At 47.6% G+C, this 142,356-nt stretch overlaps 4 protein-coding genes and 1 long non-coding RNA gene across 6 annotated transcripts in view; 2 read left to right on the top strand and 3 right to left on the bottom strand.

Moving 5' to 3' along the window:
• The window catches only part of ANKRD16 (ankyrin repeat domain 16), a 14,770-nt gene extending 4,132 nt beyond the window's left edge, over nucleotides 1–10,638 (bottom strand). The window contains exons 1-6 of the mRNA XM_038741149.1: nucleotides 10,128–10,638; nucleotides 8,485–8,705; nucleotides 6,662–6,704; nucleotides 4,492–4,600; nucleotides 1,981–2,142; nucleotides 805–883 (exon numbers count right to left, since the gene is read on the bottom strand). Coding sequence (XP_038597077.1) covers nucleotides 805–883; nucleotides 1,981–2,142; nucleotides 4,492–4,600; nucleotides 6,662–6,704; nucleotides 8,485–8,705; nucleotides 10,128–10,480 — 967 coding nt within the window. The 5' untranslated portion in view covers nucleotides 10,481–10,638. The remainder of the gene's footprint in view (nucleotides 1–804; nucleotides 884–1,980; nucleotides 2,143–4,491; nucleotides 4,601–6,661; nucleotides 6,705–8,484; nucleotides 8,706–10,127) is intronic.
• Nucleotides 10,639–13,557: 2,919 nt separating this feature from the next.
• Nucleotides 13,558–45,665, top strand: FBH1 (F-box DNA helicase 1). The gene is made up of 21 exons (XM_038741148.1): nucleotides 13,558–13,593; nucleotides 16,906–17,070; nucleotides 18,948–19,636; nucleotides 21,303–21,433; nucleotides 21,565–21,700; nucleotides 24,318–24,508; nucleotides 26,186–26,278; nucleotides 26,437–26,525; nucleotides 28,766–28,934; nucleotides 31,059–31,278; nucleotides 31,404–31,491; nucleotides 31,634–31,720; nucleotides 33,241–33,377; nucleotides 34,296–34,395; nucleotides 34,492–34,613; nucleotides 35,331–35,406; nucleotides 37,346–37,543; nucleotides 38,377–38,502; nucleotides 40,970–41,076; nucleotides 43,337–43,468; nucleotides 45,185–45,665. The coding sequence occupies exons 2-21, from the start codon at nucleotides 16,911–16,913 to the stop codon at nucleotides 45,353–45,355; spliced, it is 3,222 nt and encodes a 1,073-aa protein (XP_038597076.1). The 5' UTR covers nucleotides 13,558–13,593; nucleotides 16,906–16,910; the 3' UTR covers nucleotides 45,356–45,665.
• Nucleotides 45,666–50,607: 4,942 nt separating this feature from the next.
• IL15RA (interleukin 15 receptor subunit alpha) lies at nucleotides 50,608–79,225 on the bottom strand. The gene is made up of 7 exons (XM_038741043.1): nucleotides 79,084–79,225; nucleotides 63,897–64,091; nucleotides 62,393–62,491; nucleotides 59,808–60,125; nucleotides 56,334–56,366; nucleotides 52,891–52,942; nucleotides 50,608–51,365 (listed from the first exon to the last, which is right to left on the bottom strand). Exons 1-7 carry the CDS (start codon nucleotides 79,223–79,225, stop codon nucleotides 51,263–51,265), a joined length of 942 nt encoding a protein of 313 aa, XP_038596971.1. The 3' UTR covers nucleotides 50,608–51,262.
• Nucleotides 79,226–86,100: 6,875 nt separating this feature from the next.
• On the top strand, nucleotides 86,101–105,049 carry LOC119920736. Of its 2 annotated transcripts, XR_005448428.1 has the most exons (4): nucleotides 86,104–86,141; nucleotides 88,798–88,910; nucleotides 104,137–104,276; nucleotides 104,759–105,049. It is a non-coding gene; the product is annotated as an uncharacterized LOC119920736 (long non-coding RNA). The 2 variants fall into 2 exon arrangements; XR_005448427.1 differs by lacking the exon at nucleotides 88,798–88,910 and having other exon boundaries at nucleotides 86,101–86,141.
• IL2RA (interleukin 2 receptor subunit alpha) lies at nucleotides 102,650–141,060 on the bottom strand. Its single transcript, XM_038740888.1, has 8 exons — nucleotides 140,865–141,060; nucleotides 113,642–113,827; nucleotides 108,610–108,699; nucleotides 107,856–108,053; nucleotides 106,777–106,872; nucleotides 105,908–106,027; nucleotides 105,334–105,400; nucleotides 102,650–103,959 (listed from the first exon to the last, which is right to left on the bottom strand). The coding sequence occupies exons 1-8, from the start codon at nucleotides 140,929–140,931 to the stop codon at nucleotides 103,839–103,841; spliced, it is 945 nt and encodes a 314-aa protein (XP_038596816.1). The 5' UTR covers nucleotides 140,932–141,060; the 3' UTR covers nucleotides 102,650–103,838.
• Between the last annotated feature and the right edge of the window lie 1,296 nt (nucleotides 141,061–142,356).

Raw genomic sequence — 142,356 nt, 5'->3', positions numbered from 1 at the left:
CACTCTGACAAGTCTCCGACAATATTTGCCATAAGTTCAATGTCCAGTAAAACGCAAAATTACTATGTGCCATTTGTCCTGTGGGATTCTCTTGGCACTGTTTCCAATTTGGGAGTTGCGCCCAGATAAAGCGAAGGAGGAAAGTGTGGAAACAAAGTCTTACACGTTTCCCCTCGGATTTGTGGAGCACGTTTCTTTTTCTTAACCATTTTCCCCATCAGTGATGTCCTTTGTGTCTAGTTTGGACTGACTGGTGCCACCCATAGAACCAGAGCTTGATATTTCTGCCCCTGGGACAAGTGTCTGGATGGCACCCTGTAATCCAAGCAAAAGTAATCGGCAGCTGGAATTCTGGTCCTTATTCAGCACACACACACTCTTCTCCCGGAATGTCGCCTCATTTACTGGCCCGTATTACACCCCTGATTGAGGAACACCCCATAAACCTTATTACACACACACTCTCCCTCTCTCTTCTCCCGGAATGTCGCCTCATTTACTGACCCGTATTACACCCCTGATTCAGAAACACCCCATAAGCTCGCTGAACCCAAACACCGCTTAAGGGCTAGAACCATCAGGCAGGTCAACATTTCCATCAAAAATTATCTAAAAAGTTAAAATTTTAATTGTAATTATTTTCACTAATTTGATGGCTAATGATATTTCAGCAGTTATTCTTTTCCCTGCAACAGTACTACTCGGCAAATAGCAGGTTTTAATAAGGAAAGCCAGACTGCAGAATCCAAAATCAGTTTACTGCTACTTTGCAAGCCGTCGGGTTTAGGAAAAACCAGGGCTTACCTGATCGATTTTTTCCATCTTTAGACCCGAGTTCAGCACCCAGGGATAAGAGAGTCTGGATTGTGCTCGCTTGGCCCTCCTGTATTTAAATGCATTCGTTACACTGTTAGACAAAACACTGCAGTTTTGAGACATTTTTTAGACAAAAATCACCAGGTGAGCCCAAGGCTGGAATGTGAACCAGACTAGGCCTGCAAGATTCATTACCATGCTTGGACCAGTGGCCTACACCAATCAATCAATCAATCGTATTTATTGAGCGCTTACTGTGTGCAGAGCACTGTACTAAGCGCTTGGGAAGTACAAGTTGGCAACATATAGGGACGGTCCCTACCCAACAGTGGGCTCACAGTCTAGAAGGGGGAGACAGAGAACAAAACATATTAACAAAATAAAATAAATAGAATAGATATGTTCAAGTAAAATAGAGTAAGAAATACGTACAAACATATATATATATATATATATATATATATACATATACAGGTGCTGTGGGGAAGGGAAGGAGGTAAGGCGGGGGGGATGGAGAAGCAGCATGGCCTAGTGGACAAAGCACAGGCCAGGAAGTTAGAAGGTCCTGGATTCTAATCCCAGCTCCGACACTCGTCTGCTGTGTGACCTTGGGCAAGTCACTTCACTTCTCCGTGCCTCCATTACCTCATCTGTACAACGGGGATTAAGACTGTGGGCCCGCCCCCATTGGGACACGGCTTGTGTCCCACTTGATCAGCTTGTATTCCTCATGCAATTTCGATAGACCGCTAATGCAGAATTAGGGAATGCTCTACTGACAATGGGCCTGTCTGGCTAGAATGTGATCACGGAAGAAACGGTTGCGTGTGTGTTCGGAAGGTGTGCGCTCTTCAAAAACATAACCCCCACGTCACAGGAGACGTTTGATCGGAGCGAGCAGCGATCTTAGACCCACTGAACACCGTGCCAGAGTCAGATTCTGCCAGTGGTCTTTGCATTACACCCGGGAAATCAGAAGGTGCAGTCTGCTTCGGATGATATTCTAGCTGGGGCACATATATTTACCACTTAATAAAACCCAAGTTCTCATAACTTGGGGGAAATAGTGCTTATCTGGGAGAAAAGCACCTAACAAATTCGATTATTACTATTCAGCAGCCACCTAGCGAGGCAGCCAGGAGGCCAGGCCCAGAGTGAACCAACCTTAGCGGCGTAGTGCAGCGCCGTGTGTTGCGTTGCCGTTGCCCTCTCGTCGATTCCAACGCCGAGGTCGGAGACCAGGAAGCGAATGGCGGCGTCCTGCCCGGTGACGGCGGCCCGGTGCAGAGGCTGAGCGCCCAGGAGGTCCTCGGCTGTACGGCAAGCCTGGCCGGAGGAGGCCCGGGGAGGGAGGGAGGGGGTGGGGAAAGAAAGAGGCAGAATTGAGGGAGAGGAGATGGCCAGTGTGTTCCTCCTTCCGCTCCCACTATCTCTACACATTTTTTGTAATAATAATTAATAATTGTGGTACTTATTAAGCACTTACTATGTGTCAGGCACTGGGGTAGATACAGGTTAATCAGGTCGGACACAGTCCCTGTCTCACATGGGGGTCACACTCTTCCCAGACTGAGCCCCTTCCTTCCTCTTCCCCTCGTCCCCCTCTCCATCCCCCTCTCCATCCCCCTCATCTTACCTCCTTCCCTTCCCCACGGCACCTGTATGTTTGTACATATTTATTACTCTATTTATTTAACTTGTACATATCTATTCTATTTATTTTATTTTGTTAGTATGTTTGGTTTTGTTCTCTGTCTCCCCCTTTTAGACTGTGAGCCCACTGTCGGGTAGGGACTGTCTCTATATGTTGCCAACTTGTACTTCCCAAGCGCTTAGTACAGTGCTCTGCACACAGTAAGCGCTCAATACGATTGATTGATTGATTGATTGATCTTACCTCCTTCCCTTCCCCACGGCACCCGTATATATGTATATATGTTTGTACATATTTATTACTCTAACTTGTACATATCTATTCTATTTATTTTATTTTGTTAGTATGTTTGGTTTTGTTCTCTGCCTCCCCCTTTTAGACTGTGAGTCCGCTGTTGGGTAGGGACTGTCTCTATATGTTGCCAACTTGTACTTCCCAAGCGCTTAGTACAGTGCTCTGCACACAGTAAGCGCTCAATAAATACGATTGATTGATTGATTGATCCCCATTTTACAGATGAGGGAACTGAAGCATAGAGTGACCCAAGGTCACACAGAAGACATGTGGAGGAGTCAGAATTAGAAACCAGGTCCTTCTGCTTCCCAGGCCCGTGCTCTATCCGCTAAGCCAGGCTGCTGCTGACTTCGTTAGACAATAAGCTCCTCGAGGTCAGGCATCGTGAGTCTGACTTCCGATGCATTCTCCCAAGCTCTTAGTATTTAGTGGGTGCTCAATAAATATCACTGATTCATTGGTTGGTTGACTGGAGCTTTTTGCTTTTGAACAGTATCACGTGGTACAATCAAGTCTCAGTTGAGGGGCTGATTTTATGGCTGGTAGCTTAACAGGATTAACAGGATTAACAGTTGGTTTTAATTATGACAATCGATTTTAGTGTGTTCATTAAGTGCTTACTCTGTGTCAAGCACTGCTGAGCACTTGGGAGAGTACAACCCAACAGAGTTGGCAGGCCCATTTTGTAGCAAAGGAAAGATTTTTGAGTTATCTGTGGGATTTCTTGATCCTTGTGACGATCTGCCAGTTACCAAAAAAAGCTGCAACAACTCCCCCGACACCTTTAACAAATGGGGAAACTGAGGCAGAAAAGAGCTGTAGTTTCCTCAGGACCATACAGCAACCCAGCTGTGGAGATGACCCAAGGCTCAGGCCTTCTACCTCTCCCTGCCCAGGATGGATTCACCTGGTTAGCTGGAGTGCTCTCTATCCAAACTGCTACCACGTTAATCCAAGCCCTTATCTTTTCCCGCCATAATTACTCCATCAGCCTCCTTGCTGACCGCCCCGTCTCCTACTTCTCCCCTCTCCAAGCCGTACGTCACTCTGCTGCCCGGATTATTTTCCTACAAAACCGTGGGGCCCATGTTTCCCCACTCCTCAAGAACCTCCAGTGGTCTGCCCATCCACTTCTGCATCAAACAGAAGCATCTTACCATTGGCTTGATAATACTCAATCACCTTGGCCCTGCCTATCTTACCTCCCTGATTTCCTGCTACAAACCAGCCCGCACACTTCGCTCTCATAATGCCAACCTACTCGCTGTACTCCAGTCTCATCTATCCCCTTGTCAGCCCCTCACCCTCATCCTGCCACTGGGCTGGAACATCCTCCCTGTCATTAGCTGACAGATGATCACTCTCTCCACCTTCAAAGTCTTAGAAAAAGCAGAACCCCCCTAAGAGGTCTTCACCAGCTAATCCCTTATTTCCTCTCCTCCTTCTCCCTTCTGTGTTGCCCTTGCATGTGCACCCTTTATTCACCCCCCCGCCCCAGCCCTACAACACTTAGGTACATATCCATAATTTATTTATATTAATGTCCACTGTAAGACTGTAAACTCACTGGGGCAGGGACATGATTACCAACTCTGTTATGCTATACTCTTCCATACCCTTAGTACAACGTTCGGTAAGCGCTCGATAAATACGATTGATCGCCTGGATAATTGTTTTCCCTCAGGGCCCCGTGCAGCGGGATTAAACAGGCACACGATGTTCCGTACCTTGTGCTTTTCCAGGAGTAGCTGTGCTGTGTTCACGTGACCTCCCTGAATAGCATCCATAAAGGGAGTAACGCCACACTTATCCTTGCAGTCGGGTTCATATCGGCACCTGAAGCCCCAGTCGGAAACAACAGCATTGAGAAAACAGCCACTTCCACCCTTAAATCTTTTTAACTTCAGTTTCTTTCATTCATTCATTCATTCATTCATTCAATCGTATTTATTGAGCGCTTTCAACTCCTACCACCACTTACGGGCTGATCTGTTTGCTTCTGATAACCATTTACCAGTTCGCTAAGCAGGGCGGAAATTCCAGTCATTTCTGAAACTGTCTCCTAGAACCTTCTTGTAGGATGAAAAACTACTGTCCAAGATTTATAGATTTTACCTGCAGCAGCACTGAATGCAGAGAAAATAATTCACCCTGGGTGGCCTCTTAACCAGAAATCACCCTGTGTAGCTCAACATCTTAACCAAAATTCACCACTCTGAAAATTTTGAAAATTATCCAAAGCACTCATTTTTATCAATGTAGAAAAAAATGCATAACCCATTAAAGCTGTTTGTCAGTAACCAGCCTGCCCATTGCCTACAACACCCAGCTCAGTGGAAAGAGCCCGGGCTTAGGAGTCAAGTCATGGGTTCTAATCCCGGCTCCGTCACTTGTCTGCTGTGTGACCTTGGGCAAGTCACTTCACTTCTCTGTGCCTCAGTTACCTCATCTGTAAAATGGGGATTAAGACTGTGAGCCCCACGTGGGACAACCTGATCACCCCCCAGCACTTAGAACGGTGCTTTGCACATAGTAAGTGCTTAACAAATACCAACATTATTATTATAATGAGCGGTGTTGCCCTTCGTATTAGAAAATGCTACTGATTGTGAAATTCACTTAAAGCGTACATGTGTGGATGAAATCAATGGTCATCAATGGTATTATTATTATAAGCGGTGTTGCCCTTCGTATTAGAAAATGCTACTGATTGTGAAATTCACTTAAAGCGTACATGTGTGGATGAAATCAATGGTCATCAATGGTCTTTACTGAGCACAAACTGTGTGCAGAGCACTGTACTTGGCACTTGAGAGAATACAGTATAACAGAGTTGGTAGACACATTCTTTGCCCTCAACAAGCTTACAATCTAGAGGGGGAGACAGACATTAATATAAATAAATTATTGATATGTACATAAGTACATAGAAGTAGATATTGACTCATATCTATCCCAGCGCTAAGTGCTTAACACATAGGAAGCGCTTTACAAATACCATTAAGAAATGAAAAATAAAAGAGCTGTGAGGTTGAGGGCGGGGTGACTACCAAGTGTCCAAAGGAATGAAAGACTGTGAGCCCACTGTTGGGTAGGGCCTGTCTCTATATGTTGCCAACTTGTACTTCCCAAGCGCTTAGTACAGTGCTCTGCACACAGTAAGCGCTCAATACAATTGATTGACTGATGAAACGGCTAACGTGGAGCCCACAGTCCTAGCCGCATTATGGCCAACGTAGGGCACACAGACCTATCCACACTGCACATGAAAAGTCTCCAGCTTCACAGATAGCAAAGAGTGCAAAATCCATTCACTTGTGGCCTCAGGAATGCAGATTTCTTGGATCATGTGGACAGGAACTAGGTCTGATGAGACAATCTTGAATCTACCAAGGCTCAGCACAGCGCTTGACACCTAGCTAGTAAGCGCTTAATATCCAGTACAGTAAATGAACCTAGAGCCATACTCAGTGACTGTAATATTCACTCAATCAGGTATCAAAATGGGGTGGGGTGAAGAGGGCAGGGAATGTGTCTACCAACTCTGTTATAATGTACTCTCCCAAGCACTTAGTACAGCGTTCTACACGCAGTAAGCGCTCAGTAAATACGATCGATTGAGGTCCACAGTGTGACTTCTTCGAGAGGACTCCCGGACCTTTCCACTAGTTTTTAAGAGTCAGCGCTGGCCCTGGGGATAGGACCGCGTCTACAGTCAGTGGACTGGGGAAGGCTCGCACACGAACTCCGTTTTGGCCCTCTGCACTAGGGGCAAACCCTCTTGTCTCCTGGAGGAGGGAAATTGAAGTAGAAATGTCAGAGGCTGGGACTGTTGGCTCTACAAGACTCCAGACTGGGGCTACTTGCAGAGAGAACAACCCGAGGAAGTTTGCTCACCTCTTGAGAAGCACCTCTACTGCCTCTAAACAGCCGTGCATTGCTGAGAGAGAGAGTGGGAGAGAGAGGAGACATGTATATATGTTTGTACATATTTATTACTCTATTTATTCCCCCTCGTCCCCCTCTCCATCCCCCCATCTTACCTCCTTCCCTTCCCCACAGCACCTGTATATATGTTTGTATATATTTATTACTCTGTTTATTTTGTACATATCTATTCTATTTATTTTATTTTGTTAGTATGTTTGGTTTTGTCTCCCCCTTTTAGACCGTGAGCCCACTGTTGGGTAGGGACTGTCTCTCTATGTTGCCAATTTGTACTTCCCAAGCGCTTAGTCCAGTGCTCTGCACACAGTAAGCGCTCAATAAATACGATTGATGATGATGATGACAAACCAGAAATGAGAAGTTGCAAGTGTTTCCACCATCACTTCTTCCAGAAAATGTACCAGCTCTCAAGCCATTCACTCTCCACCCCGACCCTTTGGGACTGACCCGAAGGTCCAATCAGTCTCCCATCCTGGAACCCACTCGCCCTGGGGGGAGTTTAACAGTTTGTGCCAGGAGAGCAGCACAGGCTGTTGATTTCATTTATCACAGTGTCAGTACATCTCTCGGGGAGGATAGGCTAAGAAAAATGTGGCGACTCGGTCGACAATTAGCAAACTGATGATTTTGTGCTTCGTTCTCCCCCACACTTTCCATTGGGAAAGTGGCAGGAGCAAGAAACAGCAGAAGCAAAGGAGTCTGGATAAATCCACCTTGGATCATCAGCCCCCAGCTCATTTAGACCGGGCAGATGGTACTTACTGACACAACTGTTTACATTCAAATTCCATATTATTTACTGAATGACAAAATGCCCAAGAATCCCCCTCCCATTCTAGCGGAAAGAATGTGGGCCTGGGAGACAGGAGACCTAGGTTCTAGTCCTAGCTCTGCCACTTGGCTGCTGTCTGACTGCGGGCCAGTCACTTAAATGCTCTAGTGCCTCAGTTTCCTCATCTGTAAAATGGGGATAAAATACATGTTCTCTCTCCCTTTATGACTGTCAACCCCTTTGGGGCCAGGGATTGTGTCCGATCTGCTTCTTTTTTACCTCTGCTTGTCAAAGTGTTCTTTTGTAACCCTTAGCTGTACTGGCATAGAGTGAGATCACATCTCCTCCAAGAATCCTTCCCCGATTAAACTCTCTTTTCCCCAGCTTGATCTCCCCGCTGCATTGTCTATGCACTTGGATCTGTCGTCTTTGGATATCTGACATTCACCCTTCCCCCAACCCCACATCGCTTATGCCCATATCTTTAAACTACATATTATAAATTGTTTATTCATACTAATGTCCGTCTCCTCTTCTAGACTATGAACTCAGTAAGGTCAGGGAACGTGTCTGCTAATTCTGTTGCATGATACCCGTGTCTGCTAATTCTGTTGCATGAAACCCTCCTAAGTGCTTAGTACAGTGCTCTGCACATAGTAAGCGCTCGCTAAATACCACTTATTGATTAATCATGATCAATCGTATTATCTTTTAGAATGTGAGCCCACTGTTGGGTAGGGACTGTCTCTATATGTTGCCAACTTGTACTTCCCAAGTGCTTAGTACAGTGCTCTGCACACAGTAAGCGCTCAATAAATATGATTGATGATTAATGAAGTACATCATCATTATTATTATTTTCATTCCTCCATCCCACTCCACCCCACACCCACAACTCTTCCCTTCATAGCTCCTTGCCGGTTGGTTCTTATTAAAGGTGTCCATAGCCTTGTTGGGTATTCCAGTTGACACCCAGTGAGCGAGAGGTCGAAGTCCGTACCCGCAGTGTGCAGAGGCGTCCTTCGGATTTTGCTTTCCGTCTGCCAGACGGTTGGAGAGACAGTGAGCAAGTACTCTAGGATCTGGGGATCCCCCTCCCGGCTGGCGATGTGGAAACTGTTCCAACCATCTTTGTTCTTCAGGAGAGGGTTGGCCCCGTGCTCCACCAGCTCTCTGATCACCTCCAGGTTTTTCCTTGTGCAGGCCATCATCAGTGGAGTCCTGGAGCCAATCATTCAATCAATCAATCAATTACAGAGTGACTATAAAGAGCACGGACTGGGGAGACTGAGGTTGTGGGTCCTAATTCCCACTCTGCCACTCATCAGCTGCGTGACTTTGGGCAAGTCACTTAATTTCTCTGTGCCTCAGTTACCTCATCTGTAAGATGGGGATTAAGACTGTGAGTCCCACGTGGGACAACCTGATTACCTTGTATCCCCCCCGCCGGTGCTTAGAACAGTACTTGGCACACAGTAAGTGCTTAACAAATACAATCATTATTATTATTATTATTTATTGAGCACTTACAGTGTTCAGAACACTGTACTAAGCGCTCGGGAGAGTACAGTACAACAGAGCTGGTACGTAAGTTCCCTGCCAGGTCATAATGCAACAGTTACCCTCAGGCCATTTTCAGCACTGATGAGTCTACATATATTGAATTGGACACTCGAATTTTTATTCTACTGCTTCAACCTGGCATTGTCAGTCCACTTAGCGATCTCATTCTTCTACTGCTCCCACTATTTGTAAATACTTTTGTACGTCCTCCAGACTGTATACTCACTGTGGGCAGGGAATGTGTCTACCAACTCTGTTGTACTGTACTCTCCCGGGCACTTAGTATAGTGCTCGGCACACGGTAAGCGCTTAATACCTGGGATTGATTTACTGATGTCCTGCTCACCATCCACTTCTTGCCCACATCTTCCCCCTGGCCTGGAACTCTCCCCTGCATTTTCAAAGCCCTGCTAAAATCACGTTTCCTCCAGGAAGCCCTCCCTGACTAATCTCTCACCTCCCCACTCCTCCTTCCTCCCTGCTGTCAGCCAAGCTGTCAAGGCCCCGCTGAGAGCTCACCTCCTCCAGGAGGCCTTCCCAGACTGAGCCCCTTCCTTCCTCTCCATCCCCCCCATCTTACCTCCTTCCCTTCCCCACAGCACCTGTATATATGTATCTATGTTTGGACATATTTATTACTCTATTTATTTTACTTGTACCTATCTATTCTTTTTATTTTATTTTGTTAGCATGTTTGGTTTTGTTCTCTGTCTCCCCCTTTTAGACTGTGAGCCCACTGTTGGGTAGGGACTGTCTCTATATGTTGCCAATTTGTACTTCCCAAGCGCTTAGCACAGTGCTCTGCACATAGTAAGCGCTCAGTAAATACGATTGATGATGATGATGCATGCACTTGAGACCATCCTCTCTAAGCACTTCTCACTCCACCTCCACCCCTGGGATTTAAAGCTGTAGTTTATTTTTAATATCTCCCCCGCTAGTTTATCAGCTCCTCGAGGACTGGGACCATGTCTCCTAACTCTCTTCTGCTCTCCTAAGCCCTTAGTACAGTGCTCCGGCCTCAGTTCCTGCTCGATAAATCCTACTGACTGATTGAGTGGAAGCGGTTCCCTTACCCACCAGTCTGCCTTCTTCAGGGAGTCGACAGCCGCCCCTCTCTCCAGCAGGAACAGCACGCAGCTTCGGTGACCCATGGACGCCGCCTCGTGCAGCGGTCGCTTGTAATCCCGGTTCGGAGCCTCGATGTCCATCTCCCGGACTTCCACCAGGTAGGCCAGGATATCCCGGTGCCCGCGCCGGGCGGCGTAATGCAGGAGAGTGTCCCCTGTCCTCCCGTGACACCATGTCCCTTTCCCTTGGCCTGGAATATCTTGGACTGTCTGTAGCTCCTCCCGCAGAAGGCTCAAATGTCCTTCCTGAACCAGCCTGAAGAGCCTTTTCGCTGTATCGGCCTCCTCCCCGGCCTGGGCCATGACCGACTTCGGCTTGAGCCCGCTAAGGCCCGAGCGTGGGGTAGGGGTATTGGCTGAAGGTGGGTTTGCCGACCTCGTCCCAGGCAGGGATGGATGTGGGAACTGGAGGAGAGGGTAGAACAGTGCTCTGCAATCAATCAATCAATCAATCGTATTTATTGAGCGCTTACTGTGTGCAGAGCACTGTATTAAGCGCTTGGGAAGTACAAGTTGGCAACACATAGAGACGGTCCCTACCCAACAGTGGGCTCACAGTCTAGAAGGGGGTGACAGAGAACAAAACAAAGCATATTAACAAAATAAAATAAATAGAATAGATATGTACAAGTAAAATAAATAGAGTCATAAATATGTACACACGTATATACAGGTGCTGTGGGGAAGGGAAGGAGGTAAGGCGGGAGGGATGGACAGGGGGAGGACGGGGAGAGGAAGGAGGGGGCTCAGTGTGGGAAGGCCTCCTGGAGGAGGTGAGCTCTCAGTAGGGCCTTACTGCACATAGTAAGCGCTTAATAAATGCCATTATTATTATTATTATTATAACCCCTCACTTTCCTGCCCACTCTGCAGGGGTAATGAGAGTTGTTACCACCTCAGGAAAATGCCCTGCCTGCTCCTCTTCTAAGCCCTGGGGCTAGAGAAGGGTCTGGGGAAGAGATGTTGGAGAGTCGAGGACAGGGTGGGAGCACAGGATTGGGAGTCAGGAGATCTGAGTTCTGATCCAGCCTCTGCCCCTTGCCTGCTGCGTGAGGTTGGAAAGTCTCCACTGCTCTGTGCCTTAGTTTCCTCATCGACAAAGTGGGAATTAAATTCCTCTTCTCACTCCCCCTTAGACTGTAAGTCCCTTGTACGACAGGGACCGTATCTGACCTGATTATCTTGTACTTATTCCAGCGTCTAGCACAGTGCTTGGCACTTAGTAAGCGCTTGACACATACCACAATTATTACGATTAATAAATCTGCGCCCCGACCCCATAGGGATGAGCCAGGCTGAGGCCAAAGCACATTTGACATTCATTCCATTCATTCAATCGTATTTCTTGAGCGCTTCCTGTGTGCAGGGTACTGTACTAAGCGTTTATGATTACTCTATTATTACTCTATTTATTTATTTTATTTGTACATACTTATTCTATTTATTTTATTTTTTTCCCCTTCTAGACTGTGAGCCCACTGTTGGGTAGGGACCATCTTTATATGTTGCCAACTTGTACTTCCCAAGCGCTTAGTACAGTGCTCTAAACACACAGTAAGCGCTCAATAAATATGATTGATGATGATGATGATAAATACGATTGAATGAATGAATGAAAGTACAACTGCAGCAATAAAGAGAGACAATCCCTGCCCACACCGGGCTGACGGTCTAGAAGGGGGAGACAGACATCAAAGCAAATAAGCAGACAGACTGAAAGTTCGTTATGGGCAGGAAACATATCTCCTAAATGTTGTAACACACTCTCTCAGGCGCTTAGTACGGTGCTCTGCACAAAGTAAGCACTCACTACATACCCTGAGAAGCAGCGTGGCTCAGTGGAAAGAGCACGGGCTTTGGAGTCAGTGGTCATGGGTTCAAATCCAGGCTCCGCCACATGTCTGCTGTGTGACTTTGGGCAAGCCGCTTCGCTTCCCTGAGCCTCAGTTACCTCATCCGTAAAATGGAGATTGACTGTGAGCCCCATGTGGGACAACTTGACCACCTTGTATCCCCCCCAGCGCTTAGGACAGTGCACCGCACATAGTAAGCACTTAACAAAATGCCATCATTATCAATCAATCATATTTATTGAGCGCTTACTGTGTGCAGAGCATCGTACTAAGCGCTTGGGAAGTACAAGTTGGCAACATATAGAGACGGTCCCTACCCAACAGTGGGCTCACAGTCTTTTATTATTATTGTCAGCTGTGTGACTTTGGGCAAGTCACTTAACTTCTCTGGGCCTCAGTTCTCTCATCTGTAAAATGGGGATTAAGATTGTGAGCCCCACGTGGGACAGCCTGATCACATTGTATCCCCCCAGCGCTTAGAACAGTGCTTTGCACATAGTAAGCGCTTAATAAATGCCAGCATTATTATTATTATCGTGGCTCAGGGGAAAGAGCACGGGCTTTGGAGTCAGAGGTCATGGGTTCAAACCCCGGCTCCGCCGCTTGTCAGCTGTGTGACTTTGGGCCAGTCACTTCACTTCTCTGTGCCTCAGTTCCCTCATCTGTAAAATGGGGATCAATCAATCGTATTTATTGAGCACTTACTGTGTGCAGAGCACTGTACTAAGCGCTTGGGAAGGACAAGTTGGCAACATATAGAGACAGTCCCTACCCAACAGTGGGCTCACAGTCTAAAATGGGGAGACAGAGAACAAAACCAAACATCCTAACAAAATAAAATCATCAATCGTATTTATTGAGCGCTTACTCTGTGCAGAGCACTGTACTAAGCGCTTGGGAAGTACAAATTGGCAACATATAGAGACAGCCCCTACCCAACAGTTGGCTCACAGTCTAAAAGGGGGAGAATAAATAGAATAGATAGGTACAAGTAAAATAAGTAAATAAAGAGTAATAAATATATACAAACATATATACAGGTGCTGTGGGGAAGGGAGGGGGAGAGGAAGGAAGGGGCTCAGTCTGGGAAGGCCTCCTGGAGGAGGTGAGCTCTCAGTTGGGCCTTGAAGGGAGGAAGAGAGCTGGATGGGCGGATGGGGATTAAGACTGTGAGCCCCCCGTGGGACAACCTGATCCGCTTGTAACTTCCCCAGCGCTTAGAACAGTGCTTGGCACATAGTAAGCGCTTAATAAATAAATGCCATCATTGTTATTACCCGGACGGACCGGCGGGGAGGGAATCGCAGGCGCGCATGCGCGCAGAAGGGCGGGGGAGGGGGGGGGCCCGCACATGCGCGGAAGCGATCAAGGCCGGCGGACCCAATGATGGGGTTGCGAGGGGGGGGGGAGGCGCCGTCGTCCCTCTGCGCACTGCACCGTCCCGCCCCCCCGCGCCGTGTCAGGAATGGTTTGCGCCGCCCCCCCCCCCCCCCCCCCCCACGTCAGTCAAGCGGAGGCCAACGGGCTGCCCACGGCCCGGGCAGGATCGCCCAGCACCCAGAGGTTTCGATTTGCATTTGGGGGAGGGCAGGAGTATTTATTACTCGATTTATTCATTTATTTTATTTCTACGTATTTGTTCTAATTAGTTTATTTTGTTAATATGTTTTGTTTTGCTGTCTGTCTCCCCCTTCTAGACCGTGAGCCCGCCGTTGGGTAGGGACCGTCTCTCTGTGTTGCCAACTTGGACTTCCCGAGCGCTTAGTACAGCGCTCTGCACACAGTAAGCGCTCAATAAATGGACCAGCCTGCTGGGCTACTCAGGGCGGCCATGGAGAGCCCCCTCATTCATTCATTCAATCGTATTTGTGAGCCCACTGTTGGGTAGGGACTGTCTCTATATCATCATCAATCGTATTTATTGAGCGCTTACTGTGTGCAGAGCACTGTACTAAGCGCTTGGGAAGTACAAATTGGCAACATGTAGAGACAGTCCCTACCCAACAGTGGGCTCACAGTCTAAAAGTCTCTATATGTTGCCAACTTGTACTTCCCAAGCGCTTAGTACGGTGCTCTGCACACAGTAAGCGCCCAATAAATACGATGGATTGATTGATTGTTGGGCGCTTACTGTGTGCAGAGCGCTTGGGAGGTGCGGGTTGGCAACATGTGGAGACGGTCCCTACCCACCAGTGGGCTCACCCCTCCCCATCCCCCCCCCACCCCGCCTTACCTCCTTCCCCTCCCCACAGCACCTGTATATATGTTTGTACGTATTTATTACTCTATTTTACTTGTACGTATTTATTCCATTTATTTTATTTTGTTAATATGTTTTGTTTTGCTGTCTGTCTCCCCCTTCTAGACCGTGAGCCCTCCATTGGGTAGGGACCGTCTCTCTGTGTTGCCAACCTGGACTTCCCAAGCGCTTAGTACAGCGCTGTGCACACAGTAAGCGCTCAATAAATGGACCGGCCTGCTGGGCTACTCAGGGCGGCCGTGGAGAGCCCCCTCATTCATTCATTCAATCGTATTTGTGAGCCCACTGTTGGGTAGGGACTGTCTCTGTATGTTGCCAACTTGGACTTCCCAAGCGCTTAGTACGGTGCTCTGCACACAGTAAGCGCTCAATAAATACGATTGATTGATTGATTGATTGTTGGGCTCTGTGTGCAGAATGCTTTCTACTGTACTTATTTTATTTTGTTGGTATGTTTGGTTTTGTTCTCTGTCTCCCCCTTTTAGACTGTGAACCCACTGTTGGGTAGGGACTGTCTCTATATGTTGCCAACTTGTACTTCCCAAGCGCTTAGTACAGTGCTCTGCACACAGTAAGCGCTCAATAAATACGATTGATGATGATGGTGGTGGTTGGGAGGTGCAGGTTGGCAACATGTGGAGACGGTCCCTACCCACCAGTGGGCTCACCCCTCCCCATCCCCCCCGCCTTACCTCCTTTCCCTCCCCACAGCACCTGTATATATGTTTGTACGTATTTATTACTCTATTTTCTTTGTACGTATTTATTCCATTTATTTTATTTTGTTAATATGTTTTGTTTTGCTGTCTGTCTCCCCCTTCTAGACCGTGAGCCCACCGTTGGGTAGGGACCGTCTCTCTATGTTGCCAACTTGGACTTCCCAAGCGCTTAGTACAGCGCTCTGCACACAGTAAGCGCTCAATAAATGGTTCGGCCTGCTGGGCTACTCAGGGCGGCCATGGAGAGCCTCCTCATTCATTCATTCATTCATTCATTCATTCAGTCGTATTTGTGAGCCCACTGTTGGGTAGGGACTGTCTCTCTATGTTGCCAACTTGTACTTCCCAAGTGCTTAGTACAGTGCTCTGCACACAGTAAGCGCTCAATAAATACGATTGATTGATTGTTGAGAGCTTACTGTGTGCAGAACACTTGGGAGGTGCAGGTTGGCAACATGTGGAGACGGTCCCTGCCCAACAGTGGGCTCACCCCTCCCCATCACCCCCCCCCGCCTTACCTCTTTCCCCTCCGCACAGCACCTGTATATACGTTTGTACGTATTGTACTCTATTTTATTTGTACGTATTTATTCCATTTATTTTATTTTGTTAATATGTTTTGTTGTCTGTCTCCCCCTTCTAGACTGTGAGCCCGCTTTTGGGTAGGGACCGTCTCTATATGTTGCCGACTTGGACTTCCCAAGCGCTTAGTCCAGTGCTCTGCACACAGTAAGCACTCAAGAAATGCGATTGAATTGAATGAATGAATGAATGAATACGATTGAATGAATGAATGAATGTACTAATGAATGAGGGGCCTGGGCCGGGGTCTGCAGAGCAGAGGAGGAGGCGTTCTGGCCGTTCCTCAGCCCTCTGAGGCCAAGGAGAGGGACCTATGGGGCATTGGCCGGCAGCCTGGTCAATCGGTGGGAGTAAGAATTAGAATAATTAATCAATCGTATTTATTGAGCGCTTACTGTGTGCAGAGCACTGTACTAAGCGCTTGGGAAGTACTAGTTGGCAACATATAGAGACAGTCCCTACCCAACAGTGGGCTCACAGTCTAAAAGCAACCGTGCTGAACGCTGGGGTGCGTGCAGGGTAATCAGGTCCCAATAATCTTCCGTTCTTCTAGAGAAGCAGCGTGGCTCAGTGGAAAGAGCCCCGGCTTGGGAGTCAGAGGTCATGGGTTCAAATTCCGGCTCCGCCAATTGTCAGCTGGGTGACTTTGGGCAAGTCACTTCACTTCTCTGGGCCTCAGTTACCTGTAAAATGGGGATTAAGACTGTGAGTTCCATGCGGCTGATCACCTTGTAACCTCCCCAGCGCTTAGAACAGTGTTTTGCACATAGTAAGCGCTTGATAAATGCTGTTATTATTTACGGGAAGCAGCGTGGCTCAGTGTAAAGAGCACGGGCTTGGGAGTCAGAGGTCATGAGTTCTAATCCCAGCTCCACCGCTTGTCGGCTGTGTGACTTTGGGCAAGTCGCTTAACTTCTCGGTGCCTCAGTCACCTCATCTGTAAAATGGGGATTAAGATTGTGAGCCCCACGTGGGACAATCTGATCACCTTGTATCCCCCAAGCGCTTAGAACAGTGCTTTGCACAGAGTAAGTGCTTAACAAATGCCATCATTATTATTCTGCTACAATCTTTGTTAACAAATTGCCAAATTGCCTGGTTGGTGATTGTTTCTCCCCTTGCCCTGTCTGGCCTCTGGTAGAAGTGTGATGGAGTAATGGAAATGACCAAAGATGGTCGAGAGGGAGGAGGAGGTGACCTCAAACTGGACCCTTCCAACCCTGAAATAACGGATCGCCGAGTCGGTTCTCCTGCCTGATTTGGCAGTTACTTTCACGTGCCCAATTTTCTACTTCTTGTCATGTTATCAAACAGTGCGAATGTTTAAGCGACTCCATCTCACAGCAACTGACTGTCAAGACCTTTCCCACTCCCAGGAGGGTTCATCTTCCCTGACCCAGCCCTTCAGTCAAAGATGGAGCAGCAGAGATCTGAACTGGGGACTCTACCCTAGCCCCAGAACCAAGAGGTGGAGTAAAGGTATGGTTTCCCCAAGTCTCCATTTCACTGCGGGGAGGGAATGTCACCGTTTATTTTTTATTTTACTTTCTCAAGTGCTCAGTACAGTGCTTTGCACACAGTAAACGCTCAATAAATACGATTGAATGAATGATACACACGGACTTTCCAGTCCAGATTAGCTCTTGGGTTCTGCTCCAAAACAATTTGTCATCCTGTTTCTCCTCATACGGTGTGGGCCCCAAATGAGACAGGGGCCTGATTAACTTGTATCTATCCCAACGCTCAAAACAGTGCCTGGCATCTAGTAAGCAAGACTGTGAGCCCACTGTTGGGTAGGGACTGTCTCTATATGTTGCCAATTTGTACTTCCCAAGGGCTTAGTACAGTGCTCTGCACACAGTAAGCGCTCAATAAATACGATTGATGATGAACAAATACCATAATGTTTAAGCTGTTCTGAAAATGGCTGTAATTCTTTCATTCAGCGGCTCACCCCGTTTTCCTATTGCACGAGGGCTGTGTTCCTATAAAACCCATGTTATGGAAAGCACGTACTGTAGGACTCTCCCCTTGGAATTGGCAGCTGCTTCTGCAAAAACGCATCACGCCTGGCCCAAACAAGCCCGAGGTCCCTAATCCCCTAGTCACACGCCAGCTGAAACGCAAACATGAGTTGTGGCAGAATGGAGTGTACTTATGGAAGCCACCCTGTATGCCATTTCAATGCCATGCTTCCCAAATCATGTTCAAAAGCCATGCCCGATTGGAACCCTCTCTTTTAGAGAAGCTTCAATGATAATAACATTCATGGTATTTCTTAAACATTTATTATATGCCGAACACTGGCATAGATACAGGGTATTCGTGTCAGATACAGTTCCTGTTCCACATGGAGCTCACATCCCAAAGGGGAGGGAGAACCGATATCACATCCCTATTTTAAAGCTGAGGAAACTGAGGCACAGAGAAATTAAGGGACCTGCCCAATGTCATAGCCCGGGCAAGCGGCAGAGCCGAGATTAGAACCCAGGGCTCTCGATTCCCTGGCCTGTGTTCTTTCCACTAGGACTCACTGCTTCTCTAAATGACTTCAGTGGTAATTTAATGAGGAACTGTATAAAATTAAATTGTTTCATATGGCTTTATTTAATCCATTATCAGTTGTATTTTTTTAAACTTTGAAAATTCCTTTAAGGAGAATGGGTGGGCAAAACTCATCCTAACCGTGGCTCAGTGGAAAAGAGCACGGGCTTTGGAGTCAGAGGTCATGGGTTCAAATCCCGGCTCCACCGATTGTCAGCTGTGTGACTTTGGGCAAGTCACTTAACTTCTCTCTGCCTCACTTACCTCATCTGTAAAGTGGGGATTAAGACTGTGAGCCCCCCATGGGACAACCTGATCACCTTGTATCCTCCCAGCTCTTAGAACAGTGCTTTGCACATAGTAAGCGCTTAACAAATACCATTATTATTATTATTATTATTATCCTCTGGGTTGGGGATGCGGGGTGGCGGAGGCTCAGATTTGGAGTCCTCCAGAAAAACTGCCTTTTGTTTTTCTTGTAAAAGGTATAAAATGAAGTTACTTTGCCCAAGGAGCAGGGCCCCGTTAGCTACTGAGTTGGGTGGAGGGGTGGGAGTTTAAGGGCTGCTCTTTATAAACGTGGGAGTGTTATACTGGGGAGAATATTAATCATTTGGCACCAGAGAGAGCAGGGAAGTTCCAGGTGCCCTGAAGGAGCGTTCCCTGGGCCATCTCAGCCTGAAAAACCGATTGTTGCAGTCACCTCTGATTAGAGGGAGAAGAAGTAGATTTTCCAGAAACGAAACAGCAACTCATGGTTGTTTTTGTTCTGTCTTCCGCCTTTCTGTTTCTGTCTGTTGCCTCCCGCTCAGGGCCGAGCTCTCAGAGACGTGTCTCGGCCTGTTTCTCGGCTGCCCGCCCAGCGGGTTCCAGAGCCATGGCCGAAGCCCCCGTCGACCACGATGGCTCCCAGGAATCCGGCGATGTGCTGATCTCCGGCTACGAGCCGCGGGCCGGGGGAGTCGGGGCCGGCCGGGGCTCCCCCGGACCCTCCCTGTCTTGCAGGAAGCGCCCTGCCTGCTTTGGGGAGGGGACTGAGAGCCAGCCCCCGGGGCCTGACCAGTGGGGTGGGACAGTGAAGAAAGCTCTGAGAGGCCCTGGGCTTCCGCCTCATCCAGGGTCTGGGGAGATCCTGCAGGAAACCGAGGGCAGCTTCTCACGGCGTCACCCGGGGCACGAGGCGATCCGACAGAAAGGTGACCTCCCTCGGCACGTTGCCGAGCAGTGGGAGATGAAGCAGGAAGCCCCGGCCGACTCTTCCCGGCTCTCCCCAAGATCCAGAGCCGCAAAATGGGACACTGGGGACCGGAGCCCCGACCCCATTCCCGACCCTTGCTTTGGACTCCTGGGCACCTCATCTTCCCAGGAGCCCCAAGGGCACATTTCCAGTCTCCCTGAAGAAATCCTGAGGACCATCTTCAGTTTCCTGTCCGTGAGGGACCTCTGTCGCAACCTGAGCCTCGTGTGCCACCTCTGGAGGGAGATCATCAGCGATCCGCTGGTAAGCAGGGGGCCCGACAGGACTCGCGTCTTCAGCATCTTCGATGACACTTCACGGAGTACATAGTTCGGTATTAAGGGTCTGGGAAAGTACATGGCAAGTCACTTAACTTCTCTGAGCCTCAGTTACCTCATCTGTCAAATGGGGATGAAGATTGTGAGCCCCCCGTGGGACAACCTGATCACCTTGTATCCCCTCAGCGCTTAGAACAGTGCTCTGCACATAGTAAGCGCTTAACAAATGCCATTATGATTATTATTATTATCATTATTACATGGAAAGCAAGACCCCACTCCCTACCTTTTGGGAGCTTTCGATCCATGGCCGCTGGGCCATGCTCCCCTCCTAGACTGTAAGCCTGCTGTTGGGTAGGGACTGTCTCTATATGTTGCCAACTTGTACTTCCCAAGCGCTTAGTACAGTGCTCTGCACACAGTAAGTGCTCAATAAATATGATTTAATGAATGAATGAATGAATAAGCCCTGGCAGCCCTTTCACCACTGTCGGGGCTGCACTCCTGAGTATTTCCTGCTCCCTAGATTTCCAGCCACTTGCCTGCTGTGTGACCTTGGGCAAGTCACTTAACTTCTCTGTGCCTCAGTTACCTCAACTGTAAAATGGGGATTGACTGTGAACCCATGTGAGATATCCCAGACTGAGCCCCCTCCTTCCTCTCCCCATCCCCCCGCCCTACCTCCTTCCCCTCCCCACAGCACCTGTATATATGTTTGTACGGATTTACTACTCTATTTATTTTACTTGTACATATTTACTGTTCTATTTATTTTGTTAATGATGTGGATCTAGCTCTACTTCTATTTATTCTGATGACCTGACACCTGTCCACATGTTTTGTTTTGTTGTCTATCTCCCCCTTCTAGACTGTGAGCTCGTTGGGTAGGGACTGTCTCTATATGTACTTCCCAAGCGCTTAGTACAGTGCTCTGCACACAGTAAGCGCTCAATAAATATGATTGAATGAATGAATGAATAACCTGATTACCTTGTATCTCCCATAGCGCTTAGAACAGTGGTTGGCACATAGTGAGCACTTAACAAATACCATTACTATTAGATGACGTATTAGATGATTAGAGAAGCAGCGTGGCTAGTGGAGAGAGCACAGGCTTGGGAGTCAGAGGTCGTGGGTTCTAGTCCCGGCTCCGCCACTTGTCAGCTTGGCTTCTAGTCCCAGCTCTGCTGCTTGTCAGCTCTGTGACTTTAGGCAAGTCACTTAACTTCTACGTGCCTCAGTTCCCTCATCTGTAAAATGGGGATTGAGACTGTGAGCCCCACCTGGGACAACCTGATAAACTTGGATCTCTCCCAGCGCTTAGAGCAGTGCTTGGCACATAGTGAGCGCTAAACAAGTACCATTATTATTATTACTAATAATATAATATATAATAAAATATAATATAATAATTATAATATATAATATAATACTATAATAATAGTAGTAATAATAATAATAATAATGATTGATTGATTGCTCTTGTGCCTCACTGCCCTGCCACTAACACTGCCAGGTTCATGACAGGAATGGTCCCAGAGGACAAAGGGGAGATGCAGGCCAGGCAGGTCACCTGATCTCCCAGCCTGCTCCTGGCCTGAGCTTGACCTCTCCCTGCCAGCCGTTGACCCTTTAATTCCGTCGTCCTGCAGTTCATCCCCTGGAAGAAGCTGTACCTCCAGTACCAGATGAGCGAGGACCAGGCCATCCGCAAAGTGGACGGCATCCTGGCGAGCTGCGGGCTGTCCAAACGGGAGAACCGCTGCCTGCTGAATCTCATACGGTCGGTTGCATAAATCGGCCGCGGGGTCGGGGGATTCGGGCGGAAGGTCCTCCCCCGGAGCGCCAGCCAGAAGAAGCCCAGCGAGCCCCCGGGGTCTTTCTAACGGACCGCTTGCTGTGCCCTCCCCACAGGTATTCAGCCACCTCTAAAGGGGTCCAGTGCCGAGACCCCGAAGCGGCCCTCGCTTGCCTGAAGGACCACCCGCTGTTTCCCAAGGCGGAAGCCTGCCTGCAGACCCATCTGCCCGACCTGTACAGTGGTGGCGGGGTATGTGGAGGGGCAGCTGGGAGCTGGAGAAGGCCAGGCTGGCCCTCTTCCTGAAGGAGAAGTAGTTCTTGGGGACAGGCCAGACTACAGGGCGGGACACGTACAGTACGTTTCTCTCCACAGACCGAAAGTTTCCCGTCTATATTCTTGTCTGTCACCCCTCTGTCCTTGGGCGGCGGTGGGGGACCGGACACGGAGAGGTCACATAACTTCCCCAAGGCTGCCCCTTCAGAAGGACACTAGAGCTCGGACCTTCTGACTCCTAGACCTGTGGCTGTTTCCTCAAGCCAATGCCCCCGGGGGCTGTCGGCCGCTCCAGCCTGCTGCTCGCTGTGGTGGTGAGGGCTTTCCCCACCTCTTCCAGGAGGAGATGGCGTGCGGTCGGCAGAGGGATGTGCTCAAAGATCTCAGCACTGGGGTCAGTCCTGTTTACCGCCCAACCGGCTGGCTGGGGGAAGGTTGGCTTGTGGGATCGAGATGGACACCCAGTGACGTGCCACCCACAGTTGGGATGCATGAGGGAGCGGACCGCGGGCGAACCTCCGTAGCGTGATACCGAACCAAGACGGGCGGCTCCAGGCCCAGGAGATGGAAACGAAGGAAGCCAGGGCTCTTGGTGGCCTAGCGGTAAGAGTACAGGATGGAAGTTAGGAGGCCCAGGTTCTAGTCCCTGCTTTGCCACCGGCCTGCTGTGTGACCTTGGGCAAGTCACTTAACCTCCCAAGACCTCGGTTTTTTCATCGGTAAAATAGACTGTGAGAGTCCCATGTGGGACAGGGACTGTGTTTGAACTGATGATCTTGAATCTACCCCAGTGCTTAGTACTGGAAAAAGCCCTTCGTAAATGCATGAATTAGTAAATATATTAAGGGGACTCCAAGGCAGAAGGAGATGTTTCACATTGTATCCTAAATGCAAACACCAAGGTCCTGCCCTGAAGGAGAAATGGAGTTCTAGAGGTGAAGACTGTGGACTATGTGTAGAGATGAGGCCTATAAACTCACAAGAGATGGTGCCTTCTCACTCTAATGCCGACAGTGTGGAATTGGTTCAGACAACTTGCAGCCTGCAGGCTAATCCTACAGAGCCTCTCTCTCTTCATGAGGTTTCAAATAACTGCAGCCAGGTTTTCTTCATCATCCTTACCATCACCACCACTATCATCATCCTCAATGCCACCATCATCATATATTTTTTTAGGCTTCCTAGCAGTAAAGTAGGACGGCATAGCGGATAGAGCGCAGGTCTGGGAATCAGGAGAATCTGGAATCTAGTCCCACCTCCTCCACTGGTCTGCTGTGTGATCTTGGGGAAGTCGCTTAACTTTTCTGTGTCTCATCTGTAAAATGGGGATTAAGACTGTGAGCCCCATGTGGGACATTGATTATGTTCCACCTGATGAGCTTGGGTCTCCCCAAGGCTTAGTTCAGTGCATGGCACATAGTAAGCGCGTCACAAAAACCATTTTGAAAAATAAAAAAAAAACAGATGCTTTCTGTCCATGTTAAAGAATAGACATCTAGGTGTTTATTCCATGGGCATGATGGAGGTAATGGTCTCCAAACTGCCCAAGCTTGGCTTATTCTGGTTCTCTGACAAGACCTGACAGTTTTCAGTCAGGCCCGTTAGGATCCAAAATGACAGCTATCTGGCCAGTTAGCTCTTAGAAGGCTGTCACATCCCAGTCTCCATCCTCCTATTCATCCCCACGCTCAAATTGAAAATTGGGACCTATTGAATAGCACATCTCTGCCCTCACGGAGACTACAGTCGCAAGTGGAGACAAGACTTAGTATATATGTACCTGTGGAAATCACTACAAGAATAGCTGGGACGAATAAAGCTTGTGTGGGATGGATGAGAACGGATGGTGGTCATTGACACCAAGATTGAAAAGAAGAAGAAGAAGGGGGTCTGGTGAGCTGATGCAATCAATCAATCAATCAATCAATCGTATTTATTGAGCGCTTACTATGTGCAGAGCACTGTACTAAGCGCTTGGGAAGTACAAATTGGCATCACATAGAGACAGTCCCTACCCAACAGTGGGCTCACAGTCTAAAAGGGGGAGACAGAGAACAGAACCAAACATACCAACAAAATAAAATAAGTAGGATAGAAATGTACAAGTAAAATAAATAAATAAATAAATAGAGTAATGAATATGTACAACCATATATACATATATACAGGTGCTGTGGGGAAGGGAAGGAGGTAAGACGGGGGGATGGAGAGGGGGACGAGGGGGAGAGGAAAGAAGGGGCTCAGTCTGGGAAGGCCTCCTGGAGGAGGTGAGCTCTCAGCAGGGCCTTGAAGGGAGGAAGAGAGCTAGCTTGGCGGATGGGCAGAGGGAGGGCATTCCAGGCCCGGGGGATGCAAGGAAGTTATTCCCTCCTTAGGGGCCAGTTGGGATCAAGCCCACTGGGAGAAAACTTAGCTGGAACGTAGTATAAGCTGAGGAATCATCGGAATCGAGTGCAGACAGGTGGAGGGGCAGGGCCAACCAAAGGAGGTATTTGAAGGCCACTGCCAAGAAACTTGCATCTTACCAGAGGGCAACATTGCTATCCTCCTCCTCCTCCTCACCCTGCTCTCTCTGACCTCCCGCCTTTCACAGGGGATCAACGTGTGGGCCTTGATGACGACAATCGTGCTCCTTTCCAGTGGCGTTAGCGACATCCAGGGCCTGCTCTCCTGCCTCGGGAGACCCAGCTCCAAGCTGTCCATGTTGGACATCACCGAGGCCATGTACTGCCTGGCCGTGCTGCTGTACGCCATGAGAGAGAAGGAAATTCCCGTCAGCAACAGGTGAGCCAGGCCTTAGGGAGAAGGAAAAGGAGAGGGTGGAGTCAAGTCTTACGGTTTGAAGGGGTTAGGTCCTGTCCCAGGAGAGCTTTGAACAGGATGTCAGGCCTCGGGGAAGGCACCTTGGTTTGCCTTCTCTCTTCTCCAGATTCGTGGAAGGGATTCTAGAACCGTGCGAGAGGTCCATCTTAAACCCGTGACTGGCTTCTCTGGGAGAAATGACTGCAGTGTGTTAGGCTCCTCCTTCATGGGGTTGGATGTGGGGGCAACGGCCCTGAACCGGCCCCAGGGTGGAGAACCCATAAAGCCACAATTGTGGTGAGGAAGCTGTGGGCCAGCATGGCGGCACACGGTATCGGTGCTGACCTGAGGCTTGGTTCGGAGGTCCCTGGTCCTCTACCCTTAGCTTGGCTGCTGTTTCCATCAGGGGGCAGCTGGCAACAGTGTCTCCAAGACCCTGATGAAACTATGCCCCATCAGGGAGGCGGTTTGGCCTAGAGAAAAAAGCATCCATCTGCCTGCTGGGTGACCTTAGGCAAGTCACCTACCTTCTTTGGGCCTCGGTCTCCACATTTGTAAATTGGGAATTAAATACCTATCAAGCAGTGGTATTTATTGAGATCCTATTTTATGCCAAGCACCGTACAGAGCACTGTATTAAGCCTTAGGGAAAGGACAGTAGAATTGACAGACACAGTCCCTGCCCTTTAAGGGCTTACAGTCTAGCAGAGGAGGCAGGCATCAAAATAAATTAAAGGAACTGAGTATGCGGATATGTACAGAAGTGCTCTGAGCGGGGAGAGAGTACCTAAGTGCTCAGGGGTGCGACTAAGTATATGGCTGAGGCTTTGGAGAGAAAATAGGATGGTGCAGGGGTTGGTGAGAGCTTAGTCAGGGAGGGTTTTCTAGAGGAGAAATTATTTTAAAAGGGCTTTGAAGATGGGAAGACTGTTGGTCTGCGGATATTTATGGGGAGGAATTCCGGACAGTTTTCCGTCCTCCTTTGACTGTGAGACCAGTATGGAGCAGGAACTGTGTCCACCTGACTTTTATATCTACCCCAGCATTTGGTTTAGGGCTTGGCAAATGGATAGCGCTTTATAAGTACCACAATTATTATTCTTATTTTCTGGACATTGTGATTTGGGCAACATGTTTCCAAATTTTCTCTCTCTCCCTCCCCCTCTTCCCCTCCCTCTCTCTCTCTCTCTCTCTCTCTCTCTCTCTCTCTCTCTCTCTCTCTCTCTCTCTCTCTCTCTCTCTCTTTCCCCTTCATTCACCCTCCCAAAACCACTGATGCAGAGCAGAAAAGGGGCCAAGATTATTACCTCTGTTTTGCAGGGGGCGGGCAGAAACTGAGTCACAGAAATGTTAGGTGTTGTGAAAAAAAACCCCAGTTTGTGTATAATTGTGCTGGGCTGAGAATCAGAGTCACTCGTTCCCTCAGGCTCCACTGACCTCTTGCTCAAGTTTAGGTTATCTCACATCCTTAAGCTCAGGGGAGGACTCAGGCTGACAATGTCATAGCCTTCCCCCCGTCTCTGCCCTCAAGAAGGTGTTCCTCGGAAACCCAAAACGTGTTTGTTTTTAGAAAATAATGAAGAGCTGAGCTTTACCTGGCATACGTCCTGTGACCTAACAGCTGATGGATGCCCTTCGATTTTTCTGCCCTTCCATTAGGTTTCATTACATCATCTCCTACTGCCTGCACCTTCTGGAGAATTCCAGCAGTCCTATTGGAGGGGTAAGACAGGAATCAGCCTGCCAGGATGGGTAAATATTTTATTTTTGATTTCCTGTGCCCATCCGTGTTCTGGGAGTTCTTCCGAGCGGGTCAGAATTCATATGTGTAGCTTGTCCTTTTGGTTTCTAACTGGTTAGCGTCCCTCTCCCTAACCCCTCTGTTTCTGTTTTTCTCTTCTTGGCACTAGGAGGGCCATCCAGCTGACTCATGAACAACAGCAGATTCTGAACCACAGAATTGTGCCTGGCCAGGTGGTGAAAATCATGGCATTTGCAGGTGAGAGAGAGCTCACGCTGAGCTGTGGTAGTAATTACCACTACATGGGGAGGCAGTGTAGCCTAGTGGGAAGCCCCCCATTCCGGTCCCTGCTCGGCCCCTGGCTGCAGTATGATCTTGAGCAAGTCACTTTACGTCTCTGCGACTCCGTTTTCTCATCTGTAAAATGGGAATAATAGGCCGAGAGCCTCCTGTAGGACAGGGATTGGGTCTGATCTCATAACCTTGTATCTACCCCAGTGCCTAGTACATAGTAAGGGATGTTGTTACTATCACTCATAGTATTTATGAAGCGATTACTGTGTGCAGTGTTGGGAAAGAATACATGGGTGAGAATTAGACTTGGTCCCTGGCCTTCAAGGGATCTCCCTCTGGGTGGGAGAGGGGACTGAGAACAGACACATGAAGGGATAAAACAGTACAAACACCAAGGCGTAATAAGACAAGGACAAATACAGAAAATGAAAAGAAAAAAAAGCAGTAGGGAACTGTGGCTAGAGGAGCAGAGTTTTGGGGTCCTCGTGGCTCAGTCTCCAACAGTGACAGGGTGGTATCTACCACAGCCACCGGAGCCTTCTTCACATTCCGTATTTTGTGAAGGCCTCACGCCATGGCTGTCTGAATCTTTCCTGCTGCGATGGTGCAAGACAGGAGGGGAACAAGGCCCCAGAGTGACACGAAGCGGAGCCAGAGCGTGTTAGCGGTTGAGGCAGCACGGCTGTGCGATGGGTGGGAGGCTGAGGAGGCTGCTGTTAGGTGAGGAAGAGCCCGGCAGCATCAGCGCTGGGCTCTTTATCCTGTGCCTGGAAGATAGAGGACTATATGAGTGACGTTTGTAGTCCTTGGGGCAGTAGCCCGTTGCCCTGGGGGCAGCCCGACCCAGCAACTCTTGGCCCGAGGGAGGGGATGGTCAGGAGGAATGGGGGTCTTCCAACCTCACTGTCAGCTTCCAGCCACCTCCAGCTAAATCTCCAGGGTCAGACCCCCAAGGGGATTCAGTTTCCTTCCCTTCTGGCAATCTCCACATCCCCCTACCCATCCAAGATCTCTGGCAGCCTCCTTTCGGCCCTGAAGGCCGTGCTGATGGAAACCAGACTTGCAGGGCGAAGCCAGTGACATTCTCTTTCCCTTTTCCCTGTGTCCTGAGCTCCTCAGCCGCCTGCCTCAGTGGACATTCATCATCGCCATCAGTGATATTTATTGAGTGCCTACTCTGTGTGGAGGGAAGGGTGGCCTGAGAGAGGAGGGCTGAGTCGAATTGAGGGACCCTTGTGGAGCTTTTTTAGAATCCCCAGAAGCTGCTGATAAGGGGCAGTTGACTCTTCCCTTTGATAATTGTCCCAGTGGTTTAGTCAGACTCACTAGTTGAGAGAGCCCACAATGGTGAGGCCGTTTAATTCATTAATAATAATAATAATGATGGCATTTATTAAGTGCTTACTATGTGCAAAGCACTGTTCTAAGTGCTGGGGGGATACGAGGTGATCAGGTTGTCCCACGTGGGGCTCACAGTCTTAATCCCCATTTTACAGGTGAGGGAACTGAGGCTCAGAGAAGTGAAGTGACTTGCCCAAGGTCACACAGCGGACATGTGGTGGAGCCGGGATTCAAACCCATGACCTCTGACTCCAAAGCCCGGGCTCTTTCCACTAAGCCACGCTGCTTCTTTTCTGAAACTATGTTGCCGACTTGTACTTCCCAAGCGCTTAGTACAGTGGTCTGCACACAGTAAGCGCTCAACAAATACGATTGATGATGATGATGATGAAACTGATCAATTGAATAGTAACTAATAATAATTATGTTATTTGTTAAGCATGTATTATTGCTATTGTTATTATTGTCATTGTTATTGGTATTGGTATTACTATTATCCACCAAACACTGGGAAAGATCCCGGATAATCAGATCGGACCCAGTCCCTGCCCTGTGTGGGGCTTACAGTCTGAAGGGAAGAGAACAAGTATTTCATCACCATTACGCAGATGAAGAAACTGAAGCACTGATAAGTTGAATGACTAGCCCAGGCTCACTCAACAGGCAAGTGGCAGAGGCGGATTAGAACTCAGGTCTTCCAACTTCCAGGCCCGTGCTGTTTCCACTAGGACATGCCGCTTCTCAGGTCACACTGCCCAGATGAGACATGGAATGGGAGGCAGACTAGATTTGAGGGGGAACCAAACCTTCTGGGGCTTTTCCCAGTCACATGGGCATTTGGCCTTTCCTCTTTGTGCTTTCAGGTACCGGGAAGACTTCGACCCTGGTCAAGTATGCTGAGAAGTGGTCAGATACCAAGTTCCTCTATGTCGCATTCAACAAATCTGTCATAGATCAGGCCAAGGGCGTCTTCCCCAAGAATGTCACCTGCAAAACCTTTCATTCCATGGCCTACCAACAGTTCGGACGGAAGTGAGTGCGATCCTTATCTCTACTGATCCTGTCAATGATTCATGGTTTATTTTGACCAAAGAGAGCATTTTCTCATCTGTTTCGGATCTTTCTCCACAACAACCTTGGGAGGCAAGTGGAGCCTCCTCCCCAATGCAGACAAAGAGGGGTTAAATGGTTTGGCTCATTCAGTCAGTCAGTGGTATTTGTTGAGTACTTACTGTGTAGTCTAAGGGGAAGGGAGGAAGGTATTTAATCTCCATTTACAGATGAGGAAACTGGAGGTAAAGTTAAGTGACTTGCTCAAGTTCACACAGCAGCCAGGTGACAGAGCTGGGATTAGAAGGACCTGGAGTTTTTGACCACACTTTACCCGGGTATTTTCTGAACCCTGGAGTTGTTGTTATCATTATTGCCGTTGATAAATATATAATTGTAATAAATTTACAATATTAATAATTTTAATTGCAGTATTTAAGTGCTTATGTGCTTATTACAAAGCAGTGAGGTAGATACTATTTAATCAGAGTTGATTGGGAAATGGATCTCATTTGATTGGCAAGTGGATCTCATTAAAGGGAAATCCTCAAAAGAGCCTTTTTTTCTGGCTTCCTGTTAGGTGGCCTGCAGCCCAAGAGCATCCAGGAACAGTCTTTGTAACACAGCCGAAGGAACCAGTTTGGGAGGTTTTATTTTCTGGGTTTTAGGTGGAGAGAGGTAAATTAAATTAGTCAGTTGGGCTGCCAGAATTTCATGCAGGAGCACTGTTGTTATAAAGAGGTCTTGGTGCGTTTGTTTTGTGAAATGAATGAATGGATCAATCAGTGATGTTTATTGAGTGTTTACTGTTTGCAGAATACTGTACTAGCGCTTGGGAGCGGACAGTACAGCAGAGTTTCAGCAGGGATCACGTCCACAGATTCTAGTATGCTATTCAAAGGACTTAGTAAATTCCACGGATTGATTGATTAATTGAATGTTTGAACGTGCCTGGCCTTTACTGTGAGTGGGCCCTCTTCCCTTGACCCCCAAGCAGATTCATAATTCCTAATAATAATTATAGTAGTAATTACGGTGTTTGCTAAGCATTTACTAGACTGTAAGCCTATTGTGGACAGGGGATTGTCTCTATTGCTGAATTGTACTTTCCAAGTGCTAGTACAGTGTGCTCTGCACACATTAAGTGCTCAGTAAATGCATTTGAATTAATGAATTTACTATGTGTCAAACACTGTGCATAGCACCGGGGAAGGTACAATGCAGTCACATCAGTCAGTGATATTAATTGAATGTTTGCTTACCGTGTGCAGAGCACTGTACCTAAGCACTTGGGAAATTATGATACAACAGAGTTGGTAAATACATTCCTTGCCCACAGGGAGCATAGAGTCTAGAAGGGGAGATAGACATAAAATTAGAAATGTGTACGTAAGTGCCATGAGGCAGGGGGTGGGGCGAATAAAAGCTGCAAATCCAAGCGCAAAGGTGGCGAAGAAGGGAGAGGGAGTACGGTTTAATGGAGGAATGTGTCTTGGAGGAGATGTGCTTTTAGTAGGGCTTTGTTCAGGTGTTTTTCCCAATTCTACAGGGGTAATACTGATCGTCTCTTCCTCCCCACCCAGCCCAAGTGTCCTGTAGATTAGAGAAGCAGCATGGCGTAGTGGATAGAGCCCGGTCCTGGGAGTCATAAGGTCACGAGTTCTAATCCCAGCCTCGCCATTTGTCTGTTCGGTGACCTCGGGCAAGTCACTTAACTTCTCTGGGCCTCAGTTACCTCATCTGCAAAATGGGGATTAAGATTGTGAGCCCCAACTGGGAAAGGGACTATGTCCAACTTGATTAGGTTATATCTACTCCAGCTCTTAGAACAGTGCTTAACACAGAGTAAGCATTTAGAAAAGGCCATTATTATTATTATGACCCAAACCAGACCTGAGCCTTTCTAGCCTAGAGATCCACCCCCAGAGTTGGTCCAGCTACCCAGCACAAATCGTCTTTTGGGAGTGTAAGGTGGGCATATGTCAGGATGGCATCCCAGGGCCCTGGAATGGGAGCCCCCCCACTGAAGCCGCGACCTGAAGAGCCTCACGCTGTCCTCTTGCTGGGGCCCCCGCCCGAGTGTGAGGTCTTGGGCGTGCATTCCAGATTCCAGGAGAAGAAGAAACTGGGTTTCAAGCAGACGGCCTACTCCGTCAACTTCGTCCTGACCAAGAAAAATGCCGGGGTCACGAGAGCCAAGCTGGTGTGTGACACCTTAGGGAACTTCTTCTCCTCGGCAGATGAGAGCCTGGCATTAGAGCACGTGCCCATCTGGTGGAAGAACAATCAAGGGCAGAGGGTCATGGTTGAGCACCTGGAAAAGCTGGTGAGTGTCCAGACGGAGAGGGTGCCGCGGCCTTGGGGGATCCAAACTTTGAGGTCCTAAGGTGGGTGCGGCCCCGGGCTCAAACCGATGATGGTTGTAGCCCACGGACTTTGCTTGTTTCCTAGAACGCCGTGCAAGAAGCCCATAAGATATGGACGAACATGCAAAGCCTGAGTAAATGCAGAGAAGAGGCGTATAAAATGACTCATGATGGTGAGCAAGTGGCCAAGGGCAACAATCTTCTAGAATAGGATAAAACTGTCCCCAGCTGGCGGGTATTTGGAAACTGACAGAGTTGGTCTCTTTTCAGTCAATCAATTAATTAGTCAATGCTGTTTGCTGATTTTTTTTTTAGGCTACTTGAAGCTCTGGCAACTTAGCAAGCCTCATCTTACCAGATATGGTGCCATCTTCATTGACGAGGCCCAGGACTGCACACCAGGTAATGAAACTCAGCCCCAAGACTGCACATCTGAAGTCCGTAGAGCAGCCTTCCCTCTGCAGCACTGCCAAATTAGATTAAATCGGTGCAACTCGGCCGCCTCTGTGATGTTTTTGCCCTGCCAGTTAAAGAGTTTATTGGATGGTTAGTTGGAAGTCATGAACATAGTAAATAAGAATTCATTCTTGCTGATTGTCAGCAAGGCCAGTAACAAGTGGTGGTCTGGAGGAAAGGATGTTAATTGTGTTTGTTCTGACATCTGGAAGGCATAGGCCCATGGAAGCCCTGGATGTAGGAGGAAAGGTTTTGGGGGGTGCTAAATTTTTTGTGCTTATACAAAAAAGTTATAATGATGATGACCTACAGAAACTTTAAAGGACTCGGACTTGCAGGCAAGAGGCAGAGCTGGAATTAGAACCCAAGTCCTCGAAATCCCAGACCTATGCTTTTTCTTCGAAGTTGCACTGTTTGTAATTCCAACATTGCCACCGGTCTGTTGTGTGGTTGTGGGAAAATCACTTAATTGCTCCAGCAGTGGTGGTAATAGCACATTTTGAGCACTCACTGGGTGCAATCCATTGTACTAAGCGCTTGGGAAAGAACCAAAGAAGCTCCACAAAGAACTTGCCACGCTGGTAAAAAGACATAGAAAAATATGTGCAGAGCAATCAAATAATCAAGTGTACTATTGTATATGCATAAGTGCTGAGGAGAGGTATGGATAAGTGCATAAATGCTAGAAAGAGCTGAGGGGTTTGTATGCCTGGGAGTCATTCAGAGAAGGCTTATTGAAACAGACAGGATTTTAGGAGTGTTTGACTTTGGGGAGAGCTGTGGTCCGTCAGGTTAGGGGAGGGAGAGAGTTCTAAGCTGGAGAAGCAGTGTGACCGAGGGTCAGGGAAGGGTTGGAGAATCAAGAGCGAGGTATCGTTAGAAAGTTAGCTTGAGAGGAGTGAAGAGAGTGAGTTGGGGCCTAGTGCTTACTCAGGTTGAATGCAGTCCATCTCCCACATGAGGCTTACAGTTTTAATCCCTGTTTTACAGATGAGGGAACTGAGGCACAGAGAAGTTGAGTGACAGCTGCCCAACGTCACACAACAGACAAAGTGACAGAGCCAGGCTTAGATCTTGTATTTACCCAAGTGCTTACTCCAAGTGCTATTACTCTATTTATTTATTTATTTTATTTGTACATATCTATTCTATTTATTTTATTTTGTTAGTATGTTTGGTTTTGTTCTCTGTCTCCCCCTTTTAGACTGTGAGCCCACTGTTGGGTAGGGACTGTCTCTATGTGTTGCCAATTTGTACTTCCCAAGCGCTTAGTACAGTGCTCTGCACATAGTAAGCGCTCAATAAATGCGATTGATGATGAAGTGCTTAATAAATACCATCACTGGTTGAATTAAAACCAAGTAAAAACTTGGTATTTAGTTGTCTTCTCGTTTGTGAAGTATCCAGTTTGGGTTTGTGGACTTGTGGTTCTCCGATGTTCTCTGTCTCCTTCTTTTCCCCTGCAGTCATCCTGGACATAGTGCTGTCCCAGCAGGCTGGGAAAATCTTTGTGGGGGACCCTCACCAACAGATTTACTCTTTCCGGGGGGCCGTCAATGCCCTCCTTCACGTGCCACACACTCATCTCTTCTATCTCACTCAGGTAAGGTGGCTCTCCCTCTCAGGTGGGTAGGGATTGAATCTACTGACCCTATCATTGTACTCTCCCAACCACTTCGTACAATGCTCTACACTCTCTAAATGTCCAATATCATCGATAGATTGATTTCACCCAATCCAGGTGGCTCTTCCCTCCGTAAAATATAAACTCCTCCAGGGCAGGAATCATGCCTTCCAAGTGTATTGTACTGTACTCTTCCAGGGACTTAGGACAGTGCCCTCTCCACAGTAAGTGCTCAGTAGTTGACTGATTGATTATGTCACTAAGAAGAACCAACATTCTGTCCTCAGGTTGAACCCTGACCCTGTAAGATAAATAAAAACTCAAGCTCGGAATTTAAAAACTTGAAGCCACCTGCCTCAAAACTCATCCTTCCTCCCTCCCGCTCCTTTTTTTTTTTTTTTTCCTCCACTGGGAACAGATTGCCTATAGCCCTGGTTTGGTAGAACTTGAAAGTTCAGAGAAGCAACTGCATCTCAGCTTACCTGGGTTCTGTCCCTGGTGACGTGGGGCAGGGAATCTATCAGCCTCCCCTTTAACCCAAAGCTGTGCACTCAGGAGATGATTGCATTTAACGGTTACTGTGGTTTATTAAGCAGTTGAATTAAATCATGTATTTGGATTTGCACCCTTTATTTACCACTTCCTCAGCCCCACAGCACTTATGTACATATCCATAATTTCTTTATTAATGTTAATGTCTGTCTTTCTCTCTAGACTGTAAGCTCCTTGTGGGCAGGGAATGCATCTACCAACTCTATTATAGTGTACTCTCCCAAGCACTTGATACAGAGCTCTACACACAGTAACCGCTCAGTAAGTATGATTGTCTGAACTGTGCATCAGGCCATAGGATGCTCCAGCTAATTCCTTTCTCGCCTCACTTTTTTCCCCTAATAGAGTTTCCGGTTTGGGGCCGAAATCGCCTACGTGGGAGCCACGATACTAGACGTCTGCAAGAAAGTGAGAAATAAAATTTTGGTCGGTGGAAATCAAGAGAGTAAGGCTTTTAGTTGCCCCCAGGCTCCCGGGTCTTCTTCCTTGTTTAGACTCATCCCCAGATTGGGTCATCATTTTCTGCGTTTTCTTTCCAAAGGCGGCATCAGGGGTGACACAAAGGGGCAGGTGGCTTTGTTGTCGCGGACGAACGCCGTTGTGTTTGACGAGGCGGTACAGCTGACCAAGGGGGACCAGCCTGCCAAGATTTATTTTGTTGGGGTGAGAACAAAATTCTGCTGATCATTTCAGACCCTGAAGCTTTCCCAATCAATCAATCGTATTTATTGAGTGCTTACTGTGTGCAGAGCACTGTACTAAGCGCTTGGGAAGTACAAGTTACCCTGTTTCCCCAAACTCCCATCCTGATCATAGTAATACTAATTGTAGCCCTTGTCAAGCACTTACTGTGTTCCAACCACTGGGCTGAGTGTTGGGATAGATAATCAGGTCTGACACAGTCCCTGAGGAGGAGGGAGAACAGGGATTGAATTCCCATTTCACAGATGAGAAACTGAGGTACTGAGAAATTAAGTGTCTTGCCCAAAGTCCTACAGCTGGCAAGTAGCAGAGTTGGAATTAGAACCCAGGTCCTCTAAGCACCAGGCCTGTGCTCTTTTCACTAGGCCATGCACAGGGACTATGTTCCCCTGTATGTTTTGTTCTTCCCAAGTGCTCAGTAGAGTGTATTACATCATCATCAATCGTATTTATTGAGCGCTTACTATGTGCAGAGCACTGTACTAAGCGCTTGGGAAGTACAAATTGGCAACATATAGAGACAGTCCCTACCCAACATTGGGCTCACAGCCTAAAAGACTTATTATTATTATTACACCTGATGGATACTCAATAAATACTACTGTTATTATTACTGCCTCCATCACTCGCTCTGCATCCCCTGACAGCTTCATTTCTATGAACCCACTTTGGTTTCAGGGGATTAAATCATTTGGATTGGACAGAATTATCGATATTTGGATTCTGCTTCAGCCAGAAGAGGCACGAAAGAAGCGTGAGTATTCTTGGCCCTCGATCTCCAGCTGGCCTGGGGGTGGGTAGAGGGATAGAGCAAGAAAGAGAAAGAGTAGTAATGATAAAAATAGTAATAATTGTGTTTCTGTGAAGTGCTTACTATGTCCCAAGCACTGTACTAAGCACAAGATAATCAGGTCCCACATGGGGTTCACAGTCTAAGCAGGAGAACAGGTCCCCGTTTTGCTGATGAGGGAACTGAGACCCAGAGAAGTTAAGTGACTTGCCCAGAGTCACACAGCAGGTAAGTGGCAGAGCCAGGATTAGAACCCAGGTCCTTTAACTCCCAGATTTATGTTTTTTCCACCAGTCCATGCTGCAGAGAATGTTTCATTATCTGTGGCATGTGGCCACTTGATTCATTCTCCTTCTTTAGAAGGGTGGGGCCAGCATGGCTGGGAACACATGTCCCCAGAAGCTTTGGGAACCTGGCAGCTCCTTCTGGGCCCTCAGGCTGGCTTCCAAGTGACAGCACCCCACCCTTCTCCATCTCCTCATGGAGAACTGGGAATTTTCTTAGATGTGAGGCAGCATGAGGAGATGGAGAAGGGTGGGGTGCTTCCCCAGCTCACTACCGGAGTCCTGCCCGGGTTAGGTCCGGTGAAATGGGACTGGGACTCAGAGCCGAGGGAATGCCCAAAGCTACCTCTTGTAATCAGTCGGTGTCTCAGAATTTATCGAGCACTTAGTCTGTGCAGGGCACTATACTGTGCACTTAGGAGAGTACAGTAGAGTGAGTAGACAGGGTCTTTGCCCTCAAGGAGCTTACAGTCTAGCAGGAGAGACAGATACTAAAATAAATTTCAGGTAGGAGGAAGCAATAGAGCATGAAGATGTGGGCATAAGTGCTTCAGAGTCGGAGAGGAGGAGTATACAACTGTTTAGATAGCACAGTGGCAGTTAGCGGGAGAGGAATAGGGTGGGGAAATGAGAGGTTAATCCAGAGATGTGGTTTTAAAAGAGTAGTAGCCATTAGGCACTTAGTTTGTGCAGAGCACTATTCTAAATGCTAGGAAAGAATGCCCCGAGGTGAGTGCTTAGAGGTGTCCCAGGATCAACCCATCCTGACAGTTGGAGAGGAGGAGTATACAACTGTTTAGCACAGTGGCAGCGGGAGAGGAATAGTGTGGGGAAATGAGAGGTTAATCCAGAGATGTGGTTTTAAAAGAGTAGAGTAGTAGCCATTAGGCACTTAGTTTGTGCAGAGCACTATTCTAAATGCTAGGAAAGAATGCCCCGGGGTGAGTGCTTAGAGGTGTCCCAGGATCAACCCACCCTGACAGCTGGAGAGGGGGATTTCCCTCCAAGGAGTGCTCTGGTTTCCCCCAGTGGAGGGGCAATTTCCTCAAACCATTACCAGTTCCCTCAACTTACAGGCATGGCTCCTGTGTCCCCTAGCCCTCTGAGTAATGCTCCTCTCCTTAATGTCTAGATCTTCTTTCCCCCAAAGAACCTAAATTGCTTTTGCATACCCTATGCTATTACAATAATGAAAATTAAAATAAATATGGCATTTATGAAGCACTTTGTGGGAAGCTGCTAAGGTAGCTACAAGGCTGTGGAATGGATACGGTCATTGTCCCACTTGGGGCTGACGATCTATTTCATTTATCCCTGTGAGATAGCTAGGTGGCAGATACGAACTAGACATTATTATTAGATCTAGAAAACTGAGATGCAAAGAGGTCAAGTGATACAGCAGAGTTGAGACTAATTCCCAGACTCCCTCTCTTTCACTGGAGAGCTCTTGGCCTCTAAACTGTGCTACGGGCTAGCGAATGGGTGACTTGGGTTGCCCCTTTTTGTTGCAGCTGTTGAGATTGATCAATCGATATTCATTGAGCCCTTACTGTGTTCAGAGCACTGTACTTAGCGCTTGACATGATAGCCTGGGGCTGTGTCTTGGCCCTGCTCTCTAGAAAACCTGATCATCCAGGACAGCTTCATCAGGAGGTGGGCACAGCAAGACGGCTACAGTAACTTCAAGAGGTATGCGGCCAACGCCGAGGACAAGGAGCTGGAAGCAAAAATTGCCGTCGTTGAAAAGTACAACTTCCAAATCCCGGAGCTGGTGAAAACGATTGAACGCCACCATGTAACTGACCCGACTTTTGCAGGTAAAGGATCCCAGAGCCCCTTTCCCACTCCACCCACCCACCGATTCGGTCAGCCGCAAACAAGGGACTAGTTATCTTCAGTCTTCCTCAGAACCGTGCCCCTGGGCTCTCTCCCCAAGACTGATTTTTTTTTTTATGGTATCCGTTAAGTGCTTACTATGTGCTAGGAACTTTACTAAGTGCAAGCTTAGTACAAACTAATCAGGTTGAACACAATCTGTGTCCCTCGTGGGGCTCACGGTCTTAATCCCCATTTTACAGATGAGGTAACTGAGGCACAGAGGAGTTAAGTGATTTGCCCAAGGTCACCCAGCAGACAAGTGGCGGAGCCAGGATTAGAACCCAGGTCCTTCTAACTCCCTGACCTGTGCTCTATTCACTAGGCCATGCCTAAATAATAATAATCATCGGTCAGTCAATCAGTCAGTGGTATTTATTGAGCGCTTTCTGTGTGCTGAGCCCTACACTAAGCGCTTGGGAGAGGACAATACAACAGAGTTGGTAGACGCGTTCCTTGGTAAACACGTTCCTAATAATAATAGTAAAAATTCGTATTTCCTAAATGCTTACTGGGTGCCAAGCATTGTACTAAGCACTGGGGGAGATACAGGTTAATCAGTTTGGACAGAGTCCCTGTTCCAATTGGAGCTCACAGTCTAAGCGGGAGGGAGACCAGGTGTTTACATTTGAAATGAAGAAATGGGGGCCTAGAGAAGCTAAGTGACTTGCCCAGGATGACATAGCAGGCAAATGACGGAGCCAGGATTAAAACTGTGGTCCTCTGACTCTGCCCACTGCAGGGGTCTCACAGTCCGTTTCTGTCCTCCTTCTAGAATACATTCTGGGCACCGTGTTCAAAGCCAAAGGTTTGGAGTTCGACACCGTGCAGATTTCAGATGATTTTGTGAAAGTTCCCTGCGCCAGGCACAACCTCAGTCAGCTGCCTCAGTTCAGAATCGGTAAGAAACCAAGAGAGACACGGCTGGGTGACCCTGTCACCCCAGGAGTGAAAATGGGGCACCGAGGAGGAGGGAGAAAGAGAGGATGATTCTGTCCTCTGAGCATAATGTCGGGCTGGGGAGAAAGTTCCCTCAAGCAGCTGTGGAAAAGAGCCCCCAAAGCTGCCGGCCCCAAGGGTTCATCAATCAATCAATCAATCAATCGTATTTATTGAGCGCTTACTATGTGCAGAGCACTATACTAAGCGCTTGGGAAGTACAAATTGGCAACACATAGAGACAGTCCCTACCCAACAGTGGGCTCACAGTCTAAAAGGGGGAGACAGAGAATAAAACCAAACATACTAACAAAATAAAATAAACAGGATAGATATGTACAAGTAAAATAAATAGAGTAATAAATATGTTCATCTACCTTGACTTCTCCCTGTGAAAAGTATAAAAGGATTAAAAGTCAAATACTTTACCCTTCACCTGTCAGGCATCTTTCACAGCTCAGGTGAGTGGTTATTTGTTGGGGGTTTGCTAAAGATCAAATGATCATCTGGCCTCTCGGCACCAAATATCTTTTTTCTGTTTTGATCCTGGTACAAAACCCAAAGGAAGTTCCAATTCGGAAAACAAAAAGATCTGACTCGAGGGGCACAGACAAGAGATTGAGACCCCCCCGCTCACATTGAGCTGGTGTCCCATTTCCTGCCCGCCACCTTGATATTTCAGTCAGTAGCCGTCTATCTGCCTAATTGAACATTTCAAACTTAGCAGATCCAGAAATGGAAGGATGATCCTCGGGGCCAAGTCTTACCCTGTAGAATCAATCAATCATAGTTATTGAGCGCATACTATGTACAGAACACTGTACTAAGTGCTTGGGAGAGTTCAGTACAACAGAATTAGCAAACATTTTCCCTGCTCATAATGAGCTTACAGTCTAGAGGGGGAGACAGACATTAATATGAATAAATAATTTGCAATATATAATTTAAAGATACCCAATTGGAGTTAATATCAAATGTCCAAAGGTCACAGATTGAAGCGCATAGGCAACCCAGAAGGGAGAGTGAGCTGGGGAAAAGAGGCCTTAACTGGGGAAAGCCACTTGGAGGAGATGTGACCTTAGTAATGCTTTGAAGATGGAGACAGTGGTGGTCTGGAGTATATGGAGGGGGAAGAATTTGTTTTTGAAGGGAAATCTCTAAATATTAAGCAAATTGAAAGTGTGTATGCCTCTGACAAGGTGAATCAGTCAATCAACAAAATTTATTATTATTAGCAATAATAATAATAATGGCATTTGTTAAGTGCTATGTGCAAAACACTGTTCTAAGCACTGGGGAGGATACAAGGTGATCATATTGTCCCACGTGGAGCTCACAGTTTTCCCATTTTTCCCATTTTACAGATGAGGTAACCGAGGCACAGAGAACTTAAGTGACTTGCCCAAAATCACACAGCTGACAGTTGGCAGAGCCGGGATTTGAACCCCTGACCTCTGACTCCCAAGTCCATGCTCTTTCCGTTGAGCCTCACTTACCACGTGCAGAGCACTGTACTAAGCACTTAGGAGAGTACAAAATAGAAGCAGCATGGCCTAGTGGGTAGAGCATGAGCCTGGGAGTCAGTCTAATCCCGGCTCCGCCCGTTGTCCGCTGCGTGACCTTAGGCAAGTCATTTCACTTCTCTGAACGTAAGTTACCTCATCTGTGAAATGGGTATTGAGACTGTGAGCCCCACCTGGCACGTGAACTGTTTCCAAACTGATTAACTTGTCTGTACCCCAGCGCTTAGTGCAGTGCCTGGCATTTAGTTAAGCGCTTAACAAATACCACGAAAAAAAAAATAAAAAACACACAAACACACAGGTGGTAGGCCAATTCCCTGCCCACGTGGAGAGAGGAGTTTTACGGATTAGAGGGCACTCCCGGATCCGCTTCCCAGCAACCTCACTTATTTTCCGGTTTCTGGGGACAGTCAGAGCTCCGCCAGTAAGAACCTGGAGGCTCCTTTCTGTGCATGAATAGGGCCTTAGTGGATTTCCTCTTCGGGACACCCCGAGGAATTAATGTCTCATGTCGCTCTGGTTAACTTCGGGCTGCAGAGGAATTGGGCAGCCACCCGTGCAGTTGGGGTGAGGAAACTGACTTTCAGGATTTCTACAGGTTGGAGAGAAGAGGATAGCAGTTCTTCCCCGTGAGTTCACTCCCTCACTAGACTTCCTTCTCCTCCTCTCCTTCGCCCCTGCCCCGCAGCTGCTCTCAGACCCACCCTTCCTAACTCCCACCAATTTCAGAAAGTTCAGCCGTCCGGGACGGACATTCTGGGAATCGCCAATATCGGGGCAGTGACTGGTCATTGACCTGGGAGGAGGATTTGGAAAACCCATGCTCTTGTCCAGCCATCTGCCCAAATGGCCAGGCTGATTTTTTTTTTCCCCTCGGAAACTGACCGTTTTGGGAACTCTCTTTAGGTAACTTTCCTGATGACGAATGGAATCTGTTGTATGTGGCAGTGACTCGTGCTAAGAAGCGTCTGATCATGACCAAGACGATAGAGAACATTTTAACTCTGGCTGGGGTAAGAGAATTGGGCACCAACTTGGCAGGGTTTCTCCATTTCCTCAGAAGGCATGGGCTGGGGAATCACTCTGCCTAAAGCCTTGGAGGGCCAGATTTCCTAGAAACAGAGAGCCAGGTGCGATTTTACCTGAAGAAGTGGAACGTCAGCAAGAAGTAACATGTTTCGAAACTTGAAGCATGAGCTGAGGAAACCAGAGATTGAGGCTCAGCCTCGAGTCACGTCACCTCTCTGCCTGGATTGAGTCTGGGCTAGTGGGGCTTGGCCCGGCCCAGCCACCCTCCCCTCCGTTTTGGGTTTCGGGCGGTGGTTCCAATCAAGTGCGAAGAATCTGGTGTGGGCAAAAGTCCCCATGAGCTCCATACCTCAACAGCCCCCCAGAGACACCAACAATTAGCTCCATCCTTAAATTGGAAATACAACCAAACATGTACAGGCCCTCCATGGACCAACCCAAGCAGGTTTTAGAGTTCCCATGCCTGCAGGCCCTAGCCCGATTGTGGCTTAGGAGCCAAAATCTGGCTGGTCCCAGACAACCTGCACATATGAAGAGCTGTGGCCATCCCTCACAGTGCCCAGGGGAGGGTAGGAGCCAGAGAGGCCAAGTCTGTGGCAACATACCATTGATTGATTGAGGCCATATCCCCAGGAGATGATAGTCGGTCATCTGCAAAGAGCTTGCCCATTGTTCGGGGAACTCCCAGTCCTGACCCTTGCCTGAGGAAAGCCCGAGAGCCATAGCAGCTGCTCGAGAATCTCAGTTCATCTGCGAGTAGAGGAGTCTCCGTATTAGTTTAGCAAACCCCCAGTTTTCGTGAAACCCCAAGTAATTGGTAGTAGAAAACACACACCCCAAAGGCCCAGTTTCTGGCACCTGGGAGGTAGACCTGTGCAGGTAGGTCTGACTTGAGAAAGGCTTGAATAGAATCATGTTACAGTGATAAGCAAAGAATTATCAGATGGTAAAGATAGGGATGTTAAGGGGATGAAGGTTTGAGGCGTTTTTAAATGGGTGCATAGACCAAAGGCACAGGAAGGGTCACTAGAAGGAAAAGCCCATCCCCACCATGAGTCTGAGCAAAATCACACTGATTCTCCTCATTCTCCTTTCCCTCGGCTCCTCCACCTCCTCCCCCAGCCAGGATTGTCATCCAAAAGCAAAGACCGGAAGGCCCTGAAATGTGACCTTGGGCAAGTTACTTAACTTCTTTGGGCTTCAGTTTTCTCATCTGTAAAATGGGGCTGGAATACCTGTTCTCCCTCCCAATGAGACTGTGAACCCTATGTGGAGAAGGGACTAAGCCTGGCCTGATTATCTTGAATCTACCCCAGTATTTCATACAGTGCTTGGCCCATAGTAAGCGCCGAACCAATACTGCAGTTGTTAAGCAGAGCCAAGTGTGATATTGCCTCCTTTCCGAGGGAAAGGAGAATGAGGCAGCAGAAGAGGTGTCAGTGGGGTTGGCTTCTTGTTAACGTCATCCAGTGGCACGGAAGCGTTTCCTCTGCTGCTGCTCCTCCAGCTTCCTGCCTCGCAGGGTAGCCCAAAACGGTGCCCTGACCCCAGTGGAAACTCGGTAAAATGGATTGGTTATGTCTTTGGAAGTGGCAGGGGGAAACAGGGGAGGGCTAGCAGCTGCAGATTTGCTGGCTCTGGTCTCAAGCCCCCTCCAATGCTCAGGGCCTCAGGCTTCCCAACTGTAAAATTGTCTCATAGCCATCTTGAAGTATCCACGGGCATGGCATCAGTCGGTCAATCAGCAGTACTTATTGAGCACTTACTCTGTGCAGAGCACTTGGGAAAGTATAGGGGAGCTGGAGAAATGAAATTACTAAGGTAATTTCCAATACTCATTTAGCCAATGGGTTCAATTCCCCCACTACACACCAAATCGTTTCCTTTTTTGTTTTGTTTTGTTTGAGGCTTTCCCTCCTCTCCCTACTAAAAGTGCCAGTAGGCAGTTCAGGGCTGAAATCAATCCATCAATGGTATTAAGTGCTTCCTGTATGCAGAGCACTGTACTAAGTGCTTGGGCGAGTCCAGTTCAGTGGAGTTGGTAGAAGTGCTCCCTGCCCACGAGGAGCTACATCTTGGAGGAGGCAGAAGGAGGGGAATCCCAGGGCGAGGATACACCGTACTCTGGATTCCTACCTGAGTGGGAACGGTGAGGGGATGAACGAGAGAATTTGGGCCAGGAAGCCCATGATGCATCCCGGTGGGAAGCGGGAGGTGTCACTGCTGTGACTCTGCTTTTCCCAGGAATATTTCCTGCAAGCGGAGCTGACCAGTGACATCCTGAAGGCCGGCGGGGCTCCGTGCTGCGTGGAGCAGTGCCACAATTCTGTGTCCGAGGCATCCGTGCTCACCATGAGGAAGCTCTCCATCACTTATGTACGTAGCCCATCGTCGCTATCGGGAAGCATTTGCTCTGGGTCCGGTTCTCAGTTCTGCCCGGAACTGGCTAATGTGGGCGAGGACCGCACCCATACTGCAGAATTTGCCGCACCCCAGCCTGCCTGCTCTTTCATCACCCTTGGGTGCCTCGGAGGAAACATGCCAGGCAGGAAACAGGGAGTGAGAGTAGCGTGGCAAGGTGCCAATCCCCGTCTCAATAAGCAATTCCACCGGGCAGATTCTTGGTCCTGAGACTGTGGGACCGAAGCTCGTCCGTCGAACCTGACGTGAGACTCTAAGGACATTGGGCACTCTACTAAGTGCTGGGGCAGAGAGGGGATAGTCCCTATCCCACATGGGGCTGACAGTAGGGAGAGCTGGTATTTTATCCCCCATTTGACAGGGAAGGAAAGCAAAGCAGAGAGATTGAGACCATTGCTTAAGGACCCATAGCAGGTGCACGGTGGAGCTAAGATTAGAATCTGGGTCTCCTGACTCCCAATCCTACTTGGATGCTCTTACAGCCCGTCAACTTTGGGTTTGAGCCCGTGGCCATGGGCTCCCCAGAACCTGCCAGCTTGGAACCAAGGCCGTTTCCCGTTGTCCCCCTCAGGCTCAGGATTCTGGCCTCTGTTGCCTCAGTCTCAGCCTGATCAGTGTTGGCTGAATTTTGGCGGGTGGAGCCCATCCAAAAGTCAACTTGATGGTGATGATTTGCATCAAAAACCAGCTCAGGGACTGAACTTGCCATCTCTCCTGAGCCCAGGGGCCACTCTTCCTTAACCTATCTCTCTTTATTTCCCCACCTCTAGGGCAGTGCCAACTCCCACTGCCGTCCCTCTTCCCCCACTCATTCTCCAGAGAAGCCGTGGTAGAGCAGGGTGGGGCAGAGGGTGAGAGGGTGGTGCCCAAGGGAATTGGAGAGACAATTTCACTGTCACTAAACACCACCAGCCCAACCTCAGTTGTCTGTACCAAATCTGTTCATCAGTCTTTACTTGAGCCACTTTAGAGAGCGGTGGCTTGTTGTTCCATCGGTCAATTTGGCAACTCTGCATTGAGAAAAAAGGAAATAGGGTCATGGTAGTTCCCTTTTGGGAAGTCAATCACTCATTGGAAATCAGACGGTATTGCCCAATGTATTCCCTCAGCCTGGCCCTGCCTCCCCCAGTGGGGTTTGAGCAACTAGGGGTCTAGGCACAGCCCAATCTCAGTTATCCGGTTTCAAGGATCATCCAGGGCGTGGATAAGTGAAATATGCAGATAATCCAGAAACCTCATTGGATCCAATGGTCTCACCTTCCTTCCGCACTAGCCCTTTTCATTCAGCTGAGGAGCCAAAAGGGTGGGCTTGAGTTTTATTTCTCTCTCTAGTAGTAGTAGTAGTAGTAGCAGTAGTGGTATTTATTGAGCATCCTGAGCGTCCACTTGGTGCAGGGCACTGTACCAGATGCTTGGGAAATACAGATTAAATAAGTAACCCATTCCCTGCCCACAAGGGACCCCGACTCTAACGGGGGAGGTGGGAGAGAAGCAGCCTGGAGAAGCAGCACATGGGAAGGCCAGTGCCTGGGCTGTCCTGTCCACAAATCACTCCAGGGCTGGGTGCCGTTTGGAACAGTAGTTGGGTGACTTCCTGTTTGGGTAATCCTGTCTTTTCTTGTCCTTGTCCTTCCCTGGCTCCCCTCTCCCTTCCCCACTGCGGGATCTCAGAGTGACAAGAAAGAGGACAAGGGCGGTTACCTTTGCCCTGCCTGCGTGGAGCAGCGTGTGGGGCCCCTGACGTTCCTGACGGCCTCCCCGGAGCTCGTGAACTCCTTGGTGCACACGGTGGAGGCACTGGTGCTGCCCGAGCACGATGCCTGGCTCTTCGATATCTTCTGATGGCCAGGTGACCGTGGCCCGGCCCACCCGCTGCTCTCTGCTCTCTCCGCCGCCCCGGGAGTGGGAGAGCTGCATCACTATAGGATTCTGTGAATCCTCGGCCACCCACCTAATATTTCTCCCGGGACCGGAAAAAACCGACAGAGGACTGATGGAAAAGAAGGGCAGTTTCTCTCGCTTCATTTTGATGGTCCTTTGGAGTCAGTCCACTTGTGAGGTGAGGGCGGGCTCAGAATGTTTCAGTACTGTTTTATATTATGTGATGTTGCTCCTTTGGAATGCACTCGTGAAATAGATTGGGGAGATTGGACTGTGGCTACCTGACTTAGCCCCTCGGTTGGCACTGCGGCCTCCGCTAGACCTGGCCCCCATTGGGTCAGCCTGATGACTGATCTTGGTGGTGGCTGTGGGTTGGAGGAAAAAAAGTGGGGTGCTGAGGCAAGCAGAAGCTAGGGAGAGAGCTTGTGGGTTTTTGTGCTATCCCCGGCTCCATCCATGGCTCTCCGAACCTCGGTTTCTCTTCTGGATAGAGCGGGAAGGTGCCCCCGAAAGTCTTGGGAATACCCTGGAGGCTGGGGATGGGGGGGAAGGGGGCAGAGTGTCCCCAGTTAAATTCCCCACCTTCCAGCTTCTTTGGTGTGACCCAGGTGGGAAAACAGCACAAGGATGCTGGTCTGAGGAGTCACCTCATTGTACCCTTGAAATTCTGTGTGGGATTGGAAGGTGCTTCTGGATGTGGTGACTTTTTAGTTTTCTCTTCCTCACTGACTGGGGCAAGGCAGGACTCTGACTGGCCTTTCATTCGCATATTTAGTATAGCACTCGGCACACTGTAAGCGCTCAGTAAATACCAATAATTAAAGCAGGGGCTGGTGGAGCCTTCCAAAGAGGGAGGAAAAAGCAGCCAGATCCTGGGTAGTAAACGCATCAGGCCAAAAACCAAGATGAATCTAAGCAAGCCACACCTCAACTCCTGAACCAGACTTTAAAAAGCTACTCTCAGGGACTTACGGATTGCCAAAATCCCTTCTGGAGGAGTGTCGGGATAGAAAGGCAGAACTTGTTTAGCCTTCTGAGTGATGGTCTAAATGTGAGCCAATGCCAAGTATTGCATTTTAGGGGAAGAAAAATTATCCAAAACATCACTCTCAGATGATGGGCTCCAAGCTCTCAGTCAATCAATAATCATTGGTATTTGAGGCCTTATTATATGCAGAGCACTTTGGTACATATAATGCATTAGAGTTGGTAGACCTAATCCCTACCCTGAAGGAGTTTACAATCTAGCAGGATCTTTAAGCAACCTAGTTACCGCAACCCAGTTCACAACTCGGGCAAAGCGATCTTGGAGTCATTGTTGGCTGCTCCTTCGGATTATTGGCCCACTGGGAAGCAGTAGGCAGAAGGACCTAAAAATTCTGGGCAATGTCAAAAAGAGACTAGAAATCAAAATTAAAAGCACACTTTTGCCACCATGTAAAACCCGTGGCCCAGCGGCCTCTGGAGTCCTGTGTGCATTATTATTCTCCCCCTTCTAGCCTGTGAGCCCACTGTTGGGTAGGGACTGTCTCTATATGTTGCCAACTTGTACTTCCCAAGCGCTTAGTCCAGTGCTCTGCACACAGTAAGCGCTCAATAAATACGATTGATTGATTGATTGATTTGTAGTTGCCACGACAAAGAAAGGACTTGAGAGTTAGGTGGGGTACAGAAAAAGGCAGCCAAGAAGCCCAGTGGGTTGAAGAGCCGGGACTGATACTGGTGGTGCTGAGAGTTTATTGGACTTGATGTCCATCTGCTCTTCCGGCAGCACGGGCATAATTTTAGAAACTGAAACCACACTGAAAGATGAAACCACAACTAACCAGCAAGCTGGCACCTGGCCAGGCATTCCCCGCCGGCTGGAGTCCTTCAGACAAGTAAAACAAAACCCAGGCAAACAGGCTTGCCAGGTGAGCTTTGCCCCCAGCTTTCACAAGCTCCTCCAGTGTGCCACACAGCATTCATTTCAAACTAGCGTTACCACACCTTTAAAATCCCTGAGAGTTCTCTGCGTCTCTCCAGAAGAGTTAAAGCCGTAAAGTTGTTGGCTTTGATGGCTCGGCTGACTAATCCAGCCAAGCTTTTGGGGTTTCCCTTTCTCTCCTTGCCTCTTCCTGCCATGGACAGGGATGATGGTGATCTCCCTGTGATTTCCCCTAAACCAGGGGGCAGCCGTTCTAGCCGAGAGCGAGGAGACGGAGGAGTCAAGATGAGTATAGGGGGAGGAGGTGGGGAGGAGGGACCCTGAAACAAACACATCGTAAGTTCAGCTTGGTTCCTAGAGTCTGGGGCTGCCCCTTCACCAGCTTCACAGGAGAGGCAGGGGCAGTGGGGGGGTGACAAGGGGAGTCACAAAAGCCCCTGTCTCTCAGCCAAGAGAAAACACAGGTGAAAGAGAAACCAACCGGGTCCTCGGAAAGGAGGGACTCGGGCTTGGGAATTCCCCAGTTCCAATCGCACCAGTTGAGGCTCGTCAGGACCCGTGGAAACGGGAGAGTGGGGTCTGGGGGAAGGGGGTGAGCCCAGCTGTGGAGAGGCAGTGGGGGACCAGGAGCGGTGTCATTACCATCACCTACTGGGGGTGAGGAAGAGGGTTCAGTGCCCAGTGGCTGCCAAGCTCAACTCGCCCATTTCCTGGCCCCGACTGGTAGCAGAGAAATGTGGGTAATGTGAAGGAGAGGTGAGGATAGGGAAATAGTAGTAAATGAGGCATTTTTAAAGTGCTTACTATGTGCCAAGCACTGTCCTAACTCTTAGGGTAGATAATAATGGTATTTGGTAAGCGCTTACCATGTGCCAGGCACTGTACTAAGCACTGGGGTGGATACAAGCTAATTGGGTTGGACGCAGTCCCTGTCTCACATGGGGCTCACAATCTCAATCCCCATTTTTACAGATGAGCGAACTGAGGCCCAGAGCTGTGAAGTGACTTGCCCAAGGTTCACTCAGCAGACAAGTGGTGGAGCCGAGATTAGAATCCATGACCTTCCGACTCCCAGGCCTGGGATCTATCCACTAGGCCATGCTGCTCAGGTCCCACACGGGGCTCACAGGCTAAGTAGGCAGGAGAACAGTTACTCCCAATTTTACAGATGGGGGAACTGAGGCACAGAGAAGTTAAGTGACTTGCCCCAAGTCACACAGCAGGTACGTGTTGGAGTCAGGATTAGAGCCCAGGTCCTCCGACTCCAGGGCTTGACGGGAGAAAGGCTTCCAGTGCCTCTCCTCCTCCTTTCTCCACCTTCCAAGTTACATCTGATACTCTTCAACTGAAACATCGGAAGCAGCTCGACCTGGTGGTAAGGGCATGAGATTGGAGAGTCAGTAGCCCGGACTCTTTGCCCCAGTTCTGTGTGATCTTAGGCAAATCAGTTTTAATGGCCTCAATTTCCTCTTCTTTAAATTGAAGTTAAGGTACCTACTCACCCTACCATGTAGACCGCGAGCTCTGAGGAGAGCAGGAACTGGGTCTGTTCTGATTATCCTCTGTTTACCACAGAGCAGGCACTTAATTCATACCACAATTATTATTAACGTTGGGCAGCCGTAGGGGAGAGAGTTTGTGATGGGGACGCTAAATCCCCCTCCAGTCGTGCTCTGTGCTGGTACCACTCAGGGGCCCGGAGTCCTTCAGGAAAGGGATGGCAGGAGGAGGAGGAGTAGAAATGCTTACTGTGTGCAAAGCACTGAAGCTGCTTTTTATGGTATTTGTTAAGCACTGCCAGGTACTGGCAGCGCTCACTAAATACGATTGAATGAACGGCTCCAAGGGATTGATGGACTTGCAGAGCTTTCTACATTCCCTACCAATTGCCCCTTCACAGGGAAAACTTCTCCCAACTTTCCTCTCAGGGGCAATTTCTCATGAGCTAACGCCCTTCACCCACCTCTTGCCTCTCATCATCCACACCTACTTAGTACGGTGTACTTTCTTAGTACAGTGATTTGCACACAGTAAGCGCTCAATAAATATGATTGAATGAATGAATGCTTTTTGAGAGGGGAGGCGAATGTCCACGTTTTCTGTCTGGGCTGTGCCTTCTCTCAAGGGCAGTATGTCCTCAGCTGCTAAAGTTTGCTTTCCGTCTCCTTATCTCCTCCAGGAAGCCCACGCACATAAGGCAGTTGGGTACAAGGGAAGGTGCTCAACTCTTCACCCAACATTCCCCTTTCCCATTAGAATGTAAGCTCTTTCTGGGCAGGGCTTGTGTCTTGTGTATCTGCTCTAGTTGCCCAAGCATTCAGTAAAGTGTGTTGGGCTCCTATTTCTTCATGGTGTAAAATCGGGAAGACCTTAACTTTGCCTCAGTAAGCTGGTTTGGGGTCCACGCCTAAGGTTTGCTGGGTATGCTCCGACACAGACAGGGATGGTCTCCATCAGCCACTGACCCCAGAAGATCCCAAAGTGGGTGGATTTGCTCCTTAGATTAATCATCAACCTTGGAAAACCCCTGGCTCTGCTGATTCTGGCAAGTCCCAGCCCCAGTTGGCTCCCTTTCCACCCTGGAGCTCCCGTTGGATGTCGCCTGCGGGCTTCGGGGGGTTGTTGAATCCCAGACCGCAGAGGGCAGGTCAAAAGCAAGCTCAAAAAGGGCCTGCCAGATGATGATGACGATGGTATTTGTTAAGCTTACTATGTGCCAAGCACTGTTCTAAGCGCTGGGGTAGATATAAGGTTATCAGGTTTTCCCACGTGGGGCTCACAGTCTTAATCCCCATTTTACAGATGAAGGAACTGAGGCACAGGGAAGTTAAGTGACTTACCCAAGGTCACACAGCAGACAGGTGGCAGAGCTGGAATTAGAACCCAGGTCCTTCTGACTCCCAGTCCTGTGCTTTCTCCATCAGGCCACGCTACTCTCCCTTGGCATTCTTTCAAAGGCACTGGGATTTGGGAAGAAATGGCAAACTCTGGACTTGGCCCCTGGATGCTCAAAGGGGAAACCATTTCAGAGATTCCCACAGGCCCATCAACTGACAAAACCGGGCCAACCTGGTTCACGCCCTCCCCGATCATCCAAAAACCCTCATTGGAGCCGCTGTTACGGTGGTTCTGGCCTCTGCCCACCCTCCAGGGAGGTCTTGGCCAGCAGGTGAGCAGGAGGCAAGAAAGGGAAGTAGCAAAGAGAGGTGGGGAATTAATGTGGGAATGACTGAGGCCCATCTGGCAGGACACGGTGGAATGTGTCAACATATCTTGTTACATTTTGTATGGAAAATAGAATTTTTATTTTCTCAATAGAAAGCATTCTTTAAAAGTATAAATCTGTATTTACACAAGCATGTATAAAAATATATAAAATATAAGGGTTGTTGGAGGTGGGGCCTCTTTCCGAGTTCTTGAGGTCCCAAGAGGGCTCTCCTCACTTAGGTGCCCGGCCAGCCCTGGAGTGATGCCCTTAAGGAATGAAATGCCCTGAGAGCAACCAGTGCCACCCATGAACCAACCCAGGGCCAGTTTGGGGTGGAAGGCGGAGGGAGGAAGGAGATTTGCTAGCACATTAGCAGCCCCTAGGCTGACCCTCTGAGTAAATCCCCAGGGAAAATTTAGCAGGGAGGGGCACCTGAGCTGGGTCCACTCACCCTGAATATCACAGTACGGCAACAAGGGCCTTGGTTTCCTGAATGTGGAATTTCCCACTCCCCTCCGTCTCCACACCCCGGCAGCTTCCCACTTTGCACTTCCCAGATGCTGTGCCCACCAAGCCATTGCTGGGGGGAAATCGACCCCCATCTTGGCCACCTGAGGTGTTTGTAGGCCTGGAGAACCTCTTCTCTTCCTCTGCGAACCCATGGGTCCATTGCACCTTGTCCTGTTAGAGCAGGGCTTGGAGGGGACGGGGAACAGCCTTGATTCTCTGTATGTCACGGGTCGGGCCTGGGGTCTTCAGCATCTTCGTCCTGGTTGCTGGGGTCCCCAGTCATTGGAATCTCCTCTGGGGCACTCAGCAATTTGGGGAAGGGGCATCTGCAAAACAGAGCATCCGGCCTTAGATCTGTGATCCCCGGGCATGTCGGAGGTCTTCCTTTTCTCTAGTAGTAACCGTACTTATTAAGCGCTCACAGAGTGTGGAGCACTGTACTCAGGGCTGGGGGGTAAAAATCCACAAGTGAGAAGAGTTTGGAGGCAGACACAAAAGGAAAAACGAAATAATATCCACACAAAATAGTACAGAAGGCAACACACAGGAGAATTCACAAGTCTGGGAGTTAAAGGGACCTCTCAGGGTCTCAGGGTACCGCCACATCCGAAGCTTTTCCGAGGTTCTATAACTGGTAGAAATCGCATGCAGCAACCGCCTGTATCCCTGCAGCCCTGAGTGCACAGGGCCGCTCGGTCTCCCACCACTATTCAGGGAAAGGCCAATCCAAAAATAGCTCCCACACCTCCATTTTAGCTATTATTCCCATCCTTCCCATCCCCGCTCCCTTTGCTCTCCGACACCTTTCACCATAAGGAGCCAAATGATTTGAGTTGCACCCTCGTCTCCTTCCTGATTGAAACAAGGAGGGAGGGAAGGGGAAGGAACAACAAAGATCCTGAATACTTAAGGGGAACTTTTGAAAGGAAGTAGAAGTAGTAGAAAGGAAGGAAGGCAACTTCCAAGACTTCTCCATGACGTCTGCCAGGCCAAGCCAGTGCTCATTTTCCTGGTTGGGCCATTAATAGTTGAGCAGCAACATGGCCTTGTGGCAATAGCATGGAACTGGGAGACAGAGGACTAGGGTTCTAATCCCGGTCCAACCACTTACCTATTGTGTGACCTTGGGAAAGTCATTTAACTTCTCTATCCTCCATTACCTCACCTATAAAATGGGGATTAAGACTGTGAGCTGTATGTGACACGTGGACTGCATCCACCCTGACGATCTCTTATCTAGTCCAGTGTTTAGTACCGTGCTTGGCACACAGTAAGCACTTAACAAATGCCACTTAAAAGAAAAGCTGCCATCCTAACAGCTCGGAATGACGTGAGAATAAACAAAAGAATTAGAAATGTGTTTGGAGATATTCCGAGGAAAGGCACATACAGGTGGTTTTATCACTGGCGAATGTTTTTATAATCTGTGAATATTGCAAATGTGCTAGGGAATCTCCTTCCTCTGCCTACCATCCCGAGGACAAGCACCCTGTGGACAATGAATGGGTCCCTTCCCAAACGATTAGTACAGTGTATTGCATCAAGAGGGTGCTTATTATAACTGAGTGCCCAGAGTGTACCAAGCACTGGGCTAGGCTCTTAAGGAACATACATCGCAAGTAGTAAGACAGAGTTCCTGCCTTCAAGTTTGCAATCTAACAATGAGACAAACCCACATAAAATGAGCACATAACATTTGAGGATTGGCATCATCATCAATCAATCAATCAATCGTATTTATTGAGTCCTTACTGTGTGCACAGCACTGTACTAAGCACTTGGGAAGTACAAGTTGGCAACATATAGAGACAGTCCCTACCCAACAGTGGGCTCACGGTCTAGAAGACTTACCTCTGCTTACATGCCCAATATAAGCCAAGCAGGAATACACCAATGACCAGGCCTATAAAGAAAGCACAGAACATTAATCTCAGCAGAAGACCCAATCTTACTTCTAAGAACCCTGAAAGCCTTCACTGCTTGCGTCTCCCCCTTTTAGACTGTGAGCCCACTGTTGGGTAGGGACTGTCTCTATATGTTGCCAATTTGTACTTCCCAAGCGCTTAGTACAGTGCTCTGCACATAGTAAGCGCTCAATAAATACGATTGATGATGATGATGATGATGCTTGCACCGACTGGAGAGTGACAAGCCCATTCTTGCTATTTAACGTTTCATTTTAGGGACCACAGGGAGATCTGATTCCTGATTCTAGGAGGTGACATCCAAAGAGAAGACAAAGGCGAAATGAGTTTGGATGTAGAAATGCACTGACTTTAAACACTTTATACCCTTCTTTTGATGTGTGATTCAGTGGGGTTTTTTTTCCGTTTTATATGATATTTGTTAAGCACTTACTATGTGGCAGGCACTGTACTAAACACTGAGGTATATAGAAGTTAATCGGGTTGGACACAGTTCCTGTCCCACACGGGGCTCACAGTCTTAATCCCCATTTTACAGATGAGATAACAGGTGCAGAAAAGTGAAGTGACTTGTCCGAGCACCACGTGACCCCAGTGCTGGGCCCCAGCCCCTGTATGAACCAGAGGTTGTTGGGGGGACGGTTTGGGGTCCGTCTCTATATGTTGCCAATTTGTACTTCCCAAGCGCTTAGTACAGTGCTCTGCACATAGTAAGCGCTCAATAAATACGATTGATTGATGATGGATGCCCGGGAGGCTGGGCCAGCAGTTGAAATTTATTTATTTATTTATTTTACCTGTACATATCTATTCTATTTATTTTATTTTGTTAATATGTTCGGTTTTGTTCTCTGTCTCCCCCTTTTAGACTGTGAGCCCACTGTTGGGTAGGGACTGTCTCTATATGTTGCCAACTTGGACTTCCCAAGCGCTTAGTACAGTGCTCGGCACACAGTAAGCGCTCAATAAATCATCATCATCATCAATCGTATTTATTGAGCGCTTACTATGTGCAGAGCACTGGACTAAGCGCTTGGGAAGTACAAATTGAAAACATATAGAGACAGTCCCTACCCAACAGTGGGCTCACAGTCTAAAAGGGGGAGACAGAGAACAAAACATATTAATAAAATAAGTAGAATAAATATGTACAAATAAAATAGAGTAATAAATACGATTGATTGATTGAAATGTGAAGAAAGAGGGAGGCAGCATCGAGGTAGGTGGGAGAGGCTAGTCCCCACCCAGGAGGGGAAGGCCAGGGGCAATGGAGGCTAAGGGAGTGTTTCACAACACCTGGCCCTGGGCAGTGGTTCTGGAGGAGGCCCAAATGAACTGAGATGGGAATCTTTAGACAAACAAACAAACAAAAAAAACCCCAAAGCCCCTAAAGACTGGGAGGAAGAGTAAAAAGGCAAAACAGTCAGGGAAAATACCTAATTTGGGGAACAACCCCCAAAGCAATGTGGCCTAGTGGAAAGAGCATGGACCTGGGTGTTAGAGGACCTGGGTTCTAATCCCAGCACTGCCTGCTGGGGGACCTTGAGCAAGTCACTTCACTTCTCTGTGCCTCTGTTTCCTCATCCGTGAAATGGGGATTCAATTCCCATTCTCCCTCTCCTCTAGACTGTGAGTCCCATATGAGACAGGGACTGTGTCCCACTTAGTTAATTTGAATCTACACCAGTACTTAATATAGGGCTTGGCATAGTGTAAGGAAAATTATTATAATTACTATTATTAGTGGCCCCCTGGAACAAGAACATAGTGGCCATTAGCTGGCAGAAATGAGACTGAACTAGAGGGTTTAGGGAAGCAAGGCAGGAGTCCTGGACTCTGGAACCCGTCAACACTCATTTGCCCCAGAAGAAGCAAAGACCCAAGGGCGAGAGTTTCAAAATTCAAGATACTGGGACCTGTTGACAACTGGATGGAAGAGCCCAGCCCAAATCTGAAGAGCATTTTTAGAATTGGATGTTTTTCCATGTCCTAAGTCAACCCCCCCCGGAATTCTGTGGAATTGATATAATTCCCTACTTAAGGGATTAGCCTTCTGATGCCCTGGGCTGATTTGTTCTCCAGAGAAACCAGCTAATGTATTTTCACCTAGTAATAGTAATGGTTGTCGTTATTATTAGGTGAACATAAACCAGCTCATTTACCAGTTATTATTATCATTATTATTACTGCATTCGTTAAGCACTTATGTGCCAAGCACTATTCTACGTGCTGGGGTAGAAACAGTTTATCAGGTTGGACACAGTCCGTACCCTGCATGAAGGTCACAGTCTAAGTAGAGGGGAGAACAGGTATTTAATCCCCATTTTATAGATACGGACACTGAGGCAACAGAGGAGGACAATGACTTGCCCAAGTTCCCACAGCAAGCAACTGGCAGAGCCAGGATTAGAACTCAGGCCCTCTGACTCCCGTACCTGTTCTCTTTCCACCATGCCACACTCCTTTCCTATTATACAGCAAAGCCACAGATTCAAGCTAATAATTAGAATAATTATATTAACTAGAGGCAGAAATGTGTGGGTCAGGGAGCATGAAACATGGAAGTTCCACGCTCAGAAGGCTACTTATGAATCCCACAGAATGATACTCGGAGGCAAGAGCATTGCTTCCTATTTTGTAACCAAAATATCTGAAAGTTAAAGGAAAATACAGTAAAGGGGAAGTTAGAAAGTGAATGATGTCATTAAGGCTGGGTTAGTTGCAACTAGCAAGTCAGCAGAAAGATTAAACAATGATTGGGCCTAAGGGGATTTCTTGACTGCTTATTTGTAGAAGATTAACCTGTGCATTCAGTAACTCAAAGTTGCAAGTATGTTTGAGAATCACTTCTAAAAATCAGGGACCATATCAGTTGGCTGCTTAGTACAGAGAAGCAGTGTGGTATGATTAGTTGCTTACTATGTGTCTGCTACATTGTTATATTGTACTCTCCCAAGTGCTTAGTACAGTGCTCTACATGCAGTAAGTCCTCCATAAATGACTGATTGACTGACTTCTAAGTGCTGGGGGAGTTACAAGATAATCAGATCAGACACAACCCCTGCTTCATACAGGGCTCACAATCTAAGAGGTATTTAGGTTTAGAAATGAGGAAATCGAGACCCAGAGAGGTTAAGTGAAATGCTCGGGGTCACACAGCAGAAAAGCCAAGATCAGAAAGTGACTCTCGTGATTCCCAGGCCTACGCCTTTTCCAGCCAGGCCCGGTTGCACTGCCCTCTCTCTCTTGTGTTTCACCTGCACAAGAAAGCTAACCCTGGCAGCAAGGTTCTCCAACAAACTATCCCACCCAGGGAAAAAGCCCAGCTGCAGAGGAAAGAGTCAAAGCAGCAAACTGTGGGGTACTTACTTGTGACAGAGGCGGACACGTACTGCTGAATCCCTGCAAAAAAGAGAACGGAATAAATAGTGCTCCCAGCCCCACCTCAAGGCTGAAGACCCAAGCTTTCCACTGAAATCCCTTCAGCACAGTAGAGAGAGTCAGCAGAGTTTTCCCCACAATCAAAGAAGCTGCCAGTTGCCCTTTGGGAAGCCCAGGCCTGCTGAATAAAGCGGGTGGATCCCAGAAGAAATTCCATTTGGGTGTTAGGACCAGTGTGGGCCAAATGGAGAGTTTTGGTGGATGAATGGGAGACCCTCCGCAGAGAGGTTCAGGCATCCCTTATGAAAAAAAAACCAACCCAGTTTACAGAAAGCTTGTTTGGGGCCATGCCAAAAGTGTGGCAAAGGTGGAGAATGTCAGGGGCACAGAGCCCGAGGGCTCCAAAATCTCAGATTCCAACCATGCCACCCTGGCCCCATTTCCTCTGCCCAGCAAGTTGCACCCAGCTTTTGTCCCTAGGATTCCCCCATTCACCTTGTTACCTCCTTTTCTAAGCAGGTATCATTAGCTAGGTACCATCGAGGTACCCAAAGTCATCTGGGGTTTTTTTTTTTGCTCTGACTCTGTGATGATTGCCACTCCAACTTGCAGGAACGATTTGCAGGAGCAGGTTGGCATGTGGTAGCAATGCCAGATCACTCCAAAACCAAGCCACCCGTGGATCTGAGACAAATACTTTCAAAAAGCAGTAAGCTCTGCCCCTTTTCTTTTTCCCACTCCTCTATATGTTCATCATTTGTCTCCTACTTGTGTAGTTCCTCCTGTTGGACACCCTTCTTCTCTATTTTTCCTTTGAACTGGCAATCCCAGATAAGTCCCTCCTGCCCTACTTTTAGTCCTTAGGAGGGGAGGGAGGAGAGTATGAAATGAGCTCAATTGCAAGAGTGTCTGTGCAATTGCTCCAAACCTTGTCCGGGTTGGAGACAACAGAGCAGTAATAATAAGACTTCTTTTCAAGGCTGTACTTCTTTGGTGGGGTGGCTTGTATAAGGCAAATAATTCGTATCTGGGCCCCTGACATTTCACGATTATGTAGACTGTAAACTCCTTGTAGACGGGGATCGTTTCTACCAACTCCCTCATATTGTACTTTCCCAAGCACTCATTAGAGAATGCTCTGCACACAGTAAGCCCTCAGTAAGAACCACTGATTGATTGGTCTCTGCTTTCTATGGAACCAAGGCTGTGTTCATTGGCATTTGCGAGAGATGCCCAGAAGCCCCCCACAAAAAATGCCATGGCACTTGGGCTTGTGGGAAGGGAGTTAATTCTACCATTTCTTAATGTAATAGACTTCACCTTAACAGGAATCAAGGGGGTGATATGGGGTTTGTGCTAAACACCATGGTACTAGAAGACCAATGCTGATTGGGTCTATGTGATCCGTCAGCTGGTTGGGTTTGGTGACTACAAACTTAGCTGATGCCTAGTTTTTGAATTTACCCTACTGTTACCTCATGACTTGTAGTAACTCATAGCTTGCTGAAGGTTTGAGAAGCATGTGTGATTGTGTATGGAAGTGCATTTTCCTTGATGTTGGGATTGTGTGTCTTAGGAATGTCTGGCTAAATTGGACAGTTTGTTTAGAAAGTACTCCCAAAACAAGAGGACTGAATACGTATTTTACAAACCAATAGATGAAGATGTGAGCTTTCCTACAAATGGAAACCTAACGGCAGGTTGGAAACGTTTCACGGAAAGCTACGCGTGTCTCATCACCACCAGGATCTTACCCGGTGGATGGCCAACGTCAGAAGAACGTGATGCCCGTACTCCAATCCCTAAGGATTGATCTTGGATGGGATGAGCGGTCTGAGGTTAGTTCCTTACCTCTCCCACCAGCCTGAGGTCTGGGTCAACACTCAAAGACCCTTCTGCCCACCAAGGGGAGCAACAGGCTGGGAGGTCAGGGCTGGGCGGTGTGAAAATCAGAAATAGAGTCTGTCCAAAAGGCGGATGTGCTGGCAGGCAAGACTGATTATACGTGGCTCCAAAAATGATGATCTCGTTGAGAGCTACAATCCGTGCTCTTAGATTGGATTCAATTTGCCCCACACAGACTCAGAAAACCATGCAGATAAGGTACCCGGATTTGCTAGCTTCTGGGGTGGGGTGGACAGGGGGGAGGCTCAGTTGTGGAATTGCTGGAGATAAACCAGATTCTCCATGGCTGCAAGAATACTGACACACAGCCCTATCACTCTTCATTCCTCGAGCAAATCTGACCCCAGTGAGTGCCCTAAACAGGTGAAGCCACGTGGTCTCTGGGTAGAAGGAATTCTGTGCACCCATCCTGGCCAGATCCAACCATTCTGTATGGACAGATCAACCCAGGAATGCAGAGACTGTAGGTCGGAGGTCAGCAGGAAACCGATATGGTTTCTGTGCCAATCTGTGACGGGCCAGAGGGTAGCTCTTGTGCAGCACCTCCTGGGTTCTGTGGCTTTCTGCCAACTCCTGTGCCGCTCTCCCCACCCCGGACCAGATAGTAAGTGCTTAAATGCTGCTGCTACTACTACTACTACTACTACTCCAGAAGCAAAACAGAAGTGTCAGGAAGGGAAAAGCAGCAACCAGCAAATGCCACATCTACAGGAACACCAGCCCAACTGATTTGCCATGTTACCCACCTTGGGGGCCACCGACTCCTGGAACAGACTACACGAGAGATTGTTATTCAGAGCTCTGGGAAACGAAAGGGTGAAAGTTGAGGTGCCCCGAGCGGGGGAGGTTGCCTGTTTGAGGGGGCCCAGCTCCCCAGGATGGCAGCAGGACAGTGGGCTGTGTGGTAACTGCTAGGGTCACTTTGAGACAATGCAGAGAGCCGCTTGCTGGTGCCAATTAGAAACTGAGGAGGAGCCCCTCTGCGATGTACATGGAGCGGCCCACTGATCAGCTGACCTGTGACCTCCCGTAGCATTCAAACATGTGCAATGTCGAAGATGAGGAGCTTTATGAAGCAAGAGAACAGTCTGAACAGTCATGCTAAGCACACACTAAGACTTGGTGGCAAGGGATATGACCAACATCTCTCCGGCGGGGCTCGTGCCAACCATTGGTGATAATCTGTGGGCCTGAGGATGGGTCAGGGGTCTTAGGGGCTTTTGGCCGGGGGGCCCAGACAACAACCTCAGCTCTGCTCACACAACAAATGCATGTCTCTATTGGAGTTGGATAACCAGGGGGGTAGGAACTAACCGGTAGAACTGGCCCAGGCCAAGACCCAAAGGCCTTCGCCAGGGCTTGGGAATGCAGAATAGAACATGGAGTCGCTCGGGATCCTGGCTGACACAGAGGAGAGGAGGCAACGAGGTCGGGCCAACCGCTAATGACCCCATCCCTGTGTGACACTGGCCCCCTCCCCGATGCGTCTCAACCTAAGGATCAGGGAGCGGATGCCCCCACGAGAAGGATCTGGGGGTGGACTGGGCAGGGGCTGACCTGATGCACTGTGGGTGCCAGGGAAGGTCTGTGCCTTGATCTGTGATGTCGGCTGAGCCGTGGCTGTCGAGAACCGGTTTCTGGTGGTGGTGATGGTGGTGGTACGAGTGATGGTGGTGGTGGTGATGATGGTGGTAGAAGGTGTTTCTGATGGAGTCTGCGGGAGCCCTGGCTGCGAGGTGGCCCCTGGCGGTGCAGAAGAGGTTGGGGAAGTGGATGGTGGCCAGGAGGCTGAGTCCGGCACTGGGACCGCTTTGGTAACCGCCGTACTTTCTGGCTTGTTGGGTGTTGTGGACGCCTCTGATTCTCCAGGGAAGTCTGGGACATTGGGAACATTAGCATTTAGAACCAAACAGCTGAATCACAGTCCAGACCAATGGTCAGACTGTTGCCCTGGTCCCACCCATCCCGACTCCCTGACTTGACACTCAGAATTTGGGGGTTTTGTTATTGTTTTTTAATGGTACTTATTAAGCGCGTACTGCGTGCCAGGCACTGTACCAAGTGCTGGGGCAGATATAACATAGCCGGTTGGACACCGTCCCTGTCCCACATGAGGCTCACAGTCCATGTTTAGACGGCAAGGCCTGGGAAACCCTGAATTTCTAGAGGTTCAAGGGCCCTCCTAGGGGTCAAGCTACTATTGTTGGTCACAGCTGGGGAGCCATCCCATAGCTGAGGTTGTCTGAACCCCTTCGGCAGGAAAGGGGAGGGAGATCCACACCTGAATGAAATATACCAGGAGAGAATGGGATAATACTATTCACAAGATTTCCCGTCAACCGAGCACATCGTTTTGGTTTTTCATAGGGTTATAACATAATACTAATACTAATAATAATGACACTTTTGAAGGGCTTATTATGTGCCAGGAACCGTACTGCACCGGGGTGATTACAAGCACATTGGGTTGGACACAGTTCCTGACCCACATGGGGTTCACAGTCTTAATCCCCATTTTATATCTGATGGAACTGAGGCACAGAGAAGTTAAGTGACTTGCCCAAGATCACATAGCAGACAAGTGGCAGAGCCGGAATTAAAACCCAGGACTTTCTGACTCTCAGGCCCCTGCTCTATCCAGTAGGCCACACTGCTTCTCATCATATACACATATAATATACAAACCACAATATACAAAAAGCTGCAAAAAACCTACATCCAATCTGCCCTAGGTTTCAGATTTGATGGGAGGATTAGGAACTTGGTCCATAAAGTAAAGAGTGCCTGCCCAGGAGATCCTCTAAGGGAGGCGGCTCCCGGCAGTTGGGGGTGGGGGGTATCTCTTCAGAGATGGGGAGGGTCTCTCTTTGCTATGTACCTGCCTTTGTCTCCCACCCGGCACCTCACCCGAGAGAGAGAGAGAGAGAGAGAGAGAGAGAGAGAGAGAGAGTGTGTGTGTGTGTGTGTGTGTGTGTGTGTGTGTGTGCATGCTGCAAACAATCAGCCCACGTCGGGGTACCTGGCCAATTCAATCTGCAAGGGTAAGATGGAGGGTTCTCTCAACTAAGGTAGTCAAGGCCACCATCCATCAGTCTGACCTGCAGGCCTGCCAGGAGGAGGCAAATCACCTGGGACAACAGAAACTGTCATCCTCCCTCTTTCCTACCGTTTCACGCTCCAACCCCATCAGGTTCCCAGGGCATTACATGCAGGGGGACTGTGTCACAAGGCTGGGTTAAAATCGCTCTATCCTTGACCCCCTTTATCACGTGGTGTTGGGTGAGCCCATTCCCCTTGGGAATGGTATCGAGAGAGGGACCTTTAGGAGCATGGCTCAAGGGGACTGAGCACTGGGGCTGGGGAGATCCGGTCCCCCTTTTATTCTCCACCGTAACGGAGGTGAGCCCGGCTCAATGAGCTCCACGGAGAATCCACAACCCTCATCGCAGCCAATGGTCTCGACCTTCTTCCCAACCCAAGTTCTCATCGGGGCTGTTCACAAGGACAGCGTGAGGACTCCCTCCTTCCCCATCTGCTTTTGGATGGGAGCTCCCCAGAAGCCTAAAACCAGAAGGGAAAGTAGAGGTGATGTGGGCTGGGTTCCTCAAGCACGTAGGCGGTCAGCTCCTGGGGGCTGACCAACATACTATCCCCCTTCCCCGCCCCCATCCCCAGGCTGCAGACACCGGGAGAGGAGGCCCCTTCAGTCTCCCATCGGCCCAAGTCAGTGGAAATAGAACAGGGCAGGGGAAGGTGATTAGTGTGTTGGACCCACTTGGCCAATTTCAGAAACCTTGGCAGAATGCTGCCTTCGGGAGGCAGGGTGAAGGCAGCAGGGCACAGGTTGAAGCGACAGAAGGGGCTGCCATGTTCACCCATAGCAGCTGCCGGGAAGCTCCAGGACAGCCCCAGCCCCAGCAGGCCACCTCCACTGCCCCGGAGTTATCGGACATACGATGAGGCCGCAGCTGACCACATCTGTGGCAGGTCTGGGGCCTCCCCAGACTGACACCTGTCCATTCCACCTCTCCAACTCAGCTGGACAGAGTGGATCCCTTGGCTATCAGCCTCTGGCCCCCGGGCCAGGTCTCCCCCGAAACGGGGGGGGACCCCCGTAGAGTTTCTGACTCCAACCTTCCTACCTTCTCTGGGCGAGGTGGGGGTCTCTGGCCCCAGCGTCATGGCCGTGGACGTTACTTCCAAGGGTGAAGATGTCATGAGGTGGCCCATGGTGGGATCCCCTGGAGAAAGAAGGGATGTCAATTTGGGATTGATGGCTCTGGCACCACCAAAGGAAGAGACAGGGCTTGGAAATAATTAGGGGAAAGGAAATAGCTAGCTGGAATAGGCTGGATACCACCTTGACTCTCGAGTGATGGATAAGATGAAACTCTAAAGCTCTTTCTGCCTTCGAGGGAGGTGTCCACCGCTCCATGCTTGGGGGTGAGAAGTGTCCCAGGGATGAGAAGTGTCCCAGGAACACAGGCCCCTGGGGGTAAGGAACTCAGTAGATAGTTCCTGCTCTTCCTTCTCCCCTCAACTTCAAAAAGGAGTGGGTTAGAACATGGTCCACTAGATGTTTGACTAATCTTTTGTTGATTTAGTCTAACAAGTGTGACTTGAGAGAGGCCCTTTTCTGCCTCTCTCCTTCCCTACCAGTGGGCTGACCTGCCACTGTTTTTTTTTCCAACATCTGGATAGACAGATAGTGAATGAGAGCTTAAAAAGTCCTACCCGATAGAATGGAAATACTGGGGTCTGACCACACCCAGCCTAGTACCCACCCTGAGTCTGTTAGGTGCCCTGGATGTAGTACAGGAAATCTAATTTTCTTTTTCACGTGAGCCCAGCTAAGCTTTTGGTAGAGGGGCCCAACCTGTCCTTTATGCATGGAAGAGCCTCTCTACTCCCACTCAGCACTCTTCATCCCTCTTCTTGTTTAAATCACAGCTCATGGCCACCTCTTCCAGGATGTTTTCCCTGATCGACCCCATCCATTCGCACGAGACATCCTCCAACCCCCTCTTGTTAATATACAGGGACAAGCTTAAGCCGACTGTCTGTGTCTGTCTTCTCTATTACACTGAAAGCTGCCCTCCTCCATTTTTTTTTTATAGTGCTTGTTAGGTGCTTTTACTATGTGCCAGGCACTGAACTGAGTGATGTGGTAGATATAAGCGAATCAGATTGGACACAGTTCCTGCCCGTGTGGGGCTCACAGTCTTCATCTGCATTATATAGATGAGGCATAGAGAAGTGAAGTGTCTTGCCCGAGGTTACACAGCAGACAGGTGACGGAGCCAGGATTAAAACCCCAGGTCCTTCTGACTCCCGAGCCCGTGCTCTATCCACTAGGCCATGCTGCTTTTCTCTAATATGGGCTGCCCTCGCTATCATTCAGTGCTGCACAGAACACGTCTATCATCGCAGTTTTGTCAGAATCTGCCCTACAGAGCCCTTCGGTCTCAGGCAGGAGACTCGCTCAGCCCCGGCCCAGAGTTTAGATCTGCTCCCTAGGAGCGTTCTTGAACCCTTGCTTTGAACTGAGCCTTCCCCACTCTGCACCGTCCAACCAGTCGCCGCCAACAGCCCGGCCCACCCCGGCCCCACAGCTCAGACGGATTCCCGCAACAGGTGGTCACGTACGGATGCACTCGATGTTGGGATTTGTCCAGTGGGCAGTGCCCGTCGACTCGTTGAACACACACTGGATGAGGCTGGAGGTCCCGGCTTTCCGCTTGAAGCCAGTGCTGCACACGTAACGCTCCCTGGATTTCATCTGGTGATTCTTCACCTGGATGTTGGCGTTCTTAACCGGCTGGGGGGTGGGGCAGGTAACTCCTGAATGGGGAGGGAGAGAAGGGAGGCCAGAGTAAGACTTTGGGTTGACAGCCCCTTTCTCCCAGGAGCACAGGAGGCATTAAAGACTCTAGTGGAACTACCAGCATTTGACATGGGTGCCGGGGACCCTCTTGGTCCTGGGAGGACGGTGGATTCTTGAGACACTCACCCCATGCCATCTAGAAACCCCCTGAGGCTACCAAGTCACTGAACTGGTACTCTATCTTGTTAGAAACACTAAATGCCTCCCACATCCTGCTTTTTGTTTTGTTTGTATGGTATCTGTTAAGCATTTACTAGGTACCAGGCACTGTACTAAGCACTGGAGTAGATACAAGGTTGGACGCAGTGCACGTTCTACATGGGGCTCATGTTCTGAATTTCCATTTTACAGATGAGCCCCTTCCTTCCTCTCCCCCTCGTCCCCCTCTCCATCCCCCCCACCTTACCTCCTTCCCTTCCCCACAGCACCTGTATATATGTATATATGTTTGTACATATTTATTACTCTATTTATTTATTTTGCTTGTACATATCTATTCTATTTATTTTATTTTGTTAGTATGTTTGGTTTTGTCTCCCCCTTTTAGACCGTGAGCCCACTGTTGGGTAGGGACTGTCTCTATATGTTGCCAGTTCGTACTTCCCAAGTGCTTAGTACGGTGCTCTGCACACAGTAAGCACTCAATAAATACAATTGATGAGGAGGAGGAGGTAACCGAGGCCCAGAGACTGCCGAAGGTCGCACAGTGGACAAGTGGCAGAGCTGGGATTAGAAGCTAGAGCGTGACCTGGGCAAGAAATCAATGATCTGGCCCAACACGCCCCCGCCCCCCCCACAACAAGTTGGTTCAGGCTTCTTTTGAGGATGCTATCACATCCTCAATTGTAGTCCCGTTGGCCCCAGGGACAACCAGCCAGGTTTGGCCCTTCCACATTTACATCTCAGTGCCCCCATCCCTAAATCTTGGGATTCCCAGCCCCATCCAAGTCAAGGGCAGAGAGAGGCTGCAGGAGCCTGGGACCAGAGGGGGCCAAGCCGCCCAAACCCGATTGGGAACAGACCGTGCCAGCCCAACCTCCCGAATGTGGATGAACATCTTGGGCAGGCTGGGACTGGGAAGCTGACTCCCCTCAGACCCAGTGGACTGCGCTTAGTACAGTGCTCTGCACACAGTAAGCGCTCAATAAATATGATTGATGATGATGACTGCCATGACTGGCTGGGAGAAGCACGCTGCATTAGAAGCAGCATGGCATAGTGGGTACAAGCGTGGGACTGGTCCAACTCGATTTGCTTGTACCCATGCCAGCACGTAGTACAGTGCCTGGCACATAGTAAGCGCTTTACAAATACCATCATTATTATTATTAGGGACTGAAGCCCCTGGAAAGCGCATGGACTGTGATGCTACGGTGTGGTCACGCAGCCCACGCGTTCCTGTTAGTGCTACAAATCCCGGAGCCGTTCAGGAATCACTGCGGGCCCAAGGGAGAGTGCGGTGCCAGTTCTCTCTCCGTTTCTTCCCCCGCTCCCCAGGTCAGGTTCACTGGGACCAGCTGAAAGGAAGCCGACTGTTGAGCCGGGCCGCGTACTCGCTGCGCTCAGCTCAGGCCAGGCCTGGACGGGAGCTGCAGTTCCCGGAAGTCTCATTGGGTGTTTGACTCCCAGTTTAACAGAAAGGAAGAGGAAGCATCAAATTTCCAATACCTGCATCAGCAGCAGATTGGGCCCCTCAGGGAAAAACGAGAGAGAGAGAGAGAAACAGCGGAGTCCAGTGTCCTACTCAACATCATTTAAAATTAAGTTTTAAATCCAATCCGAACACCACGGGGGTTGCGGTACTGCAGGGGATGAATCTAGTGATGATTTACCTGAATTTTAACTAGTGTTGAAGATGAATATCAAATATTTGCTAACCCATGATGTCTTTTCTCAGTCTTCACTTCCCGTGGAGAATAGAATGAAAAAGTATTGACATTCTCTCTATGTAGTCTACCTTGCCATAAAAAAAATCAACTTTCACTTCTCTTGAAGATTCCCCCGCAGCCTGCTTTCCCCAGGAGATAAAACCCTACAGGTGAGTGTGTCATGTCTATCAATCAATGGTATTTATTTAGCGCTTACTGTGTGCAGAACACTACCCTAAGTGCTTGGGAGAGGACAAGACAATAGAGTTGGCAGACACGATTCCTGCTCTCAAGTATATACATATATATAACCCAGGACCCATTTCACGGTCAAATTCCAGACAACGTGCGCTCCAGAGTAGGCACTGCTTGGGGCCTAGGACCTGCCCATTTCAGTTGCTTTATTTAGTGCTCAGCACAAGCTGGGGCTTGATGATGGGCATGTTCAAACCGATGCTTCAAACAGTGCCCAGTCCAGGGTGAGGCTAGCGGGCAGCCTCCATCGCTGCCTTGCTCTCAGGAGAGCGGGCACACTGCCCTCACAGGGAGGGCGGGTGGGGAGAGAGTGGGGGTGGGGGGAAGGTGGCATGGGTGGTAGCAGAGGCGGCTGCCAAGTCAGGCCGAAGCCCCGAAGCGTCTGCAGGTGACGCAACAGAGACGCGCATGCATGCCCGGAAGGGAGGGGGTGCAAGGCTCTGTTTGTGCCTGCCTCTCCCCACCCCTTCTGCCATTTCTGCAGCCTCAAAAGTAATGATAATAATAATAATAATAATGGCATTTGTTAAGCGCTTACTATGTGCAAAGCACTGTTCTAAGTGCTGGGGGGGGATACAATGTGATCAAGTTGTCCCACGTGGGGCTCACAGTCTAAATCCCCCTTTTTACAGATGAGGTAACTGAGGCTCAGAGAAGTTAAGTGACTTGCCCAAGGTCACACAGCAGACTTGTGGTGGAGCCGGGATTCGAACCCATGACCTCCGACTCCAAAGCCCCTGCTCTTTCCACTGAGCGGCTGGGCACAGGCAGACAGGTGCCTAGGCATGACTCTGGCCTGCGGCCCAACATTTGGTCACCCGGGGACTGCCAATGGTCTCCTCCCGCAGCCAATGAGCATAGGCCCTGCCCAAACTCACCAAGCCATCCCCCACCATCCTCCTTAAGCTTTCCACTGCATTAAATAATAATAATAATAATGGCATTTATTAAGCGCTTACTATGTTCAAAGCACTGTTCTAAGTGCTGGGGAGGTTACAAGGTGATTGGGTTATCCCACAGGGGGCTCACAGTCTTAATCCCCTTTTTACAGACGAGGGAACTGAGGCCCAGAGAAGTGAAGTAACTTGCCCAAAGTCACATAGCTGACAAGTGGCAGAGCAGGGATTTGAACCCATGACCTCCGACTCCAAAGCCCGGGCTCTTTCCACCGTGCCACGCTGCTTCTAGGCTATAGAACACAAACCCCCTTGTGCGGAGCAAACCGATACTGAATCCTGCATCCTTGCCGTCCCCCGCACCACCACCAACAGCAGGGGAGCATCCGAGACGGTGGGCGCTGGGGGTCCTACCCTGCTGGGCACCACCCTCCTCCATCATCATCATCATCATCATCAATCGTATTTATTGAGCGCTTACTATGTGCAGAGCACTGTACTAAGCGCTTGGGAAGTACAAATTGGCAACATATAGAGACAGTCCCTACCCAACAGTGGGCTCGCAGTCTCCTGCAGACTGCAAGTTCCTTATGGGCAGGGAGTGCATCTACCAACTCTGTTGCATTGTACTTTCCCAAGCCCTTAGTACAGTGCTCTGCACACAGTAAGTGCTCAATCTACACCCATCGATGGATCACTGCCATCACCCCCAGGGAGACTGTCACTGTTGCAGATTAAGACCCAACAAGGCCCTGCCCCTAACTGGAGTCTGATGTTCCCCAGTGAAACGGCCAGAAGTGTTGAGGAGGTCCAGGAAGGAAAAGGAATTTCCTCAGGCAGAACCAGCTGATCCCCCTTGACTCCTGGGAACACAGGAAAGCATATGTCCCCCAGGGGCCACAGACACCAAGATCTTCATTTGGCATTTACCCGGGTGCCAGCACTTCTGGTAGCATATGCTCTTTTGTCTGGGCACCTGGGTAGAGAAATGACTCAAGGGAAACTTCAGTTTCCACTTGGGCAATACAGCAAACAAGTCATTTCTCAGGCTAGCTCTGGCATACCTGCTAGACCATGCCCAGGTTCAGCAGAGAATCGTATCTGCTGATCTCCCTACCTCACCGGGCTGAAGAAGGCAACTTCCCTCCTCCTGGGCCCTCATTCCCAAGAAAGAAAAGATGATAGATAAAACTACAAAGGCAACCAATGCCAAAAAGTAAATGAAGAACTGGTAATGATTACTTAAAGAAGTTAAATATCTTCAAGGCCCTGGGCCCTGGCATTTTTGCATCCTCATTTATCAAATGAATCAGCTAAGGGCATTTTAAAGGAACTAGCTGTCTAGGATGTCACCATCATCCTTCCTGTCCCATGAGCTCCAAACCTTGGTGTTATTCTTGACTCCTCTCTGCCACTCAACCCACATATTCAAACCATCACAAAATCCTGTCAGTCCCCCATTCACAAGGTCGCTAAATCCGCCCTTTCCTCTCCATCCAAACTGCTACCAGGTTAATACAATTGCTCATCCTATCCCACCTGGATTACTGCATCAATCTTGCTGACCTCCCAGCCTCCTGTCTCTCCCCACTCCAGTCCATACTTCCCTCTGCCATCCAGATCATTCTTCTACAAAAACATTCAGGACATGTCACCCCAAAAAACTCCAATTGTTGCCCACCCACCTCCGCAGCAAGCAAATACTCCTCATAAAGCATTGGCTTTAGAGCACTCCACTACCTTGCCCCCTCCTACCTTACCCTGCTGATCATCTACTTCAGCTCAGCCCGTATGCTTCACTCCTTTAGTGCAAACCTTCTCACTGTGACTCCATCTCACCTGTCTCGCCACCGACCCCTTGCCCACATCCTCCCTCTGGCCTGGAACCCCCTCCCTCCGCAAATCCACCAGATGATTACTCTCCCCCCTTTCAAAGCCTTACTGAAGGCCCATCTCCTCCAAGAGGCCTTCCCAGACTAAGCCCCACTTTTCCTCATCTCCCATTCCCTTCTGTGTCGCCCTGACTTGCTCCCTTAGCTCTTCCCCCCTCCTAGTCCCACAGCACTTAAGTACGTATCTGTAATTTTATGTATTTGTATTGATGTCTGCCTCCCCACCTCTAGAGTGTAAGCTTGTTATGAACAGGGAATTGTGATTTTATTGATGTATAGTAATAATAATAATAATAATGGCATTTATTAAGCATTTACTATGTGCAAAGCACTGGGGAGGTTACAAGGAGATCAGGTTGTCCCACGGGGGGCTCACAGTCTTAATCCCCATTTTACAGATGAGGGAACTGAGGCACAGAGAAGGTAAGTGACTTGCCCAAAGTCACACAGTTGACAACTGGCAGAGCCGGGATTCTAACCCATGACCTCTGACTCCAAAGCCTGTGCTCTTTCCACTGAGCCACGCTGCTTCTCTGCTTCTCCTAGTACTCTTCCAAGTGCTCAGTACAGTGCTCTGCACATAGTAATCAATAAATACGATCGAATGAATCAGTGAATTTATTGAGCGCTTAATTGTGCAGAACACTGTATTAAGCATTTGGGAGAGTACAATAGCCACGATTCCTGTCCTCAAGGAGCTTCCATCCAATGGAGAAGACAGCCATTAAATTACAGAGAATCTATTAAACGCCTGCTGTGTGCAGATCACTCAACTAAGCACTTGGGAGAGTATGAAGGATTTGGACAGCATGATCCCTGATCTCAAACAGCTCACAGTCTAACAGGGGAGACAGATGCTCAAACTGCAGGTAGGGAGGGGTAATAGGGTATATAAGCTACGGACAGGTGCTTTGGTGGCCCAGAAAGGATGAGGCAGCAGTTGGACGATTAGCGATTCATCAGGAAAGACACTCTGTGACCTCAGAATGTGATCCTTAACCATGACTGAAATTTCATTTCCATGCTGCTACTTAACGAGTGTTGGCCATTCAGAATGAGTCAGTGGTAGTTACTGAGCGCTTACTGTGTGCAGAGCACTGCAGCGAGGGCTTGGGACAGTGCAACAGAGCTAAGTCCACTCTAAATTGTCAAGAAGTCATCCCTGAGCTTGGATGCGAAGCGCTCTCTACGGCTGAAGATACAGCTTTGGGGACAGTACAGTATAGAGAAGCAGTGTGGTTCAGTGGCAAGTGCCCTGGCTTTGGAGTCAGAGGTCAAGGGTTTGAATCCAGCTCCACCGCTTTTTTCCCCCTCGTCCCCCTCTCCATCCCCCCATCTTACCTCCTTCCCTTCCCCACAGCACCTGTATATATGTATACATATCTGTACATATTTATTACTCTATTTATTTACTTATTTATTTTATCTGTACATATCTATTCTATTTATTTTATTTTGTTAGTATGTTTGGTTTTGTTCTCTGTCTCCCCCTTTTAGACTGTGAGCCCACTGTTGGGTAGGGACTGTCTCTATATGTTGCCAATTTGTACTTCCCAAGCGCTTAGTACAGTGCTCTGTACATAGTAAGCGCTCAATAAATACGATTGATGATGATGATGATGATAAGGGGGTGGGAGGAGATCAAGTTTGGGAAATACTATTTGGTAATGAAAATGATGCTGAATAACGTATAGGCGGGAAGGCATTACAAAACCCTGGGAACGCTCCGTCCTTCCGCTAAGATTTCTCTAACCACTTGTCTGCTGTGTGACCTTGGGCAAGTCACTTAACTGCTCTGCGCCTCAGTTTCTGTCTAATGGGAATTAAGACCGCGAGTGGGACAGGGACTGTGTCCAACCCGATTTGCTGGTATCCACCCCAATGCTCAGTACAGTAGCTGGCACAGAGTAAGTGCTTAAGAAATACCGCAATTACTATTATTGTTATTATAAGTGCACCGATCAGACTTTTCATCCTTGGGCAAACCTCTGTGTCCAAGCCTTAGTGAGGACTAAAACCTGGTTCTCCGTTGCGGCAGGCAAGAGTTTTCTTTGGGCCACTGGGTGGGTGTTCATGAATGGGCCTGGTGTTCTGTCAAAGCAACAGAAACTGTCAAACTGAAACAGCAGTGTCACCACCGCACTGTCTTGCTGCTTTAATTATTCTCCAGTGGAAACACCAATGGCCCGCTGAATTAGCAGCAGGTTTTAAATCCCCTGAACTTGCCCAACATATGCAGGTTCCAGTTAAGGCAATTTGTCAATCAGTCACTCAATAGCCTTTACTGAGCATCTACTTTGGGCTGAGAAGTGGTGGGAGAGTGTAGTAACAGTAGAGGTCATGCTCCTTGACCTGACAGAGTTTACAGTTTAGCGGGAGAAATAGACACAAAATAATTTACAGGTAGGCGGAAGAAGAGTTTGGAGATGGATATGTGGAAAAGTAAGTGCCCAAAAGAGCACTGGATAATTTGAGGGTTTTTCTGTTTTGTTTTATGATATTTGTTAAGTGCTTACTATGTACCAGGCAGTGTACTAAGCACTGGAATACATACAAGCTAATCTGATTGGACACAGTCCGTGTCCATGGGTTCACAGTCTGAATCCCCATGTTACAGATGAGGCACCTGAGGCACAAAGAAGTGAAGTGACTTGCCCAGGGTCACACAGCAGGTACGTGGAGGAGCCAGGATTAGAACCCAGGTCCTCCTAACTCCAAGGCCCATGCTCTATCTATTAAGCCATGCTGCTTCTCAGTAAACACTCAATAAATACCAGTGATTGACTGACCATACTGAGCATTTGGGAGAGTACAATACAACAGAGTTGGTAGATGCATTCCCTTCCCACAACCTGCTTACAGTCTAGACAGGAGACAGACGTTAATACGAATAATTTATATTAAATTATTTATAGATATGTACACAGGTGCTATGGGAGGATCGTTGGGAGGGTATGATTTGGGGCCAGGCGGGAGAAAAAGTAACTAAAGTATCTTGGAGGCGGTGGAAACTCCTTAGAGCTTTAAAGGTGTAGAGAGCTGTGGTACTATCATCATCATCATCATCATCATCATCAATCGTATTTATTGAGCGCTTACTATGTGCAGAGCACTGTACTAAGCGCTTGGGAAGTACAAATTGTATTAAACAAACACAACTAAAATAAACTAGTGCAGTTTCTTTCCCAGCTTTATTTTCAAGACCATTTTTTAGAGATCTGTAGTTTAGTCTGGGGAAGGGCAGAGCAAGTGTTATATTTCAAAACCCTCAAGAGCCCCTTTCATGGTAACTTCCTCAGTATCTTTTCACTCCTTTCCCTCCCTCTTATCTTCATTCCCGCTCCCTAAAAAGAAATGTTATCAAATGAAAAAACATTGTCTTCTAGACTGAGCAGTTCAAAAAAGTTGAAAGGGCACAACAGATAGGTTATCAGAGGCTCAGGCTACAACTGAAAATGGGTTTTTATTTTGGGGTGAGAGATTCTTGAGAAAAGAGTTATCGCTATTATAGACAAGAGGACTTCTTGACAGAGCCTGCCCCAAAGTTCCCTCCCTTTTCTCTTGGTCTTTAGTGTCTTCTTTCAGGGCCGTTGCCAGGGTAGTTTGGCTTCCATGGGAGCAATCCCCGCCTCTAGCATCCTCCCTGATTCCGGTCCTCTTCTCCTTTCCCTAGCCAAACCCAACCTTTCCCCACTTTCAAAGTACTCTTAAAAAGCCACCTCCTCCAAGAGCCATTCCTGGACTTTTTTTATTTTATGGTACTTTCCAGGCCCTGTTTTAATCAGCTTAGTCACAGTCCATGTCCCACATGGGACTCACAGTCTTCATCCCCATGTTTCTCATCCTCAGATGAGAAAACTGAGACAGAGAGAAGTAAAGTGACTTACCCAAGGTCATTCAGCAGACAAGCATTCAGCTGCTTCTCTGTGCTTGGGACTCACCCCCACATCCCACCCGTCACCTTAACTCTCATGAAAGTGTGTTTCTGCCACTTGGATTTATCCTCACACTCCTTCACCTATTGCATGATTACAATTTGTGTTTGCTTGTCTCTCCCATTAGGCTGTAAACTCAGGGGCCAGGACCAAGTATTTTATTCCACTTGCATGTTCCCAAGCAACCGGTAGACTGATCTGCACACAGCAGGCATTCAATAAACTCCGCTGATGCTCACTGCAACATGATGAACAGTGACAAGAATAAGGTGATGTGTGCACGATAGCAAACAGCTAACCTCCCCAAAGCACTCTCCCACCAACCTCCCATCACCGCCTCCCTTCAAAAAAAAATTGTTAAGGAACCATAAAATGCCTTGTGAGTTTGTACAAAATAGGAGCAACAGTCTCCTAGGGCTGAGGACTTATCTTGTCCGAGTTCTGCGCCTGAGTTACCCTCAATGTTCAAAAGTTATTCAGGCTCAAACTCTGATCCTACTATCAAATACCTTCCTATGAGACGGTGTCAGAGTGCAGATGCTGCCCTCGCCAATCTCATATCTGACCCAGAGGACATTAGAAAGCCATGACTCAAGGAGCCTGAGGAACATATAAATGAAGGAGTGTGAAAGGTGGGGGTGGCTTGGTGTGAAAAACATAGGACTTAGAGTCAGGAGACCCAGGATCCTTTTCCAGCACCACCACTGGTCTAACATTACAGTGGTGGTAATGCATTGTACTAAGCTCTTGGAAAAGTACAGCAGATGCAAAAGACACGTTTCTTGCCCAGAGGAAACTTCAATCCTGAATCGGTTTCCTGTTTTTGGAAAGGACAAAGTGTGGCCGAGGTAGAATTCAATGGCAACTTTCAGTTCTGAACCTCCATGGACAATATTTGACTGCATGGACGGCGTCCCTCGGGTAGGCTGAAAGTTCCCTGTGGGCAGGAATCGCGTCCCAGAATTGTGATTTCAGAAGGGCTTGGAAGATGGGGAGAGCAGTAACCTACTGGATTGTGAAGGGGAAGAGAGTTTCAGCATAAAGGAGGATGCGAGCAAGAGACTGGCACTATGAGGATGAAAACAAAGCACAGTGGCTTAAGAGGTGTGAAGCGTGAAACCTGGAGTGTAGTGGGAAAGGAGCCAGGAGAAGTAGGGGGAAGGCAGCTGATTGAGCATTTTAAAGTCAACAGTCAGGAGCTTCTGTTTGATGTGGAGAGGAATGAACAACCACTGGAGGTTTTGGAAGGAGTCGGGCACCAGGCAGAGAACAACGGTTTGAAAAATGACCCGGGAGGCAGAGTGAAATAGGGACTAGAGAGGGGAGAGGCTGGAGGCGGGGAGATCTGTGAAGAGGTTGACACGGTAGTCGAATCCAGCGTGGTGGCAGTTTGGAAGGAGAGGAAGGGGCCGGTTATGGAAATGTTGTGAAGGAAGAATTGACAGGATTTGGTAGTAGACTGGATAGAGGGGTTGAAAGAGAAAGAGGAGATGAGGGCAATGACGAGGTTGAAGACTTGACGGATGAGGAGAATGTTTTCAATTGTGAAGGGACTATAAAGTGGAGGGAAGCTGAAGAGTTCAGTTCTGGACAGACTGAGGTTGGGGTGCTGTTGGGACATCCACGGAGGCAAGAGTTGATGAAAGATCAGCGAGAGTTAATGAAAGATCCCAAAAAGGAGAGGAATTGGGGCTGGTAAGGTAGATTTAGCAGAAAGGCAGTAGCTGAAGCCTTGAGCAGATGGGTCCCACTAGGGGATGAGAATAGAAGGGGATATGGATCTGAGCCTTGAGGGACACCCACTGTTAGGGGATGGGAGGAAGAAGAAGGGCCGGCAAAAAAATGGAGGCAGGGCAGCAATGGAGAACAATTGAACAACAGTCGGTTTTCATGAACCTGTTAAAATAGCATGATACCATCCCTAGCAATGAGGCCCTACAACGCAACCCCCCAAACAGCTCTTTGTTAATTAAATTGTACAATCCACAGAAGTAGTACCGCGAGGGTCCTAAAAATGTGGAGAAAGGGATGGGGGAGAGCCTTTTCAAGGTGACCGTGGCACCTTTGATGCCTTCTTGCTTTCAGGGATGGCACTGGCAAGACCTAAGCAACTTCTGTATGGTAAGCTGCCCTGGGGTAACAGCCTGAAGAAGAAACACTTTAAAGGCAGGCACAACGAAGTACACTTTTCAACAATGCAGCATAGCCGTCTAGTGCCAGGAAACAACAGGGGCAGATAGGCTAATGTGGCATACTGCTAACAATCAATAATATTTAATGAGTACCACTGTGCAGGACACTGTCCTAAGCATAATAATAATAATAATAATAATAATAATGGCATTTGTTAAGCGCTTACTATGTGCAAAGCACAGTTCTAAGCGCTGGGGGGGTGGGGGATACAGTGTGATCAAGTTGTCCCACGTGGGGCTCACAGTCTTAATCCCCATTTTTACAGATGAGGTAACTGAGGCTCAGAGAAGTTAAGTGACTTGCCCAAGGTCACACAGCAGACTTGTGGTGGAGCAGGGATTCGAACCCATGACCTCTGACTCCAAATCCCGTGCTCTTTCCACTGAGCCACACTGCTTCTTGGCACTTGGCAGAATACAGAGTCCTCTAGACCATTAGCTCGACATGGGCAGGGAACATGTCTACCCATTCTGTTACAGCATACGCTACATCAATCAATCCTATTTATCATGCACTTACTATGTGCAGAGCACTGTACTAGGCACTTGGGAGAGTACGATATAACAATATAACAGACGCATTCCCTGCCCACAACAAGCTTACAGTCCAGAGGGGGCGAAGCACTTCAGTACAGTGCTCTGCATTTAGTAGGCACTCAATAAATATGATTGGTTGATTGATAGTACAACAGAATTAGTGGACATAAACCCTTGCCCTCCGGGAACTTAGACTAACATAAGGGAGAGATAGAAAGTAAAAGGGAAAGAGGCTATCTATATGAGTTAGAGCTTCCGTCACAGGGGCTGGAGTGGAGCCAAGAGCTCTGAAGGAGAAGTGGGACTGTTAAAGGGAAATGGGCAGTTTGTCACATAATGGAACAAACATTGTCACCGCAGGGACGGTAACCTCGCATCCCTTCTGCAGCCAAGCACGTTAACCGGTGCAACCACTGGACCGATGACCACGTAGGCTCGTCGTGGTCAGGGAACGCGTCTATCTATTCCGCTGTACCATATTCTCCCAGGCGATTAGCACAGTGCCAGCGCACAGCAAGTGCTTAACAAATACCACTGATGGGTTGACTGAACCTCAAGCACAAATAACCGTTGGCTATTTCCCTACCTTGCGCAAACTGCTGTGGCTTTAAGATTTTTTGCCGGGGGAGCCAACAGCTGAACGGTTTACTTCAAGAACTGAGAGCACGAAGGCTGACGATGAACTCTGTCTACCCTCTAACTCGGGACCTGAAAGCGACCCACTCTGATTCTTCTTGAGGGAAGGGGCCCAGGCTTCAGTGTCGCCGGTATTCATTAATAATCATGGCATTTGTTAAGCGCTTCCTATGTGCCAAGCACTGTTGTAAGCGCTGGGGTAGATACAAGGCAATCAGGTTGTCCCACGTGGGGCTCACAGCCTTAATCCCCATTTTACGGATGAAGTAACTGAGGCCCAGAGAAGCGAAGCGACTCGCCCAAAGTCACACGGCTGACAAGTGCCGGAGCCGGAATTGGAACCCACGACCTCTGACTCCCAAGCCCAGGCTCTCTGTGCCTCAGTTACCTCCTCCGGAATATAGGGATTAAGACTGTGAGCTCCACGTGGGACAACCTGAGAACCCTCTGTCTACCCCGGCGCTTAGAACAGAGCTTGGCACCTAGTAAGTGCTGAACAAAAACCATCGTAATTATTAGTAGTAGTAAGTGCTTAACAAATGCCGCAAGTATTATTTATTGAGCGCTTACACTGTGCAGAGCACTGGGCTAAGCGCTTGGGAAGCAGTGTGGCTTAGTGGCAAGAGGAAGGACTTGGGAGTCAGAGGTCGTGTTGTAATCATACAGAAGTTGCGTGGCCTAGTGGAATGAGCACGGGCTTGGAAGTCAGAGGACCTGGGTTCTAATCCAGGCTCTGGCACTTGTCAGCTGTGTGACTTTGGGCAAGTCACTTAACTTCTCTGGGCCTCACTCCCCTCATCTGTAAAATGGGGATGAAGACTGTGAGCCCCACGTGGGACAACCTGATTACCTTGTATCTACCCCAGCGCTTGGAACAGTGCTTGGCACAAAGTAAGCGCTTAACAAATACCATCATCATCATCATTATTATTATTATTATTATTATTAATCCCGGCTCTGCCACTCATCAGCTGTGTGACTTTGGGTCAGTCACACCTTCTCTGTGCCTCAGTTATTCATTCATCCAATCGTATTTATTGAGCGCTTACTGTGTACACAGCACTGTACTAAGCGCTTGGGAAATGCTCCACCTGTCAAATGGGGATGAAGACTGTGAGCCCCCCGTGGGACAACCTGATGACCTTGTATCTACCCCCAGGGCTTTGAACAGTACATGGCACATAGTAAGAGCGTAACAAATACCATCAGTAGTAGTAGTAACAATAAAAATAATAATGGCATTTATTAAGTGCTCACTATGTGTCAAGCGCTGTTCTAAGCGCTGGGGAGGTTACAAGGCGATCAGGTTGTCCCACGGGGGGCTCACAGTCTTCATCCCATCACATCTTCTAGACTGTGAGCCCACCGTTGGGTAGGGACTGTCTCTCTATGTTGCCAACTTGTACTTCCCAAGCGCTTAGTCCAGCGCTCTGCAATCAATCAATCAATCATATTTATTGAGCGCTTACTGTGTGCAGAGCACTGGACTAAGCGCTTGGGAGAGGACAAGTTGGCAACATAGAGAGACAGTCCCTACCCAACGGTGGGCTCACAGTCTAGAAGGGGGAGACAGACAACAAAAGAAAACATGTGGACAGGTGTCCAGTTGTCAGAACAAATAGAATTAAAGCTAAACGCACGTCATTAACAAAGTAAACAGAATAGTAAATATGTCCAAGTAAAATACAGTAATACACCTGTACAAACATACATACAGGTGCTGTGGGGAGGGGAAGGAGGTAGGGCTGGGCGGATGGGGTGTCCTTATAATCTCATTATGGGTGGGGAACATCAGTCAATCAATCAATCAATCGTATTTAGTGAGCGCTTACCCTGTGCAGAGCACTGGACTAAGCGCTTGGGAATCAATCAATCGTATTTACTGAGCGCTTACTGTGTGCAGAGCACTGTACTAAGCGCTTGGGAAGTACAAGTTGGCAACATATAGAGACAGTCCCTACCCAACAGTGGGCTCACAGTCTAGAAGGGGGAGACAGAGAACAAAACCAAACATACTAACAAAATAAAATAAATAGAATAGTTATGGACAAGTAAAATAAATAGAGTAATAAATATGTACAGACATATATACAGGTGCTGTGGGGAAGGGGAGGAGGTAAGATGGAGAGGGGGACGAGGGGGAGAGGAAGGAAGGGGCTCAGTCTGGGAAGGCCTCCTGGAGGAGGTGAGCTCTCAGTAGGGCCTTGAAGGGAGGAAGAGAGCTAGCTTGGCGGAGGGGCAGAGGGATTGGGGACATTTTAGGCCCGGGGGAGGACGGGGGCCGGGGGTCGACGGCGGGACAGGCGAGAGCGAGGTACGGTGAGGAGATTGGCGGCGGAGGAGCGGAGGGTGCGGGCTGGGCTGGAGAAGGACAGAAGGGAGGGGAGGTAGGAGGGGGCGAGGGGATGGATGGACAGCCTGGAAGCCCAGGGTGAGGAGTTTCTGCCTGATGCGCGGATTGATTGGGAGCCACTGGAGATTTGTGCCCAACGTCTACCCAAAGTCACACAACTAAGGAGTGGCAGGGCCGGGATTAATAATATCAATGATGATGGCATTTGTTAAGCGCTTACTTTGTGCCTGCGCTGCGCGGCTGGCGCCGGCCGGGTTGGGAGCCCTTGGGACCCGCCCCCCGCCCTCGGCCCGCGGCGCGGACGGCCGGTGGCACCGGGCCGCGGAGGGCCGGTGGCACCGGGCCGCGGAGGGCCGGTGGCACCGGGCCGCGGACGGCCGGCTACCTGGAGGCGCGCCGGGCAGGGGCTGCAGCGACGTTGGCAGGAGCGGCAGGACCAGCAGCAGCAGCAGCGGGAGCAGCGGCGGTAGCCCGGGCAGGGGCAGCCCTGGCACCGGGGGCAGGCCGGGGGGCCGCCGGCATGCCATGGGCCGCCGCGCATGGAGCCGCCGTGCCCGCTGCCCGCCGCCGACCCGGCCAGCCAAGCGCACCCGCTCTTTCGCTTTCACTTGGCCTACCTCCCCTCCGACCCACCCACACAAACACACACACACACACACACACACACACGGCTGGGAGCGGCGGACAAGTCACCCCGCCAAGCGTCCTCTCCATCCCCTCCCCTGCCCACCCCCCCTCTTTCAGCCATTCAGTCACTCAATCGTATTTATTGAGCGCTGGGGAGGTTACAAGGTGATCGGGTTGTCCCACGGGGGGCTCGCAGTCTTAAATGCATTCATTCATTCATTCACTCAGTCGTATTTATTGAGCACTTACTGTGTGCAGAGCACTGGATTTATTGAGTGCTTACTGTGTGCGGAGTTGTTAATGTGTTTGGTTTTGGTCCCTGTCTCCCCCTTTTAGACTGCGAGCCCGCTGTTGGGTAGGGACCGGCTCTAGATGTTGCCAACTTGGATTTGTTGATCGCTTACTGTGTGCAGAGTTGTTAATATATTTGGTTTTGTTCTCTCTCTCCCCCTTCTAGATTGTAAGCCCACTGTTGGGTAGGGACCGTCTCTATATGTTGCCAACTTGGATTTATTGAGCGCTTACTGTGTGCAGAGTTGTTAATATGTTTGGTTTTGTTCTCTGTCTCCCCCTTCTCGACTGTGAACCCCCTGTTGGGTAGGGACCGTTTCTATATGTTGCCAACTTGGATTTATTGAGCGCTTACTGTGTGCAGAGCTGTTAATATGTTTGGTTTTGTTCTCTGTCTCCCCCTTCTAGACTGCAAGCCCGCTGTTGGGTAGGGACCGGCTCTAGATGTTGCCAACTTGGATTTATTGAGCGCTTACTGTGTGCAGAGTTGTTAATATGTTTGGTTTTGTTCTCTGTCTCGCCCTTCTAGACTGCAAGCCTGCTGTTTGGGTAGGGACTGTCTCTATATGTTGCCAACTTGGATTTATTGAGCGCTTACTATGTGCAGAGTTGTTAATATGTTTGGTTTTGTTCTCTCTCTCCCCCTTCTAGATTGTGAGCCCGCTGTTGGGTAGGGACCGTCTCTAGATGTTGCCAACTTGGATTTATTGAGCGCTTACTGTGTGCAGAGTTGTTAATCAATCAATCAATCATATTTATTGAGCGCTTACTGTGTGCAGAGCACTGGATTTATTGAGCGCTTACTGTGTGCAGAGTTGTTAATGTGTTTGGTTTTGTTGTCTGTCTCCCCCTTCTAGACTGTGAGCCCGCTGTTGCGTAGGGACCGTCTCTAGATATTGCCAACTTGGATTTATTGAACACTTACTGTGTGCAGAGTTGTTAATGTGTTTGGTTTTGTTGTCTGTCTCCCCCTTCTAGATTGCGAGCCCGCTGTTGGGTAGGGACCGGCTCTAGATGTTGCCAACTTGGATTTATTGAGCGCTTACTGTGTGCAGAGTTGTTAATATGTTTGGTTTTGTTGTCTGTCTCCCCCTTCTAGACTGTGAGCCCGCTGTTATAATAATAAAAATAATAATGGCATTTATTAAGCACTTACTATGTGCACAGCACTGTTTTAAGCGCTGGGGGGAGGGGGTAATACAAGATGATCAGGTTGTCCCACGTGGGCTCACAGTATTCATCCCCATTTTACAGATGAGGGAACTGAGGCCCAGAGAAGTGAAGTGACTTCCCCAAAGTCACACAACGGACAAGTGGCGGATCCGGGATTCGAACCCCTGACCTCTGACTCCAAAGCCCGGGCCCTTTCCACTGAGCCACACTGCTTCTCTAGGGACCGCTGTTGGGTAGGGACCATTTCTAGATGTTGCCAACTTGGATTTATTGAGCACTTACTGCGTGCAGAGTTGTTAATGTGTTTGGTTTTGTTCCCTGTCTCCCCCTTCTCGACTGTGAACCCTCTGTTGGGTAGGGACTGTCTCTATGTGTTGCCAACTTGGATTTATTGAGCACTTACTGTGTGCAGAGTTGTTAAAGTGTTTGGTTTTGTTCTCTGTCTCCCCCTTCTCGACTGCGAACCCTCTGTTCGGTAGGGACCGTCTCTAGATGTTGCCAGCTTGGATTTATTGAGTGCTTACTGTGTGCAGAGTTGTTAATCAATCAATCAATCATATTTATTGAGCACTTACTGTGTGCAGAGCACTGGATTTATTGAGCGCTTACTGTGTGCGGAGTTGTTAATGTGTTTGGTTTTGGTCCCTGTCTCCCCCTTCTAGACTGTGAGCCCGCTGTTGGGGTTGGGTAGGGACCGTCCCTAGATGTTGCCAACTTGGATTTATTGAGCGCTTACTGGGTGCAGAGTTGTTAATATGTTTGGTTTTGTTCTCTGTCTCCCCCTTCTCGACTGTGAACCCTCTGTTCGGTAGGGACCGTCTCTAGATGTTGCCAACTTGGATTTATTGAGCGCTTACTGTGTGCAGAGTTGTTAATCAATCAATCATATTTATTGAGCGCTTACTGTGTGCAGAGCACTGGATTTATTGAGCGCTTACTGTGTGCGGAATTGTTAATGTGTTTGGTTTTGGTCCCTGTCTCCCCCTTCTAGACTGTGAGCCCGCTGTTGGGGTTGGGTAGGGACCGTCCCTAGATGTTGCCAACTTGGATTTATTGAGCGCTTACTGGGTGCAGAGTTGTTAATATGTTTTGTTTTGTTCTCTGTCTCCCCCTTCTAGACTGCGAGCCCGCTGTTGGGTAGGGACCGTCTCTAGATGTTGCCAACTTGGATTTATTGAGCGCTTACTGTGTGCAGAGTTGTTAATATGTTTGGTTTTGGTCCCTGTCTCCCCCTTCTAGACTGTGAGCCCACTGTTGGGTAGGGACCTGCTCTAGCTGTTGCCAACTTGGATTTATTGAGCGCTTACTGTGTGCAGAGTTGTTAATATGTTTGGTTTTGGTCCCTGTCTCCCCCTTCTAGACTGCGAGCTCACTGTTGGGTAGGGACCACCTCTAGATGTTGCCAACTTGGATTTATTGAGCGCTTACTGTGTGCAGAGTTGTTAATCAATCAATCAATCAATCATATTTATTGAGCGCTTACTGTGTGTAGAGCACTGGATTTATTGAGCGCTTACTGTGTGCAGAGTTGTTAATATGTTTGGTTTTGTTGTCTGTCTCCCCCTTCTAGACTGCAAGCCCACTGTTGGGTAGGGACTGTCTCTATATGTTGCCAACTTGGATTTATTGAGCGCTTACTGTGTGCGGAGTTGTTAATGTGTTTGGTTTTGGTCTCTGTCTCCCCCTTCTAGACTGCGAGCCCGCTGTTGGGTAGGGACCATCTCTAGATGTTGCCAACTTGGATTTATTGAGCGCTTACTATGTGCAGAGCTGTTAATATGTTTAGTTTTGTTCCCTGTCTCCCCCTTCTAGACTGTGAGCCCGCTGTTGGATCGGGACCATCTCTAGATGTTGCCAACTTGGACTTCCCAAGCGCTTAGTCCAGTGCTCTGCACACAGTAAGCGCTCAATAAATACGATTGCGTGAATGAATGAATGAATGCATTTAAGACTGTGAGCCCCCCGTGGGACAACCTGATCACCTTGTAACCTCCCCAGCGCTTTCAGTCATTTCTTGAGCACTTACTGTGTGCAGAGCACTGTACTAAGCGCTTGGGAAGTACAAGTCGGCAACACATAGAGACGGTCCCTAACCTACAACGGGCTCACAGTCTAGAAGTATAGGGTATGTAAGTCAGTATGTACAGAGGGGCTTCAGTCTATACAGTGAAATTATACACTCGATTCAATACACAGTAAAGTTATACACTCATTTCAATACATAGAGAAGTGTGTGACAGCATGTTTAGTGTGCTACTCTCTATTGTTGTGAGTTGGCAGAAAAGGTTGATTTATTGGTTGCCTTTGCTTCATTGGTGCTACCTGCCTTAAACTTTTTATGCAGAGCTTGTAGCAGAGGAGTAGGGTGGAAGCACATAGATTCCAGTGGGGCAATTTGCAGTCCTGATGTGCTTAGTACAGTGCTCTGCTGCACACAGTAAGCGCTCAATAAATACGATTGATGATGATGATGATGACAGCAGATGGTGGGCACTTAACCCTTTCCTGGTGGGGCAGGAGAGAAGGGATTGTCTTAGTGCTCCAAATCTGCCCGGTTTTGCTCTCTGCTCCATCAGAAGGACCGCTGGGAAGCGGAGGAGGGCATATCTGCGTTTGAGGGTGTGTGCATGTATGTGTATGTGTTTGGGGAGAGGAGCTTTCTGGGGTGTTCTCACAGGTAAAACCTTGGAGATCACAGTGTTACAGATGCCACCAGTGTTGCCAATTTGTACTTCCCAGGCGCTTAGTGCTCTGCACATAGTAAGTGCTCAGTAAATACGATTGATGATGATGATGATGCTTGGCCTGCAATCCTCCCTGCTTCACTTCACCACCTAGGAGCTGGTAGGGTCCCTGTCAAGAACTATTTCAAGATCAGCCTGGCAGGATGGGGTGTGGGTCCGACTTCCCTGCCAGGGAAGGCGGGGAGGGGAGTGCATCGGCTCCGGGTCTTGGTGTTGATCTTTTCCCCTTTTTTTCTGAATGGTATTTGTTAATCATTTATTATGTGTCAAGCACTGTTCTAAGCACTGGGGTGGGTACAAGTTAATTAGGTCAGACATAGTTCCTGTCCCGCGTGGGGCTCACACTCTAAGTAGAGGGGAGAACCGATATTTAATTCCCGTTTTACAGTGGAGGAAACTGAGGCACAGAGAAGTTAAGTGATATGCCCAGAGTCACACAGCAAGCAATCGGCAGAGCCATAATTAGAACCCATGTCCTCTGACTGTCAGGCCGTGCTGCTTCCCACATGATGCTGCATGTCAAATGAGCGAGCATATTGTTTGAGCGTCTGCTGGGGGCAGAGCCCTGTACTAAGCACTAGGAAGAGTTGGTAGACACAGGATTTAAAGTTTGCCAGGGAAGAGTGTAACTTTTCTCTGCTTTTCTGTGGCAGAGCCAAGTCTCACAACCCTGTTTGATTTGAACCCCAACTCTTTCCCATGGTAGGCCTTTACCTTCCGCTGAAGCCTGATGCATGCCTTTCTTCTTATTAGTAGAATGTTTCTCTTGTCAGGATTTTCCCCACATCACAGAAATAGTTTTTGTCCCTGCATAGTCTATTAAAATCTTTGTAAGTAAAATATCTGGCAATATATTATTGAAATACTAATCAATCAAGCATATTTATTGATTGCCTACTTTGTGCACTGTACAAAGTGCTTGGAAGAGTACAGTATAACAGGGTTGGGAGGCATGTTTCCTGCCTACAGTGAGCTTACAGTCTAGAGGGGGAGGGCAGACAGTAATATAAAGAAATAAATTATGGATTTGGACTTAAGTGCTGTGGGGCTGAGGGAGGGGTGAATAAAAGTGCAAATTCAGGTGCTGGGGTGATGCAGAAGAGAGGGAGAGAAAAGGAAGTGAGGGCTTAGTCTTGGAGGAGAAGGAATCAGATATGGAATCAAATGGCAGATGCAGAACATCTGTGTTGTACTTGTCCGATGATTTTATAATTAATCAGAAGAACAGAGCTCTTAGAGTCCATTTGTCTGGCCAAATTTTGCCTTTTTGTTCCTAGCGTTGCATCCGGCCCATTTCCCTTCATCTAGTACTGAAATTGTTTTCCTGGAATGTGCCTTTCATTGATGCCCATTCTGGCTCAAATGCATACTTGTTTGATTTTATGAGAATTGCCTGCTTATTAGTGTGGTAATTAATTTGATTGGTCCTTGCTAACCTCTCATCAGGGTGGTCCTGGCACCGCTCTCCCCCCAGCCACCCCCCGACCACCACCCAGCCCCACTAAAAAACTTAAAAACAAGATGAAAGGAAAATGGACATATGGATCCCGTGTTCAAATTGAAATGAAAAAATTGGTTAAGAAGGCAGAATTACTTTCTGGCTTGGTTTTAAATTGGTTTGTGGAAAATGACCTTCATGTAAAAAAAAAAGTACCACTCAGGTGTGGGAGAAAGGTTTCCCTTTCTAAGCGGTAGGATGGATCATACCTCGGAGTAGGAGTAGCCAGCCCCTGCCTTGTGAGCCATTTGCAGTTTCGAAGTCAAAAATGTGCCTAAAAGAACCCAGGCCTTGAAACTTTTTGAACAACACTTCCAAACTATCTCCTCCTTCCTCCCATTTTGAAATTTAGTGTTGACGGTAAAAAAAGGGCTTTATTCATATAGGTTGGGAGAGAGAAGGATAGGAGTGAAAGGGGCGGAGAAGGCATTGATTATGGATGTGAACTTTTAGAGTTTTACCATGATTAAACCCAATTGCTACCCTTAAATCATTCTTTTTATAGGAGGGTTAACCTTGAAAAGTTACCTTTCTCAACTCTTCACTGCCTAAATGGTTTTAAGGAGGTGTATAGGTCCATCCTGTTCCTGCCATTGTCAATTTAATGGGATTTAGCACAGTTGTCTTTTTATTCGTTTCAGATCAGAAAAACCTATGAATGTCATCAGGAAGAAACAGGAGGGTAAACACTAATCATTCCAACACTGGTTTCAATTTTAGTTATTTTAGTCATTGTTAATATAAGGGGTCAGCGGTGAGACAGACGAGGTTCGAGGTACAGGGAGTGTGTGGCATTATAGGAGCGAAGTGTGCAGGCTGGGTTGTAGTAATAATAATAATGATGGCATTTATTAAGCACTTACTATGTGCAAAGCACTGTTCTAAGCGCTGGGGAGTTTACAAGATGAGCAGGTTGTCCCATATGGGGCTCACAGTCTTCATCCCCATTTTACAGATGAGGGAACTGAGGCCCAGAGAAGTGAAGTGACTTGCCCAAAGTCACACAGCTGACAAGTGGCGGAGCCAGGATTTGAACCGATGACCTCTGACGCCAAAGCCCGGCCTCTTTCCACTGAGTGACGTTGCTTCCCGTAGGAGGAAATCAGAGAGGTAAGGTTGGAAGGGGTAAGGTGATTGAGTGCTTTAAAGCCGATGGGAAGGTGTTTCTCTTTGATGCGGAGGTGGATGGGAAACCACTGGAGGTTCTTTAGGCATAGGGAAACATAGTCTGAATGGTTTTGTAGAAAAATGATCCGGGCCACAGAGTGAAATATCATCATCATCATCATCATCATCATCAACAATTGTATTTATTGAGTGCTTACTGTGTGCAGAGCATCGGACTAAGCATTTGGGAGAGTAATAATAATAATAATGATGGCATTTATTAAGCACTTACTATGTGCAAAGCACTGTTCTAAGCGCTGGGGAGGTTACAAGGTGATCAGGTTGTCCCACGGGGGGCTCACAGTCTTAATCCCCATTTTACAGATGAGGTAACTGAGGCCCAGAGAAGTTAAGTGACTTGCCCAAAGTCACACAGCTGACAATTGGCAGAGCCGGGATTTGAACCCATGACCTCCGACTCCAAAGCCTGTGCTGTTTCCACTGAGCCTCGCTGCTTCCTTATATATACTATATATAGTATACTATAACAGAGTTGGTAAATCTGTTCCCTGCCCATGACTAGCTTATACTGTAGAGGGGAAGACAGACATTAATATAAATAAACAATTTATAATATATAAATTATAGATATGCACATAAATGCTGTGGGGTTGAGGGTGGGGCTCACATTATTATATATCGTTCAATTAGAGAAGCAGGGACCTGGGCTCTGATCGTGGCTCTGCTACTTGTCTGCTGTGTGACCTTGGGCAAAGCACTTCACTTCTCTATGCCTCAGTGACCTCATTCCCTGGCCTGGAATGCCCCCAGTCCCTCTGCACATCCTCCAAGCTAGCTCTCTTCCTCCCTTCAAAGCCCTACTGAGAGCTCATCTCCTCCAGGAGGCCTTCCCAGACTGAGCCCCCTCCTTCCTCTCCCCCTCCTCCCCCTCCCCATCCCCCCCGCCTTACCTCCTTCCCCTCCCCACTGCACCTGTGTATATGTATATATGTTTGTACATATTTATTACTCCATTTATTTTACTTGTACATATTTATCCTATTTATTTTATTTTTTTAATATGTTTTGTTTTGTTGTCTGTCTCCCCCTTCTAGGCTGTGAGCCTGCTGTTGGTAGGGACCGTCTGTATATGTTGCCAACTTGTACTTCCCAAGCACTTAGTACAGTGCCCTGCACACAGTAAGTGCTCAATAAATACCAATTGAATGAATGAATAATGGAGATTAAAACTGTGAGTCCCAGGTGGGACAGGGACTATGTCCATCCCAATTTGCTTGCTGGCAGGACTGGGCCGCCCTTGCCCTCCTGCCTTGCCTGGCCCAGCCCGGAGGAGCCCCCCGGGAAGCCCCCGAGGCGATGGAGCTGGAGGTGATGGTGGCCGCGGAGCCAACCTGGGCGCTGCGGAGGCCGAGGCAGGTGGGCGCCCCCCGGGTGGTGGGCACAGGCGGGTGGGATGCCCCGTTGGCCCTGGCGCTGGTGGGCGGGATCCCGGGGACCCCCCCCTGCCCACGACATAGCCAGTGTGGCCTAGCCGAAAGATCCCGGTCCTGGACGTCAGTGGCCGTGGGTTCTAATCCTGCCCTGCCACATGCAGAGAAGCAGCGTGGCTCAGTGGCAAGAGAGCGGGCTTGGGAGTCGGAGGTCGTGGGTTCAAATCCCGGCTCTGCCGATTAGCTGTGTGACTTTGGGCACTTCTCTGGGCCTCAGTTCCCTCATCTGGAAAATGGGGATTAAGATCGAGCCCCACGTGGGACAACCTTGTATCCTCCCCAGCGCTTGAAACAGTGCTTGGCACAGTAAGCACTTAACAAATGCCCTCATTATTATTATTACTAATACTATTACTATTATTATTATTGCTATCACTCGCCCAAAGTGACTTTGGGCAAGTCACTTAACTTCTCTGTGCCTCAGTTCCCTCATCTGTAAAATGGGGGTGAAGACTCTGAGCCCCCCGTGGGACAACCTGATCACCTTGTAACCTCCCCAGCGCTTAGAACAGTGCTTTGCACAGAGTAAGCGCTTAATAAAATCCATTATTCTTATTATTATTACAGTGCTTGGAACATAGTAAGTGCTTAACAAATACTATTGTTATTATTATTATTGTTGTTATGGCACTGTGCCTTAGAAAGAAATCAGGTCCTTTTTAAGAGTGTTGCATTTGGGTGGGACCTGTGAAATGGAAATCAGCTCCCTCTTTGCCTCCACATTGTTTCTGACACATTGACTTTCAGCTGGATTAGCTAGAGAAGCAGCCTGGCTTTGTGGGTAGAGTTTGGGCTTGGGAGTCAGAAGGACCTGGGTTCCAGTCCTGGCTCAGCCACATGTCTGCTGTGTGACGTGGGCCAAGTCACTTAACTTTTCTGTGCCTCAATTACCTCATCTGTACAATGGGGATAAAAGCGTGAGCCCCACGTGGGACGGGGACTGTGTCCAACCTGATTAACTTGTTTCTACCCCAGCACTTAGAACAGTGAATGGCACATAGTAAGTGCTTAACAAGTGCCATAATTACTATTACTATTACGTAGGCAAGTCGCCTTCATGCAGCTGGTCTTCGAAACAAGACTTTCTTTCCCCCTGGGTTTTTTCCGAGTGTTGAGGAATAGAAAGGATTTTTTTTTCCATTTCCCAGGAAGGAAAGTCCCCATCTCCAAATGCAAACACATGTGCTGAATTTGTATAGAACCATCTGGGATTGCACCATTTCTGGGAATCCACACCAAGAACAGCCTTAAGAATCTGGAGGTAATTATTTTCCTGACTCAATCGGTTATTAAACTCTATTTGAAGACTCTTATCTTCCTCCCTTGCAGGACCTCCCAAGGGTAGCTGTTCTTTCTTGCTCTAATAACTTGTATCATGTACCGCTGTCAATCAACCATCTTTACATCACCATTGTGAGGGTCTGGGAAGAAAAGAGGGCAGGAGCATTCAAGCCCTTCCTAAAAGGAGCTGGAGTTCTAACGCCTCAATAGTATGAGAGTACAGTGAGGTCATTTGCCATTGTTTGCTTCTTGGGATGAAGGATGTTGCAGAATGGAATAGAACTTTTGGCACTTGCTCATGGTGGAGTATCTCAGCTCTCTGAGGAGACAGAGTTTCCCTCCAGGGATTTCTGGATGGCAAGGGAGGAGTCTGGAAGGGAGAGAGAATCACAAAATTGTCACTCTTCCCCATAACAAGGTGGCGATGCCCAATCAGAAAGCCAGGGCAAACATGCAGAATAATAATAATAATAATAATAATGGCATTTATTAAGTGCTTACTATGTGCAAAGCACTGTTCTAAGCGCTGGGGAGGTTACAAGGTGATCAGGTTGTCCCTCGTGGGGCTCACAGATTTAATCCCCATTTTCCAGATGAGGTAACTGAGGCCCAGAGAAGTTAAGTGACTTGCCCAGAGTCACACAGCTGACAATTGGTAGAGCCAGGATTTGAACCCATGACCTTTGACTCCAAAGCCCGGGCTCAGAACTCTCATCTGGAAGCCCTGGCTCTGGGTCTGGAGGAACAGAGACGGCAAAAACCTAGTATCGTCCTACAGGACTTGTGGAGCCCAGCTGGGCATTGACAGGGCAGGAAGCAGCTTTGTACCATCCAGATTCAAGAGATGTGGGTTCGGGGTGGATTTCAATCAATCAGTGGTATTTACTGAGCAGTCTGCTCTGGGCAGAGCACTGTACTAAGCACTTGGGAAAGTATAATATAATACGGTTGGTAGATATGATCCCTGCTCACAATCAATCAATCAATCAATCAATCGTATTTATTGAGCGCTTACTATGTGCAGAGCACTGTACTAAGCGCTTGGGAAGTACAAATTGGCATCACATAGAGACAGTCCCTACCCAACAGTGGGCTCACAGTCTAAAAGGGGGAGACAGAGAACAGAACCAAACATACCAACAAAATAAAATAAGTAGGATAGAAATGTACAAGTAAAATAAATAAATAAATAGAGTAATAAATATGTACAACCATATATACATATATACAGGTGCTGTGGGGAAGGGAAGGAGGTAAGACGGGGGGATGGAGAGGGGGACGAGGGGAGAGGAAAGAAGGGGCTCAGTCTGGGAAGGCCTCCTGGAGGAGGTGAGCTCTCAGCAGGGCCTTGAAGGGAGGAAGAGAGCTAGCTTGGCGGATGGGCAGAGGGAGGGCATTCCAGGCCCGGGGGATGACGTGGGCCGGGGGTCGATGGCGGGACAGGCGAGAGCGAGGTACAGTGCTATAAGATCACAAGGATCTTATAGTCTAGAGGGGGAGACAGAAATTAAAATAAATTATGGAGATGGAGATGCACGTTGTGGGCTGAGGATGGCGGGACTATCAAGTACTTAGAAAGGACAGATCCAAGAGCAGAGGTGATGTGGAAGGGAGAGGAAGTAGGGGAAATGAGGGCTTAGTCAGGGAAGGCCTCTTTTTTTTAATGGTAGTTGTTAAGTGCTTACTATGTGCCAGGCACTGTATTAAGCACTGCAGTAGACACAAGATAATCAGGTTGGACACAGTTCCTGTACCATATGGGACTCACAGTCTTAACCCCCATTTTACGGATGAGGTCATTGAGGCACAGAGAAGTAAAGTGCCTTGCCCGAGGTCATCCAGCAGACAAGTGGGCAGAGCCAGAATTAGAGCCCAGGTCCTCTGAGTCCCAGGCCCTTGCTCTTTCCATTAGGCCACGCTGCTCTTGGAGGAGGTGAGATTTTAGCGCGGGAGAGTCGTGGACTGTCAAGTATAAAGACCTAAATGACTTTAGGGAAGCATGAGTGCCGGCCAAGACAACTGCCAGCATCTGGTTCCTGTAGTTCAGTGGTCCTGACCCCATGTTCTCAGAAGCTGAGGTCTGAAATTTGCTCCAGAATATTCCAAAATGCACCAGGGAGACTTCTGAGTTGGGGTTGAAGGGAATTCTGAGAATTCTGAGTTTATGCTTCCGACGGAACCAAGACTGTACCCACTGTTTGGTTTATGTCCAGTTGCAGAAACACTTAAGACAACAATATCATTCTACAAGATCGCCATCCAACCTTTTACCACACAGTCTCCTTTCCCCTCTCTGTCCCCCTTTCTTTCTCGGGTCTCCAGATGAAACTCTTTCGTTCATTCTTTCAATCATTTATTGAGTACTTACTGTGTGCAGAGCACTGTACTAAGCACTTGGGAGAGTACATTACAACAGTAAACAGACACATTCCCTGCCCACAATAAGCTTACAGTCTGAAGGGGAAGAAACAGATATCAATGCAAATAAATTACAGATATGTATGTAATCTGTAATTTATGTATTATTATCTGAAATAATATAACTGGGCTTCAACAGAGGAGCCCGGTGTGACACTTACAATTGCGGGTTGGAAGATAGTTGAACAGCCTATTTCATCTTTTAGACTGTGAGCCCACTGTTGGGTAGGGACTGTCTCTATATGTTGCCAATTTGTACTTCCCAAGCGCTTAGTACAGTGCTCTGCACATAGTAAGTGCTCAATAAATACGATTGATGATGATGCCTTCCTGGTGATTAAGACCTCTGCTGCATGGTGCGCTCCTTAAAGGACCATCTCTCTGGCTCCACAGCTAGGGCTGCTGTACTGTCCTTGTGGAACTCTGAAAGTTACTCTTGAGAAGAGGTACTCTGTAAAAGAAGATGAAAAACACCAGTGTGAACATTGGCCTTTTGAATCAGTCAATTGGAGGTATTTATTGAGTGCTTACTGTGTGCAGAGCACTGCACAAAGCGGTTGGGAGAAAACGATACAATAGAGCTGGTAGACACTATCCTTGCCCACAAGGAGTTTAATGGCAGAGGAGGTTTATTTAAGCCAAGGTCTGAAGTGAGTGAGAATATTTCTCACTCAGCCTCCATGAGTGACTACATAGGGCAAAACCAAGGCAGTTTGGGGAAAGAATTGTACTTTGCAAGCGCTTGGTACCATGCTCTGCACACAGTAAGCGCTCAATAAATATGATTTAATGAATGAATGAATTAAAGAATCCAACCCCTCCCCCCCAATTTCTTAATGAAATAAATATTCAGAACGGGGCTTTCCAATGAAAGGGGAATTTGTAACGGACCTAGAGTCATGAATCTCGTTCAAGGGCGGGAGCTAATTTTCCTTTTGTACCCTAAATTTTCCTTTGACTACTCAGATTCAGTTTTAGAGGGGAAAAGATACAGTCTTCTATATCAGGCTGTATCAGGTTGCTTTTCTTGGGTATTTGCGAATCACCTACTATGTGCCAGGCACTGTTCTAAGAGCTGGGATAGATACAAAGTAATCAGATTGGACCCAGTCTATGTCCCACATGGGGCTCACCGTCTCAATCCCATTTTACAGATGAGAGAACTGAGGCACAGAGAAAGTTAAATGACTTGCTCAAGGTCCCACAGAAGATGGGAATCCATAAAGTGGGGAGAATAGTGTGAGCCCCATGTGGGACAGGGACTGTGTCCAACCTGATTAACTTGTTTCTGCCCCAGCACTTAGAACAGTGCATGGTACATAGTAAGCACATGGGAACTGTAGACTGGAAGCTCTTTGTGGGCAGGGATCCTGTTTACCAACTCTGTTGTACTGTATTCTTCCAAGTGCTTAGTACAGCACCTAGCACATAGTAAGCACTCAGTTGATTAGAAATCTTCCCTCCTGAAGCTAGGCAGCCTCAACCAGCCAATCATCAATACATCTATCAATAATATTTACTGAGCATCTACTGACTGCTAAGCAATATACTACGCATTTGGGGGAGTCCAACAGAAACAAGGCACACATTCCCTGCCTTCTGGGAGTTTACAGTCTAATGGGGGAAATGGACAAAACTTATTTACAAATGGAGGGAGCAAGAGGAAGAACAGTGATATAGCTGGATATAATGCAAATATGTTATGGTGAAATAGCTGAATAATAAATTAATACTCAGTGCCTTGTTTCAGTCTCCCTGCCCCAGAGGTAGATTAGGTAGCGGCAGCTCGGAAAACCCCCAAAGACATGTGCCAATGTTCCATTTTGGGCATAGATAGGAACAGCAGGACTTTATGTAATGTGATTGAACGATTGACTGACTGAATGAATGAATGTGATCATTTTGCCCAGACTTCTGTTACTTCAGAGCTTTTGAGGGGATGAGGCAAGGAATGGGATGGGGCTGGGGGTGGATGGGGAAAGATGTGAAAGAGGGAAACCTCAGCGTGGAGATGGGCAGGAAGAGAGGTGTCTACTTCACTAACACTACATTGGTTATGCTCCTTACCTAGAGCCAGGAGAGGCTGTGGCAGCACAAGTACAGGGTTATTTAATAACTATAATACCAGTATTAACAATAATAATAATTGTATTTGTTAAGTACTTACTATGTGTCAAGCACTGAACTTGATGCTGGGGTAGATATAAATTAATTAAGTGAGACACGGTTCCTGTCCCATATGAGGCTAACAGTCTAATTAGGAGGGAGAATGCCCGTTTTACAGATGGGGAAACTGAGGTCCAGAGAAGTTAAATGACTTCCCCAAGGCCACTCAGCAGGCAAAAAGCAGAGCTGGGATTAGAATACAGGTCTCCTGACTCCCAAGCCCGGTCTCCTTCCTCTCGGCCTCAGGGGACAGAAGCATCCTTATCTGTTCTCCTCAAACTCCATCCAGTCTCCTTACTCTTAAGAGACAAACTCCTGGGCAGTTGAGGGAGCCCATGTTGGAGCTACTTTTTCCCTAAATGTTGTATTTTCTGTTTGCTGGAGCACTGGAGTTTTTCTGAGCTTTCTAGGGCAGCAGCGGGGAGTAATGGGACAGGACTCGGGGAGGGAAGGTGGAAGAGCCAGAAATTGAATCTTTCAATCTGGCTGTTGTGCTGATGTCTGCTACCCTAGGCAGAACTGGAAGTGGGAGTAGGGATGGTTTGGACACCAAACATTGGGTTTATCTGCAGAGGCAAACTCTTTCACCATCGACTTGGCTCCTCACATTAGATTTGTCCTATGCAGTCAGTCAGAAGTGGATTTTTCCCCTTCAAAAACTAGACCCACCCCATGCAAACCAGCCCTTCACTTGTCCTTTCTTTTTCTGTTTTTTCCCCTTCCTTTCACCCCACCCACATTTCAGCCCGCCAGTTTTGTATGTTTGTTTTGTTTTTTATGGTCTTCGTTATTTGTTATTTGGGGTAGATGCAAGCTAATCATGTTGGACACAGTCCATATCCCACATGGGGCTCACCGTCTTAATCCCCATTTTACAGATGAGGTAACTGAGACACAGAAAAGTAAAGTGACTTACCCAAGGTCGTACAGCAGACACGTGGCAGGGTCGGAATTAGACCCTGGCTTCTCCATGCTGCTTCTCCAAGTGAACAAGTACCCTTTGAGAGCCCTCTCGGGGTACAGCACTTTCCCTCTCGTGGCTCGGAAAGATCTAAGTCTGGTTGGACCCTCCTCTCAGCCAGGTGAGGTAGTTATGGAATTTATGAAGCACTTACTATGTGCCAGTCACTGGGGTAGATACAAAAAGAACAGATCAAACACATTTGGGCCTCTCAGTCTAGGTAGGAGGAGAAGTAGGGGTAAAGACAGTTGGCGATAGTGGGTTGAAAACAACCAAAACAAGAAGCAGAGTCCTGAAGGGCATTTTCACCCTCTCTCCCAGCCTCCCTTCCCGTTTGGGTCCCTCTTGGTCGGCCGTTCAGTGAGTAAACCCCTTTTACACTGTGAGCCCACTGTTGGGTAGGGACTGTCTCTATATGTTGCCGACTCGTACTTCCCAAGCGCTTAGTACAGTGCTCTGCACGCAGTAAGCGTTCAATAAATACGATTGATGATGATAAACCCAAACGGTAGCCAAAGGAAGTTCCAGAGGAAGGACAAGTCAGGGGCAAGTCCCTCTGTCCCGAAACTCCCTTCCCCTATATCTGACAGACCCCACCTTCAAAGCCTTATTAAAATCACATCCCTCCTGATTTCCAGAGCAGTGTTCTTTCAGCTGGGCCAACAAGAATAATAATAATAATAGCATTTGTTAAGCACTTACTATGTGCCAGGCACTCTACTAAGCACAGGGGGGGATACAAGCAAATAGAACTGGACACAGTCCCTATCCCACATGGGACTCACAGTTTTAATCCCCATTTTACAGATGAGGTAACTGAGGCACAGAAAAATTAAATGACTTGTCTAAAGTCATACAGCAGACAAGTGGCAAAGCCAGGATTAGAACCTAGGTCCTTCTGGCTCTCAGGCCTATGCTCTCTATATTAGGCCATGCTACTTCTCTAATGTAATGTGCAGTTAATGTGTAATGTAGGGAGTTGGCCTTCTTTGTCACTCTCTCTACTTAAAATTTTACTCCCCGGGGTGAGTGACTATTTTTAATGTTAGGATACTGGGGAGACTAGTCTCCTTTCAAAGAGTCAGAGGATTTCAGGCCCGTGGTTGAGAAGCAACATCGTTTAGAGATGGAGCACAGGCCCTGGAAGTCAGAAGAACCTGGGTTCCAATCCCGGCTCTACCACAGGTCTGCTGTGTGACCTTGGGAAAGTCACGAAAGTTCTCTGAGCCTCAGTTACCTCATCTGTAAAAAGGGGATTAAGAGTGTGAGCCCCATGTGGGACAGGGGCTGTTTCCAACCTGATGAACTTGTATCTACCCCAGTGTTTAGAACAGTGCTTGGCACATAGTAAGTGCTTAACAAATACTATTATTATTATTATTGTTAATAACAGTAGTAGGAGGAGCCCTATTGCTGTGTTTGTGCTAATTCTGCCTAATGTTCCTTGCACAAATTAAGACTCATAAGGCTCCCATCCGGATATCCACTGGCAATAATTCCTCCCATTTTTGATTTTCCTGGGATTTGCTATAAACCCTAGAGATCCCATTCAGCTGCCATCTGTTCTAAAAGGCTTGACAGGTCTATCCAACTCCAGCATCTTTCCCTAGAGGAACACTGTAAGAACAAAAATAATTTTCAAGTGACCTCATGAGAATCGGGAACATGTCTACTAACTCTGGTGTGCTGTACCCTTCCAAGTGCTTACCACAATACTGTACACACAGTAAGTGCTCAATAAATACCAATGATTGATAGAATGAGAGTTCCGAAGTGTAGAAAAGCCTATCATTCTGGGACACAGGTGTGATTCAGATACTTGAAACCATAATTGAAAAAGTAACATCAAGGGGGACTGGGAGAGTTGTCAGTCAGTCAGTCAATCATATTTATTGAGCGCTTGCTGTGTGCAGAGCACTGGAGTACAATGTAACAGTATAACAGACACATTACCTGCCCATAATGAGCTTGGGGAGGCAGTTATTAATATAGGGTTCACGTGTCTCCCCTAAGTGCCTCTCTCGGAACTGTGGAGGGGCTACTCAAGTGCCAGTAAGGACAGTTGTCAGGGGAGGGACATCAGAGAAAGTGGGGGTTGGAGACAAGGCAATTTGTCACCCACAGAATGACAGCTTTTGGACATCACCCATATGCAGCCTGACCATGCTGGAGATGGTTCAGTCAGATCAGACTAATCATATATACCTGTATATATGTATATATGTTTGTACATATTTATTACTCTATTTTACTTGTACATATCTATTCTATTTATTTTATTTTGTTAGTATGTTTGGTTTTGTTCTCCGTCTCCCCCTTTTAGACTGTGAACCCACTGTTGGGAGGGATTGTCTCTATATGTTGCCAACTTGTACTTCCCAAGTGCTTAGTGCAGTGCTCTGCACACAGTAAGCGCTCAATAAATATGATTGATGATGATGATCAGAGGGCAGGTAGCCAGTAGCCAGAGGCCTGGCTTTAAAATTGGGAGTGGGGAGGAAAGACCTAGGGGTGGATAGGGTGACCGACCCTCCACCCATGAACTGGCTTATTGAGTGTCCACCCCCCCAGCCGCAGGTAACAATTCCGGGTCCTTGCTGTACATCCTGGGCAAAGTTGAGTCAACATCACCATGACTTCCTGGCTTTCCCATCCCTCCTGATGAAATCAGTTTTGCCCATGCATGCCAACAGGAATTTAGAATCAAATCTACCGTTGGCCTTTTCACCCATGCACCAACTCAATAAGTATAGTAATAATTGAGGTATTTGTTAAAGTGTTTGCCAAGCACTGTGCAAGGAGCTGGTATGAATTCAAGATAATCAGATTGGACACAGTCCCTATCCCACATGTCACGGTCTAATGGGAAGAACAAGAATTTAATTTCTATTTTACAGATGAGGAAACTGAGGCACTGAGAAGATGAATATGAAGGGCCACTCTACCTATATATAATAATTATGGTATTTGTTAAGTACTTACAATTTGCCAAGCACTATTCTAAGTGCTGGGGTAATATTTTTAGATCATCAATCATCAATCATATTTATTGAGCGCTCACTATGAGCAGAGCACTGTACTAAGCGCTTGGGAAGTACAAATTGGCAACATATAGAGACAGTCCCTACCCAACAGTGGGCTCACAGTCTAAAAGACTGTATATGTATATGTATATATGCATATATATCTATATGTATAGATATATATTTAAATATATATATATATCGCTCCATCACATTTATTGAGCACTTACTTTGTGCAGAGCTCTGTACTAAGCACTTGGAAGAGCATAACAGAGTTGGATTAGAAATTTGACTCTCTCTCTCTCTGTCCCAGAAGGTTTGGGTCAGGGAGAACTGTGCTCAGATTTCCAAATTTGTCTCTGTCCCTGTGATAAAGCAAAGAACTGTAAGAGCTATGAAATTTCACCAGAATCTGGATCTGCTGTTGAAAATGCTTTTTTTTTTCTTTGCTTATGTCCTTAACCTCTGGATCATCACTGCAAAACGCAAACCTTTTAACTTAACCTTGCGAAGAGAAACAAGGAAATTTTCCAGCCCGCCCTTGGTGAATTCCTTGCATCAATTCCTCTGAGCCCTGCAACCAGCAACATAGCTGTGCTGCATCTTTCAATCATTCATTCATTCAATCATATTTATTGAGCACTTCCTGTGTGCACAACACTGTACTAAGCACTTGGGAAAATACAGTACAGCAATAGAGACAATCTCTGCCCTCAGTGAGCTCACAGTCAAGTTACTGGGGAGGGAGTAGGTGAATCTGACAGCAGAGGATAGGTGCCTGAGTTAGGGTGAAGTTTCTTCCCCTTTAATTTAGCAGTTTTAATTTTGCCTAATTTCAGAAACCAAAGTTAATCCCATTTAGAAGTGGGGAGGGTAGCAGAGGCTAGTAACCCCAAGATAGAATGGTGCTGGAGAGGTGGTTCAATCAGTTGTATTTAATGAGTGCAGATAATTCTTAGTAGGGAGAGACCTGGGGCTTTGCCCCACAACAGAAGAGGAGAAAATTGTGATTCTCAGTCCTATTGACAAGTGGCCTCCAGAATGAGTAAGGGGATATGACTTTGTGAGGTTGGGGGAGTCCCCAGAGCAGAGCCGGGCATGACAAGAAGCGGAGGTAGGGTTCGGGGGTGGCCTTACTTTGTGTGTGATGCAGGGTGTGGCCTAGGGAATATCACCTCATGTACATGGCCTACTGGAAAGATCACGGGCTTGGGAGTCAGCGGATGTGAGTTCTAATTTCGGCTCCGCCACTTGTCTGCTGTGTGACCTTGGGCAAGTCAGCTTACTTCTCTGTGCCACAGTTACCTCATTTGTAAAATGGGAATTGATGCTGTAAACCCCAAGTGGGACAACCTGATTACCTGTTACCCAACCCATTGCTTAGAACAGTGCTTGGCACATAGTAAACACTTAACAAATTCCATAATTATTATTATCAATATTATTAATATTATTATTTGTCTGTGTGTGTGTGTGAGTGTGTGTGTCCTTGACCGTTAGTCAGCCCCAGCTGGGCAGTGATGAGTGCTGGGGACACTGACGAGAATAGAGAAGCATCTTTTTTCCCCCCAAGCCCTCCCTGGCAGCCTCGTCTTCACTTTTTCTTGCAGTGTTCCCACATCCTCACCCCCTGACTCCGCATTCTCTCCCAGAGCAATGGGGCCAGTTGGGACCCGAGTCAGGGAGAGCAAGAATATTGCCTGTAGAACCTCCCCGCCTTGTACATATCTATTCTGTTTACTTTATTTTGTTAGTATGTTTGGTTTTGTTCTCTGTCTCCCCCTTTTAGATTGTGAGCCCACTGTTGGGTAGGGACTGTCTCTATATGTTGCCAACTTGTACTTCCCAAGCGCTGAGTACAGTGTTCTGCACACAGTAAGCGCTCAATAAATATGATTGATGAACTTCCAGCAGAGAAGTTTGGAGGGGGCCAAGCTTATTCCTCCCATTCAACTATTCCATAACTGCCACCCCTCTACTCAGCCTTGTTCGGGCCTTGATTATGTCAAGCTACTTCTTCACAGGTGTTGCAGCCTGGTCTGTCTTCCCGCCAACCTCCTTCTGGCCCAGAGAGCACAAGAGAATCGGCACCTTCTCTTCCCCCACTCCTCCCCTTTAGCACCCCCTGTTTCCTCTCTCCCCACAAGGGCCCATTAACAGTTGGTCAGAATGGCTGAATGAGCTCAAAGTTTGGGGAGAAAAAATCAAAAGGGTGGGAGCTGTTGGGAAAGACTTCATCTCTATTGAGTGAGAACTCCTTGAGGGCAGGGATCATGCCTAGTCTCTAAACGACCCTGAGTGCCTTCTGCCTGAAGCAGCATGGCGTAGCGGAAAGAGCACGGTTTTGGAGCTAAGAGGATCTGAGTTCTAATCTTGGATCTGGCACTTGTCTGCTGTGTGATCTTGGGCAAATCACAAGCGGCGTGGCTCAGTGGAAAAGAGCACAGACTTTGGAGTCAGAGGTCGTGGTTTCAAATCCCAGCTCCGCCAATCGTCAGCTGTGTAACTTTGAGCAAGTCACTTCACTTCTCTGGGCCTCAGTTACCTCATCTGTAAAACGGGGATTGACTGTGACCCCCCGTGGAACAACCTGATCACCTTGTAACCTCCCCAGCGCTTAGAACAGTGCTTTGCACATAGTAAGCGCTTAATAAATGCCATCATTATTATTATTAACATTTCTGTGCCTCCATTCCCTCACTGGTCAAGTAAGGATTAAATACCTACCAACCTTCCTACTTGGACTGTGAGTGGGGGGCAAGACAGCGACAGAATCCAACCTGATTATCTTATGTATACCTCACCTCAGGCTTTAGTACAGTGCTTGGCACATAGTAAGCACTTAACAAATACCACAAGTGTTATTATTATTAGGACATACATGCCACCTTTGAGATATCCAAACAGTCTGGGGATGGCAATGAAATGGATGAACTGAGAAAGCAAGACTCCGTGAACAGGCGGCAACCATTAGATTGGGCCTAAATGAAGTGGTATTTGGATTGCATAAATGCATTCTTCCTCAGGCCGCTCGACTGGTCTGTGTCCAAGCCTGACAGTTGGTGTTGCTGCTTGACAGATGGCTAGCATCCCCTGCCAGTCTCCAGGATCCAAAGTGGAAAGGCTGCCTTTTTTTTTTTAAATAGTATTTGTTAAGTGCTTACTACGTTCCAGGCACTGTACTAAGCACCGGAGTAGATACAAGTTAATCAGATTGGACACAATCCCTCATGGTGTCTGGCTCACAGGCTTAATCCCCGCTTTATGGAGGAGGTAGCTGAGGCCCGGAGAAGTTAAGTGACTTGCCCAAGGTCACACAGCAGACAAGTGGCAGAGCTGGGATTAGAACCCAGGTCCTTCTTACTCCCACGCCCGTGCTCTATCCACTAGGCCACGATGCTTTTCTTTGCCTTGGAGATCCTAAGCTCCCTGAGTCCGTGAGAGGGCTTGGGCCCTCTCCCTGTTTTCTTTCACCAGTTCAGCTGCCTTCTCCCTCATACTAGTATCTCCCTTTTGCGCACTTCCTCCAGCCAAACCAATCAGCCCCTGGGTGAGAATCTGACACTTAGTGGCAGTTGGGAGGGTTATTATTATTAGTAGTAGTATATTTGTTGAGTACTTACTGTGTGTCAAGCACCGTTCTAAGCTCTAGGGTTGTACAAGTTAATGAAGTTGCACACGACTCCGGTCCCACATGGGGCTCACAGCCCAAGTAGGGGAGAGTAGGATTTAATCCCCATTTTTACAGTTGAGTAAATTGAGGCACGGAGAAGTTAAATGACTAGTCCAAGGTCACAGAGCAGGCAGTGGGCAGATCAGGGATTAGAACTCAGATCCTCCAACTCCCAGACCCAGGGCCTTTCCATTAGGCCACGCTACTTCTTACGGAAGGAACGTGTCTGAGAGCCTTCACGGGACTCTCCATTGTTCAGTGTTCTTTTGTGAATTCCCGAGAGTCTAAAATACTATTAAACCATTGTACAACTGCAATAAATATGACTGATGATGTTGATGTGACTTCCCCTGGGCAGCCAGGTCACAGAGGAATTTTCCATTAGGAAAATCCTCTCCAAAAATACAATTTTCTCTGGGCAGCCCCAACCACTTGGGTGAAGAAAGAAAAAAAAACACACTCAGAACAATAAAACGTTATATTTACAATATAATTTTAGATTGTATATTTTAAAGTTTCTTTTATCTAACTATAGCACCACATTGTAAGCGCCTGTGCTGACACTTTGTTTCTTTTTGTATTTTGGCTCTTGGATATGTCTGCAATGGTGTGTTCATTTAGAAATAAAACTCTAGAGGGTCAGAAACTGTCTTTTATTGAATCTCTGGAGTCAAGCGCTTAGTCCAGCGCTGGGCCCCCGTGGGAACCCAAATGTTTGTTCACTACTTTCAAATTAAGGTGGAAAATGGAAAATTGTCCCTTGGACTCAAAGTGTGTCAATTGTATTTTCCAATCATGTCACCCTCTATTCCAGCAGTCCTCTTCCTCCCCCCACCTCTTTCCTCTTTCACAGCGGATTGACATTTCTGTTTTTCTCATAATGGGCAGAACTGCCAAAGGGGCAGCTGGGATGACTGTCCCAGGTCCTCTGAAGGAGCATTTGAGGTTCTAGGTAGCCAGTTATGCCCATGTAATTCTGCCTTTGGAAGTCCAGGTATTTTCAGAGCAGCTGGGAACTTGAAGTGGCTCTGGAAATGCCCAGATTTTCATATCCAGGGCTTGGATCGTGCACACTGAGAGAGTAGGTCATTTCAAATGAGCACACACCAGCTCAAGAATGCCAAATTCCAAGAGCCCCTGGGACTGGATGTCATTTCCAGACCCGACCCTCACACTCGCCGTGGTGCCAAGATGAGATGGATTCTGACCTTGAATCTACTGTCCTGGGGCCCAGAGGAACTCGTTCAATTTTTAGTTTGGCAGGGGTTAGAGGGCTATCCAAGGTGATGAAGAGTTTTTATTTCTCAAGAAAGCTCAATGATGCAGTTTGACCCCAAAGGTCCAATGAAGCAAACTGGCCAATTCTGGTTTATTCCTGGTCCTGGGGGACAGGGGTAGATTGGATATTCCACCAATAGTCAAAAAAAACCTTCTTCTCTTAACAGATCTTTTTACTAGGGTTGTTAATTACCCTTGGTTAATTAGCTTTTCATTTCCTTCTCCCTTACTGGAAGAAAAATGAACGTATAGTGAAATGATTGCTGGCTAGATGACATCAAGAAGGTGGAAGGAACCTGGGATAATCCTGGGATCAAGAATTGGATAAAGGAAGAAGGGTACGGTAATAATGTAATAATAATCCCAAAAGCAGAGGCCAGCACAAAAGGGTGAAACCTACGGGAATTTGAAGGCAGGATTGGATGGTCGGAAGAAACTATTTGATTCCCAAACCTCAGTGTTTAAGATCAGAGGAGTGGATGGAAGCACTAGTCACTGCTTTTGGAGCTGAAGCTGGTTGGGGGCAGGGGTCCTCATGTCTAGTGCTGCATGTTACTGGCAAGAAGAGAGACGAGAAGCATAAGAAATTAAAAGCTGTTGAGCAAGTGGTTTTCTTAACTGGTCTTATCCCTTATGGAGCCAAATCTGGGACTGGAATTTCCAACTCACTAAAAGTATCCTCTCATGTAATTTAGAAACTGACAGACATCGCCGTCATATCATGCTTCTTCCTCCCAATCCTGTGACTCAGGCAGGGGCTGGGATTGGTAGAGGTAGGGCAAAGCAGCCATTTGTTGATCTGCCCAAGGCTTCCCGGCTTGCCTTTCTCCTACTCAAATATGCAGTCTATGGCGTCTTCAACCACAAAGGTTGAGATAGCTTGGACACCCGTGACCTTTGTGGTTGTTAGCAGTGGGTGGAGCAAGCTGCTGTTTCTATCTGGCAAGCCTGAAAATGAGTTTCCCAACTTCCTTGCTTTTGATGCAACTTAGGAACACGGAGCTAAAGGGCAACCCCTGCAATTCAGTTAAACTAGTGGTTCTTGTATTTCGTTCAGCCCCCCAGGGTTCTCATGATCTCTTATACCTTCCTCTGTCCCTGAAATAATTGTGGTTTCTGAGGAGAAAGCGTAGTATCAGCTGTCTTTTCTGTCATTTGGGGAAGAAGAGCAGGCAGGGTTGGTGAGGAGCAAGGGGATGAGGTGATAATGCGAGATGAGAGGAAGGGACATTTTTGACTGTGGCTAGGAAAAGAGAAAAACGGTGGTTGTGTCTCTCGCCTCTTTGGACCCGGAAGAACTCTCCCTCCGTCCCCCAAAGGGATCCTGACCCCAGTTTGGAAGCTGCAGCTGAGAGCTACAGGCCTCGGCAGAAGATGCTGCTGTGACTGTCACGGGTGAAGCTTTAGCTTCTGCGTTTGTTCCTCATACTCCGAGATTCCTGCAGCATTCTTGCTGGCACTTCCCAGCTTCCCTTTACCAGGCTTGGTTTTCCCAGTTCCACTCCTCTTCCTGCGAAAACACACCAGATACGTTGCTCTTCTTCAGAATCCAAACCTGCCACGAGAAAAACGCTCTCCCTCCCCGTTCTCCCTCAGTCCTGGCCCTAGGGGACCAGCCTCGGATTTCCACCATTACTGTGCTGACCTCAAGCCTGTAATACTGTTCCACATGCCTGCTTCTTTCTAGCTCGAAGCCATCCATCCAGGGATGGGACACTGCTGACATCTGACTGCCAGCATTCAGGACCTCAGAGACTAAAGCTCCCTACTTCATCCACTGCTTGGATTAAGTGCTTCCCTGAAGGACTCTGGTAAAATCGACTACAGGTAAGTCCTTCTCTCGGAAGCTGGGGTTAGGACTGGGCCATTGTGGGAGGAAGCAAGGTTGGGCCACCCTCATAGGACTCATTTTGGCATTTGCCTGGGGAGGGTGGGGAAGGGGGTGTTATATTGCCTGTATTTTTCCTGTATCTCCTGGTGTTTCTGAGCTAGAAGGACTGGATCCCTTAAGTCCAAGTTTCCCCTGCCAAAGGAGCTCAACCCCAAGCCATCGTGCAAACAGGGCTTGGTACAAGTGGTAGTGGGAAGATGGGGGCACTTTGTTCGGGAAGGGGTCACTCATTAATCCCAGTACTGTAATGGGAGGTCTGCTTTGGGACCCAGTCCAGTGTTAGTCCTGGCCATTTTTTCCTATTTCACAGCAGACTGTCTGTTGGGGGGAGTTGTACTGGCCAAGAAGGTGAGCTATCTATTCCCATCCATGGTTCCCCTCAGGCTTCAGTTTAGGGGCTAATCTCTTTCTGTTCTAGGTGCTGAGCAGAGACTGACCCTACTTCCAATTGGGATGCCCCTTGTCCATTCCCCCTGAAGCCTACTGTCTCTGGAGTTTTGGGTAGCTTCTGTAGCTCCACCTCTTTGCCCAGTTCCTCCTTGGAAACTACCGAACACCGGTGGTGGTCATCAGGTGAGTAATTGGCACGTTCTGTAAAGAGCTTTGCCCCCGTGGCAAGGATTGTCTTGAGGAGCTAGTGGCTCACTTGTTCTAGTGGCTTTCATCCGTGTGTCTAGTCATGCTGACAGAATCATCAGTTTCCTCCGTGATTTCCCACCCGGTCCCCTTCTCTCCCCCTCCATTCACACTTTCCTCTAGCAGCTCCGAGTATATGACTGCTTGTGGTCAAGTTCCTTGGCAAGGGAGAGCCAGCTCTACTCAATTTGCCCTGATGGAAATAATAATAGTAATGATGATGAAATAATGCTTACTATGTGCTAAGTGCTGGGGTAGATACAAAATGATCAAATCAGGCACATTCCCTGCCCCACCCAGTGCTCACAGTCCAAGAGGGAGGAAGACTAGGTGGCCTGAGGATAGAAGACAGCTTACCCCCATCTTCTCCACGTGATCCACCCTAAGAAGATGACCATGATGAACATACAAGCACAGACAGCAACTGCCAAGAAAGCATAAAGTTGGAAGATCTTAGTACATTGGAGCATCCCCCCAACCCCCCCACACCACACCAGCACCCCCACCCATCCCAGGAGGCCTGAGGGAAGAGTTGGAGTGGATTGAAATTACCCACATATTGCCCTGAACCTGGGGGTTGGAACTAAGGTGGAGCCAGGAGGAAGGGCGGATGGGGAGAAGATCATAGAGCCTCAAGACTGAGAGCTGCTTTGGCCTGTGCAGTTGTATGTGCACATATGTTTCCCCTCAGTAGTTTTTTAATTAATCCACTCCTGAATATTGGAACGAGAACATTCTAAGAATGATTCCTTCATTGATTTATTTTATATACTTGGTACTGACTGTATTCATTATTCCTTCAGTTTACTCTTTCCCTGATCCATCCAGCCCTTCCCCAGAAGGATGGGGGAATGAAAGGTCCATTATTGGTTACAGTACCCCTATCCTGGGCTGACTCCTGGGCCGATGAGAGAGGAAAACAGATGCCTACCGAGGGGAGAGCCAGGCATACCCGCTATCTGGTGTTCTAGGGTGGAAAAAAACGCCAAAATATTTGTGGTATTTGTGGGTTTGATGACCAGGACTGCGGAAGTTGCCATTTTTTCAGGATCTGTGGAAAACAAGCACATGTCACAGTCAGGTTAGGATTTTATTGGGCCCAAGGTAGCAGAAACCTCTGAGCTGGAGACCCTCTGCCCCCCAATCACTCCCTCTTGGCCACTGTGACTGTGCCCATGCCCCCAGCCTCTTGGTATCTATCAATCAATAGTATTTATTGAGCACTTATTCTATAGAGAGAACTGTGCTGAGCACTTGGCAGAGTACAATAGAGTTGGTAGACGTGATCCCTGCCCTCAAGGAGCTTACAATTTAGAAGGGAAAAAAGACACTCAAAAAAGGCTGCAAGTAGGAGGAATCAAAAGAGTGAAAAGATATTACTTAAGGGCTCCGGGATTTATCAGAGGAGTATGAGTACCCAAGTGCTAAGGTAACATGCAAGGACTGAAGTGGCAATGCTGAAGCAAAATTTAGCCCCAGGCCCTTGCTGCATGTGGGATGCTGTCTGGATGGCCGCGGGGGTCCTTGCTAGCCGCTGGGGTCCCTCCAAGCAAGGACTACAAATGCTGATCAGCTATCCTTTTTTGCCTAGTAGCCCTGCATGGGGGTCTAGCCAGAAGTCTGAAATCACTGTGGCCCCACGGGCTAAAGAATGACCCAGAGATTCAGGGAGCTAAACTAGGGGAGCAGGTTCTAATCCTGCCACTGGTCTGATGAGTGACCTTGGGTGAGCTACTTCTTCCTCTCCATTCCCTGTATCGTTCACCCAGTTGAACGGTTCTCCCCTCAGAGACTCGGTACCTGTCGGGCCTGAGGTGGTGATCAGGGGGCAGTTGGTTGAATACTCAGTGGTGTGGTCATTTCCTGGCTCCAGGGGAGGGGATGGATCTGAGTCATCTGGAAGAGAGAGAGAGAGTCTAAGAGGAAGCACTGCAGATGAATCCAACTCCCTTGCTAATGGGTGATGCCCCCCTTCCAGCTCAAGGGGACTGTTTAACACTGTAGTGCTAGGGGAGTTAACAACATCAGAGTCCAAAGGGAGCCTGGACTATTAAAGCCGGTGGTGCAGCCCTCTGACCCTTTTCCAATCATTCTCCTGACTCCTTCTCTTCTCAGCAGGCTGTTAGGAGTTCTGCATCTCATCCAAAGCCACACTGGAGCACCTAAGCTACACATTGTGTTCGTTCTGCATCTCATCCAAAGCCACACTGGAACACCTAAGCCACGCACTGTGTTCATTCATCCCCCTTAGTTGAGGTCACTGCCTCGTCAAGTATTTCCCTTTATTGACACCCCTTTCCTCCTCCCACTCCTAACCAAAGGTCCCTCAATGCACCACATGGGTAAATCCATATCCTTGGCTCTTCCATTCTCCCTCTGGCTGCCTGCCTTTAGATCTCATTGTGTCACACACTCTAGGTGCATCTGATGATGTTGAGGATGATGCTTATCAGTGCCTCCACCGGGGACTTTCAAAGTTAAGGAAACAGGTTCCTTGCTCAGAAAATGATGGTATTTGTTAAGCACTTACTATGTGCAAAGCACTGTTTTCAGCACTGGGGAGGTTACAAGGTGATCGGGTTGTCCCGCTGGGGGCTCACAGTTTTAATCCCCATTTTACAGATGAGGTAACTGAGGCACAGAGCAGTTAAGTGACTTGCCCAAAGTCACACAGCTGACAGTTGGTGGAGCCGGAATTCAAACCCATGACCTCTGACTCCAAAGCCCGTGCTCTTTCCACTGAGCCACGCTGCTTCTGAGCCACGATGAAAGGTGAGGTTGGTAAGGACAGTGAAGGGATCCTAAAATGTCATTTTAGTCATTATCTGGCCTCTCCCAGGGCCCATGTTGGTGAATAATTGGGAATGACCTGCACTCACTGGCATGAATACACTTGAAATTGAGCGTGGTCCATTTCAGCTTTCCACAGATCCTCTTGCAGATGCTCTCTGCAGGGAGTGGTGATTGTGACTTGTAATCTTTGTTGCACTTGTACTGGAGCTTCTGCCCCGGGTAGAAGTTGACCATATTTTCCAAGGGTTTGGCATGCTTCAGGTCTGGAGGCGCCTTGCAGTGATCTGTGGGGGTAAAGTAAGGAGCAGGGCAGGGGGGTTCAAGTCACCTTAAATCAGGAGGAAGGTGTAGGACATTTGGAAAGTGCAAAAATACAGAATAGGACAAAGCTTCGCTGAGGCAAAAACCCCAAATGGGTGGGGAATCAGCAGCCCAGTGGGAGAGCCCATTCCTACGAAGCAGGTTTGGGAGTTTAGGGGTTTCTGCCCCAGCAGCAGGGCTGAATTTCCCCAAGTCCCCCCTTCTAGCTTCTTCTAGTCCTGCTCATTTTCCCTCACCCCAGCCCTCCCCAATGCAACTTTTTATTTGCAATGAGCAATAGGGAGGCAACTTCAAGAAAGGCGGGTGGGGCCCTTGTGGCTCTTTTGCCAGAAAGCAGCAAACTTATCCTGTAAAGCTGCCAAGTGAGACATGCCCTAAGGCAGGGAAAGATGCAGAGAGCCTCTTGGACGTTGCTAAATTTTTATATAAATCTTCCATCTTTAGGAAAAAGTCACGATGCCCTACTGGGGGCTTTAAAGAGTCTAGGTTGGGGAACAGTCTGTGACAGCAGTCTCTTACCTGCATACTTGGGTGGGTCATTAGCACTGTCAGCCGACCGTTCGTGAGGTGTGCTTGGGGGTTGTTCAGTAGGAAGTCTATTTGCATTAGCTGTGAAGAAGACCGAGTTTAGAATAGGGTACAGGAGGACCTAACCCTTAGCATCACTTGTTTTCTTGCTCATGCGAGTGGGCTTTGGCACTGGATGGTCTGACATCTACCACTGAGTCAGAAGCTGCCTAGCACTTGTTTTATGATGCTTTGCAGAGGCAGGATAGATATTGCACTAGACTGTAAGTTCAGTGTGGGCAGGGAACTCGTCTACCAACCCTATGGAATTGTACTCTCCCAAGCGCTTAGTACACAGTAGTCAGTCAATCATATTTATTGAATGCTTACTGTGTGAAGAGCACTGTCCTAAGTGCTTGGGAGAGTACAATATAACAGACATATGCCCTGCCCACATCAAGCTTACAGTCCGGAGGGGGAGACAAACATTAATATAAATAAATAAAATTACAGAAAAGTGCTGGAGGGCTGGGATAAGGGATGAATAAAGGGAGAAAGTCAGGGCGATGCAGAAAGAAGTGGAAGAGGGCTTAGTCAGGGAAGGCCTCTTGGAGGAGATGGGCTTTGAAGGAGGGGGCAGTAATCGTCTGTCAGATATGAAGAGGGAGGGTGTTTCAGGCCAGAGACGGCACATAGGCTAGAGGTTGGCGGTGAGATAGATGAGATTGAGTTACAGTGAGAAAGTTTTTTTTAAATGGCATTTATTAAGTGCTTACTATGGGCGAAGCACTGTTCTAAGCGCTGGGGAGGTTACAAGGTGATCAGGTTGTCCCACGTGGGGCTCACAGTCTTGATCCCCATTTTACAGATGAGGGAACTCAGGCACAGAGAAGTTAAGTGACTTGCCCAAAGTCACACAGCTGACAATTGGCAGAGCCAGGATTTGAACCCATGACCTCTGACTCCAAAGCCCGTGCTCTTTGCACTGAGCTACGCTACTTCTCAAGGTTGGCTTTAGAGGAGTGAAGTTCGCAGGCTGAGTTGGAGAAGGAGAGTAGCGAGGTGAGGTAAGAGGGGGCAAGGTTATGGAGTGCTTTAAAGCCATGCAGAAAGTGCTCAATAAATATCATCGATCGATTGATTGATAGACTGATGGTCAGGGATGTGGCTTTCCATTGTAATCCATTCCTCTCCCCCCCACTGACTGATCGAATGATCTCTGCCCCTGACCTGCCCCCTTTGTGCCTCAGTTTCTTCACCCATGCCCACTTGGCAGGGTCCCTGTCCTTGAAGAGCTTGCAGTCTTTCGAGGACTGCATAGGAGAGTTCTGCATCCTCTGAATTGGGTAGTTTGCTATATGAGCTTTGAAAATCCACAAATCTTTTTACCTTCAAAGGTCTACCCACATATCCTCAAAACCTTCCCTTATTAGTTAATACGAGCCAAGCACTGTGCTATGGACTTTTTATGATATTCCTTAAGCATTTACTATGTGTCAAATGCACATCCAAGTTCTGGGTTAGAAACAAGTTAATTAGGTTAGATACAGTCCCTGTCCCATATGGGGTTCACAGTCTAAGTAGGTGGAGAAACAGGTATTTAATCCCCTTTTACAGTTGAGGAAACTGAGGCACAGAGAAGTGAAATTACTTGTCCAAGGTCACACAGCAAGCAATTGGTGGATGCAGCATTAGAACTCAGGTCCTCTAACTCCCTGGACCGTGCTCTTTCCACTAGGCCAAACTGCTTCTCTTGAGATAGATAATACAAATTTCTTCAGTTACCACTTAACCCTTATGTACCTCTCTTTAAAATGTACCTACTGTTTCTATTCTTTTACTTTTTATTATCATTATTATTTTAAAAGATAATAGCAATAATAATAATGGTATTTATCAAGCACTGGGCTAAGCACATGGGTTGATACAAGATAATCAGATCGGACATAGTCCCTAGTCTAAAAAAGGAGAACAGGTTTTTGGGGTTTTTTTTCAATTCCCATTTTACAGATGAGGAAGCTGAGTCACAGAGAAGTAAGTGACTTGACCAAGGTCACACAGCAGTCCAGTGGCAGACCTGAGAGACTAGAATCCAGGTCTCTTGACTCCCAACCCAATGCTCTTTTCATTTGGCTCCAGGTTCTTATCTTTCTCCTACAGGCTTCAGGCTTTTGTGTTTCATGCTTATTTTCTTTGGCCTGGCCTACCCTGTGGGTAGGCGGGGATGGTTTGCTAACTAAAGATTGTTTACGTGGGGGAGTGGAGAGCCGGAGGACTTCAACTCCAAGATCCATTCTTTTACTTGTCTTGACACTGTGGCTCTGTTGGCTCTGTTTTTTGTTGGTGTTTGCAATCCGCTGTTACCTTAGTCTTTATCTGCTTATTCCTATCTAGAATATGAGCCTCATGTGGGACAGGGGCTGTGTCTGATCCGGGATAAAGGTATCCACCTCCGCACTTTGCACAGTATTCAGCCCTCCCTTAGTAAGCGCTTAATAAATAGCATAATTAACCAAGCCATTAGTTGGCCACTGCAGCAGTCCTGCATATATCTATTTATTGTTGACTTGTTTATTCACTTGTACCAGAAGTTTCTATAAGGCAGGGGATGTGTTCTTGAAACACCTCTTGTTAATGGGAAAAATGTGTTCATTCCTACTGAATGAGTGGCTACTTTAATGGATTAAGGAGTAGATGTCTCAAAGACACCACCATGAGGGATATTTTTCTAAACAAATTCCCACATTATTGCTCTATCCGCCACTAGCAGATTGCTTAACTCCCTAGCCATCCATTGTCATTTCCCTGTATACCTACTGTACATACCGTTAAGTTGCAGAAACACCAAGTCATGTGTGGAACAGTTCAGTAAGGCTGAGAGGGAGCCTGGGAAAACATCAACCTTGGACTGACACCGCTAGCGAACATCGTGGCTCAGTGGGAAAGAGCCCGGGCTTTGGAGTCAGAGGTCATGGGTTCAAATCCCGGCTCCGCCACTTGTCAGCTGGGTGATTTTGGGCAAGTCACTTAACTTCTCTGTGCCTCAGTTACCTCATCTGTAAAATGGGGATGAAGACTGTGAGCCCCACGTGGGACAACCTCATCACCTTGTATCCCCCCAGTGCTTAGAACAGTGCTTTGCACATAGTAAGCGCTTAATAAATGCCATTATTATTATTATTATTATTATTATTCTCATACCGAATCGTCTTTTGCTAACTTGTGGATAGTGTTGCCTTAGAAGGAACTGGAGTTGGGGGGACAACGTTCCTTAATTCTTCCACCCTGTTATATCCAAATCATGTAATTTTTATATCCAAATCATGTAATAAATACAGCGCTTAGAACAGTGCTTTGCACATAGTAAGCGCTTAATAAATGCAATTATTATTATTACTATTATTATTATGTAATCAATCAATCATCAATCAATCATATTTATTGAGCGCTTACTATGTGCAGAGCACTGTACTAAGCGCTTGGGAAGTACAAATTGGCAACATATAGAGACAGTCCCTACCCAACAGTGGGCTCACAGTCTAAAAGGGGGAGACAGAGAAAAAAAAACCAAACATACTAACAAAATAAAATAAATAGAATAGATATGTACAAGTAAAATAAATAAATAAATAGAGTAATAAATATGTACAAACATATATACATATATACAGGTGCTGTGGGGAAGGGAAGGAGGTAAGATGGGGGGATGGAGGGGGGGCATGTAATGAAAACACATGTTGAAAGCATAACTGGGTGTAGCTATGATTTGAGTCTTTCCCCTCCCTCTTTCATTTATTATATTTGACGTGTAGAGAAGCAACATGGCTTAATGGATAGAGCACAGGACTGAGAGTCAGAAGGACCTGGGATTATTTATTTATTTATTTATTTATAATGGCATTTATTAAGCACTTACTATGTGCAAAGCACTGTTCTAAGCGCTGGGGAGGTTACAAGGTGATCAGGTTGTCCCACGTGGGGCTCACAGCCTTAACCCCCATTTTACAGATGAGGTAACTGAAGCACAGAGAAGTTAAGTGACTTGCCCAAAGTCACACAGCTGACAATTGGCAGAGCCGGGATTTGAGCCCATGACCTCTGACTCCAAAGCCCGGGCTCATTCCAGTGAGCCACGCTGCCTCTCACGCTGGTTCTAATCAGCACTCTGCCACTTATCTGCTGTGTGACCTTGAGTAAGTCACTTCATTTCTCTGTGCCTCAGTTACCTGATCTGTAAAATGGGGATTAAGAGTGTGAGCACCAAGTGGGACAGGGATGGTGTCCTACCTGTACATATCTATTCTATTTATTTTATTTTGTTAGTAAGTTTGGTTCTGTTCTCTGTCTCCCCCATTTAGACTGTGAGCCCACTGTTGGGTAGGGACTGTCTCTCTATGTTGCCAACTTGTACTTCCCAAGCACTTAGTACAGTGCTCTGCACACAGTAAGCGCTCAATAAATATGATTGATTGATTGATTAACTAGTATCTACCCCAGTACTTAGAAAGGTGCTCAGCACATAGTAGACACTTAACAAATACCGTTATTATTATTTATTATTATTATTGACTATTCTGTCTACTCCCTTTCCCGCAGTAGATTTAGTCAGTCAGTCAATCATATTTACTGAGCACTTACTGGGTTTAGAGCACCATACTAAGCGGTTGGGAGAGTACAGTATAACAATGTAACAGACATATTCCCTGCCCAGCATCCTGCCTTTCATTTCCTTTGTACATTCCCTAAGTGAGCAATAGAGTGCTCCGCAGAGTGTGGTTGCAGAATGCTGTGAAATAATGTGTCAGCTCCTCAAGGGCAAGGCTCTTTCATCTTTCTTTTTCATAGAAATACAAGATCCTACAAGCTGCTGCCTGGGTGATGGAGATAGACGGAAACAGTTTTTTGAAGTCAGGAGAGTCATTTTCTAGGATGGACCAATTTTTGATTCTAGTCTCTACAGCTCAGTTAATTTTGCAAACAACTAAACCTCTTGAGAGTACTGAATGATTTCCCTGGTAAAGTAGAAAAGAAACCTCTCACGTACATGCAGGAAAGCACTCAAATGTGTCCCATTCCAGGTGTCCAGAGCGGTTCTTGCACTCAATAAAATGGTCACTGCCTTGTCTTCTTATATAGCCTTCGATGCAGCGGTAGACTAGTTGGCTGCCTTTCAAGTAGCTCTCGGCCGTGTACTCGGCAAACGGGATCTTGTTGGGTGGAGGGCATTTTTCTGCAAAGAAGAATGATGTGTGTTAGCGGTCAAGATGGCTGTGAGATACCAATGTTAAGGACGTGAGACCATCAGTGACACCTCTACTGGATGAAGCCAATGGTCCATCCAACTCAGTGTCCTGCCTCGCCAGTGGCAACAGGATGCACGCGATGGTCAGTTACCCCTCTGAATTGTGTTTGGGGAAGTCTAGTGGAAAGAGCCCGGTTCTGGAAATCAGAGGACCTGGGTTCTAATCCCAGCTCTGCTACTTACTTGCTGTGTGGCCTTGGGCAAATCACTTCACTTCTCTGGGCCTCAGTTTTCTCATCTGCTAAATGGGGATTCAACACATGTTCTCCCTCCTGCGGAGACTCTGGGCCCCACGTGGGACGTGATTAGTTGATATTTACTCCAGTGCTTAGTATAGGGCTTCATACATAGGAAGCACTTAACAAATACCACAATCATTAATAAAGCTTTTTCAAAGAATTCTGCCATAAGGACCCAGTAATCTGAAAGCTCCTTTAGACTGTAAGCTCCTTGTGGGCTTGGATCATGTCTACCAACTCCATTATAGTGTACTTTCCCAAGTACTCTGTACAGCGCTCTGCACATAGAAAGCCATCAATAAATACCATGGATGGATTGATTGAGAGCTAAAGTGTGGTGACAATAAGAAAAGCATTAAAGACACAATGACGTAGACTGTCAAAAGCACGTGGTATAAGACATGGGCAGATGGATCTGGGATAGAGCAGTCGGGACTGGGGAGGTGGAGGTTTTTGTTTTTGTTTTGGGAGGGGGTTTTGAACAGGGCCTTTGTTCAGGGTGCCAGTAGAGAGATAGAGTCTGAAGCAGAGTCAGGCGTCCACACGGCAGCTGAAGTTACAAACCAAGACATGCCTAGTGGATAGAGCACAAGCCTGGGAGTCAGAAGGACATGGGTTCTAATCCTGCCTTGGCTATTTGTCTGCTGTGTGACCTTGGACAAGTCACTTCACCTCTCTGTGCCTCAGTTACCTCATCTGTAAAATGGGGATTATGACTGTGAGCCCCTTGTGTCCAACCTGATTAGGTTGTAGCTACTCCAGTGCTTAGAACGGTGCCTGGAACATAGTAAGCACTTAACAAATATATATATGGACAGACACATCATGGAGAATGAACTGAAATACAAAAATGTCTCTCCCCTCATCAGTACATCCTCCATGCTGTTGTCTGGATCTTCTTCCTGAAACATCTCCCAGCACTTATCTCTCCATTCCTCAGAAAATTCCAGTGGTTGCCCATCTCCCCCGTTTTCAAACAAAAACTACTTATGATTGACTTCTAGGCTCTCCATTGCTTTCTCCATGTTACATATTGACTCCTTTCCAACTCACCTTCCAACTGTATCGATTATTTCATATTCATTGTGTGCCCCTTTTCTGTGTTAAATGCATGCAAACTTGGTACCATTTCCCCTATAAGACCATTAATCAGTCAGTCAATTTATGGTATTTATTTAGCTCATACTGTGTATAGAGTACTGTTAATAAGTGCTTGGGAGAGTAAAATACAATAGAAGTGGTAGACACTTTCCCTGCCCACCAAGAGCTTACAGTCTATAGCAGGAGACAGATGTTAAAATAAATTATGGATATTGTACATAAGTGCTGTAGGGCTGAGGGTGAGGTGACTATCAAGCGCTTAAAGGGGACAGACTCAAATGTAGAGGTGATGCAGAAGGGAGAGGGAGTAAGAGAAAAGAGAGCTTAATCGAGAAAGGCTTCTTGGGGAGATGTGATTTTAGCGAGGCTTTGAAGGTGAATATTTATTATTCTTAATATTTCCATTCTTTTTGGGATTTCCTCTCATTATCACCGTCTTTGTAAACTCAGCTCTCTTCTTTACTTTTCCATTTTGTGTGCTCCTTTTGAGTTGTCCAAGACTGAACTCATCTTCCCCCCCAAACCCTGCCCTCTCCCTGACTTTCCCATCACTGTTGACGGCACTACCATCCTTCCCGTCTCACAAGCCCGCAACCTTGGTGTCATCCTCGACTCCGCTCTCTCGTTCACCCCTCACATCCAATCCGTCACCAAAACCTGCCGGCCTCACCTCCGCAACATCGCCAAGATCCACCCTTTCTTCCCCATCCAAACTGCTACCCTGCTGGTTCAATCTTTCATCCTATCCCGACTGATTACTGCATCGGCCTCCTCTGTGATCTCCCATCCTCCTGTCTCTCCCCACTTCAATCTATACTGCACGCTGCTGCCCGGATCATCTTTGTGCAGAAACGCTCTGGGCATGTTACTCCCCTCCTCAAAAATCTCCAGTGGCTACCAATCAACCTACACACCAGGCAAAAACTCCTCACTCTCGGCTTCAAGGCTCTCCATCACCTTGCCCCCTCCTACCTCACCTCTCTTCTTTCCTTCTACAGCTGAGCCCGCACCCTCCACTCCTCTGCTGCTAATCTCCTCACCGTACCTCGTTCTCGCCTGTCCCACCGTCGACCCCCGGCCCACATCCTCCCCCCTGGCCTGGAATGCTCTCCCTCTGCACATCCACCAAGCTAGCTCTCTTCCTCCCTTCAAAGCCCTACTGAGAGTTCACCTCCTCCAGGAGGCCTTCCCAGACTGAGCCTCCTCCTTCCTCTCCCCCCATCCCCCCCGCCCTACCTCCTTCCCCTCCCCACAGAACCTGTATATATGTTTGTACCGATTTATTACTCTATTTATTGATTTATTTTACTTGTACATATTTATTCTATTTATTTTATTTGGTTAATATGTTTTGTTTTGTTGTCTGTCTCCCCCTTCTCGACTGTGAGCCCGCTGTTGGGTAGGGACCGTCTCTATATGTTGCCAACTTGTACTTCCCAAGGGTTAGTACAGTGCTCTACACACAGTAAGCACTCAATAAATACGATTGAATGAATGAATGAATGAATGAATGAATGAGCTTTAATCGATTGTACACGACACTTCTTTCGGTTCTTGTCTTCCTTTGATATGATAAACCTTCTTGATTACCATCATGTAGTTTCAGTTCTCATTATATTATCATGATTTCTTATTTGAGCCTCGCAACCAAATTCAGTTATCCTCAACCACACAATCTTATCGTTATTTACCAACCCTTGCATCAAATTGCAACCAATGGCAAAGAATTAACATCAGCTGCCCAGCATATTATAACTGGGTTTTGTGTCTATCCAGTTAAGTCATTTCTTGTAGTATTTTTCCATCCTTTTCACAGTTCTTACTCCAATCTCTAATGAATCTACTAGTTTCAAATTTACAGGTTTGATCTGAATTTTGTAGCCTTTTTAGGTGGCAAAAGTTTCATATTCTCTTATCTCATTTGAAATTTCCATTTTTCAGTCATCTCCTTAGTCTTTGATATAGAGAAATCTCTGAATTACCAAGAGGTGGTTCTATTTTTAAACTCTGAGCTATTAATAAACCTCCCTCGAGAAGCCCCCCCTCGAGCCCTATATTCTCCAGGCTAAATAACCCCAATTTCTTTAACCTTCCCTCTTCAGTCCTGTAAAATGTCCATGAGGGAAGGCAGGTTATATAGAGGATTGTGGAGGGAGTCGAATGGGGTTCCCCTGGCCTCAGATGCTTTGAGGGAGACACCATTTTTTTCCCTGCGGTTTTTGCTACCTGAGGGAATGGAGTTCACCTCATTAGGCAGCTGGGAGTGGCTGATTAGAATTTTAATTTAGGAACTCTGTTGTATTGTACTCTCCCACACACTTAGCGCAGTGCTCTGCATACAGTAAGTGCTCAAAAAATGCCGCTGATGATGATTTCACCCCATCACTCTCTGCTCAGTCAGCCTGCCAGGCTCTGGACCTGTGGAGATAGCTAGGGATTAGGGTGGGGACGCCAGGGGATTTGTTTCACACTATAACTAGATTTATATTGGGCACCCAACAGATAATAATGATAATAATAGTATTTGTTGAGCACCTACTATGTACTAAACACTGTTCTAAGTAGTGTTTTGAGGCAAGCCAAGTGAAAGGAGAAAAAGGAACTTGACCAACAGGCCTTTCTTTTAAAACCCCACCCAATGCCTTGAAAACATAGCCCCGCTCTTGGGCTTCTCACTCAAACGATTTTCTCTTCATCTGAATGATTTTCTGGAAATTCCCACCCGTCTCTTGTCGGTGAGCCTCTGGGGCTCGAACAGGAAATGGGTGGAAAGGTGAAGTCATCCTCATCCTTACCACAGAGGTTTAGCTTTCCTGGAAGATGTCTTTCCTAGAAGTTAAAATCCGCCCCTAGCCTGGTTGGTCTTTATATTTTATTTTTCTAGATTTGGTAGATTTCTTTGTGGTTGGGGGGAGAAAACAAGAAGCAAGATGGCCTAATGGATAGAGCATGGGTCTGGGAATCAGGAGGACCTGGGTTTTAATCTCATTATTTGTCTGCTGTGTGACCTCGGGCACTTAATTTCTCTGTGCTTCATTTACCTCATCTGTAAAATGGGGATTAAGACTGTGAGCCCCATGTGAGACATGGAATGTGTCCAACCTTGTATCTACCCCAGCACTTAGTACAGTGACTGGCACATAGTAAGAACTTAACAAATGCTACTGGAAAAAAAAAAACAGGACAAGACAAAAGCTTGCTCTGGGCAAGGAACATGTCTACCAGCTCTGTTGTATTGTACTCTCCAAAGCACTTAGTACAGTCCTCTGCACAGAATAAGCTCTCAATAAATACCATTGATTGATGGATTGACAACAGGATGGTGGACAATTCCAGTTCCTGGAGCATCAGGACGTTGTGTCTCAGAATCTCCCCCCTCCCCACCCTTCCTTTCCTCCTGGAAGGTACCATTTGGTAAAGGAGTCTGACTAATAGCAGGATTAGATCGTAAACTCCTGGAGATTGTTGATTGGGTATCTTAATTTTATTGTCCTCTCCCTGGTGCTTAGCACAGGGCTTCGCTCTGAGTAGGTGCTCAACACCTGCCATTGATGGAGACACGTGGAAGGTGTCGCAAGACCAGAACTCAGATCTCCTGACTGAGACGAACCTGTGCCCTCTTCTCATGCCTAGGCTGCACCACCTTCTCCCAGACTCTCACCCTGCAGGAGAAATTCCCCTCTTGGGCTTAATTGGTTTTTAAGAAGAGAGGAGGGTTTGAGGGAAAAGAAGCCGTCTCTTGCGCTCTCTGCCCAGAGTTGGTTCTACAGTGAAGTGCACTGCGGAAAGAACTAAGTAGGTGGTGAGATGCCTTGTGCGAGGAGATTGCTGTCCAACTCAGATGGACAGATCAGCCCGGTTCTGGTGGAAACTGTAGGTTGGGTGGGGAGCCCATGGGGGCAGAAATTAGCTTCCACTGGAACTGGTCTCGGGTACCGGGATGCTCCCGCCTCCCTCCTTCTTTCCCCCACTCCCCACCCCGCCACCGAGGTTCTAAGGCATCACACCCTTCCTCACCACCTTCTGGTAGGGCTCAGGTCAGTCTGGGACCCTACATCCACAGATGTGGATCCCTTCAAATCCCTACTGAGAGCTCACCTCCTCCAAGAGGCCTTCCCAGACTGAGCCCAGACTGAGCCCCCTTTTTCCTCTCCTCCTCCCCATCCCCCCACCCTACCTCTTCCCCTCCCCACAACACCTGTATATACGTTTGTACAGATTTATTACTCTATTTATTTTACTTGTACATATTTACTATTCTATTTCTTTTGTTAATGATGTGCATCTAGCTTTAATTCTATTTGTTCTGACCACTTGACACCCGTCCACATGTTTTGTTTTGTTGTCTGTCTCCCCCTTCTAGACTGTGAGCCTGTTGTTGGGTAGGGGCCGTCTCTGTATGTTGCCGACTTGTGCTTCCCAAGCGCTTAGTACAGTGCTCTGCACACAGTAAGTGCTCAATAAATACTATTGAATGAATGAATGAATGAATGAGCAACCTTAACTCCACCTTGAGAGTCGGGGGACTAGAACTGACCCGGGCACTCCGGGGTCCTAGTGATAGGGAATGTGCACAGCCTGCCCAGAACCCCCAGAGTCATTGCCCATGGGAAGGGGACCCTTAGGAGAGAGGCTGACCTACCCAGTTCATCTGTCTCTATGTGTTGCCAATTTGTACTTCCCAAGCGCTTAGTACAGTGCTCTGCACATAGTATGCGCTCAATAAATACGATTGATTGATTGATTGATTGATTGCCACCAGGCCAGCCTCAGGGCTGAACCGTCATTTGGCTTCCTGTGACACTTTCCCAGAGAGGCAGCCACTGTTCATCATCATCATCATCATCAATCATATTTATTGAGTGCTTCCTATGTGCAGAGCACTGGACTAAGCGCTTGGGAAGTACAAATTGGCAACATATAGAGACAGTCCCTACCCAACAGTGGGCTCACAGTCTAAAAGGGGGAGACAGAGAACAAAACCAAACATACTAACAAAATAAAACAAATAGAATAGATAGGTACAAATAAAATAAATAAATAAATAAATAGAGTAAAAAAATATGTACAAACATATATACATATATACAGGTGCTGTGGGGAAGGGAAGGAGGTAAGATGGGGGGATGGAGAGGGGTTGTTCCCCCCAACCCTGACCTCTGGGCCAAGTGCTTTCCTATTCAGCTCTCGGGGGCTTCCCCATCTCCAGGGCGGCCCAGGCAGACCCCATGGGTTGAGCCATCTCCGGGAGGGAGCGAGGCAGTGGGGAGAACCGAGGGCTGACTCATCCCAGACCCTGCCCTTTGAGCCAGCACCCCCCCCCGCCCCGGAGCCTTAACCCAATTCTGGGTTTGAGGTTTCATCGCTCAGCCAAACTACCCCATTGGCGTCACACCTCCTACTGCTTCCACCGAACGGTCCTCGTATCGAATCCTCCTAACCTTAGCGGGGCTAACGGGCAAGGCAGGGACGTGGGTTCTAATGCCGGTTCTGCCACTTGTCTGCTGTGAGACCTTGGGCAAGTCACTTAACTTCTCTGTGCCTCAGTTACCTCATCTGTAAAATGGGGATTAAGACTGTGAGCCCCACGTGGGACAACCTGATTACCTTGTATCTACCCCAGCTCTTAGAACAGCGCTTGGCACACAGTAAGCACTTAACAAATGCCATTATTACTATTATTATTATTAATAATAATAGTTGGGTAGGGACTGTCTCTATATGTTGCCAGTTTGTACTTCCCAAGCGCTTAGTACAGTGCTCTGCACATAGTAGGCGCTCAATAAATACGATTGATGATTATTATTATTATTATCATTAATAAGGCACTCTGAGGGCTGTACTGCAGACACAGTTAGCGAAGGGAAAGACATTCCTCGCCTTCCACCTCCGTCCCCCCAACTCCACAGCGGTGAGAATGTCCCTTATTCCTTCATTCCATCTAATTTATTGAGGGCCTACTGTGTGCAGAGCACTGTACTAAGCATATGGGAGAGTACAGTGCAACAATAAACAGACACATTCTCTGCCAACAATGAGCTTACAGACTGGAGGATACAGAGGATGCAGTCTTATCTCCATATTCATCTCTTGGTGGAGGTCGGATGCAGAGTTACAGGGGCATAGGATCAAAGACCACCATCTGTGGTAGGGGACCTGTTCTCCCCTCCCACCATTACCGGTCTGGCAGCGGAAGAGGAGGCAGGTTCGCTAAATGTGAGGATTGATGTTGAAATGGCCCGTCTCCGACCTGAGGCTCTTCACCGCCTCAGTGTTAATAATGATACTAATAATAATGATAATTGTGGTATTCGTTTAGTATTTCCTATGTGCCAAACACTGTACTAAATGCTAAGGTCAATACAAGATAACTAGGACCCGCAGAGGGCTCACAGTCTGAGGGGGCGGGAGAACAGGTATTGAATCCCCATTTTGCAGGTGAGGGAACGAAGCCACAGAGAAGTTAAGTGATTTTCCCAAGGTCACACAACAGGCACGTGGTGGAGCCGGGATTAGAACCCAGGTCCTCTGACTCTCAGGATCGTGCTCTTTCCACTAGGCCACACTGCTTCCCAGTGGGATCTCTTCAAGCGTCCAGGTAGCAAGACCAGAGGCGGATGTGCAGAGAGGCTAAATGATTGCGTGGAGACCTGGGCAACTTCCCAAATCGCAGACTGGCCCTGGGCCTCAGCTGGTATATCCTGGTTCCTATAGTGATAGCCACGGGTCTGCTTGTATTCTCATAGCCAAGGTCTAGGTTTTCTCTTTGGCGTGTGGAAATATTGTGCCTGAGAGCAGTGAAAGGTCCGGGGCTTGTGACAAAATGCTGCCAGAAGAGCGGGGAAGAGGGTGGCAGTAGAGGCTGGGCATAGTGGGCCAACCTCGGGGATATTGCAGACTATAGCTAGTGGAAGCTGGCACAGCAGGGGCTGAGTTGTTGGCTCCCCCTTGTTCAGTGGTTTGGAAGGATGTTGAAAGAAAAAGAGCTTGAAGGGGACTAGTGGGGAGGTGAGAAAGAAGCAGAAGCTGAAGAGATTTATGGCATTTGACGGTAAAGGAGGAACATCTAAAAGCTAGGTCAAAATGTAGAGAAGCTCAGTGACAGCTGAGTGAAAATTAGCATCAGTGCATGTTAGTTGGGGCAGGTTGTGGACCAGAGCAGCAGGGCTGACTCCTTAGGTGTATTGTTGTATCATCATCATCATCATCATCAATCATTTATTGAGTGCTTACTGTGTGCAGAGCACTGTACTAAGCGCTTGGGAAGTACAAGTAGGCAACATATAGAGACAGTCCCTACCCAACAGTGGGCTCACAGGCTTAAAGGGGGAGACACTGAACAAAGCCAAACATACTAACAAAATAAAATAAATAGAATAGATACGTACAAGTAAAATAAATACATAAATAAATAGAGTAATAAATATGTACAAGCATATGTACATATACACAGGTGCTGTGGGGAAGGGAAGGAGGTAAGATGGGGGGATGGAGAGGGGGACGAGGGGGAGGAGGTGAGCTCTCAGTTGTACAATTACTCTCCCAAATGCTTAGTACAGTACTCTGCACAGAGTACATGCTCAATAAATACAATCGAATGAATAAATGAATAAAGCCCAAGTTTCAGCACCTCTCACCAACCTGTTCTTCCCTTTGTACAAAAAAAAGAAATCCATCCCTCTTTCTTTCCCGTCTCCCTCAGGGCCAGTAAGAGAAGATGGCCCAGAAACCAATTCAACAGGTCCTCAGCCTCTCCTATGAATTGTGGTTGCTGTGAAAAGCTGGCAGGAAGGAGTTGAGGGATTTGGGGGGTGTTTGTTTTTTGTGTGTGTTTTTACGCCCTTTAAAGCCGAATGTGGCTTCCAAACCAGCTTCTGTGCCTGAAAGAGTTAACCACAAGTTCACCACAGACTGTCAAGCTGATTATAATTAAAGGGTTATCAGATGAAAAACAGTGGGGTGAAAACACACTGTCACTTTCTCTGAAATCTGAATGCTCCTTTCCCTCCAGGGCTCCCTACGTGGCTCCAAAGCCCCCATGCAAGAGTAATCTCAGTAGAAGCTGTGGCCTCTCAAGCCGCAGAGTTTATTCAACTGCTCTAAACCTTTCCCCACCCCCACTTCAGCTAGGAGGAACAGATGGGAGAGGAGGGAAGACTTTCCACCGAGGATGAGGGGCTTCCCCAGGCAGTGAAGAGAAGGCTGGGGAAGGAGGTAGGATGGAGGAGGCAGAAGCTGAGTGGATGGAAATTTGGAAATGTAGGCTGTGAGAAAAAAAGAAGTACCACAACCAGTGCCACCAGAACAACAAAAACCCAGGATTAATGATGCTAAAGGGCAGCGTGGGACATGTCCAGCTGTGAATTCTAATCCCAGCGTGGACTTTTCAGGCAGGGAGGGACTCAGGGGGAAACCGCGGGGTTTTCAGGGAGGGACTTGATCTGGGGTAGGGGTGGGGTGGTAAAGAGGTGTTAACCGGAGGTCTGGTTAAAAAAGTTTACTAGGCCAAACCCGTTTAGGTGAATGCTTGGGTGACACATGGTTAGTTTCCATTTCCCCGGGGAATGAAAGATGGGGTGAGAAAGAGTCATTCAGTCATGATGGCTTTCTACCGCGGACTGCGTACTTGGGGTTTGGGTTAGGTTGGCCACTGATTGCCCTTGTGGGCACCGGACAGGCAGACATCATCATCATCATCATCATCATCAATCGTATTTATTGAGCGCTTACTATGTGCAGAGCACTGTACTAAGCGCTTGGGAAGTACAAATTGGCAACATATAGAGACAGTCCCTGCCCAACAGTGGGCTCACAGTCTAAAAGGGGGAGACATCATATACTTTAGGCCAAGCGGACAACAGCATGGCCTACTGGAAAGAACACAGGCTTGGGAGTCAGAGGGTGTAGGTTCTGAATGGCTCTGCCACTTGTCTGCTGTGTGACCTTGGGCAAGTCACTTAACTCATTTACCTCACCTGTAAATTGGGGATTAAGACTGTGAGCCCCGTGTGGGACAAGGACAGGGTCCAACCTGATTATTTTGTATCTACCTCAGTGCTCAGAACAGTGCTTGGCACATAGTAAGTGCTTAACAAATGCCATTATTATTATTATTATTATTATTAGTAGTAGTAGTAGTAGTAGTAGTAGTAGTAGTAGTAGTAGTAGTAGTAGCAGTAGTAGTATTACATCCCAGGCTACTGGAGCATAGGGTGTTTTGGGGGGCTTCCTTGGACCTTCCGCAACACTTGCTCCCGGGCCACTGCTTTCCCTTTCCGGATCCAGATCCCTGCAGCCGCAGGCACCAGTTCCGAGATGTGTATCTCAGCGGTGGGAGCCACAGTGGAAGGAAGCTGGACGTTAAAATAAGCATACTGAACAAAGGCATTTGACACTGTAGCCATACCAGGCAGGGAACAGACAAGCTGAAAACCAGACTGTCTGGTGTGAAACTGAACTCAGACTAAATGGTCTCCTGAACCTGGGCTGGAGAATTTCTCTCCGAGGAGTTTCTAGTATAATAGAAAGTAGTCAATCAATAGACTTTATTAAGGGCTTACTGTGTCCAGAGCACAGAGTGCTGAGCACTTGGGAGAGTTCAATAGAATTAATAGACATGAGCCCTGTCCTCAAGGACCCACTGAACTAAATTACATATAAAGAGAAGCAAAAGGGTGTTTAAATATGTGTATATGAGGGCTGAGGAGGTGAGTGTCCAAGCGCTTAGGTGAGACTGAAGTGGAAAGAGGGGGAAATAGGGTGGGGAGGTGAAGTATTAACCAAGGAAGGCCCCTGAGGGAGATGTGATTTCAGCAGACCTTTGAAGATGAGGAGAGCAGTGGTTTGTCATATGAAGAGAGAGGAAATTCGAGGCAAAAGGGAGGGTGAGAGTAAGAAGGTGGAGTTGTGACAAGCAAGAACTGGGCAAAATGAATTGATTAAAGTTGGGGTGTGCGACTGTGAACTCGTTGTAGTCGGGGAACACGTCTGCTAAATCTGTTGTACTCTTCCAAGCACTTAGTACAGTGCTCTGCACATAGTGAGTGCTCAATAAATACCATTGATTGATTGACTGATTGATTTGAAGGCAGAGAGCAGGGGCCGTTAGAAAGTGAGGAGTTGAAGATGGTGGTTAGAGTGGGGAAAAGAGCAGGTGTCAGTGTTTTTAAGGTCTACATGTTTTGTTTTGTTGTCTGTCTTCCCCTTCTAGACTGTGAGCCCGTTGTTGGGTAGGTTCTTACAAGTTGGCAACAATGGGCTCACAGTCTAGAAGGGGGAGACATCTCTATATGTTGCCGACTTGTTCTTCCCAACCGCTTAGTACAGTGCTCTGCACACGGTAAATGCTCAATAAATATGATTTAATGAATGAATAAGGGGAAGACTTTGAAAGCAAGTGTAGATATCCTCTTGAGAGATGGTTGATAAGGAAGAGAGAGTGGATATGGGGGTGGGAGGAGACTGGAGAATGCCGGGGGGAGGTTTTGGGGAGCTTATCCCTGATGGCTTTGCTTTTCTCAATGAAGTTTTAGGTAAAGTCTTCAGGGGAGAGAGAGAAGAGAAGCAGGGATATCAGGAGTTTCAGAAGTTGTTAAAAGGCTGGAATAGTTGGTGCAGGAAGTGGGCATGAGAGTCAATTATGGAGGAGAAGTAGGTTTGCTGGGTAGAAGAGAGGACAGAGTTATAGCAGAACCGCTCTACCTGTTTTCTCATCTATAAAACGGGGGTAAGATGGCTGTGCTTCCTCCCCCTTAGACTGTGACTCCTGGGTGGGACAGGTACTGTGTCCAATCTGATTATCTTGTATCTACCCCAGCACTTGGCCTATTGTAAACGTTAATAAGTATCGTTATTATTAAAGAGCAGAAAGAGAAGGAGGGAGAAAGAGAGAGGCAGATATTGAGACCCAGAAAGAGAAAGAGCTAGAAATAAAAAGAGAGGGGGAGAGAGAGAAAGAGAAAGAGAGAGAGAGAGAGAGCGAACACTTGGGGGAAATTATGAGCTGTTTGCGGAAATCATTCATTGGGTCTTTGCACAGCAGCTCTGACTGAGAAGGAAGGTCTCAGTATGAGTGTGTGGAACATTCCAGGAAGTCTGTGAAAAGGATTTGTCTCTCTAGGGAGGAATCGCTCTGGGGACGAAGGATTATTACCTAACCAGTCAGATACCGGAAAAATCACCGGGCTCACTCTTGAGGTAGAGCCGAAGAACTCAAAGACTTTAATGAACGCAATCTCACGCTATTTCTGGAAAGCGGGAAAGGGAAGTGGAAACACCAAGAAGCCAAGGGCAACCCCAAGAAGCCCAGAGGATGGCCCTTTAGCCCCCTGACCCCAGTTCAGAGTGCTCACCGCACCCCGTACCCCACTTTCCTGCAGGGGTGGGATTGACCGTTCTTTCACAACAGTGTCCTGTCCCGGGTCATGGACCCAGGCGTCCCCTGGCTCGGGACAGGGGTTAGAATCGAGAAGCGAAACTGAAGGGAGAATGAAAGTGAAACACATTCCCTCTGGTTTTGGCAACAGAGAGGTGTGAAAGGCATAAGCTAAATACGAAGTGAAAGGAAGGGACGTCAGAGGCGCCTTTTCGAAGCATGCCCCGTCCCCGTGAGCTCCGGTTGTGTCAGCTGAGAAGCTAGGTCTTCTTTGTCTGATTGTTTTTTTCACTTTCTGAGATAAAATTTTCTCTTGCCGCTGCCGTTTAACTTTTTCCCAGGCACTCGCGGTCAGGGGGGTTGGGGAGATGGGGGGCAAGGGGGAAGGGGCGGGGAAGAGGAGGGGAAGATGGGGACCTCTGAAACCACCGCAGCCGGCGGAAACGGATACCGCACGTAAGTACCGAGCCGGGTTTGAAGTTGCAACTCGGCACTTCATCAGAGGCAGAAGACAGCTTGAAAGTGCTGCCCACAGCTTGGAAAGTTATAGTAATTAATCTGCTCAGTGGTAAAACCACAGCATACCACAGAGTTCCTTACCCCACTCATAGATGGGAAATCCAAAGATACGTCTCGCTCATCTCCCTACTTCTGGCTCAAACCAGGAAGAGGGGGCTACGACATCCTCCCTAGGAGACTCAATTCAGTGGCTCTCAATCCCCAGAAGTCAGGTCATAATGATAATAATTCCTTGAATTTGCAGGAGTGCTTGCGTTGTTCCCAAGGCACTTTCACACTATTTGTCCCAATCGTAATGTTTACTGAGCGCTTACTGTGTGCAGAGCACTGTACTGAGCATTTGGGAGAGTACAAAGAGCAAAGAGCTTATCCTCTAACTCTGTGTGATTGTGACTTTACACCAGTTCTGCCTCTCCAATAAATTCAGTCTCTCCATTTGACTGCAAACTACTTACAGGGTGGGACTGTGTCTCCTCCTTCCTTACCCAAAGCATTTAGCACCCTGGGATCTGCAACCTCTGGAATGCAAGCTCATTGGGGGCAGGGAAAGTGTCTCCCAACTCTGTTATATTGCTATATTGTACTCTCTCAAGCGCTTAGTACAGTGTTGTGCACACAGTAAGCACTCAAAAAATACAATTGATTGATTTATTGCACTCAATGGAAATTCAATTAATACACTTATTGATTGACTAACAGACTCTACTCCCTAAAGGAGGGATAGAGAATAGAGCCCCACCCATTCTGAGGTGACTGCAAAAAGGCCCAAAACAAGACTCTAGGTTCTCTCTGGATCTTGAGGAAGTCACAGACCCCATCCAGGCCGCCCAGGCCTCCACCTTAGATTAATAACTGAGAATCTGGCTTTGATTTTACTGCTCCTTTTCTGAACTCAATGCATGAGCCCTCTCACGTTGATTCTCACAATGTCCAGTAAGTGGGGTAGGCACGTATTAAACACCATTAATACTACTACCACTGCTACTACTACTAGGGATTATTATCTCCATCGAACAGACAGAGAAACGGAGGCACAGAGCACTGAGTGTTTTGCCCAGTGTATACAACAGGCCTGAGCAGAGGTCAGACTAAACTGCCACTCCCTGGATTCTTCATCTACGGCTTCTTTAAGACCCAACTAACTTCTTTGCCTGGAGGAATCGGTTCCTCCACTTCTTGTGCCGAATGTGGTCGGATAATGGACAGTACTGCAGCTCTGTTTCCAAGGCACCCCAGGTTGGGGTCAGCCCAGGGTACAGTCCAAAAGAAATCTGAGCACCCAAGTGGACCAGAACAGATTCACTCCCAAACAGGATTCAGCAGGAGTACCAAAGACCAGCCGGGTGGGACTCGTGGGCTTTTTGAGGGAGGGAACAGGAGTTCCAGATTAGTGCTGGATTTGTAGCAGGCTTGGGTGGTTCCCCCACGCCAGACTGACTCGGGGCCAGGTTGGATGCCCCTAATCCAGTTTCGTCAATCTATAGCTGGTCAGAAACCAGTGGAATGGGAGGGGAAGTGGGAAGAGGGTGGAACAAAGCACTGCAGACCCTCATCTCATTCATTCATTCATTCAATCATATTTATTGAGCGCTTACTATGTGCAGAGCACTGTACTAAGCGCTTGGAAAGTACAATTCGGCAACACATAGAGACAATCCGTACCCAACAACGGCTCACAGTCTAGAAGGGGGGAGACAGACAACAAAACAAAACAAGTGGACAGGCATCAATAGCATCAAAATAGATAGGATGATAGATATATACACACCATTTATAAAATAAATAGAATAATAAATATGTGCAAATGTACACAAGTTTTGTGGGGCAGGGAGGGGGGTAGACCAGAGGGAGGGAGTAGGGCTGATGGGGAGGGGAGGAAGAGCAGAGGAAAAAAGGGGGACTCAGTCCATTCCTCTGGGAACTCCTCTGGGGTTGACATCTTTTCCAACAGACTAACCCCTCAGGAAGGAAAAATCCCCCACTCTCCCACGATGCAAGTCATTATCCAAAGCCAGATGCCTTCTCCGCCAACTACTGCCACCACATATGTACACACACATGCACACTCTGGGGAGGGACTTCAAGGAATCACTGACAGTGCTTCTGAGGAAGGTAGCTATTTCTGTCCAGGCACCAAAGAGTGGGTGACGTCGTGGGCAATTCCTGAACCTGGCGTGTTGAGTCAGACGCTGAGGTGAACAGGGCTCAGAGTTTCCTCTGTTTTGTGGGCTGCCGTGGCACACTTGATTCAGCCTCGGTGTTTTCTTAGAAGTGTAGGAAATGTGAACGACACAAAGCCGCTCGGCGAGGGTGAGAAGGGTGTAGAGGAAGGCAGTGGTAGGATATACTGAACTGTGGGTTGTGGGCCCAGCACATCCATTCACCTGCATCTGGAAATCATCCCTATTTTGATATGATTCATCCCCTGGAAATGACCTCTTAAGCCATGCCAGGCCTAGGTGATTCTATCCTATTGACTAGAGATCTCCAGAGGAAAGGATCCCTCATCCTTCCTCAGCATCCAACCCAATGTTTAATCATCCCTCCTGTTAGAAAACTCTAAACCTCTCCTCCAGTTGAAGTCATAGTTCTTTTTCTTCAGTCTTCAGTGAAGACGGGGATTCCCTTGGTCACTAGCCATTCATTCATTCATTCAATTGTATTTGTTGAGCACTTACTGTGTGCAGAGCACTGTACTAAGTGCTTGGGAAGTGCAAGTTGGCAACATATAGAGACGGTCCCTACCCGACAGCAGTCTAGAACAATGGGCTCACAATGGTGGTACTTAGCAGAGAGAAGTCATGAGAAAAAGCAGAAAGTGCTTCAGAAAATCCGGCCTGTCACTTACTAGCCCACGGGCTACCTAAGGGGATTCGCCGTTATGTGCTGAGGTTAGCCTGACCCATAAATGAACAGGGTTGCTGGTCAGCCAACTGTCACAGCCTCTCTGCAGTCACAAGCCTCTCTGCAGGCCAGGCACCAATCTTCAAGATAAATTTCTGAGGTAGCGGAAGGAGGGAAGTCAGGGAACCATTCCAGGAAAGAAAAATGCTGAACATCCATCCCTGAGTCCACAGAAGACTGAACAGGGGCATGTCTTCTTTTCCTTCTTCCTCCTCACTGCGATTTGTTTTGGATACTGTCTCCTCTGCTAGACTGTAAGTTTTGAAGGCAGGGATTGTGTCTTCTAATCATATTACACTCTATCAAGTGCTTGGTTCTATGCTTTGTACACATTTAAGAGCTCAGTAAATACTATGGATTGAAATTGTAACGAGAGAGAATGGAACTATAATAATAGCAATGATAATGTTATTTGTTAAGTGCTAAATGCCAAGCACCAGGTTAGATGCTAGATCAACATGAAGGGTAGGTGGGTGGATGGGTGGATGAATGAAATCTTCCATCAAGAACAACAGATAAGCCTCAGTCCTATATATATTCATTCAATCATATTTATAATAATAATAATAATGGTATTTGTTAAGCTCTTACTACGTGCCAAGCACTGTTCTAAGCTCTGGAGTGGATACAAGGTAATCAGGTTGTCCCACATGGGGCTCACAGTCTTAATCCCCATTTTACAGATGAGGTAACTGAGGCACAGGGAAGTTAAGTGACTTGCCTAAAGTCACACAGCTGACAGGTGGCGGAGCTGGGATTAGAACCCACTACCTCTGACTCCCAAGCCCGGGCTCTTGCCACTGAAACATGCTGCTTCTCTATTGAGTGCTTACTGTATATATATATATATATATATATATACATTAATTTATTCTGATTTTATATGCATATATAATCAACTAATTGATATATGTATATAAAACCAGACTAAATTAATTGATTGTGCAATCAATTTTATCTATTGTATATATTCATTTATTCAGTCATTTATTCAGTGTTTACTATGTGCAAAACTCTGTACTAAGTGCTTAGCACTGTACTAATGAATATATATAATGGATGCATTCTATGTATATAATGGATTGTACAACCAGTTTCTTTATTCTGATTATCCTATTTGTAAATATTTTCATGACTGTCTCTCCTGATAGAGTTTAAGCTCCTTGTGGTGCAGGGAACATGTATCATGCTCCCGTTGGTACATTTCAAGTGCCTAGTTCAGTATGTAGCACATGGTGGGTTTTAAATAAATATCATTACTAGTACTTCTAGGACTGAAAACCTCCATTAGGTCATCGATTATGACTGTGGTTTATACAGCACCACTTTCGTGGGGCCTGGAGTGCATAAAGACTTCCTGGAACAGGACATTGGATCAATGGAATGAGCCACTGGGAGACGTGAAGGGATTTTCATGTCTGCTGATTTTTGGAAAGAAGGACGAGCCACTCGGCTGTTCTGGATGGCTTGCCATTTTCTCACTTGAAGTTAGAGAGCCAGATCAATGAATGGTATTTGTTGAACACCTATTTAGTGCAGAGCAGCGTGGTTTAAGTGGCTAGAGCACAGGCCTGGGCGGCAGAAGGACCTGAATTCATTCAATCTTTCAGTTATATTTATTGAGCATTTACTGTGTGCAGAGCACTGTACTAAGTGCTTGGGAAAGTACAGTATAATAATGAACAGACACATCCCCTGAGTTCTTATCCCGGGTCCACCACTTGTCCGCTGTGTGACCTTGGGCAAGTCGCTTAACTTCTCTGTGCCTCAGTTATGTTATCTGTAAAATGGATGTTAATACTGTAAGCCCCATGCGGGACATGGATTGTGTCCAACCTGGTTAGCTTGTGTCTACCCCGGTGCTTAATACAGTGCCTGGCACATATTAAGCATTTAACAAATACCATTAAAAAAAGCACTGTTTTAAATGCCTGGGAAAGTACAACAGAAGCAAGAGACATTGTCCCCTCTCCTCATCATCAATCGTATTTATTGAGCGCTTACTATGTGCAGAGCACTGTAATCTCCTCAAGTGCAGAGCACTAAGCTCTCCTCAAGGAGCTTACATTCTAATGAGCATAAAAATATTTACAGATAGAGTATTCAGAATAAATAACTATAATTTAGTGTACATACATTATATATATGTATATATATATAATTAGTCCTTAATAATAATTATGGTATTTATTAAGTGCTTACTATTTGTTAAGTAATGCAAATAGAGTATTCAGAATAAATAACTATAATTTAGTGTACATACATTATATATACACATATATATATATATATATATATAATTAGTCCTTAATAATTATGGTATTTATTAAGTGCTTACTATTTGTTAAGTGCTGAAGTAGATACAAGGTCAGATCAGATGTGGCACCATCCTGATCCATATAGGACTGAAATCCTAGCTCGTTCCTGTTTTAAAGATGGAAATAAGCCCAGGTTGGTTAAGTGACTTGTCTAGAGTCACACAGCAGACCAGTGGTAGAGCTAGGACTAGAACCCAATCCTCCTGACTCCCAGTCTTGGGCTTTTTGCATTCGCCGCACTGTTTCCTCTAAATTAAAGCCCAGGCATCACAAAGGAACAGGCCTTTTGATCAGTCTCTGTATTTTCCTCCCAGACACTGAGTACCCCATGTGAGGAGGGTGAACACTAGCAGAACACCACCTAACTACTCAGGGCTTTTACAGGGGTGTCTCACCCATCTCATTCGGAGAAAGGACCTGTGCTTGTGAAAGTAACCTCTGCGCGGGCCCTCGGGAAAACTCAGAGGTGCCGGTGGTTGTGATTCTTGTGGGCAGAGAATGTGGCTACCAACTTTGTTATACTGTACTCTCCCAGGCTCTTAGTATTGTGCTCCTCAGACAGTAAGCACTCAATAAATATGAACTGTGGTGCGGGTCCTAGTAGTAAGGCAGAATCCTGCTACTGCAGCCCTACGATATTACCCCAGGTCACTTCTGCAACTCGTAGCCCTCGTGACGCTGCTAGCTTCACCCTGCCTTGTATAGGGACTGGCAGTCACTGGACGACACTACGGTATGGTGAGTAGGGAAGGGAAAGCCACGAGCAGGGAGACCAGAACAAAGGCTCAATAGGAACAGGGAAGCCCGGCCCCAGGGGAAGTGGAGGAGCAGTGGGCTGTTGCAGGCAGCGGCGCGCGATAGGCAGCGGTTGGGAGATCAGAGTCTCTGGAAGAAATTCTACCATCAAGAGGCCCAGTCAAAAGCAATGCTAGGTACCACATTCAGCAACAACGCTCTGCATGGCAAAGGGTAATCTTGGCTTGCACAAAATGTGAAGTGGTTCGTTGGTTCCACATCCGCTTTTCCCAAGTACTTAGTACAGTGCTCGACACACAGTAAATGCTCAATAAATACCATTAACTCTAGCCTCTCCCAGGATCACTGTCCTAGTGCTCGGGTCCCCTCCTCTGGACTACTCCGACTGCAGCCTGTCCTAGCTACAGCGGCACAAATCTGATACTTCTATTGGCTCCACCCCTACAAAGGCAACGATTAACTGCTCCATTTTGCGCTCCCAAGCACTTAGTTAACCCAGTGGAGGTTCAGTAAATGCTATCACTACTAACGCATTCAAATTCTTGAGCTTTGGCCTCAAAAGCTTTTCTCAACCAGCTTCCCCTTCTAAGGCCCTGCTGTTGCCCTCCGCTCTACCCTGCTTCAACTGGCATCCTCATTCCCCCACCTCACATGACACTTCTCACACTTGAGTCGTCGCACTTGGCATTCCCTCTACCAGGAATGCCTGCCCCCAACTGTTTTGCCGAACCACCTTCCCCTTCCTTCAAAGTTCAGTTAAAAAGCCACATCCTGCATGAAACCTTCCCAGGTGACCCCTGCCCTCCTCTCCACCCCTCCTCTCTCCTGCCCAACTCATTCACTCAAGTGCTTCAGCCCTCATATGTCCCTGCAAACCTTCGTGCAACCCTCTGCCATTTTTATTTAGTTTTCTTTTTGCCTTGACACATACTTTCTACTGAATTGTCTGTGTGTGTGTCGAGGGGTGCAACTGTGTTGTGTTTGTATGGTTTTCACTGGACTCCCCCATGTGATTGTAAATTCCTCAGGAATAGGGACTAGGGTCCTTTACAGAACTGGGATAGTTAAAAAAAAATTTCCATTAGGCTTTGTGGCAGGCTCAGTTTTCCCCTCACCCTCTGTGGCTCCCATCTACCACCACCACCACAGTTAGGATCAGTTAGGGCCAACTGGATTGCAGTTGGGTCTTATCTGGTTCTGCGTGCTGGGAGTCACACACGGACTAAAGTTCCAGCGGCGGTCATCAGGACACCCTTCCACAAGCCTGGGAGTCACGAGGATGTGGGTTCTAATCCTGACTCTGCCATTAGTCTGCTGTGTGACCTTGGGGAAGTCACTTAACCTCTCTGTGCCTCAGTTACCTCCTCTGCAAAATGGGGATTAAGACTATGAGCCCTCTGGGAGACAAGGACTGTGTCCAATCTGATTAATTTGGGTCTACCCCACGCATAGAACAGTGCCTGGCACATAGTAAGCACTTAACAAATACCATTTTTTTTTAAAAAAGCCCTTTCAGGTGAGAGTGCACTCCTCACACCCAGGTGCGCCTCTCCCAGAAGGAGATCGGCCCTCTCTGGTCCCCATTGGGTCTGGGCCATACCTGGCCACCCTGTCCCCAAGGGACCACGACCAAGTTGGAACTGGCCACCTTGAAAAATTTCAGCCTGTGCTGGGGTTAATCAATCACTTGTATTTATTGAATGCTTACTCTGTGCAAAGCCCCATACTAAATGCTTGGGAGAGGACAATAAAGTTAGTAGATATTGACAGGGAGCAGTCATATCACTCAATAAATACCTGGGTGATGAGGCTGCAGTCTCCATTGGAAGCTTGAATCTGACCCCGTTTTCTTGAAGGTTTAACTACAATTCTGTCAACTGAATAATCCTTTCCCCTAGCTTTGCTGACTTGGTATTCTGATGATATTGGGGTGAACCACACCTGGGGCTGTTCTCCTAGGCAGGTTGTGTTTTTTATCATTTTACCTGATGGACTTCTATCCTGAATTTCAGTCTGTAAAATCCAGGCTAAACCCAAATCTGCCACGGTCAGCTTTTGCCACTTTAGCACATTTTATGTGACGATGAAGTGTCAGCATCTCCATGCTCATCGATGGTTTCCAAACCCAAGAAACCTATTCCCTCCCTTTAGGGTGGCAGGGTCCTTTGTCCATATCAGCCACCTCAGTACCCTAAGGTGAGCTCTCCTGGTCTTGATGGTGGAGCTATCTGGATGCCAACCCTGGAGATCATCATCCTCATCATCAATCGTATTTATTGAGTGCTTACTATGTGCAGAGCACTGTACTAAGCGCTTGGGAAGTACAAATTGGCAACATATAGAGACAGTCCCTACCCAACAGTGGGCTCACAGTCTAAAAGGGGGAGACAGAGAACAAAACCAAAGATACTAACAAAATCAAATAAATAGAATAGATATGTACAAATAAAATAAATAAATAAATAAATAGAGTAATAACTATGTACAAACATATATACATATGTACAAACATATATACATATTGGCCTGCTAGGCTTAGGGTGAGGTGGATACCCCAGGTTCTTGGACTCCGTGGAGCCCTTAGAAGGCAAATGAATGGTCTCACCCTGAGGGCAGTGGGGGCCACTGGCACCATCACCCCTTCAAGGAGTCTCCTATCCCTCTAAAGCATCTTAAACGTTTTTTTCTTTTAATCGGATCTCTTGCCTTTCGAACCAGGCTCCCTTCCTACCCTCCTGGGCTACATTCAATTAACACTATTTATTGAGTGCCTTCTGAGTGCAGAGCACTGAACTGAGCATTTAGGAGAGTTGTCTAGAGGTAAAAGACCTCTAGCTCCATGCCCTCGAGGAGATTCCAATACAAGGGTGCAAATCTGAGGATCTCGAACCCCATGCCCTCCACCCATTTTGGCATCTACTGCAGTGACTACGGAAGTAGTTGGTATCAAATGGCTTTTACGAGCTGGAAATAACCTACAGTGAAATGTCAGACTTTGATACACCAAAGGTCTCTGAAGCAGACCTCTACCTTACACATTCTGATTTCGGAAACCTTCGTTACTGAAAAACCCCTCTGGGTTGCAAGAAATTGCATTTCCGACTTGTTCCATTTTAGTTCTGACTAGGGTTATGGGCCAAGGTCTCTGGAGATCATCTGTGATGCAGCTGAAAAGGAGACCCTATCGGCCTGGCTTGGCCTAAGGAAGGAAATTTATGCCCTTGGAAAGAATAGGGCTGATGCCTTTTATGGCATTGTTTCACTTGTAGACAAGGAATTTTGGGGGTCAGTTCCTTCTTCTGTGGCTCATTCTCTGGGGGTTCTCAATGGGTCTCTTTGCCTCAGTTTCCCCCCAAAAGGAAAGCAGCTAGAGATGTAACCATTTAATATAACCTGACCTTTTAGAGGTGCCTGATTATTGGACCTTCTGTAATAATAATAATCTCCTGAATTGCATACGGCACATTTATTTTCTAAAATGGCATCACATTACTTATCTCATTTCCCTCCTTATAGCATCCCTGTGAAATAGAGAAATCCAGTTATTATCCCCATTTGACAGATGAGGAACTTTGTATTTTTGTAATTGTACTTCCCAAGCGCTTAGTACAGTGCTCTGCACATAGTAAGCGCTCAATAAATACGATTGATGAGGAACCTGAGGCCCAAAGAGGCTCCTTGCCCAAACATTTCATACATTTCTTTATTTATTTTGAGGCCAATCAATCAAATCAATACTCTGAGTGCCTACTGGGTGGGGAGCATCATATTAAGGCCTTTAGAGAGTAAAGAAGAGTACATAGATATGATCCCTGCCCTCAGAGAGTTTCTGCTGTACCAGGGAGACAGTAAAATAATTTTCAGACAGGAGGAAGATGGAAAATGCACACAAATTTGGGATGAAGTGATCCATCTCTCTTCCCTATTAGACTATCAGCTCTTAATGGGCAGGACATATGTCTTGGGTTAAATTGTACTTTCTCTAGCGTTTAGTACAGCACATTGTACTCAGAGGGTGCTCAGTAAATGCCATTACTACTATTACTACTACTACTTGGCATGAGTCACATAGAGGATCTTAGAGCAGGGACTAGAACCCAGATCCTTTAACTCCCAGACCTGTGGGTGGTCTTTCTCTGCTGCCTTTCTCCGTACTTACCACGAACCTACCTCGGCAAAGTGTCATAAGAATGAACAAGTCTAGGATTTGGGAAGACAGGGGGCTAGGTACAACTACTGTCTGTGTGTCAGGAGGAGAGCAGCTTTTGCAAGTAGGGATAATTCATCCAAAGTCCCAGCCACCAGGTTTCCGCTCTTTGTTTTTAAGACAAGGTACTGAAGGTATGATCTCAGAATTCCTAGAATGAAAGCAGAATGCACGAGTGGCTGGCAGCATCAGCATTTCCATAATTCTAAGAACCGCGTTTCCTTTTGGCGAAGGTGCGGTGTCGGCAACAACAAGACACCGCTCGTCACTCAGAGTCGTATCCCGGGACCTAGTAATATAGAGATGTCAAAATACCCAGGTTGACTCATTCCAGTTCTGAGTTTTACCCAGCAGCCTTGAAACATTTCAGATTGGCACGCCACTGGAAGAATCAGCTAGAAATGGGGCCTTTGGATGGTCAGTTTGACTGGACAGCTTACCTCTCCCATTCAGAATCAAAAGTCTCATTGTCCGCAGAAGAGAAAGTCTGAGGGGATTCCCCAGTGTCCCTGGAGGTCAAAAAACCTCGATTAAGATCCCCAACCGTGGACTTTGTTCCATTCCACCGGGACCAGGAATTCCTTCAACTTTTTCTCTGCGGAAGGCTCCCAGTGACCAGCGAGGACCTGAACCCCTGTGAGTGGGAAGGGCTGATCAGAGACACCCACCCCGTCAATAATAATAATAATGTTGGTATTTGTTAAGCGCTTTCTATGTGCCAAGCAATGATGGAGGCTCCTGTTGTAAATAACCGACAAGTCTTGGGCCAGTCAAGAAGTCTTCAGGGCTGAAAATCTGGGCAAAGGAATTTAGCATAGTACCAGGGGTTTTTGCGGTGCTACTGAAACCCTCTCGCCTCTGCCATCCAGTAATAATGGTAGTAGAGAAGCAGCGTGGCTCAGTGCAAAGAGCCCGGTCTTGGGAGTCAGAGGTCATGGGTTCGAATCCCGCCTCTGCCACATGTCTGCTGTGTGACCTTGGGCAGCTCACTTAACTTCTCTGAGCCTCAGTTACCTCATCTGTAAAATGGGGATTAAGACTTTGAGCCCCACGTGGGACAACCTGATCACCTTGTATTCCCCTAGTGCTTAGAACAGTGCTTGGCACATAGTAAGCGCTTAACAAATGCCATCATTATTATTATTATTAGTAGTAGTAGTAGTAGTAATAATAATAATTATAGTACCTGTTAAGTGCTTATTATGTGCCAAGCACTGTTCTAAGCACTGGGGTAGATACAAATTAATCTGGTTGGACACAGTCCCTGTCTCTCCTGGGGCTCACACCCTTAATCCCCATTTTACAGATGAGGTAACTGAAGTACAGAGAAGTTAAGTGATTCAAGGTCACACAGCGGACATTTGGCGGAGCCAGAATTAGAACCCAGGTCCTTCTGACTCCCAGCCCCGTGCTCTATCCACTAAGTCACTCTACTTCTCTAGTAGTAGTGGTGGTGGTAGTAATGGTATTTGTTGAGCACCTACTGAGTGAAATGCTCTGAACTAAATCTTTGGGAAAGTACATTAAAAACACAAGCCCAGAAGAAGTTTTCATTGTAATGGAGGAGGCAGACATAGAAATATTCACTAACAACAGAATCAGAATAAATGAAATTGAGTGTTCAACCAATATGCATATATTATATACTTATATATTCAAAGAATATATTACATATTTCTATAATATACTACATAACACACACACATTAATGCTAATACTAACCTCACTGTACCCAATGTCATCTATTCTAATGTTAACCTTCTCACAGCACCCTTGAGGTCCTCTATCTCACCACCGACCCCTCTCTCACATCCTCCCTCTGGCCTGGAAAACCCTCCCTCCTTAAATCCGACAGACAATTTCTCTCCCCCCTTCAAAACCTTATCGAAGGCACATCTCCTCCAAGAGGGCTTCCCTGAGTAAGCCCCGCTTTCCTCCTCTCCCACTCCCTTCTGCGTCGACCTGACTTGCTCCCTTTATTCATCCTCCCTCCCAGCCCCACAGCACTTAGGTGCATATCTGTAATTTATTTATATTAATTTTCCATCTCCCTTTCTATCAATCAATCAATCAATCAATCAATCATATTTATTGAGCACTTACTGTGTGCAGAGCACTGTACTAAGTGCTTGGGAAGTACAAGTTGGCAACATATAGAGACAGTCCCTACCCAACAGTGGGCTCACAGTCTAGAAGGGGGAGACAGTAAGCTTGTTGTGGGCAGGGAATGTGTCTGTTTGTTGTTATATTGTACTTTCCCAAGCACTTAGTACAGTGCTTGGCACACAGTAAGTGCTCAATAAATACAATTGAATAAATGAATGAATGAACCCGAGTAGGTGGACTGTCACTGAGAGGTGCAAACAGAGACCACGTTGTGGGTGAGAACTGGTTTCAGGCACAGCCTTTGCCAATTCCAGCCATTTCCTTGGTTTCTCCCCACTCAGTTCTACATCAATCAATCAATCAATCGTATTTATTGAGCGCTTACTGTGTGCAGAGCACTGTACTAAGCGCTTGTGTGTACATCCAAGACACACTCCAGCAGAGTCTCCCAAGATGACCACAAGGCCTCTGCCCCAAGCCCAATTTCTATTAGCAGAGAGAGCGGTTCCTCCTGCCCTTGAACTATTCTGCAATATTTAAGTATTAATCAGTTCTCATCGACAAAACCCCATCAAGGATGACCCCCACCCCCGACACAACACGTTGGACAAGACCCTTGAAACCAGGTGTTCGAGTCTCCGGTGGGAGGGGGTGTCAGCCCAACACACGGAGGCAGCGGAGTCTTGGGAGAGCGGTGAGAAATGGGGTGACAAAAAGCAGGTGCACGAACCCTCTGGGGCTCTTGCCGAATGCAAAAGATCAAACGCATTTCTCACAGGATCTCAGATAGACTCCTTTCTGGGGTGGTTTAGGGAAAAGACCCTGGGAAACAAGTAGTTAAGAAAACCCCATCAACACCCTCGGGAAAATAGAACTTTGCACACTTCAGAAAAGCCCCAGATGCAACATAGCCTTCCAGATACCTTGCTTGTGACGGTGGAGAGGTTTATGCAAGTCCGTTTCTATTTTTATCTTTCCTGAGGGGGCTGAGGGCTGTTGGGGAAATACCTAATGGTTTTCAGTTGGGTCATTCCCGACCCTATGCATGATCCGGACATTGGGGCCTTGCTCTAGTCTAGAAGGGATTCTGGATGACCCTTCTGGATTCTCTCGCAGTGCGAAGATACCCTGGCAAGCCCAACTCTGTGGTTCAGTAAATTTCAGAATTTTTAAAGTACTTATTGCCATCTGCCCGGCATGGAGCTATTGTGTAAGCCCCACCTTCCCCTTGACCACAAAGATCGAACCTCTCACCTTACAGTTGGGGGTGACTGAGATCCCCCCCACCCCATCCCAAAGGGGAGCCGGGGGAGTCAGAAGCAGAGCAAGGAATAAAGCCCCTTCGATCCCTTATCTCTGTCCCACTGAAAGTGTTTGGGGTGCAAGGAACCTGGAAGAAAAGCTGCCTTCTATATTCCTGAACGAAACCACGGGGCCTTACCTCTCTGGGGATCAGCCTCCAGGAGAGAAGTGAGAGTTCCCCACAGCAGAAGCCAAACCAGCACCATTGTTCCCAGCCGGTCCTGAGGAGGATGAAGGGGTCCCCGTCCTTGGAGCCGTTGCCACCTCCTTACTGAGCCATCCAGGGAGAACGAGCCAACACCTGTTCAGGAAATGAAAACAGAAGCCATGGTAGGGCAGGTGAGGGAACGGAGACTGTCAGCGAGCCTTCTCCTGCAGCCTGGCTGACTGTTTGACTGAAGGGAGGAAGGATGGACTGGCTTTCGGGAGCTGCTCTCTTCAGGTTTAGTAGAGTTTTGCCAGGAAGCTGTGCTTGGCTCACACTTCACTGGAGGAAGTGGTTGATGACACTTGACTTTGTGGTAAGTTTTCATTGCTAGGGTTTTTCATTTAAGTCATGGTAAAAGACTCTGGAAGGTGGAGAGGAATTGGACAGGTGGACTTTGGTTTCCTTTCATCCTCAGATTTGTGGGGAGGGGGGGGAGCCCAGCCAAAGAGAGGCAAGAAAGAAAGGCTCTCTACTATCACCTGAGGGAGAGGCGAGCGGGCACTTGGCACTGGGTGGGCAGCGCAGCAGGGCTCTAGATGGTATTTTCTAAATCAAGTTCTGAAGGCAGGAGTCCCTGCTTTAATTCTATCCCCGACTGCTGGGTGGTAAGCCTGAGCAAATGATGTTATCTCTGCCAGCCTCAGTTTCCCAGTGGTGGCTATCAAAGAATCATTTTTTATAGTATTTGTTAAGCGCTTACTATGTGCCAGGCACTGTACTAAGCTCTGGGTTAAATATAAGTTAATCGGGTTGGACACAGTCCATGTCCCACAGGGGGTTCACGGTCTTAATTCCTAGTTTACAGATGAGGTAACTGAGGCACAGAGAAGTTAAGTGACTTGCCCAAGATCACACAGAAGACAAGTAGTGGAGTCAAGATTAGCACCCAGGTCCTGCTGATTCCCAGGCCTGTGCTCTATCCACTAGGCTACATTGCTTCTTAATCATTCTCAATTAAGGGGGAGTCATTTTATCCATCTTCCAGCCTCAGAGAGCCTTCCAAGAAAGGGCGTTCTTCTTCTTACAAACCACAGAAAAAGAGATTTTTCCTTCATCCTTTCCTTTTCCTCAGAGGACCAGCGTGGCCTAGTGGAAAGAGAATGGGTCCTGGGAGTCAGAGGACCTGGGTTCTAATCCTCACTCTGTCGATTGCCTGCTGTGTGACCTTGGGCAAGTCACTTAATTTCTCAATGCCCACAAGGAGATTCCTGTTTAGAGGGGAACACAGACATTAAAATAAATTATAGATCTGTATGTAAGTGCTATGGGGCTGAGAGTGGCGTGAATAAAGAGTACAAATCCAAATGCAAGGAGATGCAGAAAGGAGAGGATGTAAGGGGAAATAAGGGCTTTGTCGGATAAGGCCTCTTGGAGGAGATATGATTTTAATAAGACTTTGGGGGTGGGATAGTGATCGTCTGTT

Source organism: Tachyglossus aculeatus (assembly GCF_015852505.1).
Source record: "Tachyglossus aculeatus isolate mTacAcu1 chromosome 12 unlocalized genomic scaffold, mTacAcu1.pri SUPER_6_unloc_1, whole genome shotgun sequence".
NCBI lineage: Eukaryota > Metazoa > Chordata > Mammalia > Monotremata > Tachyglossidae > Tachyglossus > Tachyglossus aculeatus.
This window is presented reverse-complemented; position numbering and strand designations above follow the sequence as displayed.

Excerpts from the sequence above, each read along its gene's own strand:
- IL15RA (XM_038741043.1), bottom strand. The coding sequence starts at position 79,225 with ATGGCATGCCGGCGGCCCCCCGGCCTGCCCCCGGTGCCAGGGCTGCCC. Across the intron at positions 64,092-79,083 it reads CCTGCCCGGCGCGCCTCCAG|GAGTTACCTGCCCCACCCCC; the intron begins GTAGCCGGCCGT and ends CTCCCCATTCAG. Across the intron at positions 56,367-59,807 it reads TGGCACCCACAGTGCATCAG|GGATTCAGCAGTACGTGTCC; the intron begins GTCAGCCCCTGC and ends TCTTTTTTGCAG.
- FBH1 (XM_038741148.1), top strand. The coding sequence starts at position 16,911 with ATGTTTAAGCGACTCCATCTCACAGCAACTGACTGTCAAGACCTTTCC. Across the intron at positions 38,503-40,969 it reads GCTGCCTCAGTTCAGAATCG|GTAACTTTCCTGATGACGAA; the intron begins GTAAGAAACCAA and ends AACTCTCTTTAG. Across the intron at positions 43,469-45,184 it reads GGAAGCTCTCCATCACTTAT|AGTGACAAGAAAGAGGACAA; the intron begins GTACGTAGCCCA and ends GCGGGATCTCAG.
- IL2RA (XM_038740888.1), bottom strand. The coding sequence starts at position 140,931 with ATGGTGCTGGTTTGGCTTCTGCTGTGGGGAACTCTCACTTCTCTCCTG. Across the intron at positions 108,054-108,609 it reads TGACCCACCCAAGTATGCAG|ATCACTGCAAGGCGCCTCCA; the intron begins GTAAGAGACTGC and ends TTACCCCCACAG. Across the intron at positions 103,960-105,333 it reads ATCACGTGGAGAAGATGGGG|GAAGAGGAGTGGAACTGGGA; the intron begins GTAAGCTGTCTT and ends GTGTTTTCGCAG.